Source organism: Nansenia antarctica, assembly GCF_963989245.1.
Source record: "Nansenia antarctica genome assembly, chromosome: 5".
NCBI lineage: Eukaryota > Metazoa > Chordata > Actinopteri > Argentiniformes > Microstomatidae > Nansenia > Nansenia antarctica.
In genome coordinates, this window is record NC_137690.1 from 23,557,893 (window position 1) to 23,701,200 (window position 143,308).

A 143,308-nucleotide genomic window follows, 5' to 3' on the forward strand; every position below is an offset into this window, starting at 1 on the left:
GCCTTTAACCAAGATACCATCTGTAGGTAATATTTGGATTTTTCCTTAAATATGACATGGATTTATATTAATATATATTCATATTATACAAATGTCTATTTATATATGTATAACTCTATATACATATTTGTTTTTTAAGACTCTCCCCTCTCCACAATCTGTCTGACCCTCTCCATTTCCGAGTGAGAGATGGAGGGATGGGTGGAGGAGTGCACCTCCATTCTTCCTGTCAGCTCCTGGGCCCTGGCAGAGCTGTCTCTGAGGTGGGCTGGTCACTGTGGGCTCTGGCCTGGGCACTGGCAGAGGTGGTGGGGCGCTCCCACTCTAGGCCTGGGTCTGGCTCTGGTGAGAGGGAGAGGAGCAGGAGGGTGCCTGCGTCTGAGGAGCACACAGAGCAAAGGTCCTCAGACGAGAAGTTGAGGCTGCCCAGCTTGGCCAGTGAGTTGGAGCGCTTGAGACGCGAGGGAACAGTGAGGCCGGCCAGCCTCATGCGCGTCTCGATCTCCTGGGCCCTCTGGCGCACCAGGCCGGGTTTCCCCCTCACACTGCGCAGGCTGTCACTGCTGGAGCTGCGTGTCAATGTCGAGCCGTGAGGGGAGGAGATAGGCGTCAGCCCTCCAGACCCTATGGCACCCAGCAGGGCCTCGTTAGTCAGTGGCACCACCAGAGGCTCCAGGCGGACTGGGCATGGAGTGGAGGACTTGGGGAGGTCTCCTGGGAGGGCTGAAAACTCCACAGTCTCCTTTCCAGGACTGGGGCCCTCCCTGGCCACTAGGGGGGGATCCAGGGGCTCCAGGGGATGGAGCCCCTCCTGGGAAAGGCCTGACAGCCGCTCCAGCCTCTCTGCCCTGCGGCGGACCAGCCCAGACCTCTGCAGCTGCACCAGGGCCTCCTGCTTCTGCTGGGCCAGGTAGCAGGCCACTGCTGGTCTCTCCTCCTCTAGACCCACCGTTAGCAGCTCAGGAGCAGGGTCCGGCTCAGAGGCCTCTAAACACTTCACCTCCTCAGTCTCAGCCCCAACCTCCAGTATATCACCCCTGTCCTCAGACTCAACAGGGCAGGGTGAGTCTTGTGGCTGCCCCTCGATGTGCAGGCGATGAAGGGCTTCAGGTAGAGCTGTAGAGGGCAGGGCAGCACAGTTGGCACAGTCACACAGGGGGCCACAGGGGCGCAGCAGCGTGGGGGAACAGGGGGTGTCAGAAGAGGTGGAGGAGAGAGGGAGCATGGCACTGGGGACCTCCACTGGGACACTGGGCACACTGGAGAGGGGCGTGGGGCTAAGGCAGAGCTCAGTGTCCAGGACCATTGAACCCACTCTCCGGCTAGGCTTGCCATCAAAATGAGAGAGAGCAGAAGGCTTGACTGGGTGTAGAGGCTTTGAAGGAGTAGTATCCTAAGAAGAGGGGAAAACAAGACGTCAGGGGCAGAGGACAATGTGATACTCACATGGGTCCACCTAAGTTTCATGAACTTTAACTGACTACAAGGTCTCTACTTCAGTACTTCAGTTATCCTTTTTCCATCTCAATCTCATTACAACTCAATGTGTAGGTTCTATTGGCAGCCAAATTACAGAAAGAACCATCATGTGAAAACGGTGTACTTACATTGCCGTTGTGCAGGGTATTCCTGTGGTTGTTATTGTTGGAGTTCTCATTGCTGAGGCGGTTCAGGGTGGCCAGGTCCAGCCCATTGCCCTCCTTCTCCCCGTCCTCTTCCACATCCTGAACCATCTCCTCTTCTGCTTCACCATCACCTCCTCTTCCTCCTTCAGTGTGCATCAGTGCCTCCATCTCTGCCTCCTCTTTCTGCGCCTCCTCCTCATCCTCCTCCTCCACAGTGCTGAACTCCAGCCTCAGACGCAGCTCCTCCAGGGGCTCTGGTCCCCGTGAGCAGGTCTGGGCAGCGGTGCCCTCCCCCGGAGACACAAAGTGGGGCAGTGGCAGGCCCTCACGCCCCTCGAAGGCCTCATCGTCCAGCAGGGCGTCCCGCTCCACGTCCTCTATCTCTATGAAGACCCGCTCCATGTTCAGGAGGGGAGGGGCACGCACTGGTGTAGATGGGTCGCTGTCGAGGGCAGAGTCAGACAGCCGGCGGAAGTAGTAATTGTTGTAGGCAGGGTCTACCTCCAGGCTCCTGCAGGGGGAGAGGCGTGCCGCACCCTTGTGCTCCAGCGCCCCCTCACAGCAGGGGGAAACCCCCGGCTCAGGGGTCAGGTGACCCGCCTCCTCCCCCTCACAGCACTCGCCAGACGCCTGCTGTCCTTCAGAGAGCTCACAGTACGGGTCGGGACGCCACAGCTTATTATGACGCTGCTTACTGGAAATGTCAAAAATATTAGGTTAAGCGAAACATTGGAGACATACTTAGATAATACACACATACAATAGAACTTAGAATGGAGTTGAATGTGTACGTTCTACACAAAACGACGGACACAAAGCAAACGGTAACATACCTGGCGTCAAGGATGCCCTCGTACTCTGCCAGTTGCCTCATGAACCCTGCGTTGGGCCGTGTGATGCCCCTCTTCTGTTTGACGAAGTTGAAGGCCTTCTCCAGCGACCAGCCGTACTCCTTCATGGCGTAGGCGATGACCGTGGAGGCCGAGCGGCTCACCCCCATCTTACAATGGACCAGACACTTGGAGTGGTTCTTCCTGTTTGCGTTGATACAGGAATGCATAGCAGTGAGGGACAACCCAACTCTCATACAGACCACCGTTCTCTCTGAGGTGAAGACATAATGACGGTCTCTAGTTGCTAGTGGTAACCAACTTCAGCTTCTAAAATGTACCCCTAGTCACCAGTAATAACACCCTTGTCATTTTTTTGTGAGTTCTGGGAGTGTACATTTACCCTCAGTGACAGGGGGAGGTTACTTTTCCTTTTATTTACTACCAAAGTGTCAACTGCTTGTCATCACTCTGTCCGTCTCTGCTTCCGCATCTCTTTCCTGTTTCAAGGCCAATAGGACTTACTTTGCCTTCATGATGAAGTTGTAGGTCTCGTTCCAATGGGCCAGCAGGTCGGTAGCCTCTTCATCGTAGACCCGTATGTTGTGATAGGAGAACGTGCCTGGGAAGAAGTTGTCAATCTCCCTGGTGACGTTAAGGATGTAGCCCACTCTGGTGAACAGAGCAGAGTTGTTAGTGTCTGGCCCTCCTCCAATATCCCACCAGTAGCACTCTGACTCATATTAATTAGAGAAGATGGCTGTTTCATAAATTAATTTGCCTCATTTAGTTTCTCATGACAACTTTTGTTCCTCAGTTCCAGAGTTTGACAGTGCTAGGGACTTGAATGCCTAAAGGAAGGAAACTTAAGAAATCAAAAAGGCTTACCCTGTGTCCTGAAGCTCTTCCAGATTGGAGGCGTTCCATTCAGATCCCTGCAACAAAAATGGAGTAATGTCAAACTGACTCTATAGAAAAACTAAAACAATTCCTCCACATACTGTACGGCTGTCCAAATATTCATCTTCTCTGACACTTATTTTTGCTAGCAGTGTCAACAAAACAGCAAGCCCTCCATTAGAGCAAACAATACCATAAACCGCACCTAGCGGCTCTAGTTTAAAGTAACTAACCAGGTAGAGGTGGTCAAATATAAGGCTGGCCTTGTCCATCTGACCCATGATCAGCAGCATCTCGTTGTCGATGAACTCTTTGTACTCGTTCAGATTGCGGTTCATATGTTGCTCCAGCTCGCTACGGATCTGAGGGGAGAACTCAGTCGTTATATCTCAAGGATTTTAGATTCTGATTATGTATTTAGTTTCTCTTTCTGCTATGCTCACCTCTTTGGAGGTAACATTCTCCAGATCCTGGAACATCATGATGTTTCTGAGTTTGGCTTTGATAAGGCACTCTGTCCGCTCTCTCTCTGTGGGCCTGCCAAAGACAAAGACTTGATCATCATCCTGTCCTTTGGGTCAATATAATACAGTAAGTCTCCAGACATCAGACTGATTTCTGATTAAATGTATTACTGTGTTGTCATAACATATCGTGTGGGCCCTCGAAATATGTTTTTCTGACGACTCACTTGTCAACAAACATGGTAGGGGAGTCAGGCCTGGTGGTCTCCAGGTCCCGCATGGCGTTCCACTCATTGATGGAGCTCTGCTCCGAGGCGATGCAGCTCTCATAGTAGCCCATCCAGGTGAGAGCTATGCCCCCGGGGAAGTAGTTGTGCCTGCGAGACACCTCAGACACCTTATGCAGGATCTGCAAAGCTGACCTAGAACAGGAGTTAGGGAGAGGCATTGGTCAGTGTGAACTAGAATGAACTTATCATCAATCTATCATTCAAACACACCGTTTTTCTTTCAAAACGCTGAATTTTGTGTCTGTAGTACAACAACTGTGTACTATTGGGCTCTTGAGGGTAGTAAGTCAATTAGCAATCTTGTTGCCGAAGTTGACAAATACCATGTAACTGAATGTGCACCTGCATCTCCACACCAGTAGATGGCAGGGGAAATCAGTATTGCAAGTATGAATTGTTTAAACAGTATGTCAGCTCCAGTGGAATGGCGTCAATTGATTGAGCATTATGTTGACCACTAGGTTTCTGTGTACTCACCACATTGCTTGTACAGACACAGGTTTGAATACATGATTCCGGCCTGCAGTGTTCACACTGAAACCCCTGAAGGAGATAAAAATCAGGTGATTACTCTGATTCATTCATATCACTAACCACAGAGACATGTATGGCTCCGCCAAAACATGAATGACTACCAGAAATACAGAACTGACATGATAAACATCTAGAGGTAGATGTACAATTAAACTATTTTCAGAAGGAATTGACTTAAATGGCTGGTCATAACTTGTCAAATGATGTAATTTATAACAGCACTTGTGTTGTTGTAGTGCTGCTTCTCTCCTGGATAGCCAGCAGGGGGCGGTCTGACAGAGGGGACTCACCCGTCTCCATCCAGATGGATCTTGGTGTCACTCCACAGAGGCAGCACCATGCCGATGGAACAGTTCTTACTGTGGAGGAAACAAGAAGGACCGTTACCTGGCAGATACACACAGCATCTGGTCCTTCTCCAAAAGGACTCCAATAGGGACCAAACGGAGTCTCACATTTGTAAGTGAAAGGTGTTGGACCATTTGGCATAAAGGATCAGGCATAACGGATATACTACTAATAATAATTAGATATACTCACTAATAAGTGAATAGAGACACGGGAGCTGGCCTGAGTCAGGAGCTGGCCTGTGCATACCTGTCCTTGTTGGTGAAGTCCATCCCCAGTAGGATGTTCTCCTCTGTGTCCTGCCTTCCACTGGTGTACACCACCACCATGTACCGCACTCGGTCCGACCATGCACTCTCCAACCGCACTGCCTGTGTTAAGGACAACCCAGAATCATAAACTTTTACCAAAGCACACCTGCAGGCACATGCAATGCAAACACGTACACCAGCACACACAAAATGACGTCAGAAGAACACCACAAAAAGGTGATTGCACAGTGTCCAAACATACACACTGCAATTCCTATCTTCTCATGCCATTTCTCCCAGTCAAAACATCCATGGGAGGTATCATTCCACTGGAGTGTGAGAACATAGTGGTAGGTAATATAAAGTACAACTTTTCACAAACACCATGGAAACACTTGGTAATGCTCTCTTGTGTGCGTTCAAACATGTTCTCATGAGCTAATAATTACAGTGAGAAAACGAGAGTCTTAAGTACACAATAAAAAGCATTCAGGCAGGTTGCCTATGACATGGTGCCAGGTGGTTAGTCACTGGTCAGGGCAGTGAGGTATGTGTGTGTGTGCTTGCATGCGTGTGTGTGTGTATTGTCTCCTACCAGTTTGATTCTGTCCTCTGAGCGAAGAATGTTTATCATCACCTGCAGGTGCTGAGGTAAGTCACCTATTATGAGAGAAGAACAGAACATAAAATAAACAAAGATGCATAGGAACACCTGGTTGGATAGTGTCATCAGAGAACATTGTTTTATGCGATTATAATTACATCTTAGTCATAGAAAAGAAATCTTGACATGAACCTAAAGTGAAGAAGACAAATACCGTGGGCAGTGTTGAGTGAGAATCTAAATGAGAACTTAACGTAATCCACTGAGTACTTGAAGGCACAAAGGGCTAGTGTCAGGTAAGGATAATGTGTTGGCCTACTTGGGAGCCCGGTTAGTAAAGAAACAGTGCTCCCTAGTGTTGATTTTGAGAGGATTGGATATGTTATGGGAAATTTGTGAAAACCCTAACCATAAATGTATAGCCTACATATACCAGTTAGTATATACATTTCCAGCTCAGTGGCTGATATCATGGAAGTCAAAACATAGTCAAAACTCACATAGGATATGCTGTGTAACAAAATGTGCACTCATCATTGACATCAGTCAATCAAATGCATCACATAGAAGATTCTGATGGTCTACTACTTCTGGCCCGTGACGGGTTGATTTAAGGCCCGCAATCATTTGGGGGAGAAGGAAAAATTACTTTATAACATTTTAAAAATTATAATTTTAAGGGAAAAAAATTCTTCATCTGTCTGGCATTTCTTTTTTGGAGGGTGGGGGGACACACTATTCCAAACATAAGTCATGATTTCAGCAATCAATCAAAGAAGAAATGTTCCCTTAAGAAATGTTCCCTTAATTCCACCCCGCATTTCTCCTATAGTCCATGCAACAGATTCTTCTCAAGAATTTCCCGGTACATGGCTCAATTTATCTTTCCTTCGATAATTTGGATACCACCAGTACCATGTGAAGAGAAACAGCCCCATACCATGATGCTTCCACCTCCAAACTTCACTGTATTTTTAGGATCATATGTAGAGCCATTTCTCCTACAAACAAGGTGCGTCATTATTCTTGCCGAAACAACCAACCGGTAACGAGTGCCAGGTCTTGGGAGAGCTCTTTGCCTCTACCCATCATGAAATGTTTCTTGCAGGAAAGCTTGGTTTGTTTACTTGCATTCAGAGAAACTGGGAAACACTTTTTCAAAGAGTGGAAGTACTACCCACCAACATTGCACTAACCCAGCTGATTCTAATTAGCACAGGTACAGAACTCATTAGTAGCATAAGCCAAGTTTGAGACATTCAGTCTAGGTTAAACTCACCCATTATTACTACTTCAGAATGTACATAGGAGTGCAGCTAAGTTATCGGTGGCACTATGATAAGCACATGTTGGGTGATAAACTCCTATCACAGACAGCTTAGCGTTATTTCCAAAACACGCACTAAATATTCATATTGATTTGGGACAGTGGACGGCAGCAGAACAGATGCAGTAAAACTGTTTTGGACAAAAATAGCAACACCTCCCCTCCCTATGTCGGTCCTAAATATGGTATAGCCATTTAAGGACACATCATTGTCAGGCACTGACAAATTTAGCCATGTTTCAGAGGTCATACAAATGTCTGGGTTTGCCTGCTGAGCCCATGTGTTGATTCAGTCCATGTTATTTATTAGGCTTCTGGCATTTAAATGTAGTTGTCCAAGCCCATTTCTCATTTTAAAATCATCTGGTATTTCTTGGGTGGGTAACTCCCCTGAGGCGTAGGCCAATTTGCTACCCTGTACTGAACCAGGTTTTATTGGCAGTCTATGAGGGATATGGATCGGGGTTACCTTAACAGGGTTAGGAATAGCATCCCCTCACCACTTCAACACCTTCTCCGTGCACACTGTCACGCTTAAAAAATGCTGGTCACTCCCAAACCAATGTGAAGCAGGGGTAGTGGACCAGAGATCACTGGCTGTAGTCCTGATTTCTTAAGGGTCGTGGAGACCTCCGTTTTTAAACCAGATATGCATTTCCTGTTTTGACACATTTCCAGTAAACAATACATCATGCCTCTGAGCAAAATGTTGGATCAACTATGTTTTGCATTGAGCCAAGAACTGTTTCCTGCTTGTTATCTACACATTCATCAACCACAACTGAGCTCCAGGTAATCATGAAGCCAAACCAAAACATATCTTATTTGTAATGTTGGTATCTTTTGTGTTCATCACGCCAGGCTTGACATAACTGAAGTGGGGGGTAAGTAGGGGATGAATGACTCCAACCACTGCAATGAGAAGTAAAGAGAGGCAGCCAAGTATATGTCAATGTGTTTGGACTGGAAAATAAAATATAACCTCCTGGGCGGCTTTAATTACAGCTTCCAGTGTGATTCAAAAATTGCCACACTCGCTTTGGGCATGTTCCTCCTTAGCACCATGGCTCATCCATCGGTTGACGCCTAGCAAAAACAGGTTTGTGTTCGTAAAGCTGTTCATTTACATTAATTCGTAGGTTACTCTGCATCTGGATCATAACAGCCAGGGGCTATAAGAGCTCAGACACTCGCTGTCAAAGTCATAAATCTACAGAGGGACCACTGCTTCTCTACACATCTGGTTTGGTTTGGGTAGTTTGAGTTGACACGCATGCATCTTTCTCTTTGTTCTTGACATTATGCTAAAATTCTAAAGTTCCTCAGAAACCTGCCTTTACATCAGTGTTGACTGTATGGTTCGGCATGTCCACCCTGATTCTCTCTGGTACTGCTCATGACCATAAGGCTTTACAGAGGGTGGTGAAAAGGGCCCAGATTTTAGATTAAATTAGATTAAATCTTTTTGTCATTGCACAGTACGACAAAATGTTTTTTTGGTCTAGGCACAGTGTCAGCCATAGTCAGCGCCCCAGGAGAATTAAGGATTAAGTGCCTTGCTCGAGGGCACAATGACAGTGCAGAGCAATTTAGATATGATGCCAGCAACCCTCCAATCACCAGCTCATATGCAGCTCCCTCCTGAGGCGGGGATCGAACCAGTGACCTTCCGTCACCCCTTATCATCACAGGGTGTGAGCTCCCTGCCATGCAAGCCATGTATTCTGCGAGATGTATGAGGAAGGCCAGAAAGATAATCAAGAACAACTGCCATCCGAGGCACACCCTGTTCTCTCTGCTACCATCAGGCAGATGATACTGAAGTGTCCAACAGGCTTTGGAATAGCTTCTAACCTCAAGCCATTAGACTTTCTTTCTTTCTTTTTATACAGGAAAAGATTAAAAGTAACATTACAGATGTTAAAATGTGTTACATTTAGACTGTCCTGACTCAGTTAAAACTGTTTTACAGCAGGTTTGTAGTCTGTTGAAGGTGAACAAAATAAACGTGTGTTGGTGGTAGTGGGGAGGTGTGGCCCTCTCTGACCAATCATATATATATTTTTTACATCTGGCTATTTCAGGGACCAGTTTTTGGTTTGTGAGGGCTAATTTCTAACTAGTGAAATTATATAGAAATCCTGTAGCATCTCTTTAATTAAGCAATATCACACGAGAGACAGCCGTGCTGATATTCAGTATAACGGCACGACCTCAAGTGTGATATTGCTTTTATACAACAGTTCTACAGCGCGATGTATTAGTTAACAGTAATAAGCGACAACAGATTATGATTTGTTTGTTTATTTAATCATAAAAATAAACAAAAAATTGTCCCGCAACTGAACTTCAAATGGACTGTTGCCTAGTAACCTGAACACAAACATGTAGTCTAATTAACGGTCATTTAGTAGAACATCTGTGCGGCGGAGTGATACATATAGTTAAAAGTCCCAGTGCTGTTATACTGTATATCGTAACTCATGGAATTCCTCTTGTCCAATCAAATGACTTGGTCGGAACTAACTGTTGTATAATTAAGCAATAACACACAAGTGTGTTTTTTCGAGTATGAACATAATTCAGTTTTCATAAGAAATGAATGGAAAAAAGATGCTCTTTATGATGATTAGGCAAGAATCCATATCTCTAATGACATCACCGCAATCTCAATTGAGCAACATTTATTTATTTTTTATATGCAGTTACTATGCCAAATGAGAATTGCACATGTTCAGTGGACTGCATATTGATATCAGTTATTTGCTGTTCAATCTAACTTGTTGTGACACAGTTTGATTATCCCCTGAATTATTTTGGTCATACTCATTGCAAGAACAAACAAAGATGCCCTGTGAAAAGCATTCTGAAAACATACCATTAGAATACCCTCTGCACGTTCTGTTTCCCAACCACTGTCATTTCCAGTAATGGTTTGTTCCAGAACCCCCCCTTCCCCAGACAACCTTTATCAAAGTGATACATTCCTGGATACAAGCTAGCCATGTTAACTGGTGAAATAAATGATTGTTAAATAATATATTACTGTGTGACTCCTTATCCCACATATGTATTGTTCAGTCAACATCCTTTTAGTTACCAACTGTGCCAATTATTCCAGTTGATTGCAGTCCAAAGAGTTAATGTTACTTTGCTAAATTCAGCCACTTCAGTAGCCACTCCAGTAAGAGCGACTGCCAATAAACAAGCTTATTCATTCGTAAAAATCTGTATTGTTTTGGAAAAACCCAATTACACAAGATTTTCTCTAATTTTGTGAGGCTGACACGCCTTTGGTGCTGTATTAATGTATCGAATGCATGGTCTTATATGGCATGGCAACCCAGTAAACAATTCTCTACCTGGCTGGTTTATAAAAGCTACCTAGCCAGTTCGGCTTTTGAGAAGTGTAGCGGAATAAGGATTAACAAAAACAACCATGCAAGATTAATTATTCTCAGAATCCTTCCATTAGTCTAGTAACCTTTTAATTGTTTAAAAAAACATTTGAAAAACTCTCCAATATCCTGAAGAGTGTTTATGGCATATGTATACATTTTGCAAGTGAAAGTAGCTTTGCTGATATTGTGGACATCAGAACGGCTGGAATGCTTCTCAGCCAATCACAACACTTGATTTAATCAACACGTATGACAGAAGGAACCATAAGGCTGAAGCTCAAGCAGCAGAATGTCACCTGACAATCTGAGGGTACCACTAACTATTCTCTGAAACTACAGCAACTCCCAATGTCTACTGGCAGTGGTGCTGTTCACAGTTAGGCCATCAGGGCAATCCTGGCTTTGAAAACATTCTGTACCAGAGCAAACAACCTCAAAAGACCTGGCCTATTCATTTTCTAGAGGCAGCTCTAATTCCATAAGAAGCGCATGACTAACTCCCTACTAACACAAACACTTAATGTGGGCTAGCCACTAACCCTGAATATCCTTAAGCTCCAGAGTATATTTACATGCTGACGCAAACAATTCAAAATTCCAACTGAAGTCATAAACAATGAAACTAAGAATGAGCCACTAACCTGACACAAATGAAGGAACTGGGCTATAGGCCTACACACACACACACACACACACACACACACACACACACACACACACACACCTGAGAACACGTCCCTCCTGAGGTAGTTATGACCTGAGAACACGTAAATGAAGGAACTGGGCTATAGGCCGATAGAACCCTCTGTGTCCTGTCTTGATACTACTGCACACAATCCAGCCACAGTGTACTTAAAGGGATGGTTCACCTTTTCTTTTCTTCTTCAATAATCCATGGATTAGAGTTGTTTAAATAGCCACAAGTAACTTCAGAAAATTTGAGCCACGGCTAAAACAATGGGAGTGATGAGGGGCCCATGGACTACTTTAAGGGTAAGGAACCATCTGACTATAAGGTGTAACAAGGTGAATCCGAAGTGATATAAAGAGCTTACCTCGATCAATTCTCTTCATCGATATTTTTAAAAAAAACACAACTTTGCATGCTATACGATGCCACCATTTTCTTTCCGAGACGGTAAACACGGCCGAAGTCACTTCCAGTTTTCTCCAACTGGAGAATGTGTCATGTCCGGTTTCAACGCCGAATTTCCATACCATTGGTCGGCCAACCCCCCCCCCAAAAAAAATCCCTTTTTTTTTTTTTTTTAAGATCTGATACATGAGAAAGGTCAAATGGCACAGATGGTGCCAACATATCTCCAAATGGCCTAAACATATAGGTGTCCGCCTAAACATACCTGTACTAAAACAGGTACAAAGTTGCATTTGCTCACATTACGGTACTAGCATCGACTTTGGCACAAGTACTAATAAGACCCTGGAGTACTGATTCCTAGATGATTTGGGCTTGGTCATCAGGTTTCCAAGGTGATATTCACTGTAAAAGCTGTTGTTTTTTTAGGCGGAGACTGAATTTGAGATGTTTTATAATGTTCTAGCTCTATTTACTCTGACACAGTAACATAGATTTTGATTCTGACACTTCTACAGCCACCCCACAGGTGTTAGCTTTCATTTGATAACAAGATCATTATGAAGGCCCTTAGGGGTGTAACGATACATCGATTCACATCGATGCATCGATTCATTGACTAACGATCTGATTACATCGATGCAATGTAAAAATATCGATCTATATCGTCATCTTAAAGATACACCTTTATTTTGAAATGGCACATTCTGCGTGACTGTCACCATTTCCGTGCAGCGCGCGACTAGCAGCGGCAAATTGAAAAGTCAAAGAGCGCTGCACACTGTGTGTTCTGCATTTTGTGACTGCGGCGGAGAACAGCGAAGCGGTTTTAGCTGCGACTGCCAAGCCCGCCCACGGCCGACTGTGATTGGTCAATGCTCTAGTCTAGCCGACTGTGATTGGTCAATGCTCTGGTCTGTAACAAAGCATCTGTCTTATGAATGGGCAAAGGCTGCAGGTTGGACCTTACTTACTTTACTCCGGTTTGCTTGTCCAATTTCATTGGATAAACCTGAACAAAATTCCTATTGATAAAATCTACAGGTAAATCATTACTCCCGTAATCAGTGATCTAACATGACTGTCCAAGCATAGCCTTACCTTTCACCAATCAACACATCATATCAGATCAGTGCTTCCTAGAGGAAGTGTGATGGATGGCCCTATATTAAAAATGATCCTGACCTGCATTCAGAGCGTAGTGTTTTGTCTCCTGAACATGTTGATCAGTTAGTTTTTTTGAAGAAAAACCTCCCAAAGAAGAACACTGGAGGATATACTTATTATATAACACTGGAGGATATACTTAACTTATTTTGGTTAAGAAGAATGTATATAAGATGTACTGCACTGTACTGCATTTGCACTTATTATTTATTATTATTTTATTATTATTTATTATTATTGCACAAATATACTGTAGGTTAAATGGTGACCTTGGTTCAGTTCTAACTGTTAAAAATACTGTGTTTATGAGACAGTAAAAAAGTGAACGTTTACAAAAATCCTGCCTTAAAAAAGGGGGGACAAGTTCTTCCAGTTTTGTTTCATAGGACATTAATGTTTTAAAGCTGAATATCTCTTGTTTGTGAGACTAGTGAACGGGTCTATTTTTCTTTTTGTAACAGAAGAATACTGTATAATACAATATGATTTAAATGCTGGATACCTGGAAGAGCTCACAAATAAAATGGTCAAATAATATTCTAGTTGTTTTTGTGAGTTGATAATTGTGTTAGATTGGCATATGATATCGATCATATCGTCATATCGATCTTGAATCGAATCGAATCGAAATCGTATCGTGACTGACATTGTGATATCGTCAAACATTGTATCGTCATACAAACAAATCGATATAATATCGTATCGTGATGAAGCTGGTGATTTACACCCCTAGGCCCTTGTGATTGTGGAGATATTCTATATTCACTGTGGGCATGTCATTTCGAGCAGAAAACCAGAAAAATTAGGTGGATAAGAAGAGGTTTTAACCACTAATCTGCCTAATGTATAAGTCTGGAACATGCTTATCAACGAGAGGCTGTCCTTCCTTAACCCAGGTAGAACCTCAAGCATCATCTGGTGTTCTCTACAATAGCAGTTAGAAACAGAGTTTGCGGGGCGCTTAGGTGGCGTAGCGGGTTAAGCGTTGACCGATGTAACCGCAGGGTCCCCGGTTCGATTCCGGCAGGGGACATATCCTGCATGTCATCCCTCCGCTCTCTCTCACCCATCCTTCCTGTCTAAATCTCCACTGTATCTATCAATAAAATGAAGTATATGAGTGGGATTGCCCCACTCAGAAAGAAAAAAAAGAAACAGAGTTTGCCAGAGTAAACAACAAACAAACAATTTATCAGACTAAACAAAAAAAATATCAGACAAAACAACACCAACTCTGTCTGAAGGGAAGAGAGAGTAATGACCTTGAAGTTATAGTTGGAATTTCATGAGCATTCATCCACTTCACCATCCAGCCCAAACTCCATTTAGGTGGTGCTTTATGGTACTCACCTGCATGTTTGTGGTGGGGATGTGCGATCTGGCCCTGTGGACTACTGCCCTGCTGCAGGAAGAGGGCGGCACCCTTCACCATGAAGAAGCTCTCGCTCAGGCTGGAGAACAGATGGAGAGATGGGTTAGAAACTCTGGATGCATCAATCTGCCACATGGTCTCAGTTCAACACTGGGTCTATCTGTGCAGTGTTTCCCCTACCATTGCCTTGGGGGGGCGGGCCGCCCTCCCAACGGAACCCCCCGCCCCCCCAAGAAAGAGGAATTATTACAGCTAGTTATGAGCTAGTCTCCTTGCACACTTGCCAGCTAAAGAGCTAACTGGAGGCACTTTATTATTTTACTTAAAGTAGATATACTATCTTTCTTATTCTGCTAGAGTTGGGCTTCATGGTAATACCATAATGGCATATTTACAGTACATGGACAGTGGATTGAAGCATTGGAAATGTCTGTTTTTTATAGTTGGACATACGATTTCTTTTCAGGTGAGAGTAAAGTCAAAATGACATTATCTGACTGTATTGCCCACAGCAATCCAATATTCAATTATAATTATGTTATAAATTGATATGGATCAATTTATGCCTCTTATTAGATTATAAATACTCTGGCTGTTTTGTTTACCTTTTGGTTGACAGCAAAAGGGAGAGAGGAGGATAGGGAGGGAGCGAAGGAGAGAGAGCAAGAACCAGGTGAGAAAGTGGACAGGTAGTCAAGACCACATAAGTAAGTAGCCTTGAGAACCGATGGTTCTGGAGCCTAATGGCTCATAGGGCAGGAGCCTATCTCCTGTTTCCGTAGCGTGAGGCGGCTTAATGTACAAGTACACCCCTGGACATGACGCTGGTATGAGGCAGGGTCTTACCCCCTGGGGGGGGGGGGGGGTCCATGCCACGGTCCATGCCACCCCCCCAAGGCAGCAAACCTAGGGGAAACACTGCTGTGTGTGTGTCTCCATCCCCTTTACAGCCGTTTGCTACATAGGGGCTGGAGATAAGAGTAAAGTGCACGGTTTTAACATAAGGATCAGGTCAGGAGTCCCAGACACTGAGATTAGGATACATCTCGGGCAATAGCAAGTACAATGCCAGTATTTTGCCACTAAACTCAATAGGATCAAAAGTCCAGCAGTTAGCCAAGTTGGAGAGGGAGTCTATAGCTCAGCAACAGCTATGAATCAAGCTTTGGTCCAGAATGCTTATCTGGCCTTTTCCCCCTGCATGAGCTGCATTCTGATTTGACTTGGCAAGGCTCTGCTGGCTTGGCCAAATGCAAAATAGACTGAATAATTAGCTGCAGTATTTTGTAATGCACAACATTCCTGGGGGCTAGAGGTAGCATTTACAAGTCACACCTGTCTTATGTTCTATAAGCTATATTATGTTCAACCTCTTTCCTTTATGTAGTAATCGGAGTGATGACAGGACTGAGATGGTGGTGAAAGTGGGATTGAAGCTCTTTGCTATGCTAGCTCCAGTTATTCCCTGTCACTGTGCTTACTGGATGAGTCTCCCTCCACTCTCATAAATCTACATGACAGCAGGGCGGCACTTGTAACCAATGTCCTCCATGTGTGCAGTCTAGCAAACCAAGGCGTCATCACAAAGTACAGGTGTGGCGAGAGACAGGAACAAAACAAACACAGAGCAGGAAGACAATGTGGACTATGCATATGCTACGCTATGATGGAGCTATCAGGATTCCAGGCCTTCGGTTTTCATCTTAACAGCACTTTGAAGGAAGAGGGAGGGGGGGGGTTGAATATATAGGGGTCACATTTTTTGCCCAGTGAGGGTCAGTTCATCCATCCCACTGGCCTCCTCCCCCATTGTCTCTCACTGACTGGACTTCCTGTGTCCAGTCCAGAAGAGGAGGCCTGGCCCAAGCATATGATAACAAGGAACCAACAGGCTCGCTTTGTGAGGCTCACAGTAAAATCCCTCCCCCCGCCCCCGCCACCAAAGAGACAAAGTTCCACAGTGACAGAGCCATGGGGGAGGACTAATCACAAGAGCTTTTGTTTCACTTTTGCTCCCTGTTTTGAGATTTATGAGCCTGTGGAGAGGCACTGCTGACAGGGGATGATTAATATGAGGGAGAGCTACAGCAGCTATCGGGAGGAGACTGAGCACCTCCTCCTACCACCACGTCACTCTGAGTGCAGTTACTGTGAAAGATCCTCCTAGCACCTCAACCTACATCATCTACAACTTTGAGTGCCATGGGGATACCTGTGAGACTTGGACATAAATATACCCTAATCACACTACAGAGCTAAACCAAGCTGTGGTGTACCGGCTTGGTTATGCATGAGAAATGTGAAAGAAAATATCAGAGCCAGCACAGTATGGTTTGGGTTGGTCCTGTAGTGTGCAAAGCCCCTTTGAGTATTTTACATAAATATGATATGTAATATGTGTACATGAAGTGTAGGTCTTATTAGAAACTAATTATAGACTAGTTTCATATCAAATTAACACATACTTCGTGTGAAATAGGAGGTGAAATAGGAGGACACTTTGTACCTCCACCGGTGTAAATAAAAAGCTGTCAACCACTATGGGCCACGCCACACTCAGACAGTCTAATTAACTACTCTCTGCTCTGGTGTCTCTCGCCATCCGGCACCCTGCTATCAGCCTCTCCACAAACACAGGGGCTAAAAATAAGGTATCATTCAAGGCAAACAAAGACACAGACTGAGAGGCTGGCCAGATAGCCTCAATGATCCCTCATGATTACGATGTACTGTACCTATTCCTCTGAGAGAGACGACACAGTCTCTTCACATTGATTGTGAATGGGCAAGATTCATACTATTGTACAAGTACACAACTCGACTTGATATCATGCTTTTAATAGAGATGTACTTGATTCCATCCATACAGCCTTGTATTATTTTTGTTCAGTTGATAGTGTCAAGCCAACATTTCACAACTGTCTCAGATGGCCAAAATTAATACATGCGCTTGTATAGCAAATTACCCAAATGCATTCTTAAAACATGCCATTCAAACTAGGACCCAAAGCATTAGTACACATTCCACAGAACAAAGCAGCGTCCAGGTCTCTCCTGTCTCTATGCCACACAAACAAAGTTCAAGTTTGCAGGGAGGCAGACCGTACTGAATTTACACTCCATCTATGAGTGGCAGGTTCAGGGCGCCCCACCCACTCCGCTACTCACATGCGGCATATGTCGTTCTGGGTCAGCACAGCATTCTCCACAAAATAGGGCAGCATCTTCAGCACAGCCTCCTGTGAGGTCTCCACCACCAGATGCATCCTGTTGCAAACTCTAACCGCTCTCCTGTCCTCTGCAGTCCTTTTCTTTAGATCCAAGAAATGGAGTAAGTGCAAAGCAGGACCACTTCAGGTCCTGACCCACACCTTGGGTGACAGACTGACAGTTATGTCTGGTCTCATCTGTGTGGTGAAGCACCTACTGTTCTGCAGTGTCACTCCTTCTACACCCTCCTTATCTATAATTCTTCTTCTCTCTGTTTGAGTGGAGCCATGAAGAACAGCCAAGTCAGTGTGCTCCTGCCTGAGGGGACTTGCGGCAGCGCAGTCTCCGCCCGCAGCCTGAGGCAGAGGCTGTTTTTCTCTCTCTCAACCCCCCCCCCCCCCCCCTCCTCTCTCTCTCTCTCTCTCTCTCTCTCTCTCTCTCTCTCTCTCTCTCTCTCTCTCTCTCTCTCTCTCTCTCTCTCTCTCTCTCTCTCTCTCTCTCTCTCTCTCTCTCTCTCTCTCTCTCTCTCTCTCTCTCTCTCTCTCTCTCTCTCTCTCTCTCTCTCTCTCTCTCTCTCTCTCTCTCTCTCTCTCTCTCTCTCTCTCTCTCTCTCTCTCTCTCTCTCTCTCTCTCTCTCTCTCTCTCTCTCTCTCTCTCTCGCTCGCTCTCTCTAACAGAAAGACAGACAGACAAGACAGACAGAGGCGTAATGAATCCAGAGGGATTTATTAGCTGGACCCTCCCTCTTTCCTGAATTCTTTCCCGTGCAATTGGTTTTCCATCCTTATTCTGTTCTGATACGACAACCAGTCCCAGTCCTTAGTCTGTCCTACTTTTGACGAGTAAGGAAACAAGAGGTTCCCCACTTTAGCAAAAAGAAATCCACATCCAGGATCTTGTACTGCTGCCCAACAGAAACCTGCTCCAAGACAAGATAGAACGGCTTTCTCCCTTTCTGGGACTAGCAAAGCTACAATTGTGAAAGGAAAGAAAAAATGGAAGCAGCGGGATTTTGGCCAAAACTTCCAAATGGACGTCTTGATCTCCTTAGCAGGGGCTAGGAGCTGCATGACACCCCACGAGTCAACTGACTCCTAGGCAGCGCAGCCAGCGAGTTCCTCGCAGGGGCGGGGAGGGCAGTGAGCCTTCAGAGGTAAGAACTGGCACAGCTCTCCCAAATCTCATTACCCTCAGGACTGTGTGGGAGGGTTCACCCCATCTCCTTTAAGAATGGCCACTGCTGCTTGTCAATCACTCCCATCTGCCCAGCGTTGAGTCTGATGGGTTACAGTGTAGAAGCTACAGATGGGGGGTTGAGGGTGGGAATATTTTGATAAAGAGATTAGAGAGTTTGAGGATATGTATACAGTAAATAGCATGATGTCCCTTATTGAAATCTAAAGAATGCTGATTTCAGAATTTGCTATACAAAACATTCAAATCAAATGTACTGTATCTACAATTGAGTATATTTTCATTGAAGATAAATATAGATGGAGGAGATTATATTTTACCTGACATTGAATGTCATGGCAAACACATTTGCTATTTATCATAATTTCTGTCACACTCACACACACACACACACACACACACACACACACACACACACACACACACACACACACACACACACACACACACACACACACACACACACACACACACACACACACACACACACACACACACACCTGAAAGGGATATATTTTCCTTACTAAGTCATTCCCCCTAATCTGAGAGGATTTGCTGAGAGATAAAGGCAGGAGTTCTGGAACACAGATAACACAATCTCCCCTTCGTCAACAGGAAGAGCTCTGTAAAACCCAGTCAACAGCAACTAGTCAACTGACTACGGTTAGCATTATGTTCATGGTGCTAAACTCAGGTAGTTAAATGTGACATGGATTAGCGGCAGGTAGCACCATCAGTGAGGTTAGCTTTGGGAGCAGCAGGAGGAACTGATGTCCATGTGACTGGACATTAATAGAACTGCTACACACAGATGGGTCTGGGACCAAACTGAACCAAGACTATGCTCTCTGCTAATCTTCACCTCTAAATCACTAGGTGTTTGCAAGGTGTAATGGCATACCCTGAGGAAGACTTCACACAAAGAGGCTGCAGAGGGGGAGAAACTAGGCAGGTAATTCATGGATTCAGAGCCTTCTGCACACACCAGCACAAAGGACGAAAAGCCTCTTCTTGGGGCTAGCAGTTGCATAATGTTGGCATTTTCTCGCTGACGCCACTGAAGCAGTGGGGTGGGAGGAACTCTCCTCAGGTGTCAGCTGGTGAGAGACTCATGGCCAGGACAAGAAACATATGACATCAGCTTTCTCCCAATTAGTGGGGAGTGTACATAAAGCCTACCCCTACACAAACTTACACACAAAAAATGCCCCCCCCCCGAAAAGTGCATAATTATGAGTACTGACAGTTCCAGTTCATAAACGAAACTTGTGTAAATGCCTTGCTGAACAAATGTGTTACATCAGTTGCATAAATACTCCAGATAAGGGTATTTTCTAAGTAAACAAAGTGTGTTGCATCAAGTCAAGTTCAGGGTGAATTTACACATGACAGAAGAGAGCTGTCAAGTATGTGAGATAAAAATGTCCTTCTCCTGTTTGTGCAACCCACATTTTATCTCAAATGCACGCAGACACACACTCTTCTGGCCCAAAGTTGCTATTACTTCATTCCACTACCATGTTGGTGTATGGTGAAATCATTTGCTGGTACTGCGCCATTGCCGCCTGGATGATGTTACAGGGTTTATGTTGGCTAGCTCTACAAAAAGCTATGTCTTGTCATCGTTATCAAGTTCAGCAGGGAGCAGTGAGTGCAAACACTCCCCACTGCAGTCATATAACTGCCCTTCCCACTGGCATGCAGTGCAGTGGTGGACCCCTACATCGCAGCGATTACAAAATTCTTCCACCTGTCATATAAAAGACAACTCAATAATATATTCAGTTACATAAGTAAAGAGTTTATGAGAGTTTAGTTTTCTAATGTAGTTGGTTCCTTAACTGATTAGCCCTGGAGGCGAGACGAGTCTTAACTCGTATCACGCACAGATCATTCCTGAGTAGGCGCGACAAAAATTGCATAACCAGAGGAAAGTGGTTACTCAGGTTTAGCTTTTGCCCTGTGTCTCGGGGTCACAACATTATTTAATGAAGTGCTTCACTCACTCAAGTGTTGTTTTCCAGTTCTGAGATGGTGAGCTCACTCAAATGGGGAGCTGGATATCTGTAGGAGAGACAGGAGTGAAAGGCCTCTCAGCAGTACTAGTTCTTTCTGCACTCTCATGTAAGTAAGTCGTCCTGGAATAAAAGACCAAGCCTATTGACCTGTGGTGCCAGACAGCCACATCCACCCTCTATGTAGGAGGAGTAACAGCTTCTTCCACTCTTCCCCTTTGTCCTGAGGCACAGTAGGGCAGGAAGCTACTGTAAGGCCTGCTCGGGCATCCTGTTTTCGGTAGGAACAAAAGGACTACCATGTCTGACCCACACGCTCAAGAATGGAGGACACAAAAATGACTAAAGAGAGATGGGTTTGTGACGTGTGGTGAGAACAATCATGTCTTTGCTCATCAATGGCTATATTCAGAGCAATTGATATGACACATTTAAATGTACATACAAGCTGTGAAATTATGAGGCAATCCAGGTTAGTGGTGTCTGACAGCTGACACACAATCTGAACTAGAATCACTAATTGTTTAACAAGGGAAACACTACTTTGGTTTAGCGGCACACATTGTTTACTGGTTCTCACTGGTTCTGTGTAAGTTAGGCAAAGCCCCAGGGCCTGACGGCATCCCAGCTAAGGTGCTGAAGTCCTGTGCCCTGGAACTCGCACCCATTCTCCACTCACTCTTCTGTGAATCCTACCACACGGCCACAATACCCACCCTCTGGAAAACTGCCACCATCATCCCAGTACCCAAAAAACCCAGGCCTAAAGAATCCAACCATTACCGTCCCGTTGCTCTCACCTCCATAATTATGAAGTGCCTGGAAAAACTGTTGCTCGCCATCCCTCATCCTTCTGTTGTCACCCCTCAACTGGACCCCCTTCAATTTGCCTACAAAGTTAGGAGCTTTTGTTTGTTTATTTTGTTGTCCTTACCTGTCTGTGTTACCATATTCCATCATGTTTTCTCTCTGTTTTTAGAGTCCGCGCCCAGGGCGCCCTAAACCGGTGTAGTTTGGTGCATGTTTAAATAAATTGACTATGACTATGACTATAGGAGGGGCACAGAGGACACTGTGGTCTGCCTGCTGCACCTCCTCCTCCAGCACCGGGATTCCCCAGGCACCTTTGCCAGGATCCTTTGTGTGGACTTTAGCTCTGCGTTCAACACCATCCAAAGGCACCTGATGATCCAGAAGCTACACCACCTCAACATTCCCACCCGTCTGATCTATCTCCTGCACAACTTCCAACAGACTGCAAACTGTACGGGTAGGCAAAACCACATCACCTGCACTCACCATCAACACCGGAGCACCGCAGGGTTGTGTGTTGAGCCCATTCCTCTACACACTCTACACCAATGACTACACCAGTCCGTCACCCTTCACTACCTACCTTAAGTACTCAGATGACACAGCCATTCTTGCCCTGCTCACAGACAACCACTCCGTCCTGGACTCCTACAGCTCCATCACACACTTCACTAAGTGGTGTGAGGACAACCATCTCCACCTCAATGTGAGTAAAACAAATCATCATTGGTCCCCCCACACCACAGTGCCCCATTATCATCAACACCCAAGCAGTTGAAATGGTTGACAGTTTTAAATACCTCGGAATTACACAGGACAATAAACTTAGTTTCAACCAACACACCACCGATATCTTTAAAAGGAGCCAACAAAGATTATCCGTCATCCGCAAACTTAAAGGACTGTATGTTTCCCCCCCTCTTCTCCTACTACTGTACCAGAGCATTATCCAGCCCATCCTCATGTACTGTTCCTCCTGCTTCTTCACCATGCTCATAGTCATCAACCGGGCCAAACTCACACGCATCATTAACACTGCTGCCAGGATAATTGGACTCCCCACACCCAACCTCACAGCAATAAACAACAGGACCATCTCACGCATCGCAACCACAATAGAACAGGACGTCACCCACCCACTCAATCTGTACCTCGCCCCACTGCCATCCGGGCGTAGGTACAGAACGCTAAGGTGCAAAAGGGCTCGCTTTGGCAAAAACCTGATCCCCGCAGCCATTGTTGCCTTAGGCCCAATCCCAATTCACCCCTAGCCCTTCGTTTTCACCCCTATGGCTCGATTTGCGCGTTCACGTTTAGGGCGAGGGCTGTCCCAATTCATATTTCATCGAGGGCTAGGGGTAAGGGGGAGGGCTAACTATTACTTCGTTTCGAGCGATTCCAGGACCACACTAGCTTCGAAGGGCTAGGGGTACGCTACCCCTTGATACCAGGATGCATTGCGAATCATCTACAGAAATCTTATGTCGCTCTATTCAATGCGGAAATGTCATTTTAATTCTCTGTAATTACTTATTAATAAAGATTTGAAAAATTATGATAACCATCTTATTGTCTTAGTTTAATGTCATTACAATGCATTATAGACCTTTTATTTATAACACGCATAACCCAAAAATCGCTTTTATGTCGGTGCTGTGTCTAACGTTACAGTAACGCAACGCTGCATGACAGTCGAGCATTTCAGAGATGTACAGTCATAAATCAATTATTACCTGTGGCGTTTGACAGCGGATGATGGTACACATATGTAAAGTTATCTATCAAACGTTCGTCTGACTTGTACATGATGCGCATTTTGACCTATTTCCACCCGCAATCTAATCCGAGCAGTTGTTATTAGGTAATATTATTAATGGGTTGTATCATTCATTTCAATGCATTATAGACATTTTCTTTATAACAAGCACAACAACAACAAAACGTTATCATGCCGATGTGCTGTGTGTCTAACGTTACAAGCTGATTTGTGCATGACAGCCGTGCATTGACATATTTCCATGTCTAATGGCATATGACACGCGAAATGTAACTACAGTTAAGGATACGCGTAAAGGATGATGATCTATCACCGTTCGACTCTACTGAGAAATGTTTCCGCTTATTTGTCATCTCTCCTTCACGGGCAAATGTGGCCGTGTCCCCAAGAGATCCTCTTTCTACGTTTTTGACCACCACTATGATGGATTGATTTTTGGATTCTAGACGACGAATTGTTCTGAGAAAGGCGCTTGGTAACGTGATTTTTGGACAACGCTTTATGACTACTGATGGACTGGTTGTTTTGGTTGGAGTCATTCATTGTCATTAAATTCATTGTCATTATTGCGATGTCCACAAAAAAGACATCGCTGACGGAAGAGACAAAAAAAGGAACGTCTAAACACTACAGTGTGTTGATAACAAACGAAAATAGATGCTTATAGCACACGCAACAGAAATAAACACAGCTGAAGAAGGCATTGCGAGATGTGAGAATTCGCCGGCAACACAACGCGTCACCCGTACCGCGTGATGACGTAGGCGCCGTGAAGGGCTGTCCCAATTCATAGGGCTTAGATTTCAAGGGGTAGGGCTTGTGACGTGTTCGAAGGCCTTGCCTTCGAATCGAGTGACACTCGAAAACGAGCCATAGGGGTAGAAAAGGGAATTGGGATTGGCCCTTAAATAATAGACCGCGAGTGTGTGTACTTGTGTATCTGGCATGTGTAGTACTGTCTGTTGTTGTCCGCGTTATACAGTGTTGTATGTATATGTTACGGTACATGTGGGAACACGGTACATGTGGGAAAACTAGGGTTAGGGTTAGGGTTAGGTGCTAGGGTGCTACGGTTAAGGTTAGGGGTAGGGAATGGGATAGGATTAGGGATAGGGTTAGACATGCCAGCATGTACCAAATCGACGTAGCACCTAACCCTAGCCCTAGTTTTCCCACATGTACCATATTCCCACATGTACCGTAACATATATGTATACTGTACAGTGGTGTGAAAATGAATTTCCCCCTGGGGACAATAACTCTAATCTAATCTAATCAGTAAGCCTTGCAGAGGCTGAGGGAATCATGCGAGTTGACAAAATCAACCAATCAATGTTCCGCAACAGTACTATAAAACCAATGCAACTGTGAGATAAGTTAATGTTTGACTTTGTCGACTGTTGTCAAACAAATGTGAACAAAGATGAGGAGATAAAAACGTCTGTGCGAGCCAAAATCAAGAGTCCGTTTTGGGAATCAGGTCACAGTTATCCTCTTTTATAAACTGTCTCACATGACCATTGAAGAAAGGAAATGAATGGTGTTGGTGTGAGCAGAGCTTCCCCTTGACAAGGCTAGAGGTAATTCTGACATCTGAACTATGTCTTACATGATGTGCATAGTGTATGACAAAAATCCAGTTTGAAAGCTGTGAACTGTTCTTATCCAAGAAAAGACCAAGAGTACTGCATTATGATTACACACTGCCCTGGACACAATATGATAGGGAACAATTCCCCAAACAGATTTATCTTCACTGGAGCCATATTAATAATATGTTATATGTTTAATTTCATTGATGCATAAAAATAAATGTTCGCCTTGGTGATGATGACCCACATATTCTTTCACATAAGTTTGACAGAAATATTTGGGACGCTTTTATAGTCTCAAGGGCCCACGCTCTAAGTTTGAATTTCTTTAAATAGAAGGCATAATAAAACAAGGAAGTAACAGTATATCATTAGTCCATCGTTGAGCTCTCCTGACACAGCCCCAGGACTTTCTTTCTCCCTGTCCTGATGGAGTCTCAGTGTACTTGATATTTCTCAAGTCATAACATGGATCAATCAGTTAGTCAGTCAGTCAAGTCTTTACCTGAAAAAAACTCACTTATCTCTGATGCATATGGCCACAGTAAACTCTGTGACCGTGACTGAGCTAGTTTGAGTGACTCATATGAATACTCTGCTTTTTAAATGGTGCCTAAACCAAGAATACTGGAAAGCCCCACAGGTGCCGGTGGTGACCAAAGTTGTGATGGACAGAATATCACGTCTTAAATATACTTTTCTTAATTATCTATTAGGAATAGATGACTACCCCACACAGACAGACAGACAGATGATAGTAGTAGCACTGAGCTTTCCTACTGTGCAAAGACCTACAAAAAAAAGACATAGGTAAGAAAACGTACCTCTGATTTAGCCGGCGCTCATCGTCACTCCCAAAGTCCTACAAAAGGAAAAGGAAAACAAAGTTACTCTGATAAATTTGAGACTTTACACAGTGCAGTCATTAGAATCAAATACACAATATGCCTAAGTCTACTACTTAGATGTAGTACATGTGTTCATAATCCTTGCAAAAGTCTTTATAATATGATATGGTAAGGTACTCAATAAGGTATGCAATAAGGGTAATACCAAGCCTACATGAAGAGAACACTAGGAACATTTTAGACTAATCTCAAGTCTTTACCAAAATATGACACACCAATTGATATTGGGATTGACATATACCGGTACCAAACATTTGCAGAATTTAATTTCAAACCTGTACTACCTTGAAATACAAATCAACCAACTCTTCCATGACCTATATAACAGGAAAGATAGTGTGAGAAATATGACACCTCATAAATGTTCATGGTTAACCTAGATAACTTTATGAGAGAGGTGAGACTGTTACTAAATGAAGGAAATGGGGACACTTTGTATGATGAAGTTTCACCTAAGTTATGTCTTGCAATGTTCTTATTGCACCAGGACCCTACACTGGGAATATCAGGTTATAGCCTACTTGGTGACAGGCAACTGTGTGAGGGAGGTGTGGCCCTTTCTCCAGAGGTTTCACCCAAAGCCCCAGGGATGTCAACCATACTAGTGAGAGACACAAGCCATCCCTGCCATTGCAACTAAGGTAGGCCATGCCAGAGCTCTGCCACACAGTCAATGCTGTGACAAGATGAAGCATCCAACAACACATATCAACTTCAATAGATTAGATTAGATTCAACTTTATTGTCATTCAGAGTACTAGACAACAAAATGCAGCTTGGCATCTAACCAGAAGTGCAAATAGTGATATACTGCAAAGACATGACATCACTATTAATATTGCAAAAAAGAGCCATAAGGTTAATTCATAATTCCGGTTATAGAGATCACACAAATTCATTATTCTTAAAATCAAAAACATTAAAATTCACGGATCTGGTCCACCTTCTAACAGCACAAATAATGTATGAAGCAAATAACAACCTACTCCCTAGGAATATTCAAAAATTGTTTTTAGATAGAGATGGGAGTTATAATTTGAGGGGGGAGTTAAATTTAAAACATATTTATGTACGTACAACGTTAAAAAGTTTTTGTATTTCTATATGTGGAGTGAAGCTGTGGAACGGATTGAGTGTGGAGCTAAAGCGGTGTCCAAGCATGACCCAGTTCAAAAAGCGGTATACAAACATGGTTTTCACCAGGTACGAGGAGGAAGAAGGGCTTTGATAGTTGTTGTTTTCACAGATTATTTGTTTATTTACATGATCTGTTTTCTATTGTTGGTCAATATGTAAATAAATTTGATTTAATTTAAAATATATATATTATATTTATATTGAAGTCAACTGCTGATTATTAATTATTAATCTGTTTATTGGAGAAGGGGTAGGATTAAATAAGCTTATGCTTCTTCCTACTCCTTTTCGGACATGTGAAGTAAATAGTGTTTTTTGTTTTGTTTAGTTTTTTTTGTTTTTTGTTTTGTTTTGTTTTTTGTTTTTGTTTTGTCTTTTGTTGTTATAACTATTTCTCTCTGCACATGTTCGAAATAAATGCTTTCATTCATTCATTCATTCATGACAGTGCAGACTAGTAAAGACCTAGAAATAGCCTAGTAAAGACAGTATTTTCTCTTTTCAATAAACACACACCTTGTTGCCTTGATGAGTGGCATAGCAGCAGACAGATGTCAAACTCTTCATCTTGCAAAACACTCACATGACAAGACAGTAAGTCAAGTAAAAAGAGGTTGCTTTTGTTCCCATCCAAACAAATGGTGCAGGTAACACGATATGATTGGCCTCTACCCATTCAAACAGGGGAAGGGCATCGGGGTGAAATTCACACCAGGGAAGTGTCGATTGCTGTGTTCAAGCCAGGTTTCAGTTCATCATCAGGGTAATCCTACTACTGTAGTTGACCTGAACAGCCCCTACAGCCACTACGAGTGAAATTCCAGGCAGAATTGTTCAGCACAGTGAGACTCCTGACAAAAGTTGCAAGCTACTAAGTTAGAACCATGAATAGAGAGAAGAGAATCTCATTTCACAAGAACTGTCAGCAGGGGGAGAAAAACATAGTACGTGTACCTTTTGTTTTTACCTGCTCTGAGAAAAAGAGCTGTATTAATGCAACCACATCCTGAGGTAAATCACAAACATCATCATTTCATGTTCCTTCATTACACAATCCCAAAAGCTAACCCCATTCTTCCTCCTCATCTCATTCAATCTATTTCTCATTCCCTCCTTTCTTCCTGCTCCCTACATCCATCCACCCAGTGTGGGAATGACATCATAGCTGCAGCAGCCTCCTGAGGGGGCTTGGCTGCTCCTCTGCAGACAGGCCAATGGGACCACACTGAGAACTCTAAATGGGGAGTGAGTGACTGGTAGTAACAAGGAAGACCTGCCCTGTGTCCGACCCACAGCCCATAGATAAGGCTGATGATATCACTGCATTCAAGCGTGGCACAGACAATCATCTAGTCACTTATCATCACTCAATGCCTAAAACCTACAGCGTCCAAAGCGTCCTTACCTCCATGTCATTCTGCAGGACTAACCTATGACTGGCAGGTGTAATGTGTCAGGCCCACTGACTAAATTGGAAAAAAAGAAAGTCCCACAAAATAGTATCCCACTTATAGTCAAAGGTGTGTATTGGCCTAACCATGTTTGTCTTTACCTCAGAGGCGAATCCACCCACTGTTCCCTTAACATTATCTTGCAGAGACATAAAACATTCCTTGCTGCTGTATGCTGTCAATGTTGATTTCGCTTGACTCCTATTTCTACTGTTAATATTTAGTGCCCCCAGCTGGCTGAGAAGGGGCACTGTCAGTTCAGAGGCAGTGTATGACCTGTCTGTGTCATCTCATGGCAGTTATTTATGGGTGATAGCTATATTTTGGAATAGCAATAAGAGATCCTGTTATAGCTAGGAGCAATCTTCCAAGTCATTAGCTGTGTGGTGTGTATTGCACTGGCAGCTCTTGTTCAAGTCTACCCTTGTAACACCAACAAGCTACACCAGAGGATCATCATGGAAGAGTTCATAGCTCTAGAAAATGCATTTTGGACAGTTTCAAAGCTCATATATCATAATACCATGTGCAGTGGAGGTCTCTGTACTCTAGTGAAAGTATGACTAGGCCTGCCCAGCTACAACATGCTGCTTCTTACCTGATCCAGGTTTGAAAGCAGATCAGAACCCATGGTGCACAGAACACATAACCATGTCACTAAAGTAACTGCGCAAATGGTCACCACACATTCACCACACATTCACCACATATTTATTGCATCACTGTGCAGTAGCTAAACTAATACTGTAAGTTAGCTAGTTGGCACTAGCAGCTTTCTGCCATTTCCAAACGGTAATGTCTATTAACCGCGTGTGTGTGTGTGTGTGTGTGTGTGTGTGTGTGTGTGTGTGTGTGTGTGTGTGTGTGTGTGTGTGTGTGTGTGTGTGTGTGTGTGTGTGTGTGTGTGTGTGTGTGTGTGTGTGTGTTGTGTGTTGTGTGTTGTGTGTGTGTCAGTTGCCATGGGGGTTTGAATGATATGTGTTGTCAAATAAAGTTGATAACAGCATCTACATACATGGGTGAATGATTGCTTCTGAATACTATCTAGCTAGCAAGCTGCTGCTAATCAGCTAGCTCGTAGGCAGTATCTAGCTAGCTTACTTCTTGTCTTATCAGCTTTTCTAAAATTCGTTGTCTAAACGTCACTACATGGCGAGCATTTAGTACTATAGTGATCAGTGTCCAGTAATGATAGCCAGGCAATGCTAGGGATGAGCTTTTTCTGTCCATTTAGCTAGCTTTGGACAAATGCAAGGCTACTTAGCTAGCTAGCTAATCATCTCTCTATTCAAGGCCTAACACTTCCTACGTATCCCCAGTGTTTCCTAGTACAAACAGAAGCGCTATTCCGAAGCTTTACCTCAGGCCCCGCGGTGGTGGTGGTGGTGCTGGCCGTGGACGCAGCGCTGGGGGTCGGGGAGCGCTGCAGGGTGACCAGGGCCATGGCTGGGAGGGGAGAGGCCGGTGTAGCCTGCTGCCTGGCTGGCTGGGGAGGAACAGCTTTATTCCGGGGGAAGAAGAACCAGAGGAAGTTGTCTCTCGATGTCAACGTCTAGTGGCCAGATCGCCCTCGAGGCATAATGGCAGTTCATCGTTGTTAGATGTCCATCGTCTAACCTGGCAGCAGCGCCTACCACCCGCCGGTACGCTACTTGGTTTTGACTGCTGTGATACATGTACTACTGTCATCATAGTAAACAGTCACACACACTGACCCAACGAAGGTGCATGACGTTTAGTTCCCCGTGTTGCGGTTTCTCACGACTGGGAAAAAATCAATACACATGGTTGATTGACAGTTAAAGAGTGATTAATATGTTACATGGATGGTTGATTGACAATTAAAAGAGTGATTAATATGTTACATGGTTGATTGACGAGTTATTCTGATGTTACATGATTTATTTATTTATAGATAGATGATAATAAATATAATATATTTTTTATTACTGTCTGAATTTGTCTTGTTTTATACAATTTTCCAATTGTTTTCATTTCTTGTGCTGGTTTATTATGATGTAAAATTGTAGGAAACTAGCAAAAATAATAATAATAATAATAATAATAATAATAATAATAATAATAATTGGGTGGGAGAGACGGGCCGCTGCTGCCAAACGTGCTCAGTTTTGCGTCGCTCCACCGGCAAAAAATCTCACTCCAAAGTTTTGGTGAAACTTGGCAGCCCTGATACAAAACAGCTGCTGCACACTGTAAACAAAATCGGCCAAATAAAATTACGCAAACCAGTAATGATGATATGTACTTTGCACCGCGCTTCACCCTCCATAGACTGGAGGCAGGGCTGTCTGCTCTGGGAGAGTTTTGTGACCAGAACGTTTAATCACACTTTTAAGCAGAACGGTAGAGCGAAGGTATGTCATTTTCGTGCGTTTTGTCTCCTTGTTTTGTTTCAAATTGATTTATCGATCTGTGTCTTTTACTAACTACTTACTTGCACAAATCAGAATGTTTAATAGCAACCTAATTCTGCAACTTAACCTACATTAAAATGTCCCCTTCATGCGAACTGTCTACTTGTGTTGTGACCGATATATAGATACCAGAGTAAGTTTAACTTATTTTTTCCCCATTGCGAGTTCCTTTTGTAGAGTAGGCCAACCAAGTGTTGGCACTAATAAACTTCTGTTAAAGGGTTAAATCCTATTCATATTAACTTCAGGCGGTCTTTTATTCTAGTTTGTGGCTACGAGTTTCCGACGTTGTTTTTCAATAAGGCGTTCACCAGAAAGTGAATGGCCCTTTATGCAAAACAATGGCCTTTTATTTTACGAAAAAGATTCACCTGATATTGACCTTGAATGACCTCGGGCAGGTGACATAAGTCATTCTACTCGTGTTTAAAGCATTAAATGGGATGGGACCAGCCTACCTTTCTGACTCGCTGACAACCCCTTCAAGGGTCCTCTGCAAGACATGGCCCAATACACCCCTTGATAAACAAAGCTTATTATTATTATTATTATTATTATTATTATTATTATTATTATTATTATTATTATTATCATCAGAAACACAAGACATGGCCCAATCCCAATACACTCCTTGTCCCTACCACTTAGTTTTGGCAATATTAGTTATTAGTCATTATTTTTTTTTTATGATAAATCGTAGCTAGATAGCTGTAACCTCTTCATATACATACGATACACTATTATGCAGGCTATATACTGATTAACAGTTCATCACATTGGCAAATGCATCATCTATGCCCATTGAACAGATTTATTCATTATCTTATCTTGAGAAAACAAATGTAACACTCATCTAGGGATTTCTCTACTGGAAGGGTCCCACTGTTTTCTATTTGCATCCTCTCTGCGGATGGCATGAAGTCATATATCTCTTCTTTTACTTCTTTGGGGAAGTAAAGAAAATCGTAAACCGGGAATTTTTTACATTTTTTTTCACTACGCAACAGCTTTTATTCCTCGCTCGGTTTCCCCCCCAAAGGGGGCGTGGTCGTTCTGATGACAGAGAGGTGACGTATAATTGCTCTGATTCCCAGAATGCCCTGCGAATAAATCATCGATTAGAGAGTGGCGAATGCACAAGCAACAAAAGAAAACCACAAATGTAATAATCTATTTTCTTCGTTAATAAAGATTTAAACATTATGATGACCATCGTATTATCTTAGTTTAGTTTCAATATATTATAGAGCTTTTCTTTATAACAAGCCTAACAAAAAAAATCGCTATTATGCGGATGTCTCTAGCTAGTTATCTAACATTACAACATTGTTTTAAGGCTGATTTGTGCATGACAAGTCCCGCATTTAGACATATTTCCATGTCGCGTTTCCTCCCTTTGATGGCATATGACGCCCGAAATGTAACTAAAGTCTAGCAGCGGAGTTGTTGCACTTCCTCTACCGTTCCTCATATCAGTGCAGGGGCACATTTGATGACTTGTTTGATCGATTGATATCATGAAACTTGAACGTTGTGAACGCATCGCGAGCGTCCATGTTTTTCTATGACACTACTGATGACGTATCAGGGCTGTCACATTTCATAGGAGGAGATTTCAACCACGACCCCTTGTGGCTCTGTTCCGAGCGGCACGTCGAAAAGCAAGAATCACTCGAAAAAGAGGTAGGTAATTGTATGGCCTTAAGTCAATATCTACATTTATTACATGTCGTGATGATGCATGTGATGTGAAGTAGACTACACTCAAGTATTTGACAATTCTATTTTGATTTAAAAGAGGGCATGTCTACTTTGATATGGATGATTGTAACTCCATTATGATCAAAGTAAGTGCACCTTCTTATTTAAGATTGGAAGTTTCTCTCTTTGTTATCTCAGACATGCGGGTGGCAGTGATCGGAGCTGGAGTCATTGGCCTGTCCACGGCTCAGAGCATCTATGAGCAGTACCACTCCACTATCAGTCCACTGAACATTGAGGTGTATGCTGACCGCTTCACCCCACTGACCACCAGCGATGGGGCTGCAGGATTGTGGCAGCCATACCTCTATGACAAGGGCAATGTCCAGGAGACGTAAGGTGTTCTCTTTGACTCTGATACATTTGAACAAATTACTACTGGAGTATTACATAATGCTCACAATTACTCCTCTTTTGATCAACTTTAGTAAATGGAATAAGGAGACGTTTGACTACCTGCTGAGCTGCCTCAGGTTCTCAGAGTCAATCAAAATGGGTATTTTCCTCCAGTCTGGCTACAACGTCTGCAGTGAGCCTGCACCAGTAAGTAGTTTTATGTCCATCCATGGTGAAAAACACATGATGATACACCTGACAGATAACAGATGACTAACTGATAACAATCCACTATGTTCCCTGACTTTGGACCTTTTCACTCACATGAATTTAATTGAACACAGCTAAAGTGCTATGACTGCATTGCATTTGTATGGGCCCATTTGGCAGTGGTAGGCACCTGGCTTAGATATGATGCCAGCAGCCCTCCACTCACATGCAGCTCCCTCCTGAGATGGGGATTAAACCAGCTCCGATTGCTAGCTGGCCTCTCTAACCTCTAGGCTACCTCCGCCCCCATACCTCTATTCAACCTATCTGAATAGAGCCTACTGTTCAGCACAAAGAGCAACCCATGGCTTAATTATAATAATTGTCCACTGAGGCCTCACTGTATGCGGTATAGAGGATTAATAAGGACTGTGCATCCCAACTGCAAAACATCACATGAAGAAGGAGATGCAAATAGATCAGTAACCACCATAACCACCCTGTTTTATTGCAGGAGCCATCTTTTAAAGATACTGTGCTGGGCTTCAGGCAGCTCACTGAGCGAGAGCTGGAGATGTTTCCAGGATACTGGTACTGTGTTTGGATGTTGTTGTTGTTGTTGTTGTTGTTGTTGTTGTTGTTGTTGCTGTTGCTATTGTTGCATTAGTCCAGTTGTCCTTTTTAACCTAGGGAGTCATGATGTCAATGATGTACCCTGCACCCCTATCGGTTGTCACTGTATTGACACTCATTCTTGTCTCGCTAATGTGGTGAACCTTTTAGCTTTGGGTGGTTCAACACTGCTATCATGCTGGAGGGAAAGACCTACCTACCGTGGCTGATGGACTGGTGAGTGTTTTACTTATCAGTGACATCCCACACACTCCTCATAATTCATAGGGCTGTACCTGCATAGCTGTCTCAGACTAGATTAGGCAAAAAACTAAGGCATGCATTTTAAATTTGACAAGGAATATTGAAACTCATGACTGGAACTTGTCGATATTGGTGCAGCTGTGTATTAAACTTGGTTTATCAGTCAACCAAAGTGTGTGTGTGGGGGGACGACGACGAGGACGACACAAGATGTGCTATGAATGTGTTATATTGTGTTATATTCAAAATCTCTCAAGTGAACATGGGTAGTACTGACTTTTGGCACACAACCATGTATCTATAAAACATATGGGGTGGTATAGTATATGACTGCAATATAGGTGAAAAGTATAATAAAATGTTTCACAGATATCCAGTCACACTTCTGTGTACATCTGGCCTTTTGTTGTTCTAGGTTACAGAAGAGAGGGGTGAAATTTTACCAGAGGAAGATAGAGTCTTTCAAAGAGGTAGAGCCTTTTATTGACAGTTCAACATCAATCTGTTTTGCCTTGCATGTTTTTATTGCACTAAGATACCCATCCCTCACAAGACATGAATGACAAAAATAAAGCTGTATAATATTAGGTTTGCAGTCTTGCCTAATTTCTGCATCTTTATAGTCAGTTGATAGAAATGTTACTTTACATATGCTTTTCTTACCTTGTGAGAGTGCCTGTTGTGGCCCAACCTGACCGTAACCTTAGAAGTATTAGACCAGTGTTTACCTTTCAGAAATATTTAAAGTATTTATATATCTTCTATCTTCTATCTTCTTCAGTCCAGAGTCAGAGATAAGGTAAGGTTTTCAATACCATGAACACTTATTGTTCATTGCAGATTGGGTTTCGACACAAGAACTGTCCTCTGCGGGGCATATTGTAATATTGGCTTATAAGTTAGTATACAGTACATGTCTGACCCCTGATAGCTGTGATGGTTATTAGATGGCAAAGCACACAGAGAAAAGTTAAATTAGATCAACCTTTTTGGAAATAAATATCAACCTTTTATTTTCTCCTCCTTGACCTTTGAGTGCAGCTTGCGGAGAGTGGAGCAGATGTCATCATTAACTGCACAGGGGTGAGGTCGGGGGAGCTCCAGCCTGACCCTGATCTCAAACCAGGCCGCGGCCAGATATTGAAGGTCAGAGTGGAAAGGTTGCAAGTCATTTCAGCAGTTACACAAGGGAACAGGCTTTAAAAAATAAATAATAATATACTGTATATATATATATATATATACTAATGTATTCCTCTTTATTTTTCTGTGTTACAGGTGGATGCCCCATGGCTGAAACACTGGATTCTCACCCACAATTCCACCGCAGGAACCTACAATTCACCATACATCATACCAGGGTAGAGTGACTTGGCAGGGGCCAGTGATGAACAAGCATTCAATCAATTGTTCTTAAGTTGATCATAATTTCATGATCAAAGCACAGAACACTTTAGTATTTCTTTAGTATTCAGTCTGTATGAAGTCTTGTCTGAAGACAATTGTCCAGAAACAGAAGTTCCTGTGTCTGTAGAAGTAGTACGGTGACAGTTGGTGGCGTATTCCAGCTGGGCAACTGGAGTGAGCAGAATAATTCCATTGACCACAAGAACATCTGGGAGGAAGCTTGCAAACTGGAGCCCAGTCTCAAGGTGAGAGGCTTCAGACTAAGACACCCTGGTCTGCTGAGAGACCTTTGTTGGTATGGCTCAGCTGTCCAACCCATTCTCACTAAATATTCCAACCCAAGCTCACTAAATATTTTTAAAAGAAAGCTAAAAACGCACTTCTTCAATATAGCCTTCAACTAGCTCATCTGCACCTGCCTACTGCTCATTTGCCAGCTACTGCACTTTAAATGCCCTTTTTTCAATAAATGTTTATTGTATTTTATTTACCTTTTCTTTTTACTGTTTTCGCCTGCTCTTATATTCACGTACACAGACTGACTAGTTGAAAGCAAAGGATTTAAGCTGGTGTGGAAATAAAATAAAGCCCAGTCTTGCCATTAGGCAAGTGGTAGTAAATATTTTCATAGGCAAAGGATTTAAGTTGGTGTGGAAATAAAATAAAGCCCAGTCTTGCCATTAGGCAAGTGGTAGTAAATATTTTCATAGGCAAAGGATTTAAGTTGGTGTGAAGATGGGAAACAATCACAGTCTCTTTTTAGTGTTTTCCCCTGCTTTTATATTTATTCTATGCATGTATATGTTTTTATATATGTTTTTATATTCACTTTATGTTCTTATTCCTGTTGTAAAGCACTTTGAGCTGCATTTCTTGTATGAAAGGTGCTATATAAATAAAGTTTTACTTACTTACTTACAAAGGTTTCTCAATGGTTCTAATTCAGTGCTCAGAAGGTATTCACTACGCCAGCTCCTCCCGTTTACCTGTAAACATGTTCATTACTGCCTTTTCTCCTCAGCATGCTAAGATAATTGGAGACTGGGCTGGCCTCAGGCCTGCTCGCAGTAAAGTTCGACTGGAGAGGGAGACCATGAAGTCCGGACAAACCATGTTTGAGGTGAGCCAACCAGGCAGATTAATTGGCTTCCATTAACTTGCCACTGATTTGTTTAGCTTATGTCAGCAACCTACAGCATATTGCTGTTGTGTGGCTACCAGTGTTAATTGCTGATTGCTAATGTGTCCTGATTCAGGTGATTCATAACTATGGCCATGGAGGTTTTGGGCTCACCATCCACCGTGGCTGTGCCCAGGAGGCAGCCAGGCTCTTTGGGGAAATCTTGGAGCTAAAAAGCGGGGGACCCAAGTCTCGTTTGTAAACTACTCGTTAGCCAACAAACTATCATTCCACATATGTCACCTATATCTGTGATGGACAATTTTATTGAAAATTGAAAAATCCTGTCCCCCGAGACAACACATGCAGACGCCCAGGGAGAACAGTCAGGTGCTGGGATTATGTGTTAGGGATTAAGTGCCTTGCTCAAGTGCCATGCTCCTGGGGTGGGGATCGAACCAGCGACCTACCGATTGCTGGCCGGCCTCTCAAACCTCTAGGCTACCTGCTGCATATTCATGTCCTATCATTATCATGGAAGCACTTTTTTTGTTGTGCACTTTAGTAATGAAAAATAAATTGGTTTGAAATTAATTTAGAAATAAATATCCAACAGAGTCTCGCAATTTTTTATTTTTGTTTATTTTTTTAAACATAATTTATTATTGTATTATACACATTTACATCCAGTGCAGTGACAAGAATCTGTGCACAGACACTTAATGCGGCACTAATTCGCAAATGCAGGCATGTAGGAGACAGCTTGCTGGACATGTGCAATGTTTTTTACCGTACTCAACAATACCTTGTTTAACGTGTTACTTGTAAAAGGGGACAGGACAAAGTCCATCACGACTCCACCTTACCTAGCAACAAAAACAAAGACAACAAACAAACCAGGTATTGGTACAGTATATACATTAATTACTTTTGCCCAGAAAGGAAGATCTGTCCTTTTTATATAGTATGTGTGTGTGTGTGTGTGTGTGTGTGTGTGTGTGTGTGGGTGTGTGTGTGTGTGTGTGTGTGTGTGTGTGTGTGTGTGTGTGTGTGTGTGTGTGTGTGTGTGTGTGTGTGTGTGTGTGTGTGTGTGTGTGTGTGTGTGTGTGGGTGGGTGGGTGGGTGGGTGGGTGGGTGGGTGGGTGGGTGTGCGCACCTGGGGTGTGGCCTAATGACATTTTTTAATGTTTGACAGTAATATTTTCACCCATAATTAACACTGTACATGATGGACAGCTTTGGGTGACTAAATTCAAAGGTGAAAATATTCAAGTATAGTACAATTCAGTCTTTCACAAAGCATCTTCCTCTCTGCCAAAGATTAAACATAATTGCTGATGTTCTCTGATACTTATAAAATATTTCAGTAGAATGTCTGTTTTATGGCATACTGTACATATACATCAAGACAATTGGCATAAACCCTCATCAATATCCATGACAATTTTTCAGAGTTACAAAAGCAATACTGTCACTGTGACATGGGAAAGAACATCAAACCCCCCTAAGACAGAATACAAACAATTGAATGCTAATTAACACTTATGCCAGCTGCACCGAGACCTATGTCATCATTATGATTATGAAGTGCAACCATTAACGAAGATCTGTGACCTAGGCTTCTTTAATTACAGGGTAATTACAGGGGCTGGTATTACTCTGGTGAGGGGGAACTGCAGTCAACCCCAGCTATGCAGTTTTGATTATATTGTTTATAATTAGTGTATTAAAAGAGGCCATTTACGACATAGTTTGTAGCTGTGCACAAGTGTGTGGGCTTTTGTGGGGTTCTCGCCAGCGTCTCTGTCTTAAAATAAGGGATGATCAAAGCAGCTGTCCTGTTCCTTAAGGTAAAGGCCCTAAGTAGGTCTGAATAACAGGAGCGCTATTTTATTATGGCTCTCTGAAAAGAAACATGTTGATAGAAACAAAGCAATGTCCTCTATCACTTTCTTTCAGTATCACTCTCTTGCTGTCCTCCCTCAAAATCTGAATGTAGAATTCAAATACAGTGCTTATAGAATGACCAACCCATCCTGAATGCATTGCTTTTCTCTCCAATCCAGTGTACATATCAAATACCAAGTGCAGTTATTGTACATACAAAAAATCATGACAGTGATGATGATTGGAGATTCAAATTGTTTTGAATAACATTGCGTTGACAGGCTCTCTGAAGCCACTGTGGTGCCTATGTGCAAACCAGTAATGACACGTCAGTTGAGATGGACAAGGTATGCTAGTCTAGCTCCCCTCTCTTGCAGTGACCCTCTCTCCCACTCCAGCAACATCCCTTCTCCATTCCTTCAACCTTTCCTCAGTCCTGGGAGCCAGAACTGGAGTGGGGGATGCCCCCTGGGCTGTGGGCAGAGGCCCGGCCCATCATCTCCTGGCCCCACTCGCGGTGGCTGGACTCCTGCAGGCCACGGCCAGTGGTCTCAATGGGCAGAGCACAGGAGGCAATGGCAGCCAGCAGACAGCAACAGCAGTACACTGAGAGAGTCAGATACACAGAAGACTCCAACATGACCTGCAAGACAGATGGAGGAATGAACAAACGTAACATCAGCTTCTCTGCAGTAGTGTAATAATAATACATTTTATTTATGGGCGCCTTTCAAGGCTCTCAAGGACACCTTACAAGTTGATGGAAGCTTGGTAATCTTACCTGTGCAACAAAGGGTGTGATGAGGGCACCAACTCTGGCCATTCCACTACTAGTACCCAGACCTAATGCTCTGGTTGCTGTTGGATACACCTGAGGAGGCAACAGAGCACCATTGAAATATACATATTTATTTCAATTCAGTTTAGTTTTTGGTCTTAACACAAAAGAGTATGTACTATACTCCATCACTTTCTAGTTTGAACCATACAAACACTGTAATAAAAGGAACTTCAAAGGTCATTATAGGCCAATCCACTCCATTGCCATAAATAACAGCGGGACATAGTTATTCATTAATGGAGAAAGAGACCAACAGGCTACAGAGTTTAATCTGATTAGATTAAAGTACTAAGTACTTAGGTATTAGTGAAAATCAAGGCCAAATGAAAGGTAACTTTCTACAAACAGGATGATGTAACCATATGTGGTTCTATTGTCTATAATCTCACCTCAGGGGTGTAGACATATGCAGCCTGGAATCCTCCTGCAATGAAGGCCCTGGCGATGAATATCAATACTGTCAGGGAGGTCCTGTATCAGAGACACAACAATGCTGTTATTACCCCAAAGTTAAAGTTAAGTTGATTCATAGTTTGATATTTTTGGCATGTGAACTTGACAGTAGTCTGTCATTTCTCTGTAATCTTGGATGGATCGCCTTACCTCCCAACACAAGCGTAGAGTGGCACAATGCAGAGAGAGAAGATGAAGAAGCACAGCGCCATAGTCTTTCTCCTTCCAAGCCGATCGATTGCCCACAGGGTCACCAGCAGGCCTACCCGACATTCAATACATGTTACAAAGTGCATTGCAAGACACTTTGAAAACGCATACATAATCTGAAAAAACATGAATATTTACCAGCTTATACCAGGAGTTTGCAGTTTACCTGGGAATTCAGACAAGGTAGTCCACAGCAGATCCTTGTAGTCGTCAGGGCTCAAAATTTTACACTCCAGACTACACTTGGGATCCCTCTTGCTGCCTTTGGACACTAGAGGGAGGCACAACACAAGAAAAAGCTGATACACAGTTATTGCAAACCTGTAGCATCACAAGGTCCTAAAAAGGCCTTGAGACCTACAGTATATATAGATAGACTTGTACACAGAACACACTAACCTATAGTCAGGAAAACTTTATCATGATGAAAGCATCTCATAGCTGTTTTTAGTCCTCAAAATAGCATGTGAAGTGTTTGTTGGGAATGGCTGTTTTTTGTTTCCTCCCCCCCCCCCCCCTCCACCATTTATGAATTAACCGAATCAATACATTCATGTCAATTAGTTGAGTTTATAGAGTGATCTAAAAATGGCCATGGATTCAGCACAGCAGGTCAATGTTGTCCTTGAGAGTGCTAATCCTGATATCAGAAGAGCAGTGACTCACCCCCACACGTACCCCCCTCCTGAAACAGCTCTGTGGTGAGCAGCACCAGACCGTAGTATGAGAAGGCATTCGAGAACCTGAGGCACATTAAATCAAGTACTCATTCACTGTATCCCCACCGGGAATACAGGGTTAATTAAAGATGTAGTTCTGACGTTTAATCAAAAATATGTGTATAGTATTTACTGTATGTTGGAGAGATGTAGGAACATTTTGAGTTCAGTCATCAGAGGTCATTTGATTATTACAAATGAAGATAGATTTATTTTTTCCTGGTTAAAAGTTCATTCATTTACCAAATAAACCATAGCAGAATCGTAGTACAGCGAAATTGTGGTGAGAAAAGATCCTGGATCTTCCCACGATCCTCCTGATCAACAGACAGTCAAGAGAGAGAACATGACAAGTAAACAACTGAATAATAAGACTACATTATAAAACAAATGATAATCTTTTCAGTTTATACTGTACATATCAATATTACATTCTGTATGTGTATGTTATGAGCAGGCTATACCTGTCTGGCAGCGATGAGTTTTCCTAGGGGCATGGGTACTCCATTCTCTGTGGCAATGCGCTTCAGGGTGGCCAGAGCTTTCTCCTGGTTCCCTGTCAGCACATCATAGCGGGCACTCTCTGGTAGCCACTGTTTCCAAAACCAAAGTGTCAATGATTTCATAGAATAGAAACTGATGTCAAGCTTAATGGTATTAGATTAACTGTTCTTCCTCCTACTCACAAAACTGAGGATGGCAAAGATGAAAAGGGGAATGGTGGAGAGGCCGAGCAGCCAGTGCCAGCCCAGAGTGGGCATCACCCAGATGGCCAGCAGAACCTCAAATACTGTGCCCAGTGCCCAGAATATCTGCAGGACGCAGCAATAGACACATGCAAGGTTGGCATGACAAGTTCTCTGGCACATTCAAGCATAATTAATTGATCCAGCTCAGTGCAGAGGTCCAGTCTGCTCCTGAGGGGCCACACACCAGTCATCAACACGGACACTCGCATACAAGTGGATTGATTTGAACCACCACCATGATGATTTGACATAAAGTGGACATTTTCCTGAGTTGACAGAGAGGGAAGTTGAGCTGTGCAGAGTGAGTTGACAGAGAGAGAGAAGGGTAGGAAATCAAACAGTTGGGTTCAACCTGCCATTAAGGTGAAGCAGTCGTGAAGGTTAAGTCATACCTCTATTAGCAAAATGCAGGTGGCTCTGGACCTCATAGGGAGAAACTCTGCATACAGTGTCACCCTAAAGAGGGAAATCAGTCATCATTCCTGGGTAGATAGTGTCCATGAAACAACCATTTACAGTCATGCTGTAGCTAGGGCTATCATTTCAACAGGTAGAGATGAGGCACACTTACGACTGTGGGGCTCCTCCGATGCCGAAGCCCACCAGGGCACGGAGGAAGAGGATCCAGCCATAGACGGGGGCGAAGGCGCTCAACAGGCCATAGAACATGGTCCACAGCACACTCATCTTAAGACCCTGTATGAATCCACAACCACAGCTCTGAGCACTGACAGGAAAACATTTCCACCACATATCACCCCACAGTGTATGCTGTTCTCCATCTGCTCTCAACCCTTAGACATAAAACTGCAAATCGATAAAGCTGTGTCTGTTCTGTCCTGAAACAAAAATGTTATTCCTGTTGATACTTTGAAATTACTGACTCATTGAGGCTGTAATACATGATGGGTATGTATGTGTTCCTATCCTATATAATTTACATACAATATAGAACTCACAGTTTTTCTGCCATACTTGTCGGATATGTTTCCCCAAAGGGAGGAGCTGATCATCATTCCAATGAACACCACCTGCAATAAAAAATGGGCATGGGCATCAAATACTGTATGTAGAGACCTTAATCACAGCCATGATCCAAACCACCAGTACAATAATCACATAATATTACTGACGAGCAGTGTTGAAATGAAGCAGCCATTACCGAGGTGAGCAAAGCAACCTGCAAGCTTGGCAGTCTCCATTCACAGTGCAGCTGTGGGGCCAGGATGCTGAGGATCATCATCTCCATGGCATCAGCCATCTGAACAAACAAGAGTCAGCGGCCAGCAGGACGGACATCAAATAAGGACACACTGGAGGAATAATTCTGCTCATACTGTGACACAAATTCAGAACCACGTGTACATACACACAATACAGGTGAATACAGGGAAATAAATGCTGTCTCTCTCAACCGTTCCATAGAGTATGGATGCTCACCCAGGCCAGACCAGTGAGGATGGAGAGTTTCCACTGGAACTTCCCAAAGCCAATGGCCTCCACAGCATCCTCCACCATGAAAGTGTCTGGAAGAAGAGACATTTTATAATTTATCCATGAATCCCATACCAAGTATGGGGATTATCACGTAATGCAGATAATGACTGAGAATGGACATTGACTCCATTTAGCACTTTGAGATTTCTTTATGTTAAATGCATTACAAATAAAATGTATTATTATTATTATTATTATTATAATTGTGCACAATTAAGTTACAAATATGTTAACAATTCTATTGCCCTTCTGATTACAGACTCTCAGTAGTTGACAGGGTTTGGATGGGTTTCCATGGATAAAAGAGTTATGAGTTTGGATGCCATAGGAGTCTTAGAAGGAACACATTTATACCGTCAGTTGGATTTGCAAACTCGCGAGGTACTGGTGCTCCATCTGCAAGTGCCACAGACTCCAGATCAGTCCGCCCTTCGATCTGGACCTCCTGCTCTCTGCCCCCACCATCATCCTCAGAGCGTGTGCTCTCACCCGTGCGACGGAACTTGACTACACTAAAAGAGAGAAGCTCCTGGAGATTAAACCTCAATCATTCTGCAAGCCAAATCAGAGCATTGTGGGGAAAGGGTTTGTGCCAACACTGAGCTGAATGAGCCTGAGAATGAGAGGCTGTTTCCTAGGTGATAGAAGCAAATAGACATTTCCACACTACTGTTCTCAACCAACAAACATGTCTGGTCATTGTTGAACAAGTTGACTGATTATTTTTTTCTGATCGTTAAATGTTAAGATAATACAGAGATATACTGTATGTTTTCTGTAAACATATTTTATAATCAACTCCTTTTCTGTGATCAGACTGCTCACTGAAACACTGAAGGGAATATGGAGGCAGCCAGTGATGCCTTAATCACTGTAATTACAGTACAGATTTGCAGTGACATGAATACTGCTGATCACCAAGTGAAGCGCCTAGATATTTAAATGCCTTGTTTCCTGTGATTCACACATACTGTATGTAGATATGGAGAATGATTGCTTCAAGATCTAGTAACTTGTTCTTATGCGTGAGTACAGTGAAGAGAGAGAGAGAGGGAGAGAGAGTGAGAGAGAGAGTGAGAGAGAGAGATAGAGAGAGAGCACTCGTGGTGGACTGTGGCCACAGTCAATTATTGCTTGATTTCTTGTCTCTGTTAGGTAGCGACTGGGCCTATTGACAAATCACTGTGTTACTGTGGCATACAACATAGAGAATGGTAGGTGGTGTAGTAGTAAATGAAGAAGTGAGTATACTGTAATTTTCAGAGGCACCCTTTTCAGGAAGACAGAACTAACCAATAAAGGCCTAGTTTAAGGCCTAAGTAGAAGTGTGGAGGCCAATATGATATCAAGCTTTACATAACAATACATGTGTTACAGTAAGTTGCCTGCCCATAACCATCTTTTAATTAGTCCTACATCAAGTCCTACATCACTGACATTCCTGTCAAAAATATAATAGACATTTCCATCAAACCAATGGTGACATTGATATTATTATGTCAAATATATGACATTTCTTTGGAAAGGGGTATGAACTTCAATAGGAAACGATGGGTAGCAGCACATGCATTGATCTGGTACAATTCAAATCATTGCAAAATAATGGGTAAAATATTAATTGTAGAGTAGCCTACAAAGTCAACTGTCCATGGTTGAGAAAACTCCTCGCTTATTTCGAATTGGTTCCACACTGCGTGCACGTGCAGCCAGTCATTCACATGAACCGCTTCTCTTTATCGGCTGCAGTAATTGTATACAAGTCCCAAACAATCTCCACTCATTTCAATTGTGCTTCACTTGCTGTAAACAAACATCACTGTCTGTTGTACAGGAAAACGGTAGAGTTCTGCGTCGCATATCGCTTTGCATATCGCACAAGACAGGCCTAATTATAGCCGACGTATGTCTCATTGATGAATTCTAGGTGTGTATACGGAAAAAGTCAATGGGTATATGGCACATACCTGCGTATGGCCTCGACTACACAACTGGGTCGATTGGTTTACCTGTCCTTGCCAAACAAAATGCACTGTCAGTTCTCTATCATATTGTTTTCGAAGCTAGTGGCCTATTTAAGGAGTAAAATGTTGCACGTAATAAATAATATCTGCACGTCTGTTTGCTTTATAATTGTCTGTCAACCTCGAGCGAAGGCTTAAACCACGGCAAATGTGGGAAGAAAAGGCTGTATTCGAGGGCGACAGATCAGTTAAGCAAAATGTGATCTGTTAAATGAGAAATGTAGTTTAATTATAATTGCATTTGAATTGCATACTCACGGAAGCTGTCTTAACTGGAACAAATCATCGTCCATGTTGGTGGTGTTTATTGGGTCCCACGGTGTTTTGTCTCATTGCCGTTACATTGTTATCATAATGAGCAGAGATTTCAGCACCGGGGGTGGCGGACAGCGACCCGTTCTGGTTCTTAGCGGAGCGCCAATGACGGGCGCGGTGGTCGTACTGCTTCCCGTGTCGTGTCACAGGAAAGAGCGACCAGGGACCACAGCCTTGCACACAGCTTCTGTCTGGTATTTTACAGACTAATTAACAAACTAATATAGCCTATTTGGACACAAGCTAAAAAGAACATCATCAGCACAAAATAAATCTCTCTTATAACGGTGCAGTTGCTACGATAATGTGCGTTACAGCCTCGGAATTAGGCCTATGTGTTTGCTTATCGACTATCTGTTAAATATATATCAAAGAACTCATTATTCCCATGTCATAAACTGATAGACCTTGATGTACAATGCCAAGCCAGTCAGGCAACACATCAACAGTTTCCTATAGGTCTGCATATTGTAGATTAGAACATCATAACACACTATGTGGCTCAACGTATTTGAAAAGCTCTGAAAACAAATATGTAGGAAATTAAACCGAGGGCCAGAACACTCTCATATAAGGGCAATATTGTATTCATATTTTTAGTGTCTCAGCCATTTAGAGCTGCTCAATCCTGTTAGTCCTGTTGGTGTGCAATCAATCTCTCTCTCTCTCTCTCTCTCTCTCTCTCTCTCTCTCTCTCTCTCTCTCTCTCTCTCTCTCTCGTATACAAACCAACGCGCGCGCACGCACGCACACGCACGCACACACACACACACACACGCACGCACACACACACGCACGCACACACACACACACACACACACACACACACACACACACACACACACACACACACACACACACACACGTCATAAAGTAATCAGATATTGACATGACATGTCTTTTTTTTATATACAAATGTATGTAAAATGATGTATTTAACAAGTCCGAATGTGAAGGTGACATATTGTCATTTTGGGAGTAAAAGTGAGAAGGCTGAAACAATGATCTGAGAAATCTGCGCAACACTTTGGGGTTGCGCATGTGATGCCTGCGAACGGTACATTTACCAAATTAATTAACTTCCGGTGCTGCATTGTTTACGTTCCCCCTAAGCTAAAGATATCAGTTCCACGCAGCGAGAATCCAACCACAGGATGCCGTGGTGTGGACCAGAAGCATCTGACAAGCTTGTTCGGGAGTTTCTGAGCTCTGGATGCACAGTCAGGTCAGACCTGAATGCTGGCAAATAAACAAATGATCTTTTGGAGTATAAAATCATGTTCTCTGTCAAACGGAGTGGAGCGAAATGGTCAATCCGCTGCTAAATCAACATCGCTGCTGTGTGTTGTTAGCTGATTTACTGCGCAGCGTGAGCTTGAGTTCGCCCACTAGCCACACATGTCACATAGTGGTTTATTAATAGGCTAGGTGTGTAAAAACAAACTTTCTAACTCAATAGGTCGCCAATATGACTAATTAGTTATAGATAAGTAGCTATATAGCCAACTCCCTACTTAAGCACGGGTGCACTGTGTCGTAGTAACGTAGGTAGTGTATTGGTTGTAAGAAGAACCAGGGAATAGGGTTGGTTAGGCTGGGATATGAGCGTATACCACGTTAGCCATTTAGCATAGGTCATTGTCGTATGTAAACCCTCGTGCCGTGCCTTGTCAATGGGGTGAAAGCAAACTAACCGGCTTATCTTCCATGAACTGTGGAAATGGCTCAGGGGCAGAGATCAGTTCTGATTTTCAGGTGTGCTTGCTAGCAGGCAGTGGATTAATCAGAGAGAGTGCGACAGTGTCAAGATTGGTCATTTAGGAAGGTAGCACAGCCATTTAAGGCAGCCCTAGTAGGCCTGTTTGTCAATCGTTAAGGTCATGGTGACAGTATAGCCATCAGTGACTTAAACATTCAGTATGCAGCCATGCTTTCACCACAAGGGTGAGTCCGGCTCCTTAGCGCCACTTCTTTCGTGTAGTTCTACTGGCTGGCACATGTTTAGTTAGGGGCATACCTGTTTTTGATAGACTAAAGGTATTTCTCCAGCAAATACGCTCTTGTCACTTCATCCAGGCCTACTTTGACTGGCTTGCCGTGCACATTCATTCACCGCAGGGCTGTGTTGTTATTATTACTCATTGGCGCAATTGTATTTCAGGAATAAAGTGATGAAAAATTGGGGATTCATTGGTGGGATGGTGGCTGCTATGGCAGCTGGAGTATATGTTCTATGGGGTCCAATCACAGACCGCAAAAAGAAGAAGAAAGGTAAGATCTTTTTTTTATTTAAGGCATGTCATCAGTTTATATTGTGTACATAGACAGCTGTGAAGGGTGCTTTGTTAAAACTATTCTCTTCCATAGGTATGGTCCCAGGCCTATTGAATCTGGGCAACACCTGCTTTATGAACTCTCTGCTCCAGGGCCTGGCAGCCTGCCCGTCCTTTATCAGGTGGCTAGAGGAGTTTACAGGCCGCAGAAGAGTTTCTGAGGGCGAGCCGGAGAAACACAACCAGTTATCCAGGACTCTCCTGCAGCTCCTCAAAGGTAGTGTGTGTCTGTGTTGATGGGCGATCTGAATGCCCGTTAGTGCCATTTGTCGACTCTGACAGTGAAGTATTTTATATGCAGCTTTGTCAAATGATGACCCTGGGGAGGAGGACGTGTTGGACGCTGGGTGCCTCCTGGATGTCCTCAGACTCTACAGATGGCATATCAGTTCCTTTGAGGAGCAGGTGGGTTATGAGTGTAGCGTCAGTTGTCCCTACTCTCTGAAAATATTAGGCTCATATAGCATTGATTGTCTTTCATTCTCTCACTTCAGCTGTCATTCAGTAGTTTTCTGGTATTTTTATCAAGCCTCTTTACTATCCTTAGGATGCCCATGAGCTCTTCCATGTCCTGACTTCCTCTTTGGAAGAGGAGCGAGATCAGCAACCCAAAGTGACCCACCTCTTTGATGTTCAGTCCCTTGAGGCAAGTTGCCCCCCCCCCCCCGTCAACACCCTCAACTCAGTTCAGCTGGACTATGTTTCTCTCCCCTTCAACACCAAGCAAGTTCAGCTAGACAATCAGTGTGATTATGATCCAATTTAACTGTATTAAAGCAGTCTGATTTACTCTGTTCCTTTTTGTATTTTCATCAGAATCTCCCAGAGTTAGATGAGAAGACCTTGAGCTGCAGGAGTCGAGGTAAGATATTCTATAGTAGTGTGGAAGAGACTTAGGTTATGGTCAAATATAATATAAATTTTTGCTCTTGCAGGCCCTCTTCATCCTATACCAAGTCCTTGGAAATGTCAACATCCATTCCATGGCCGACTAACAAGCAATATGGCATGCAAGCACTGCGAACTACAGGTGATTTTTCTTTTTTATTATTATTATTATTATTCACAAGTGAATGTAACAAAACATTTTGGACAATTATATGTAGGTCTACTGTTGATTCTGAAGTGTGTTTGTGCTACTAATAACCTTACTTGTGTGCAGAGTCCAGTGAGATATGACTCTTTTGACAGCCTCTCCTTATCCATCCCCTCACCTCAGTGGGTAAGCAAAATGGGCAAAGGTTTCGCTTCTACTGCTGCTGTCCTCACCATAGAATGGAAAGCCTTTGGAAACCGTTTTTAAGCTATGTGTTGATGACTGATGGAGTATGTTTCCCTCAGGGTCGGCCCGTGTCCCTTGATCACTGTCTCCAGCACTTTATCTCCTCAGAGACCATAAAAGAGGTGGAGTGTGAAAACTGCACAAAGGTACTCCTCACTCTTAAATTGTCTAGGGTTTCTTGGAGTAATTTAGTGAAGGCCACCTGTGAGAGATAACAGCTTGAACAATAAGATGCAGGGCTGAAGATTCTTTTTTTTTTGCCCTTTAAAGAGGGAGCTTTACCATAACAGGAAGTTCCTGAAGACATTCAGCAAAAATGTGTTTTCTTACTTTTGATCTGCTGTTCGTTGTTGTGATATGTCACCTTAGCTTCAACAAGGAGCCATAGTGAATGGGCATGTCCTGCAAAGCCAGAGGACAACATTCATCAAACAACTTAAGCTGGGAAAGGTAATAGTGCTTAAATATTGTATTGCTTTGTTCTTTATCTTGCACTGTATGTCAATTGAATTCAATACATTTCACACTGGATATTGAGGTCCATATTGCTGGGTACTTATAATTTGACTACTGGCCCTCGCACTGATGTCAGTTATGCTATTTTTTATCATGCTTGTTTTTGGCTTCATTGTATCATCCTTGTCATCAGTATGTTATCTCCTCCCTCCAGCTCCCCCAGTGTCTCTGTATCCACCTGCAGAGATTAACATGGTCTAATGAGGGCATGCCCATAAAGAGACAGGAACATGTTCAGTTCACAGAGTACCTGTATATGGACCGCTACAAACACTGTGCCACCATCCAGAGGCTCCAGCGCATCAACTGTAGTCCCAAGCCCATTAAAGCTGAAGACTCAGAAGAGTCTCAGGACACAACCACTCCCAACGGCACAGGTATGGTTAAGTTGTTCAAAGTTGTCCCTCTAATACAACTTAAATGGTAACTTTATCTTAAGCTAATGGTACAATTAACAAGCACAGAACACTGGCTGTAATCATGAGTGTCCCTACGGGGTTATTGGAAATTACAAACTTACCCTTATAGATGTACAGTACTTGAGAGATACAAACCCTTAGAAACAGTGAGAACACACTGCCTTTATCAAGTATATATGTGTACTTACAGATGTAGAGCATCATAACAACAACAAACATCTGTCCAATGGAACTTGTCCATCTGTTTTTCTCCACTCTCCTGGTCTGAGCCCACAGATCAGCTTCACATATGACTACAGGTGAACAAAACCTCATTGTCTTTCACATCAGTTTCATATTGATAAAGAGAATAACATTTTTTTTTAATGTAAATGTTTAAAATGATACTGTAGGCTACCTCTTATTGTTTAATAAACCTGGTCTCCCCAGCCCTTCAGAGTACCTCTTTCAGCTGATGGCTGTGTTGGTCCACCATGGTGACATGCACTCAGGACACTTTGTCACATACCGCCGCTGCCCCCCCTCACTCCGCAGTCCCTCGCCTCTCAGCTCCCAATGGCTGTGGGTGTCAGATGACTCAGTGCGCAAGGCCAGCCTGCAGGAGGTACTCTCCTCCAACGCCTACTTGCTATTCTATGAGAGGGTTCGACGGCCCAGCCCAGCTAGAAGGTCGGAGGAGTATGCCCCAGATCCCTGAACCAGTTTTGTTACTTTCCTATTCATACCACTACAGCCATGTGTGCCACAGAAAATGTTACCCTTAGAACTTTAGTCCGCTAGCCCCTAATAACCAGGAGGATTGTGATGTTACTGGCCACCTTGCAAGGGAAGAGCTTTCAGAGACAGTGTACTTTTATCATGGTTGCTGTACACATACTGAATTATGATCTACTTTGAGCCCTCTCTGTCCTCCATGTCTATATTAAGATTTAGAGGGGTACTGCAACATTTTAGATCCCAAAGATGTCAGGAATAAAAAATAAAAAAAAAGTACAGAGAAAATGTAGATCTTATTTGTCTTTGGCCCATGGTAATACATTATGATTGTTTTCTAAATCAGCAGGTCAAAGAAGAGAACTTTTGGTATTACATTTAAAAGACATCTTGGACTTATGGGCAAAGTGTTAGGAACTGTCAGTTGAGGTACTTGATATTATGGTTTCTAGCCATTTCAGTCTGGAATTAGCTATTCTCAGTATAAATGTATTTGAAATTATGCCATGTTAATTGACAATGTAAGCTGCTGAATATTTAATTTTGTCTAATTGTGTAACATTTGAATGATAACATTGTCATAATGTGTTTAGGTGACGTCTTGTAGAATACATTATCTGCAGTTACACCTTGATCGTAAGTCCCATGGTAAAAATAAAGAAATGGGTATACTCTTACTTTTCTTCCTAAATAACATTATTGAAAGATCATGGCAATTTAAATATTGTTTTCATACTAAGGTACAGTCATGGACAAAAATATTGGCATCCCTGCACTGTCAGATAATGCATCACTTCTCCCATAAAATTGTTGCAATTACAAATGCTTAGGTATTCATGTTTGTTTATTTTGTTTGCATTGGAACAACACAAAACAGCTGAGAAAAAAAGGAATTATATCAGATTTGGCTTTTTTTCTCTGCTTTTTTGTGTTGTTCCAAGGAAAACAAAATAAATAAACATGTGAGTAGCAAAGCATTTGTAATAGCAACAATTTTCTTGGAGAAGTGGTGCATTGTCTGACAGAAGTACAGGGGTGCCAATACTTTTGGCCATTACTGTAAGTGCACAATATCAGTATTTCATTCGCCAAAGTGTTTCAAATCATTGTAGCACATTGTATGACTACAAAATCATCGATACCCCCTCCCCCATACCTGTTTGCCAATCAATTTGCACTAATGTATATTTTAAAAGATTTTGAGTGTATGTGTGTGAGATTTGTCAAGAAGTTGATTGTGTTTTCATAGATTTTCAACAATGAAAAATAAAGTACTTATGAGACATTTTATTTTGAACATGCTTTTTATTTGCACAATCTCAAAGCACATATAGTACTAAGGATTGTAATTCTTGCTCTTACCTTACCAAGTGACTGATAAACTGTACTTGTATCATTCTTATACCCATGAATTGAACCTTGAACAAAGAAACATTCAGCGAGAAATGTTATCAATTTTGCAGTGGAAGTGGATATTGTAAATAGATCTTTATTATATTATTATATTAGTTATGTTTAAGACAATAATGATTGTAAGGTCCCTCAAAAAGCATTCCCTGGCTTGTCTTGCAAGTATCATGATTACCTCAGTAGTCTTTGCCTTTGTGAATATACAAAGCTAAACAGGCAAAAACACATTTTCTTTCATGACAGGAAAGTTTATAACTGAAAAGTGGCTTGCAGGTGAGTGCCCCTGATGTCAGTTACAGTAAACTGTAATCTGGCTAACTGTCATTTCTTTAAGTCTTGCCGGACGCGTCTGAAGGTGAGATTGATGCGGGGTGTAAGGACCCTCTTGCGAGCAGGCAGGCTGTGGTACCACTGTACCAGTATGTGTTGGTGGGTGCGTTCATGAGGAGCAAGCTTCCATGGGCTAGCTCTAGCTTCACTGGGTCAATGTGCCGCTGGCATTGTTTTCCACGTGCCTCTCTGTGTCGGAAGACAAAGTCCCGAGCTGCCCCCAGAGATACAGAGGCGATGGGGCAGAGGGGGTCCAGGTCCCTCTCATCATCACGGTGCTCCCCCATGTGATCATGCCCATCTTTGTACCTGAAAGAAGGATTAACAGTTCAACAGGGACATACTCACACAATCTAGTACATTTGGAATCTTCTACAGCGTTGCATAGCAATGTAGACAGACTCACCTGTTTACCAGGACAAAATTAAAGGTTTGCCCAGTTGCCTTAGTGACTGCATCACGAATGTACTCCAAGGTTGGAGTCCATGGGCTGGCTGTAAGACTCGTCCCAGAATAGGTGTAGGTTAGTCTTGGGTCACCATAGGTTGCCTGCTTTCTAGGAAGACTGTAGACCTTTCCAAACACCTGTATCTTTGCTTTATCACCTATAATGAAAGAAGACTTAGTCTAACTGCATACCAGGAAAACATTTCAAAAGTAAATCCATTGCATTGTGTTGGAAAAATACATGCCTGTGAGGTACACTACTTCTTCCTCCAGTTGTGTGTAGAGGTGGTCTGCCTCCTCTTTAGGGAAAAGTAAAGCATAGTCACAGTCAAGTCCCTCTGCCTCAATCTTCTGCCAGGGGATAGGCTGAGAGAACTCTATTGAAGCTGTGTCGTCCATCACACCCTCCTCCTTATCAGTGTCCCCATTGCAGTCATTCTCCATCAGATACCTCCTGCTCACCAACAACATTAGAATCATTAGAATAGGATTTTTCTAAACCTCCCACTTCATGTTCCATTCATCAGAGCAACGCATCCGGGTACTTTCCCCTCCCGTAATGTCCACGCCCCTTTTTGGGTGATAGAAGAGTAGAAGTTTGACTGGCGGTCAATGGGAATTTCTGGTCTTTGCTACTTTAATCCGATAAAATAAGAAAACCGTAGTGCTTTTTAGATATTAGGAGCACAAATCCGATGGCCAGTTAGGCAAACTATTATATAGTGTCGTTGCCGATCAATGATCGACGTCGTCGTTATATAGAGAAAATTAATGAAATAGGGGTTGATTCATCAGAGCAGTCATACGTCATCTCCCTGTCATCAGGGATTTGTAGTTTTTCATTTGATTTGGCGTGTTTTTTGGCGCGATCAGATGGTAGTGTGACGCGCGCGTGAGGCTCCACGTTCCACTAGTGACTAGTCAGAGGGGTATACTTGTACAACACAAGAAGGAACTACGAAAACTAAAACATGATAGGACAGAAAACGATTAATGCATTCTTTGCGCCCGTCTCTAAGAAGAGAATTTCAGAAGAGCAAAATGAAACAGACGACAATGCAGAACCACAACAACAACAACACGTGAGTCTTTTCAGCAGGATTGCGTTTGCTTTGTAACGCCTGTAATGACATATAATATAACATATAATACCTTGTCTCTATGATCAAGTCGATCGAATTAAACGGTAAGATAAGATGACAGAGTCCAGCAGGCAGACATGGCATGCTGACTAGCTACTGACATATCCCGCGATGTCTTCGCCACTAATAATCACCAATGTGCAGCTGTGTTCACGCGGGTCAACTACTGCAGCTTTATAGCTCTGCACACATTTCTTTGGTTGGAAAAGCTTTGTGGCAGTGTGGTGATGGGAGACTGTTATCAACGACGTGTCGTGACGTTAGAATGATAAGGTTCTATCTCCATTTTTGTCAAAATTTAGTTTTTTACATAATCTGATCCATTAGGTGTTTATTAATGCCTGTGTGGGGTAATTTTTAAAATGTTGACATTTTTGAGTTAGTAATTCATAAAATACAAAGGTTCCATCTCACAAAACATAATGGAATGTAAAAACTTTGACGCTCAATATCTCTGAACTACCCTAAACGGAGATAGAACCTTATAATTCTAAGCTCACGGTGTGTTGTCACTCCTGCAAGATGCTTGTACCGTACGTGAGGCGAATACTTGTAAATGTACCAACAACCCTACTACAAGTTTCAACAACATTGCGTTTTACTCAATATACCAAGGTTGGACAGGCCAAGAGGTTGAAGACATCGGGCGAGGAGCCGCCCTCTTCCCTGAGCCCCGAGCAGGTCGATCGAATGGTCCAGAACAAGAGAGCTGCGCTTGCAAAACTCGCACCGAATGGGTTTGGGGAGAGCTGGCAAAAGGCATTAAGCTCCGAGTTTGGGAAGCCTTATTTCAAAACTGTAAGAGGAGAAGTCTATTTTTACCTTAACCACATACACTTTATTGAATGTTGCATTAACTCATTCTTCCTCTCTTTTATTTCTCACAGTTGATGTCTTTTGTTTCTGAAGAGAGGAAACGCCACACTGTCTACCCACCTCCTGAACATGTTTTCACCTGGACACAAATGTGTGACATCCAAGATGTAAGTTCAAACCTATATTTTCCTGGTGAAGCCTTCAACCTAGTCCTCTAGGGGTAAAAGACACATTCTCTTAATTGTGGCACTGTGTGCTTCAAACATTCCTGACATGTGATGTTCCATCTTACTGAAAGGACAATTTCTGCTAAAAGATGGCATTTTGTAAAACAAAACATACAGCAGTACTTTTGAACATGTTTTGGAGTGAGCACGTTGTTTCTTTCATTCATACTGTCAAACTATCTGTCCAACTGTTTCTACTTCGGACGAAAGGTCAAAGTGGTAGTCCTTGGCCAGGACCCATACCATGGTCCAAACCAAGCCCATGGATTGTGCTTCAGTGTGCAGAGGCCTGTCCCACCTCCACCCAGGTACAGTGCTGTCACACAGGCTGAACATTCTGGGGTGGGAAATGGCTGCTAACCACTATTGTAGTCATGCATGAATTTGTATTATGGCGCTTCTCCATTGACCAGACGGCACTCATTTGTATTTTACCCGTACCGTATTTTCAGAAACACTTCTCCATTCTACACAACAGACCTGCCATATCTGATCTGATGTTTCCCCCCCCCCCCCCCCCCCCCCTTCTGTTCGCTAGCTACATGGCTTAGATACCTTCACTGCGGGGTTCGATAGAAACATTGTAACATAATAGGTAAACAAGTTGTAAAATTATATGGGGGGCCAATATCTTTAGCTAGCTTAAGTAACTAGCTTACTATATTGTGGTCTTAGCAGTTGGTAAAAAAACTGGATTCAAATAAATATATATGAGCAATAACATATTGTGGGCTTGCTACAGCAAGCACAATAACAACCAAATTGTTCCCTCTGAAGCTACAATACTGGGACCATTCGTGACTGGGCTACAGGCAGTCAAATACTAGGCGAGCATGAGTGTAAGACACTAATAAACTTGGGTTTCATGCATTTCAAGTGGCATCTTTGTAATCATGACGACGTAGTCATGTCTAAGAATGCATTTATGTAAATTCCCAATATAGTGAAAATACCACCCGCGATCAGACTTAGCTGGGGTGTTGCAGCTGAAGAGTATCAAATAGAGTGCAAAAAAACAGCATTTGCACACTCAAATCTGTGCAAAAAACTATGTTTATTGGTCTCAAAGCTCTTGGACCATTGTAAACAACAGCTGTATGACGCGTCACTTATCAATGAAACCAATCAACGGTCTGTAGTGTCACATCGTAGCATGGATAGTACCTTTCACTCTGAGTCAGAAAAGGTAGCTAAAATCAGTACGGGTACTATGGCCCGGTACGGGCCAGTTGGCAGCGGAGAAAGCTAAACAAAGCGGGAGCACAGGTTCTGGTACGGTACGGGACGGTAGTGGAGAAGCGCCATTAATCTATAGGATATCTCGATTCCATTAATCACTGACACAGTTATCACATCTACTCTGGTTGTCTTGCAGCCTAGTGAATATGTATAAAGAATTGGCCTCTGATATAGAAGACTTCAAACACCCTGGACATGGAGATCTGACTGGATGGGCTAAACAAGGTAATGTGATATAGTTAGGAATGTTGCTTGCTTAATCATCCCTAGAGGGAACTTGGTCCCATAAAAAAACTTTCTGTGAGAGTTTACTCTGTGTCCAAATCTTCTCCTCTTTCTAGGTGTCTTGTTGCTCAACGCTGTTCTGACTGTTAAAAATCATCAGGCCAACTCTCACAAAGACAAGGGCTGGGAGACTTTCACTGATGCTGTGGTGCAGTGGCTCAACGCCAACTCTGAGGGCCTTGTCTTTATGCTGTGGGGGGCATATGCTCAGAAGAAGGGGGCAGCCATTAATAGGGTTGGTTTTATACATTGTTAATACATTTTGATATCTCTTCATCTCACCTCCACTAATAGTCCTTGTATTTATGTTTTGTAGAAACGTCACCATGTCCTACACACTGTTCACCCTTCCCCTTTGTCTGCTCATCGTGGATTCATCGGATGCAAGCACTTCTCAAAGACCAATGAGCTGTTGAAGAAATCAGGGAAGGAGCCCATCGACTGGAAGGCATTTTGAGATGTCCTATATTGTTAGGGTGTGGATCATAAGCTTTTTATAAGTTACGGTACATGTGGGAATACGGTACATGTGGGAAAACTAGGGTTAGGGTTAGGGTTAGGTGCTAGGGTGCTACGGTTAGGGTTAGGGTTAGGATTAGGGTTAGGGGTAGGGTTAGGGTTAGGATTAGGGTTGGGGTTAGACATGCCAGCATGTACCAAGTCGACGTAGCACCTAACCCTAACCTGAGTTTTCCCACATGTACTGTGTTCCCACATGTACCGTAACATATATATATGTTTTGAGGGCATCTTTTGTTATCTATGAACATCTACATTTACCATGGGTGTACTTTTTTTTGCCATAGTGTGTTCCTCCTGTATAGGCAACTGTTAGTTTTGACATTGATCTGCAGTTTGCACACGTTGTATTTGACATGTGATTTGATCAAAGCCATTGGGTAATTCTGCTGATTTCTACAGTCAGGCACTGATATGTGAAACACACAATGCTACCATCAGTGTGATCACCCTTTTTTGCACAATGTAGCTCGTTGAGTTTGTAAATATTGAATTCCACTTTTTGTACGTTTGCCTTGTACTTTTTCTACTCTAAAATAAACTTGTTGATATGTTGAATTAATAATAATTAATTTATGTGATGATAAAAGAGGGCGTGCCTAATTTGGCGTTGGAGGTAGTACACAATGTGTCACGTGACGTCCGGAGATCTGACGTTGTGTGACCCCCAGTGAGATCAGACAGCAACTACATCCACTGGTAGACTTGTGGACTGTCAAACTTTAAAAACGCTGCTAACGTTTCTATCCTGACCATGCCTGTAGAAAGTTTACCAATTCGAGACGCGTCCCTACATTTGCGACTGTTGCAGCAATACTTGGGTCTGCTCAAGAAATATCCAATTCTAACCAAATCCGTAACGAGGTCAGTAGCCTGTGCCAGCCTGTTTAATGACGCTAGCTAGCCGTAGAGAGATAGGTTCGTTGGGGTGTTGTTGCAACACTGACTGTCAAACTAAAATACACAATATATGTTTTTGTAACTATTTTTCGCATTGTTCTACGTTGTCCTGTTAGTTAATTTCACATGACCGTTGGTTACTTGAAAACTATGCTAAAGTAAACATGTGTCCGACTTATTTTTGCCTTATGACCTTTTCACCTGCTTATCTCTTCTCAGCCAATCAGTCTCTCCTCCTAAAACCGCCTCATGTTTGACAACTGTCTCTGTCATTACAGTACATTGTTTCAATATACTTTATGAAGAAATCGTATTCTTTGAAACTCCATGATTACAAATAAGCTGTTATTCTCAGTGGCATCCTCTCGGCCTTGGGAAATCTTCTGTCTTCAACATTGGAGGCAAGAAGAAAGGCCAAAGATGGTACCCCATTGGAGGAGATTGACATCGCAGGACCTGCCCGTTTTGCCATATATGGGTATGCAGTGGAAGTAGAAAAGATTCATAGAAGATTATAGCCTACACATTCCCATGTTTATAACTGTCTGGATTATTCTGTGACCACAAGTCATGGTGTTTGATGATAGGTAGTTAAAGTGTTACATATAAAACAGCACTTATTTGCAATAAACCTTTCATTAACAGCAGATATTATTCCTCTTTGTTGTTTCAGGTTGTTCGTTACTGGGCCTGTGAGCCATTACTTTTACCAACTCATGGAAGTGTTGTTGCCTGCCACTTTGCCATACTGTGTTGTCAAACGCCTGCTGTTGGAACGCCTTATCTTTGCCCCTGCCTTTCTACTAGTCTTCTTCTATGTCATGAACGTCCTCGAGGTGGGTCTCTGTGTGGACCTCCTGCACAACGCTCACTGCTCAGAGAAGTTAACCCACTGTCATGGTGTAGCCTAGTGTAATGTGGTAATACTGATGGACTACATAGGGTTGTCAGTCAGCTTGGGTTGGCGTTAGTGCCATTTTGTAATGCTGAAACTGTTAATTGCTATCACCTTTTAGGAAATAATAATGAGGAGGTTAGGTGAAAAAAATAGCAGCATATATTAATCATGAAACTTGCCAAAGCTGAACACAGATTTAACAGATCTAATGCTGTCTCAGGGTAAGAAGTGGTCAGACTTCCAGAGCAAGGTGAGAAGTCATTATTGGTCTGCCATGAAGATGAATTGGAAAGTGTGGACCCCCTTCCAGTTCGTTAACATCAACTATGTGCCTGTGGAGGTGAGCAATTTCCCTGTTTTTGTTTTTTGTTTTTATAAAACGTAGGCTTCCATTACAGTACCTCTGTTCTTTCTTTTCCAGTTTCGAGTGTTGTTTGCCAACATGGTGGCCTTATTTTGGTATGCTTACCTTGCGTCTATGAGGAAATGAAGCCACCCAAAATGTGATTGTTGAACAGAGTCTGCAGCTGCACCAAAAGATCTGGAGCTTGTAACACAGGTTGGCATGCGAATGCCAGTGAAGAATGGTGATATAACTCGACCAGTTAATTGTGGTGTTGGACTACTAGTAAATTTGACATGAACTACACTAAGGAAATCCTAACTAAACACATCATATGAGCACAGCAACAAAGTGAAGTCTTTACTTTTGACATTACTAATTTTGACTTAAACATTTGAATGTTCTGAGTGTGTTAAGGTTGGAACAACAGAATACACACATTTGTTTTGGTTCGTATTCAATGAAATGTATATTTGTAGAAAGCAATGCAAATTAGTCATAAATAACAATTGCAAACCATCTGCACCATAGATCTCATGTGTCTGTGTTTTAGTTTGATTTGTGCACTGCAATTGAGAAAATGTTTCTGCTTTGTCTATATCAGGTCAAGAAAATGAGCAAATGTTGCACATTGTACTGCATTTGCAGAATAATTTTACATATTTAATTTGTATACCTTTATGAATAAAAAAAACTGAGTCAGTAGTCTACCCTTGGATGTTTTCTTTTAAAATGTGTATGTATTTATTTGTGGCTGGGCTATAACAAAAGTGGTGGAATACAGGGGATGTATTTGTATTTCTAGCAGCATTATTACAACCATTTCCATTTCTACACTCTTAAGTCATGCTTTAGTTGTTTATGTAGGTATTTCGAATGTTAATAATAACTGTGGTTAATGGATTGCATTGAACCTGTTGACAATATGGGAATGCATTTGGGCTGCAAGTGTTTGGTCAAGGTCCTCATCTTCTTTTCAGTGTGCCAGGCACATCATTCACTAATCCGTGGCACAGCTGTCATTAGCAATTTCTCGCCTTTTCGCTAATTGCATGACGACATCAATGACACAAACACACACATCTAAATTCTTCCTTCACTGCTTTGCTTTCAAACCTGGACAGGAGCCAAAGGTTCACACACAAAAATGTGGAGAGTATACAAGTTCCACACCAAAACCCAATAAGAAATTGCTACACTCATTTCTAACATAGGCCTATGTAGATCCACTTATGTCAATTAACTCAATGAGACATAAATAATAAATCAGGAAATGTGTGTGAGATTTTAAAAACGTTCATACCGGTAAATAGAACACCTGCGGGTTGCATGCGAAAGAGGAATACGGTAAACATCTATCAAATTAACTCCAAGCCTTTTTAAATTAACTTAAAGAGGTAATAGGAATATAAATAGAGGAAACATGTAGTGTGAATGTACATCATAATAAGATATGGAATTTCCCTGCTGAAAAATAAAAGATGGGAAAAAAATCAGAGGGAACCGTGGGCCAATGTTTTCTGTGTCCTCAGCTAGCAGACAGACACCATCATCACCTTTATCTTGGTGGGTGGTCATGCCTGCACAGTCACACGCCATTTCTCCACTAGGCACTCCAGTCCTCACGCCATGTCCTCTCCTGGGGGTTATTATTATTATTAATATTATTATTATTATTATTAAGAGTACTGAGGCAGGAACAGCCCCTCATCCTTCCCTTGTGTAACAAAAGGTGGCTTTTGTTCTGCAGTGAATTCACCAACTGATTAGCCGCAGCCATTCGGGCTAAGACCCCTTTATGCCACGTATGTTTACAAAGTGGGATCTATAACTAATAAAGCACATCACACTCACTATCACTTAAAAGATCTTGCAAGTCCCATCAGATAATGCCAATGTTGTTTTATTTTAGATGACTGTCCCAGGATTAACTCAATAAAATGCTATAATCTACTGGAATTGACCTCTTGGAGTCTTGAGACAATTGTAGCCAATTGAATGCTGAACAGGTGGGCACTGGGACTAACTCTCTTCAGGCCTATACTGACTACATATCAGGCTACAGTCATTTTGCCTGTCAAATACCTGACTGTTACTGTTCAGACTTCTGCTATTCAAAATAAATAACTGTCCATTTGTAGAATGTGCCTACAGCTCTGATTGGACTCAGGTAAAGTCGATTTAAATCAATTCAAGTTGATATGATCAAAAGACACCCAGACACTGTCAAACTGGTTGAGGGACATCCCTCTCACAGGGACAATCTCTTTCACAACAGGTGGAACTATTGACATTGTGTAATAAACTCATAGAGTAGATTATAATGATTTAAATGATCATTTACTAATGACAGCAAAAGAGGGAGAGAGGAGGATAGAGAGGTGAGAAAGAGAGGTGAGAAAGTGGACAGGTAGTCAAGACCACATACGTAAGTAGCCTTGTGAACCGATGGTTCTCGAGCCTAATGGCCCATAGGGCAGGATTCTCCTGTTTCTGTAGCGTGAGGCGGCTTGATGTACAAGTACACCCCCTGGACATGACGCTGGTATGTCGCAGGGTCTTACCCCCAACCAACCCTGCTGAGTTATCATCACAGAGGGGGGGGGTTCCATGCCACCCCCCCAAGGCAGCAAACCTAGGGGAAACACTGAGAGCAGATAGATGAACTGTTCAGTGTCAATCCTGTAGAGATGGAGATGGAGGTTAAATCTCCAGAATAATGTCCAGCTACAATCGCAACAACATTCACAACATTTCTGGAGCCTGGTAGACCCAGACAACTATAAGAATATTCACCAAGCAGCCCTGAAAGTATTTGCTTTATTTGTCTACATAGCTTTTTCTGATATGAATGTAATGACATCTACATTCTGAACAAGCCTGACAGATGACCATTTAAATGACTCTATAAGAGTGAACCTAAGTGGATACACTCCAGCATACACAACTGTAGTAGACTCCATGCAGTGACAGTCATCTCACTAAGTGTAGGAATGAGTCAACACACTTATTACACACATGCACAATATTTTTTGAAAGAGACAAAAAGACAAAATAATTCGTTATGTGAATGAATGTAAGTAATAAGATATGAGTAGCGCTCGGCCACTTACATTTTTTCAAAGTAGCTCTCAGATGAAAAAAGGTTGGAGACCCCTGCTTTATGCTGATACATGCCTGCCATCTAGTGGACATTTAAGGGTACGACCAGGTAGGGGGATATTGCTTGTAACACAATCCTCATTCCTTCTCTCTCTCTAACCTAATCCCATAGTAACCTTCATAATTCAGTTCTAGATATGTATTTTCTTTATGTGGCTAACACAACTCCAATTAAACTGCTTCATAAAGTTAAAGTTAATAAATGTATAGTAATAATCACTTTAATAGTAATTACTTGTTGTTTAGTATCAGGGAGGGAGGGAGGGAGGGAGGGAGAATGGATGACCATCTTTCTTCAGTAGGCATACCATTTCTAGCTCATGTATATTTCTAATGATTCATTATATGTCTTGTACATGATTCTTGTTATGATTCTTGTATATGATTCTTGTATATGATTCTTGTTATGATTACATTTCTATTGGGATATTGCCTCAGGCATAGCTGTAAACATGCTTAGCTACTATATTTGTTGCTGTAATCGCAGTTGCTTCTAGCTATGATATTTAAGATCACTTATCTAGTTACACAATCTTCAGCATAACAAGTTCATAAGAAAAATGAAAAATGCACAAGCAAAAGGAATGGAATCCAAATTATTTTTTATTCACGGTGGACAGCAGCTCCGGCCAAGGCTGTTTGCAGTTGTGAGCGTCCTCTGGAGGAGTCGCGCCGGGTGCTAGAGACAGGAGAGAGAGTTCATATGAGCTTCACCAGGCCTATAGCTACAGAATAGAATACTTTATTAGTTTAGTTAGTATGTCCTTGGTCTATGTGTTCTATGTGTTGACTTACCTCTGCTGTGTCCATCGTCGTGAAGACGGTTACTGGGGGGACGGAGGCCGTCTGCCTGGAGAGCAGCTCAGCAGCCGGATACCTACGTTGATGTCCTTCTGTCCTTCAGCTGGAGGCTGGACACCAGCCTGGTTGGTCCTCTTGCACTATATCAGTTGTTACAGAAGAATAATCAATGACAGAACATATCTCTTAAAACCCCAGTATTCCTACAACAACAATACATAGCTTGTCTGTTGTTTTACGATAAACTGGTAAGACTTTACCTTTACATTACATTTCCTTAATGTGAAATTATGTGGAATGTGGCTTTCTTATAAATTCACTGTATATTTCTGTTTTACCTTGCGCTTCACCATTGAACAGAATTTACTGAATTTCCCTTTCTTCTTATTCCCACTAGCATCCCTCTGAGGCAGCTGGGCAGCGAGGGCCTGGCTCCTCTCCTTCTCCAGGTCGGAGTTGTCACAGACAAGACTCCTCTTCTCCTGCTCCATAACATGGACTTTTCTTTTGAGGTCTCTCTCTCTCTGTCTGCTTTCCTCCACCTCCCTGTCAAGCACCTGAGCCTTCTCAGCTGCCGCCAGCTTGTCCTCCAGGGCCTCTTTCTGCAGGGCCTTGATGTGGTCCTCTGCCTCCCTGGTGGCGTTGGCGGTCTCCAGGAGGGTCGCCTTGACCCCGGCCAGGCTCCCCTCAGTCTCTCGCTGGGCAGCGAGGGCCTGGCTCCTCTCCTTCAAGACTCCTCTTCTGCTCAAGACAAGACTCCTCTTCTCCTGCTCCATAACATGGACTTTTCTTTTGAGGTCTCTCTCTCTCTCTGTCTGCTTTTCTCCACCTCCCTGTCAAGCACCTGAGCCTTCTCAGCTGCCGCCAGCTTGTCCTCCAGGGCCTCTTTCTGCAGGGCCTTGATGTGGTCCTCTGCCTCCCTGGTGGCGTTGGCGGTCTCCAGGAGGGTCGCCTTGCCCCGGCCAGGCTCCCCTCAGTCTCTCGCTGGGCAGCGAGGGCCTGGCTCCTCTCCTTCTCCAGGTCGGTGTTGTCACAGACGAGGCTCCTCTTCTCCTGCTCCATAACATGGAGTTTTTGTTGGAGGTCGCTCTCTCTCTGTCTGCTTTCCTCCACCTCCCTGTCAAGCACCTGAGCCTTCTCAGCTGCCGCCAGCTTGTCCTCCAGGGCCTCTTTCTGCAGGGCCTTGATGTGGTCCTCTGCCTCCCTGGTGGCGTTGGCGGTCTCCAGGAGGGTCGCCTTGACCCCGGCCAGGCTCCCCTCAGTCTCTCGCTGGGCAGCAAGGGCCTGGCTCCTCTCCTTCTCCAGGTCGGAGTTGTCACAGACGAGGCTCCTCTTCTCCTGCTCCATAACGTGGAGTTTTTGTTGGAGGTCGCTCTCTCTCAGTCTGCCTTCTTTCACCTCCTCCCTGCAAAGGACCAGAGCCTCCTCTGCTGCCTCCTTGTCCTCCAGGGCCTCACTCTGCAGACTCTTGTCCTCTGCAGTGACGGTCTCCACCTTCTCAGCCTCAAACGCAGAGTCCATGGCCTCCAACCGGGCCCTCCACTTCTCCTTCAGCTTAGCAGCCTCCTCCCTCCGCCTAGTAGCCTGCTGAAGGCGTGCCTTCTGCTCATGCTTCCTTCTTGTCGTTCTTGAGCTATCGTTATACATGGCTACAATATGAAAAACAAGGAAGAGAATGTGAAATTACGTATTTTAGATTTATATATTATTATTATATAATTACTTGTCCCCTAGTCATTTCTCAAAACCAACAAACTAAACTGTCAACTTCTATGACGTCTTGCCGCAAGGCCTTCTTGGACCTGCAGTTCTACCTATTCTTAGTCAATACAACAGAAATGTACTTCTTTAAGTTATGTAACATATTAATCAATCTCTTTTAATTTTCAATCATGTAACATATTAATCAATAATGTAACCTATAAAGTTAATCATGTAACCTACAAAGTTAATCATGTAACCGATAAAGTTAATCATTTAACCTATAAAGTGAATCATGTAACCGATAGTTAATCATGTAACCTATAAAGTTAATCATTTAACCTATAAAGTGAATCATGTAACCGATAAAGTTAATCATGTAACCTATAATCATGTAACTGATAAATTACAACAATCCTATTAATACAATCCATTTACACCTAATATGACTTTTACTTGTCAAGGCAAATTTTTAAAGCGCAAATCTGTAATTCAAGACTCTCCGGTAATTTACACGCAAGACCCACGTTGATCTCTACTCAGCGCGCGCGCACACACGCACACGCACACGCACACGCACACGCACACACACACACACACACACACACACACACACACCACACACCACACAGTCACACACCACACACCACACACCACACACCACACACCACACACCACACACCTCTGGGTTGGTCCTCCGGGCTGGCTGCTCTGTGGGCCAGAGATTCGGTTAAGGTGATGTCGTCATCGTGAAACTCCTTTTCAAGCTGCCAAGCAGACTGGAAATTGAAGTCATTTCCCTGGTTCTTCTTCTTCTTTGGCATTTCTATAACTTTCTACAAACAACTGAACAAGGAAGAGAATGTGAAATGACGTATTTTATATTTATATATAATTATTATAGAATGACTTGTCCCCTATGAGTTCATGGATGACTGTGAGGCTGTTTGAACTTCAAAAGTGACTGACGTTGATATTGCGTGACATTGTGATTGAAGCATCAGTTGCAGGTGCAACGTGCCAAAAAGCCATTATCCTTTTCGTATTTCTACCTTCAAAAAATATGGCTAGGACGTCGGGTTGTAAAGAAAAAGCTTATTTATATAAGAATCTCTGTTGGCATACACTTTTGATCACTTTCAAACAATAAACGAGCAAGACTTTGACACTCAGCGGAGTCAGCGCTCGCGCGCACACACACCCGCGCAGCCACATCCAGACCCCCGCCCCACACACACACACACACACACACACACACGCAGCCACACCCAGCCACACCCAGACCCCTGCCCCCGCCCCCCCCCCCCCACACACACACACACACACACACACACACACACGCACACACACACACACACACACACACACACACACACCTACACACACACACACACGCACACACACACACCCGCGCAGCCACATCCAGACCCCCGCCCCCCCCCCCCCCCCACACACACACACACACCCGCGCAGCCACACCCAGACCCCCCCCCCCCCCCACACACACACACACCCAGTCACACACACACACACACACACACACACACAAGTACGCTAACGTCCACAGGCGCTTACCTTGTGATAGCGTGTTGATCCTCAGTGATACTGACATCAAACTGGCTCGATTGTCTTTTATAAACCCACATTTGATTGTGACGTTATTATGTCATCTCGACTGTTGTGATTATGACGTCATCCGTCTGAGTTTTGTCTGCAGCCCAGCCTGGTCTCAGGAGCTCAAATTTTTTTACATCTTTAAATCCATTAGGTCTAGGGCCTATACAATATGCCTGGCAAATGTACATTTCAGGATGTGTGGCTCACTAAAGACATTTACAAGCAATGGATTTTCGGGTGCGCCGTCACCATAATGTAGGGTGTCCACCCACTGGTAATAGAACGTGCGAAAACGGGGTTCTTCCAGGGTTGCTCGACTTAATCACCATTAAAAAAAATACATTTTTGGAAGATTTTGTCTTACATGTGTCAACATACATGTCCATGTATTATAGTTAATGTTTGTGTTGCTGCGCTCTGTGTAGAGCGCGTTATAGGTGATACAACCATCCAACCTTGTAGGCTAGTCTGCAAAGTTTTGCTACGTTTCTGTGCGTACTATGAAATCTAATCCTGCCGGCGCCACTGGTCAAGGAGATATTTCTTCAGCCCCTTTCTTCAGAGTCCCGGCCATATTTCTTCAGCCTAGCCCATGACGTAAAATGATACAGTAAGTTTGTGGTTGTCAAACTGTTTGTGTTTGTAAACAGTTGCAATGTTCTTTTTATTTTATTTGCATGAGCAGTAGGCCTAACTCTACACTTTCACTACCACATCGCACCACATTAATAATGTCATTATTGAGAAGATGTCGCCACCTAGTGGTTAGAATACGTTTTTGAACGGAACTAGCGAGTCACTCATTCACCAGCTAGCTAAATGCGCCTGCTGCATTCGAGCGGGGTAGCAGCTAGCAGCCAGTGCCGTGAGAAGTCATACTCCGCCGGGGGAAACCACCCATAGGAACACAAAAGAAACACCGAGACTAAACGTGTTTTAGAAGATCATCTCAGCAGCCTTTGAGGGTTGCAGGTCTGGTCAGCGACACGGAAGGTAACGACGTTACGCGGAGCTGATTAAAACGAGCTAACTAGCTAAACTCTTCTCCCAATAACCCCGAGATGTGTTGCACGGTAGTGTTAGCTTACCTGCTGCAATGGAGCCTGGCTAAACACCTAGCTAAAAGAAAGTGTTGTTTCAGAAAACATGTTCACGTTCTATTGAGTTTCTGATCACGAATGTTACTTATATGAGTTACATTTACACACATGGTGCAACGTTACATTTAATATTTTCGTTGCAGGGATTAGTCTTCCCCCCCGGTAACTAGCTAGGTATTAACGTTGCTTCCTAGCTAGCTAGCTACCTCGTGCAGCATGCTTGGGCAGTGTGGGTTTCCTAACAATAGTAGCTGCGCATAGTAAGAAATGTGGAATTACAGTAGTGTGGGACCTCATTTCAACTGTCAACTGTCGTTACTTTGAATCAATCGGTGTTGCTGTGGCTCAAATGCTAAATACAACTGGCTACAACACGGAGCTAGCCTAGCCGTGGCTAGCTGGTGGCTAACTGAACGTTGTGATGAATGACCTAAAGGCTTTTTTGCATTTGAGCATTAAACAGTTTTCTTAAAGTCAACCATGGCTAGTAAACGCTACCACATTTTAAAGAATTCTGCTCTGGGCAATGTTCTAATGTTGCAGTCCATGATCAGGGCTAAGGTCTTCCTGGCCATTCTGGTGACCTGACCTTTGCTGATATCTTTCAGCAAGAACAAGGAGATCCACATTCATTGATTCTCCTGTTCAGTCTTTTCTAAATGAGTTGAATTCATGGGATGTTCATGGGATGTAGTTGAGTTCATGGGATGTTCTATCTAGTGGGTCTGGGATAACAGCTCTTTACAACATACAATAATATTGATTAATGCTTTCTCTAATTAGGTTAATTTCAGCATTAGCTCTGTCAACATCATGGCTGATGGCAGGATTTACGTGGGGAACCTTCCACCTGATGTGCAGGAGAGGGACATAGAAGATCTATTCTTCAAATATGGCAAAATTAGAGACATTGAGTTGAAGAACAGAGGCACCATCCCCTTTGCCTTTGTGCGGTTTGAAGATCCACGGTAAGATTTCGATTTTGGCATCAAGGTATCTGAACAGACAACCTAAACCGCCACAAATTAATGAATGTTTGGTCACAAAATTCAGCTTTATTGTCCCAATGTGTTCCACCCTCAACACACACTTAATTTTTCCTGTGTCCATTAAGTACTTTGTAATAGGTTGCCACATAATATGTTCATGTCGTTTTGTAATAGGGATGCAGAGGATGCAGTCTACGGGAGGAATGGGTATGATTTTGGAGACAGCAAGCTGCGTGTTGAGCATCCTCGCTCTGCCTCATCAAAATTCAATGGCCCTATGGGTGGAGGTGGAGGTCGGGGCGGTGGCGGTGGTGGTGGTGAGGGTGGGGGTCCAAAAGGGAGGTTTGGACCCCCGACTCGGAGATCCGAGTTCAGAGTGATGGTGACTGGTAAGTGGACAGTCTGTGAATTGGTGTTGATGAAAGGTTATATTTTGTAAATTGAGCTTGTGCCACTCTCAGCACCAGTTTTGTCCATTGCCCAATACAAAAATTGTTTTTATTAATATTATATTATACATATTATAGTTATTGCCATGTTTATGTTATGTAGTACCCAGATTTTTGGGCAGATTGTTTGTAAAGGTCAGTAGGCTCAGTGGTTTGGGTTCTGCTTCCACAGGCCTTCCTCCGACTGGGAGCTGGCAGGACCTGAAGGATCACATGAGAGAGGCAGGGGACGTTTGTTTCACTGACGTTCAGCGGGACGGAGAAGGGGTGGTGGAGTTCCTGCGTAGAGAGGACATGGAGTATGCCCTGCGACGTCTGGATAGAACAGAGTTCAGATCACACCAGGTAACAACTACACTTTAAATGTAGTTACCTTACGTTTCCATTCATTCTGAGAACATGCCTTTCTTCAGCCAATGCCCACTTTGCATAAATATATATATATTTATGCAAAGTGGGCATAAATATATGACCACTTTGGTCCATTGAAACTAAAAATGCCTGGATTAAGAACTAAACATCCAAAAACGAACTAAACATCCAAAAACAGAGCTTATATATATATATATTTTAAATCACGTAATGCTTTTAAGCAGGTCTTTAGATGTTGTACAATGGTGGCATTCCAAACCTTTTCTGCGGTATAATTTTTGATTTTGTTAGACTGGGGGGGGATAGGTAGAAAAGTGAGAAGGAAATGAAGTGGTGAAGTATCACTCGAGTTCCACAAAATGGAATATAACATTGAGTAAAAATTACATCACTATACTGGGAGCAATGCTTTTTCAAAAAGGATGTTTATTTGAGCGCTTTTGGAGCCTTCGTTTGCCCCCATTTTCCCATTGTAGACTGATGAGGGTATCGCTGGTGCCTGTTAGTTTCTCAAAACCAAGCGAAATCAGAAAAAAGTGTTTGTATGTTTCAGCATGCCATTTACATTAAAATATATATATATATATATATATATAAAATGATATATATATGTGTGTGTGTATATATATACACACACATATATGTTACGGTACATGTGGGAAAGCGGTACATGTGGGAAAATTAGGGTTAGGTGCTACGTCGACTTGGTACATGCTGGCATGTCTAACCCTAACCGTAGCACCCTAGCACTTAACCATAACCATCATTTTCCCACATGTACCGCTTTCCCACATGTACCGTAACATATATATATAGTTTAACTGCGCTATAATCCATATTAGAGTTGCAGTGTTTGATGACATCACAATTTACACATTTTAAACTGAATACGCTGGTAAAGTGGAACGTCACTGGAGACACCCAAACAAGTGTTGATCTCACCATAGAGACTGAAAAACTGAGCAGGTTTGTATGTATTTTCCAAAATCGGGTTTCAGTTATATTAGCGACTGGTCACGTTGCCTCAAATAAAACCTTTTTCACATGCTAAAAAGAAATACCTAAAATAGCTCTATTTACTAGTGTCCTATGGATCTTCCAATACAAGCTTGCTAGCTTTGTCACTAGATATTTCTGTTGTCATGGTATTTCATTGGTATTTCCAATCACTTTAGCAGCGTATTGGAACAAAATAAAGTGACTAGGAAGGCACTAGTGTAATAGATATTAGATTTTTTTTTTTAAACCAAAAGTCTACTGGAGGAAGACCTGTGGCGCAGGAGGTCTTGATCTAATGATCACAAGGTTGGCAGATCGGCGGTTCAAGCCCCGGTTGGCCACATGTCGAAGTGTCCTTCGGCATGACACTGAACCCCAAATTGCACCCAGGGAGCGGCCGGTGCCTTGCATGGTAGCTTGCCGCCATTGGTGTGTGAATGTGTGGGTGAATGAGAGGCCGTTGTAATGCGCTTTGGATAAAATCTCGCTAAAGTCAGTCCATTTACCATTTGTAACCTTTCAGTATGAATGGGGTCCTATGGTGGTCCATTGAAACAAAAAATGCCTGGATTAAGAACTAAACATCCAAAAACTAAAGGTCTTGGTGATTCACCTACAGCCACATAAATGGAAAGTCACATCAATTTGTATTTTTAATAAACTGTTCCTTAGATATTCTCTGACATGCGTTGTTGTCTTGTAGGGGGAGACGGCCTATATTCGGGTCCATGGAGAGCAGGGCGCCAGCAGAGGGCGTTCACGGTCCCGTTCACGGTCCCGTTCCCGTTCCCGTTCCCGATCCCGATCCAGGGGACGGTTCTCACCTGCTTATCAAAGTCGAGGCTCTCCACCCACTAGGTATCAATCCCCACCACCACGCCGGCAGTCAGTGTCTCGCCATAGCCCCCCTCCTCGGCGCAGTCCTCCACGGCGCCACCCTGCACAGCACCAGAGCCGTAGCCCGCCTCCCCGCCACTACCGATAATTTACCCACAGGAGGGGGCTCAGACTGGTGCTTGATGCTTTTTATTTCAGTCTGTCATGTGCATTCCACTACAAGGACATTCCAATGGAGGACGTTTTAAATAGACCGGGAGGACAGGATGATGTGTATTTGTCTCATGTTCTGATTCATTCACGTAAATGACCTGGTTAGGGATGTTTGAAGACTGTTCAATAACTGTACACCAGAGGGATTTATTACAGCTCTTCAGTAATGTAGCTTTTTTTTTTTTTTTTTTTTTCTTAATGCTATCATGTTTCTGTAATATCTTGTCTGGACTGCCCTGCCTTGTGGATGGTTGCCTCACAATCTTGTCTGTACTGGTCTCCATTTTGTGCCCCTTTTTATTTTACTTGAGAAGTCATTTGTTACTATTTCCGCCCCCAAAGCTAGCAAAATAATGTTTGTATCTTATGGCTTTGTATCATAATGGCTTTGTTAAAAAGACATCTTTTTCCAATAAAATTAGGACTTTCAAAAAAATGTTTCTTTATTTAAGCTTCTTGACACATGATGACAAGTACAAGACGAGTACACAGAGCAAAGGAATATCTAGCCACTAGACATTTGTACATTAACACATGGCATTTACAATGATTTCCAAATGAGAAGTAATAAGTGGAGATGGTTTTCTGGTGACATGAAAAAATTTATGTTCAAAAAGAAAAGCATATACATAGAGGGCTTATACAAATCTACAACCTAGATCTTTGGTTAAGGAAGTCATTGATGCCAGGTTGGATTTTGTCAGTGAGTGGCGTGGGTAGAACAATACTGCATTTCTGATGTGTTTTTTTTCTCCCAGCGTAGCACCATTTGACTGCAGGAAGTTAAATCATTTAAAGCTTTGCTGATACAAATACCAATATGTTTTCAAACATTCATTTTCTTGGCAACATCTGTCTCAAAAATAGAAGAAAGCCTATGTAGAATAATGTCTTGCCACGCTTTGTTATCATAACTCTGAGTGTTTCAACATGGCAGCTCTCTCCTCGCTCTTGGGAAGTGGAATGTTACCTGCAGTGAAAGAATAGTGATTAAGATCTTATTGTGGCCCAATCAAGGATACAGCTTTTTTTTTTTTTTTTTTACAGAAAATTGCCCCTATCTCTGGGAATTTCAATTTGGTTCTATGTGGGTGGCAAATGTACAGTTGATTTATAAATGAGCTCATATATGTTTGGTTTAGATATGATGTGCAACCACAACCAGTCGACTACACTTCTTTCCCGATAATGAGCTCTAAGCTGACCAAAAAAGGAAGAAGGCTGACCAAAAGGACTCACCTGGTGGGGCTACAAAGTATTCTTCCACTGTGTTTTTGGAGAGCAGGAGAAGCTCTTCTGCACAGCCCCCCTCCGTTACAGCATCCTTCCTCAGATACAGTGGCCTTAAAGACAGATTGTTTTTGGTTTACCTCCATGGGAACATATTTATATACAGTAGAATACAATTTCTACATAGGATTGCATTGAACATATCTTACAATGATCATGGGAAAGCAGCCAAGTGAGGACACTTCCATTACTTGCACCTGTCTGTCACAGGGATTAGTGTTTTTTTTAGGTTTAAAGATACAATACAGAACTTTTGCCACCACATCAACACCAACTTTTATTTACATCAAATTTTGGCTTGAATGTTGACTGTATGGTTCAGAATTATTATATATTTTTAAAAATGTATTATTATTAATTTCTTCTCATTAGACCACACAGTCCTATAACAAACTTTTGCCAAAAAATTAGCTATTGCTCATGGGTGAGGAGAGGTGTCCCCCATAGGTCAAAAGTTCCATATAATCACTTTTAAGAGTTTGGAGGAGAGGAGAGGATGAGCACTGTTGCCATTTCAAAGATAATTTCATCATAGAGACTTTTAAGAGGCAAAAGTATATTTTCATTATGGGTCTTTTGGTCTCTTACCTGTCCTCCAGAACTGAATCCATTGGTTCAACCCCCTCTGTGTCCACAACATGGAGCTGATCAGCAAATCGGATAGCTTTCTCCAAACAGGCCAGTCCCTCTTGGTTACGGAAATCCACCAGAGCTAGTCTCTCTAATTTGTCAACCAGGTTTGCAGGGACTGGTGAAGCCTGAAATAATTGCAGTAGAATTACAGTACCCTAATATGTGACACAGACACTACACCTATGTATTAGACTAGTGGTATGCGCAATTAGTTATATTCAGTCCTATGTATTTGATTTGTTTCCATAGGCCACTTGTGGGTCATCATGTTTTACCTGTTTCTATCATTCAACCCAGTGGAAAATGATTACAAAATAGTTGCAACACTGCCATTATATATTATGTAAACATGAATTAATTGTATTATTATTTATAGAATAATAATAACCGGGGGTAGCTGGCTCTCCAGTATAGGCTCCCATGTTGCCACCCTTGGGACCTAGAAAAGAAATTAACATTATGGAATAGAAGAGTTGCTTGCTGCATTAGGAGGACCAGAGAATGGTACATGCAGAGACATCTGACGTTGCTGCTTGTCATTCAGTCTGATGTGAGTATGAGCAGAGAATGTACTGGATGGAGAACTGCCACTCCCGCAAAACATTATATTTGGTACCAGCAGAGGGGCTAAAGGGAGTGCGCCCAGAGACTATTGAACACCGGGCACAAGCTGCGCCGTACCTTGAGTTGAGCCCAGAGCATGTCACTTATGTGTAGGCGCCTTCAATATTATGCTTAAATAGTAATGCAGCTAAAAAAAGCAACAACAAAACAAGTAAAATCCCAACAGTCCTGTCCTGTCTCACTGACACACACAGGGGCTGCGTTGTGCGTTCGGATTGTCTAGGATCCTTATTTTCCTTGTAACCTTTCCATGTACATTTTCCTTGGCCCCAGACTAGCAAAGGTGTATGAGGGAGGACAAGGAAAGGAAAAGCATTACATTTGATGTACAATCCGAACGCAGCCCCACCACCCCCATGATTAGCCCCCTAGGCTAGCTTCAACTTTTTTAGTAGATCCACCTATCTGATTCCACTTACCTTTGAATTGTACATTGGCGAACAATATTGACGGACTAAAATCATCATATGAGACCAATGGCAGCAGCTAAAACGTTGTCTTCCATCAAACATTTGTATTACTAATCCCGCGGTGCCGCACCGATTGTATGAAGGCCTACTTTTTGATGCTAACGCTAGGTTTTGTAATCTGCGCACAAAAGTCATTGTAACTAGAGACATTTTCGTACTGACCGCTGATCCCTGCAATGCAAGTTCAATCACGATACAAGTAATCGTAGCAATCAGTTGACCAGATATCAATGTACTACCACCATGTTAGGTACTACTCTTAGCTTGTAGCTAGCTAGAATTGTGTCAAACCACACAATCCATGAGACTACTGATACGCTGAGCGGTTTAGTTGGGAGGAGTATAATTGTTGTATATGTTCGCGAAATCACGAGCGCCCGGATAGCTCAGTCGGTAGAGCATCAGACTTTTAATCTGAGGGTCCAGGGTTCAAGTCCCTGTTCGGGCGTGCATTTTTGAATGAATGAATGAATGAATGGTTTTTATTGTCATTGCTATAGTACAGGTACCAAACAACGAAATTTGGGAGGGGTGGCTCCCCTGGTGCTAGGAAAGAAAAAAACAAGAAAAAAAACAAGAAGGGAAAGGAGCTGGTTTACATAAATAAAGGCTATGTACACTATCCACTATACTATACTGTACAGATAAGACGACTAGGGTTGTCATATTGCACATAGTGTTATTGCACATTCATTTAAAGTGTCGCAGTTTGCAGGCTTGAAATGTACACATTTGTGCCTCAGCACTACACCTGATTTTTTCAATCCAGCAGCTGCCATCAGTCCGTCCAGACTGTCCAGGGCCCAGAACCTAGGTCTTTGCTGTGTTCAGCATATTTTTTATATCATTGGTCCAGGATTCAAGTCCCTGTTCGGGCGATAATTTTTATATCATGACATATTATGTAGGACTCGGGTATACTCGGAAATTTATTAATTACTGCCAACGCTATTCCTTCTTTAAATCCACAGTACATAGACACTTGCTCAGAAACTCGGAAGCACACGGAAGGCTCATCACATCACATCACTCCACTCACATCACCTCATTGGATTAGTTGTCGCCTTCGTGGAGCAAGAGCGCCCGGATAGCTCAGTCGGTAGAGCATCAGACTTTTAATCTGAGGGTCCAGGGTTCAAGTCCCTGTTCGGGCGTGCATTTTTCTGTTATGACACATGTTGGACTCACGGTATTCCCTGTCATTTCTTAATTTCTGCCAACGCTATTTATAGTTTAAATTCACAGTACAGTACAGATACCCGCTCTATACCAGTCAGAAACTAGGAAGCACTGCGCTTAGCGCCGACTTGCTGGTGTGTGATGACCAGTGATGTGAATAACGGCGTTACTAACGGCGTTATGTTTTCCCAGTAACGGGTAATCTAATTGATTACTATTTCCATCGTTATAACGATTCACTCAAACTATCAGAGAGATACACGCAGCAATGGTGAGTCCCGAGTGTTCTGAGGTGAACGTGGCGTTTTCACGGTGGAAGTACAGGCACTATTTCAGTACTACTTTAAAAGCACTTCATATTGTTTAACTGTTAACTTTTGTAATGAAGAAAATACTTGAAGTACAATATGTCTACCAGTTGTGGTCTGTTGAAGTGCAATAAATATGAAAAGTTCCCTGCTGAAACCTGCTCAGAAAAAAATCTATCTTCACAAGAAGATCACATTTATCTTCTAATATGGCAGTGGGTAAGCTTTTCCTTGTCACATTTGGCTGACTGACCTTAACTTAGCTCGCTGCACCGTGTAAAAAAAGTAACGCAATAGTTACTTTTCCTAGTAACTAGTTACTTTTACAATGAAGTAATTCAGTTACTAACTCAGTAGCTTTTTGGGATAAGTAATTAGTAACTATAACTAATTACTTTTTTAAAGTAACGTGCCCAACACTGGTGATGACGCGCTGGCTACCGTTAAAGCATTGGGCGACATGATTGGCCACCACTAAAGCATCTAAAGCAACCACTAAAAGCATTGGGCGACATGATTGGGTACCACTGACTAAAGCATTTGGCGATATGATTGGATGTGCACGTTCTAATGAACAGACTAATGTACTGTTAAAGTAAATAAAAGGGCCAGTCTCCAATCATATCAACCCATTGCGTTGTGTCACCAATCGCAGCACCCCATTGGAATAAGAGGTAAAGTATCAAAGCCAATGGCGGTAGAGCGCCCGGATAGCTCAGTCGGTAGAGCATCAGACTTTTAATCTGAGGGTCCAGGGTTCAAGTCCCTGTTCGGGCGTGGATTTTTAGATCATGACACATGTAGGGCTCAGGGTATTGTCTGTAATTTCTTAATTACAGCCAACAGTACACAGTACAGTATACACAACCGCTTCTTACCTCTAACTAGTTATAGTCAAAAACCTCACGCTGTCACGCAGCGTTGGAAAGTCAAGACAACTTGCCAATTATAGCAAAATTTGTTATAAACTGATTCTATTGGAAAACCTTTCCCTGTGATGGTGTGAAATTAACAGTTTTCACTACGTTTAAATGGTAATAACGGTGATTGAGTCTGAAAATATAAATACTGTAATTATACGTTTTGTACACTTGAGGTCTACCAAAGATGACAGAAGCAACGGTAAAACATATAATATATATATATATATATATATATATAATGCTTAAATAAATCCACACTGGGAAGTCTGTTGGAAAAATAAGAATGATTCCATTTTTATTTTGTTATAAATACATATACCATTTAATATATATCTTTATATTTAGAATTTGATTGTTTTCAATGCACTTTATTACCAACCACAAAATAACAATAATTTAATTAGCTTAACATACAAAAGCAGAAACGTAATGAATAAATAAAGAAACATGGTAACAAATAAATAGATGTTACAAGATAATAAAGTTGTTTGGTTTTCTTATTCTGGTGTAACATACAGCAGATTGCATTCACAAAGAACCACCAATACTCAATGCAGTTGATCTCAACACATTCATGAAACAACACTGTTAGAACTGAGTGTTATAGGCAATGACAAACAGGAATGGTGGTCCAAGAGATATACTGTATTAATCACAATTAGTATTAATTTAAGGGAATTCTAGCAGATACAATCCCCCATCGAATTCTTCTACTTCAGGACAAAGTAATACCCCAAATCATTTTTGTTTCTCCATCAACCCCTTGTGTACTTCTCAGGCAGTTGTCTCACTTTTGCTAGCTAGCACAAAAGCTGGACAACCTGATCTGTTCCTTCTATATCCACCACACTGTTCACACTTTATAGTAGATTGAATATAATATTCTTTACACTATATTCCTATATTCCACTCTGAACCACAAATACAGAAATAGTGATATTTAGCCTACCAGTTCTCAAAACATTAGACATTTAATTTAAAGAATAGATATGCATTTCCAAAAGACAATACTACTGTAGGTACTGAGTAAGCAACACAATTTACATAATATACATTGGTTCACTGAATAATGAAAAAATAAGAGCACTGTTGAATTGTTAAATGTGTTGCTTTTTGTGTTCATTTTTGCCCAGAGAACTATCAGTCACATCTATATCATAAACATTTCTCTCTATTTAGTATAAATATAATATGCATTTTGATTATGATTTAGCCTATTTAGTTTATTTCCCTTTACAGTACAATTCACACACAGCAGTATACAGAGATATCATAGAATAGACAAACAAGGCAGATTATGGAAAAACAATCAAAAACTGTCCATTACTAAATCACTGACATGGTTTTAACAGATTCATGATTCTTACCAGTGAGCAGTGTGCCGTACATCAGGTCCACAGGGTTTACGGACCAGTAGACAGTCTATTTTATGAGCTGATAAGGGAGTTGATATTATACTAATATACTGTATAGATTATTTTAGAAAGATTAGAAGGGAAATCTCTTAGAACTTATTTACTGTAATTTATATGTGAAGCCATCACAGTCTCAACCAACCAATTCATATAAATATTGTAGAAGTGAGATAGACTTTTTGTGCCTACTGTCTCTACTTATTCATTGTGCTATGGTTTCAGTCTGACCAAATGATAAGCAGCACAATAAATGTGACACTTTTCAAGCAGTGTGCAGGTTACATTTTGTACCTTCTTTATGTTACGACACCTACTGTATGTTGGCCCACATGCAAGTTACTTGTGATTTGTGAAAACCTGGTTACATGCAAGGTGGTCTAAATTACAAATATAACTGCTGCTGCAAATTAGAAAGACAATAATCTGTTTGAGCAATAAAACAACAAGATGAATAGCAATTTAGTTTCATGGTCATATTCCTAGACTATGGTAAATTCCTGAATTATGGACTAAAAGGCTTCAAGGTAAAAGAATTCAAGGTTTAACTGATGTTGACATTTTTCGTTTTAGAGCAACAAATCCAGATGGGGAAATGTTTATTAATTAAATCTGGGTGAAACCAGTCCTATTCAAACTCCACTTCACTCAAGGCAGGTCACTGTTCAAAAGGCATATGCCTACCACAAATCAATGTTATATGTATGTCACTGTTTATTAAGACTAAGAAGAGGAATCAGACTCAGATTAAGATTATCACAAAGAGGTAAAAATCGCAATTCAATCACTGTCACATGTGATGTCACATCACATAACCTGAAATTAGTTCTGGTAATAATGTAATAGGGTATACACTGGCTAGTACCACATAGATGAGGTGGATAAGGTATAGTAGCAAACGGTGGTTGCCCATTAAGGCTGTGCTGTGTGAGGCCCCTGATCTGACCTGATTTCTCTTTTTTTTTTATGAAGCTGTTCACACTTGGATGACATACGACAGAATGACAGGAAAGAGGAAGAGGGAGAGAGAAATGCCAGCACCGGATCACTTGTTCTCAATGAGAGTCTGCACCTTGAACACCAGGTCCCTGGCCAGAGTCAGGATCTGCTTAATGTTGTGATGTTCAGCCATTTCTGAGGAGATGAGAGAATATTAAGGTTTTGTCCTGCTGGTGGACCACTGCCAACATCAATGTCTGAGGTTAAGAATTTCTTGGACACGTTATCCTCCTAATTGTATGTATCATTCACTAAACAATTCATTCGCTCAGCAGGAACCCATATTCAAGGTTATTACCCATTCAGAAATGAATAGATAAAATAAATAAAGTAGGGATATTAAAAGACAATTTTAGGTTAAGTATCTTTCTCGGAGCAATTCAATACTTTTTCACATTGAGAATGAACCTGAAATCTACAGTTGGTGCCTAAACTCAGTTCCTTAACTGGTGCTTTGCACAAGCTGCTTCATGGTGGCAGTTTACCATTAAAAAACTTAATGATGTCTGTGAAGTCCATGTTGTTCTCCAGAATGATGTCCCTGTAGATCTCTACAAGTGCCAGGGCAATGAAGAGGACAAAGTGGCCAGAGGAGGCATACTTGGCTGCCCAGATGGTCTCCCAGACTGCAAATACGTCATCATACACCAGCTCTGTGGAAGAAAAAGCACAGGGGAGTAGACATCAGGCCGACAAAGGACTGCAGTTGGTGTGCAGGGCTGTGAAGAGGTGGGGTGGACGTGACATGAACATGAGTCATCAGTCAAGGGAGTAGAATATGGAGGCAAGAATGAGTTTGTTTACAGAGAGGTGTATTGGCCAGGTGGGAAAGGATTAATTGTGAGATAGACAGACTGATATACATTTAGTGTGCCCTCAATTTATTTTCAATTGTGTAACCAATTCATGCAGTGGCAGTGGTGTTTATTCATAAACAACTCCTGAGGGGTCTCTCTCTGAGTGATCTGACTGTCTGCCATATCCTGGATGTGGAAAGGCTCATTAAAAGTATGTCTTGTTAGCCTGCTGTCTCGTTGTTTGACATTTTGTTGACAGGATGTGCTTAGAGAAAACAGAATCTCTCTTCTATTTAATTGCCATTTTCTAGCATGTTGTAAAATCCCCTCAGCTGGATGTCATTACCACGCTTGAAGTCTAGGAGGAACCAACGGTAGCAGAAGTAGAAGTGGGTGTAGTCGCCATTCTGGTGCATGAGCTCAAAGAGCTCTGAGTCCAGGATCTACAGGGGGAAGGGTGAGGAGAGTGAAGGCAGGGAGGAGAGCAGACAGAGAGATAGTGGGGGAGGGGGGGAAGAGGATAAGGAAGAGGGGGGGGAGAAGATAAAGGAGAGGCAAAGAGGTTGGTCGGTGGTAAACACAGTGACGGAAATGTTGTTTTATTGTTGAGAAGCGTGTCATGATTTCTGATTAGTTACAAAGTGCCTCTGTCACCTGGATGAGAGAGCGCATGTTGGCGAAGTGTGTGTCCATGGCTCCTCCATGGGGAAAGTTCTGATTCATCCTCTTCATCAGCTCAGTGAAACAGCTGAAGGCCATAGCCTCTGAGAGAGAGAGAGAGTACTGTTTATTATTCAATACCATTTACCATTCAATACTGAATATTATACTGTTTACTATTCAATACCTTGTATAATATGATATACATTAATCATATGTGACACGGCTTGGTGAAAAGGTCCGCATGCCGGCAATTAAAGATGTGTTTTCTGTTTCTTTTTCATATTACAAAAGTTTAAGTGTTGAAGAGCCCACTCAATATAACAAACAACAGTTTTACCAACACTAAATATTTAGAATTTGTTAATTGGATTTACTGTATCGTCTGGGTTAGTGATACATGGCTTGTAAACAAACTTACGTTTTAGGACGTGTTCAAAAGCAAGGACTGTGTGATAATCTAATTATGTGTAGTTATGTGTGTTTTTTATGCATATTGATGTTCTATCAGCATGTTGTGATGTGCTAAACATGCAGTTAGATGTTCATAGCGATGTACTTTCTTAGCTGCTAGGTAGCGGGATGGTAGCAAACGCGCGTGTTTTTCAGAGAGATTTTCTCCGGTATTTGTTTTGAGGTGTACCAACATTCAAATAAGCATATCTTTCAACTATTTTCAGATTTCAATGTATGACACATCATAAGAAAGCTTACAATCTGCACTTTCATAATCTGCAAAGAACTGAAAAATTACGTTGCCCTAATTAGGGACTTTTTCACCAGACCCTGTCACATATTGTTGTGCTTTGTCTTGTGACATTGTGTAATAAAAAATAATAATACACATTTTATTATTCAATCCAGTCAATAAGAAACATACTATTAATATTAAACTTGTCAGAAGAGAGAAGGATGATTGATTTACCATCATCCAGAATGACCAGGAGAGGAGCCAGCAGGTCACACATGCCCTGCACGTAGCCAATCTCCAGATGCTGCCAGATATAGCTGCAAAGACAACCACCATCACTCTGATTAAATCCATAGTAAACCTTTCTCCATACTCTTTGTACTGATAATACAATGTGACTCATATTCACTCACATTTTCACATCATTCATATCTGCCATATTTACACTGTACAGCTTTACATATTTAAACCTCTCATATCGTTTGCTCCTTTATAGGCTCCTTGACCCATAGGGTCTTGTCATTTCTAGAGCAGGAACGTCTTGACCAAGTCTGTCCATCTGTCAACAAAAGAGGAATGGTGATTGGAAGTGTTTTACCTGCACATGATGTTGCGCAGTTTCTCCAGGTTGGTGGGAGTGAAGTACCAGTAGTTCCTGTCACAACGCTGGACATCCTTCTCGATGCGGTGCAGGTTGAGTGTGTACATGTCTAATAGCTCTTGCTACAACAAAGAGCAAAAACATGTAAGCAAAACTTACTAACAACTGTATAACACACTGTTACATAAATCCAGAACGTATCTTGACTAGAAATGCAAAGAAATATATATATATTAAAGTGCATACAGAATATGTAGTTCCAATAGAGGACACTGGGGAGGGAGCTTCGTTCTTCTCTCCACCGACGGCCAGAGAGTCAAGCTGGGGGAAAAGACTCTCCATCTCAGGCTCCTCAGACATGATGGACTCAGTGTCCTCTGGGCTGGCCTTGCCCTGCTCCTCCTCCAGCCGGAGTTCCAGGTGGGGGATAGAGCCTGTTGTGGGGCCCGAGAAAAGAACCCCAACCCCAGAGCTCTCACACAGGCCCTTCCTGTCCCAGGGGGCCATGGTCACTTTGGCTGTGAGGATCTCCTCCATCTCTATGGCCGAGGGAGACTCGTCCGACTCAATGTTGGCTGGAGCCTCCTCGCTCTGAGTGGTACCAAAGGCTTCCATCACTCTTGACACTCTGCTCTCTGCAAAGGGGGTGGTATGAATCTCTATCTCTGGGGGCTTGGCCTCTAATAGTACTGTCACCTCATCCTTTTTCCCTACTTTGTCCTCTGATTTCTTAGTATCTTCTACTTTTGCATCAACAGTCTCCTCTGGTGTTGACGTCTTATTACTTTTTATCTCCGCTGCCTCCTCTGGTTTCAGTGTGTCATCCTGACTTGTTTCTACTTCTCGCTCAATTTCTGTCTTTTCCATTTTCATGTCTACAGCTTCTTTTTCTTTTGATGTTTCATCACTCTTCACCTCAGCTTTTGTTTTTGGAGTTTGATCAAAATCTAGTTTTAAAGTCTTATCCTCTTTAACGTCTTCAGCCACCACTGAAATCAAAGTCCTATCCTCTTTTGGCTCTGCAGAGTTTGTTTTTAATGTTTCATCCTCCTTTGTTTCTCCTGACTCTGTTTTTGATGTCTCACACTCCTCTGCTTCTACAGCCTTTACCTCCCCTGTATCTGGCTCCCCTTCTAAAGTTTTTGTCTCTCCTGTGGCAGGCTCTTTAGTCTCCAAAAGCACCATTCCTTTGGACATATCTGTTTTTGGATCCACTGTTGCTTCCACAGCTTCCTCTTCTGTTTTAGATAACTCAGTCTCCTCTTCAGGGGTCTTTACCTCGACTGTCTCTGCAGGTGTTTTCAGTGTTTCCCTCTCACCTGAGTCTGTTGACTGGTCCTCCACTGTCTCTATCTTTTTCTCCATCTCCACCTCTGGAACTTCTGTCTTGGCCTCCTCTGTCTCTTTTGTCACTTTAGTTGTTCTCTCCTCCTCTCCTTCTACCCCCTTTTCCAGTGTGTCCTCGCCCTGGAGGTCTTTTCCCTCCTGCAGGGCTGGTGACCTGGACTCTGTGTTATCTACCTCTGCCTCCTGATGGGGTTTGACTTGGCTCTGTGGTGCTGGGGGGTGCTGAAAAGCACTGGTGGTTTTGAGGGTTGTGTCGGGCGCGGCGTTGTCCTCTGTGCTCAGTGAGCGATCTGATAGGCCAGAGGTGACAGAGAAGTTGCGAGAGGAGGGGTGTCCCGAGTCTGGGGAGCCGGTCCCGTTCTGGAGTGCCCCATTGGGGATCTTGGGCACCTGCTTTGCCTCGTCGCTCTTAGGCTCTGTCTCGATCTGATCCACCTCCTCCACGGATTCAAACACCTGAAAGAACAAACCAAAAGGAAGCAAGCTACTCCAGGGGAAGGGGTGGGAGGATATGAAGAACTAGCAGGAGAGAGACTGTGGGGGTGAGGAATATTGACTCAAAAAAGCAAAGGTGATGTAAGACATCATGTAGAAAGAACCACATAAGATTAGAACTCTTAACAGAATAAATAACAGCAGTGATTGTTTTCGAATTTTTCAAACACTGTGCCTGTGTAAGTAATGGGACAGTGAAGCATTTTTTCTTCTTTGGCTCTACAAAAAAAAAAAAAGAAGAAGAATTACACCACTTTGTATGCATAGTTCCCCTTTTCAGGGTACCCAAATGGCACAGATGTATCAAATGTCCAATATAAGCAATTCATGTTTAGTATTTGGTTTGACCATCCTTTGAATGCAACTGCCTGAAATCTGCGACCCATTGATCCCACCAGATGCTGGATATTTTCTCTGGTGATGCTCTGGATGAATCAAAACGTCCTCCAACTAAACAAGGACAAAACAGAGATAATTGTATTCGGTGCACCTAACAAAAGATCGAAAGTCAGTGCAAAACTTGATTCTCTCTATTCAAACTAAAAAACAGGTCAGAAATCTTGGTGTAATTCTAGACTCTGATCTAAACTTCAACAGCCACATAAACTCGATAACTAAATCAGCCTACTATCACCTGAAAAACATAACAAGAATGAGAGTTTTCATGTCCAAGCAAGACCTTGAAAAACGTTGTTTCGAGTAGACTTGATTATTGTAATGGTCTACTAACAGACCTATCTAAAGGAGCTGTTCGTAAATTGCAGCTCATCCAAAATGCTGCTGCTAGGGTCCTAACAAAAACAAAGACATTTGAACACATTACACTAATCCTGAGATCCCTGCACTGGCTAGCAGTCTTTCCGAGAATTGAATAAAAAATCCTCCTAATTACATACAAATCACAAAATGGTCTTGGACCAAAATACATATCAGATCTCCTCCCACCCTATATACCCGCAAGGTCCCTAAGGTCAGCTGAGGCTAATCAGCTAATCATTCCAAGAGTAAAAACAAAACACGGTGCAGCAGCTTTCAGTCACGCTCGGCTGCTGCATGCTCCTGGAACAAACCCCCTGAAGAAATCAAACAGGCCCAACCCCTAAAATATTTAAATCTAAGATAAAAACCTTCATGTTTTGCAGCACATGTATCAACTTCTATCAATGTCTTTTTTCCATTAACTATTTACTTTTTATATTTGCTTTTTTTTTTTATTCATTGTAATTTTTATTTTCTAACTATGCTGCTCTTGCTGTATTTTTAAATAATGTATGTAAAACACTTTGAATTGCCCCTGTTGTATGAAATGTGCTATACAAATAAACTTGCCTTGCCTTGCCTCTGCCAAGCCTGTACTGCAGACATCTTCAGTTGTTTTGAGATCTTTCTGGCTAAAATGTTATCATCAGGAAATTAAAAGCATGTTCAACTGGATTTAAATCTGAATATTGGCTTGGTCAGTCAAGACCTTTCCAGTTTTTGACTCCCTATGGCATTATTTCAGTCATTGTCTTACTGTAGCATCCAATGAATTTGAGGCAATTGCTTGCACTCGAGCTGACGTTGTTTCCGTACACTTCAGAATACATTCTGCTGCTGCTGTAATTTTATTGGACAGATATAGTGAAGACAGACAGGAAAGCAAGGAGAGAGGGCATGGGCCAGATTCAAACCCATGCAGACATGGGCGTATGTGTGCACTGTAGACCGCGGTGCTCGCCCACTGGACCACTCCAGGCCATGACAATCTCTACTTTAACCTCATAGTAAATTTAAAATCCAAACTTCTGCTGTGTAGAACCAAAATAATAAAACATACTTCACTGTCCCATTACTTACACAGTGCACTGTAGATGGCTTCAAATGTGTGAATGGAACATCTAGCCTTCATCCAAACTATTCAATGTGGGAGGCCTATACAAAGTGTCATTACCAACAGTATAATGTTAAACGGCAAAGGAAAAATATAATGTGATAACAAACCAATAATGTATTTTAAAAGTATTCCAAATTAAACAGGCTGTACATAATGTACACATTTCAAGCAGTGATATAGTGGAGGGTAAATAGCATTTACTCACTTTTTTTTCAAATGTGTGGGTTTTAATGTTAGTGTTTACATTCTCTACACTACAGTGTTCAGCATTGACCCACCTTTTATTCTACCACTACCATCCCTAATTGTAAGAGTATGCAGTGTATTAATCACAGTGTGTTATGTAGTGAGGGCGTGGTACCTGGGTGCTGCTGCTAGAGTCACTCTGCAAACGAGCCAGACTCTGTCTGTCTGAACAGCTCTGTGATGACTGGCAAGGTGAGTATCAGACAACCAAGAGGGGAGGGTCACATGGCACAGAGAAAACAAATCACATCCTCATACAATAGATTTCATACGATCATGGACAAAATTGGCAATACATTCTGTATAGTTTTATATCATTGAGGAAATGTAGATTTAGTATCTTTGAAAAGAGGAATTAGCAACTAATCTATCATTACCCATACTCAATCAACACTATTAAAAACCAAGCAACAGCAGACATCCATCTGTGGCATGTGAGCTGGATGAAAATAAAAGGTTAATTTTAGAATCTCACAGGACAGTGACGGCACAGCAGATGGGTATTGTGTCTGAGTGTTACCTCGTTGCTGACAGTGGAGTCACGGTGCATCATCCTCTGGATGGTGCTGTCCACACTAGCTCCAGAGGAACACTTGGCCAACGCTACAGCATGTTGCTCCTTCTCCCGCTGACGCACGATGGCCTCACAGCCCAACCACTCACTCATAGTCTGCTCATAGCATGCCCGAACATGGTCATCCACCTGCACATGGTCAGAGATGTCAGGGGTCAGGGGTTGAGTGGTAACCTCCGTATACAACCAGAATGTTGAGGATGACACAAACCTCTTTCCTATCAGCCTCGGACATTCCAAACTGGTAGTGTCCCAGGAGGAAGGGCCAGACTTCCTTACGCAGTGAGGGATCCACTCCACCATAGTAGACCAAACGCAGCAGCTCCTGCTCCTCATAGGTCTGGAAAGCAAGATAAGGTCATGGTCATCCAGCAGCAACACACATATAGACATTGACATACAGTATATACACAGAAAGGTACACAAATACACTACCACAGAGATCATAATAAAATCCTTCCTATACTTCTGTGCACACCATATACAGATACAGTATGGACACACTCAAACAATCACAAAAACATACACAGTACTATTAAACTTGGACTACTTGGACTTAATTGTGTTTTATCTTTGATGATTTTATCCTTGTATATGTATGTAATTATGTGTGTTTGCTTTTATCAAATAAAATAAACTAATACTAGGGGTAGTGGTGGTCTAGTGGATAGTGAGTTGGACTTGTGATCGGAAGGTTGTGAGTTCAAATCCCGCCTGAAACCACACCACTACTAGTGTGCCCTTGAGTAAGGCACTTATGCCCTCAGTTACTCCAGGGGGAATGTCCCTGTAATTCGTAATTGTAAGTCGCTTTGGATAAAGGCGTCTGCTAAATGGCAAAATTAAAATTAAATTACTAGTAGTACAAATACTAGTAATCTGAATTTGGATAAGGGAAAGACAAAATCAAAAGAGGCTTGATGGCTTTTATAGAGTCATTCTTCACCAGTATTCCCCACTGTGTTAATTAACCTTCAGAATGGCAGGCTGAGGCTAATACTGTAGAATACATCTTAATCTACCAATTTTAGAACTGTGAGATATAATCCATAATCCTACTCAGTGCCCAGATATTTATAACTGTAATATTGTATAAACACAGCTGATTAGAAATGCATGGATTCAACATCGGTTCATTAAACAAATGAATCCCTCCCATAAAAAATGTCTGTTGCTGTTGGCCAAGCATTAGTCACACTGGCATAGGGTTATGTGATGAAGAGTGTGAGCGATGTGATAAGCAGCGGATGAATATGGAAAACTGTGTGTGTGTGTGTTTAGCATTTTGTCAGGGGTATTGGGCTGTCGCTGCAGCAGTGTGGTGACGTTAGTGAGACCCATGGTGACGCTGCTAATCCTGCTTACAGTGCAGTCCTGGAGGTACCTCTGCCACACCTCGGCAGTGAGGCCCCTGAAGGCATCACATGGTGCGTCAGGGGCAACGATGGTGTGGTTGACCAGAGCAGAGAGGTGCGTTCGCACAGTGGACAGGTGACGGCAGTATGCCAGCCCTGGAACACAAACAGAACACCATACAATGGTCCTCCTTAGAGATTTGATGGGTACAGTATTTAATAAGTCCATCAAAGAGTTGACATTTAATTAACAATTTGATGTTATTTAATTAAAGTCTAAAATGAAAATTGAGGCAGCATTAATTTGTGAATAATCTTGGAGGCATTCCTATGAATCATACATTATCTGTACAAAAAATGCATCAGACTGAAGTGTTTACATACAGCCGTAGAAAGCCCGGGAGATGATCTGATACTTCATGTTGTCACACAGCAGCTTCAAAGGGGCCCTGCAGTGGAATATATTGCACAAAAACTAAAACTTTCAGACCATATTTATACCATATTCTGTATGTTATCCATCTCAGAAAGACAACAAAGTGAGCAGGCCTCCTTATCCAAAAAGTACTAGTCTCTGACCTCTCATGGTTGCACCCGTTGGGTGGCCCTCCATCTGAGAAGCTGCCCTGGGAACAGGAAGAGCAGGAGGACTTTCTTGGGGTGGGGTGCCACAAGTTTACCCCCTGATCCATCAAGTCTGGAGGAGTCACTGCACCACACAATAACAACACAGACACACACACACACACACACACACACACACACACACACACACACACACACACACACACACACAGTCGTCAGCACATTGCATGAGGTTAGTGCTAGTGGCTACACAGGCTCAAGCTCTCAAAGCACAGTGAAATTCCTTCTGATGATTTGGATCCTTCTGGAGAGACGACCCTCAAGAACTAATCAGAGCTGAATTACACATATCAATCAATGGTCAATTACTGGATTGGAGTAAGGGTTGCTGTTGCAGGTGCTGTTAGAGTGAGGATCAAGTACATCCACAGGGACATTTGGGCAATCATCAATCTGGGGATGGTGAACAACTGTCTGCATGGTACAGGGGACTCTTTTTATTGTTCTGTAATTCTTTATCTTTTCCCTTTCTTTTTCTAAATAGGTCTATATGAACATTATGCTTATGCCACTACTGTTAACCCCTGTGTACCTAGAGATCAAGCCTTTTTTCCCCAGGGGAGGGACGATGATCCTTCAGCCAGTTGTCCACCTATTGTCTGATAGGGGGTTATTGTAAGGGACTGAGGGTGAGGAGGGGACAGAGCAGGCCATTAAGGGAATCATCCAGAAGCATTGCAGGAGGGAGAGAGAGGGCAGGTTGGCAATTAAAGCGAGGCAAGCGGGAAGACGGACGGGTAGACGAGCTGAGGTGTGACAACATTACAGCTGTTCCCTGTGGGCTTGGGGGGGTTTCCAGGACAGCTGAAGGAGCGCTTAGGGACCACCAGAGTCTGGGCTTTGGAGGGGGGGTGTCCTCTCAGGTAGAGGGAGAAGGAGCGGGACAGGAGAGGAGTGCCCGGGGGAAGGTGGGGAGGGTGGGTTATAGTCACTGTATGAGGGACAATGAGGGACAGTTTTAAAACACTGTGACTGTTGCATGGAGCAGTTAGAAATCAATCTGATAAAGTAACATAGTTGATAGAACACCTGGATATTACCCAGTGCTCTGGAGGGGTGAGGTCCCTTACCAAACTCTGATTGGCTGTTAGGGAAGAGGATGCGGAAGACATAGTCGGTGGCCTCGTCCTCCTCCTTATCTGAGATCGAGTCGATGGATCCCTGAGGACACCTGTTTCTCAGTTTGGGGAAAACCTTCCCCTGTAATGAGAAATGAGATGAGATAGCCTGTAGATACAGTACTGTATAACCATAGAGAAATTGTGACAGGGTCTGGTGAAAAAGTCCTTAAGTAGGGCAATGTCATTTGTCATTTGCAGATTGTAAGCTTTCAAATGATGAAAATAGTTTAAGAAGATATGCTTATTTGAATGTTGGTACACCTCAAACCAAATAGCGGAGAAACGCACTCTGAATTATAACGCACGCAAAAACAGCTGCTAGTAGGCTAGCGCTAAAAAGGAACATCGCTACGAACATCTAACTGTATGTTTAGCACATCACAACATGCTGATAGAACATCAACATTCTAAAAACACACAACTACACACAATTAGATGATCACACATTCAATGCTTTTGTCCTAAAACGTAAGTTTGTTTACAAGCCATGTATCACTTACCCAGTAGCCTATGGCAGTGATACAGTGAATCCAATTCACAAATTATAAGTATTTAGTGATTCTAAAACTGTTGTTACACTTTTGTAATATGCAAGAAAACGGAAAACACGTAAAAAAATACAAATAATAAAGAAGAAGCTTTTTGGTCATTTGTGCGACTTGAGAATTGCTGACATGCAACCCTTTTAACCAGACCGTGTCACAATTAGAGTGAATAGCCTGACGAATCATGAAAGCATAGTGAAGCACAGGGACTCCCATGGGCTTTAGAGGCAGTGAACATTGAAATGTTAATAAGGTCTGACTAAAGAGCCATGAGTGGGTGGTTTGATTATTTATTTTCCCCAGCAGACATGATATACTATTTTCATAATTCTAACTCACACATTCATTCACACAGCTGGATACAGAAACCCAAAGAAGGTTACAGTCAGAAAACCACCACTGTCTTACTGCTGATTTGAACTGAAAAAAGGAATTATGTAAGAGGCCACTCTCTGAGACCACTCATTCACACGGCTGGATTAAAGTGTTGAGTAGTGGTTGAGCTAAACTGACCTTTCCCCTCTGGGACCAGAGTGGAGGATCCAGCTGGCCGTGGGGCAGGAGGCCATTCTCCAGGCAGGAGAGAAACTGGAGCAGATGCCCTCCTCTGGGGAAGCGCAGCGGGGGTCTCTGGATCCCATCCTGGCTCACCAACACCACCGTCCCACCACTGTCCACTGAAGAGGAACACACAGAGGCCATCAATGCATCACAACGCCTTCCAGACAAGAATGCTAGCCTAGCTGAGATAATTCATTAGGAGATCATCTCAATAGTATCATGATATGGGTTCTACAACACCATAACAGTAGCATAATAGCATAACAATAACATGAAATAACAACATAATAACTGCGTTATTATTGATACATTCAAATGTTTCACAGTTGGCACAGTATGATTTTCTGATCATCTATCCTAATGATAATGAATAAGCAAAACTACTATGGTTGTTGTTGTTTATTTCAGTTGCAGACTAAGAGCCTGATACATAAGCACCTACCCTGCTGATGACAGTGCAAATAAACAATCTCTTCCAGACGGATGGTCATAGCGTAGTCCCAGTACACACTAAAGAGATTGAATCAAAACCAGGATTATTGAGACATCGATCAATACTCACATTGTCACAGTGAGGGGAAAATCAACGTCAGGCAAAGGGAATTTGTTTGGTGTGTGTGTGTGTGTTTGTGCGTGTGCGTGTGCATGCTTGTGTATTTGTGAAGACATCTAAATAAAGAATATGTTCCATGGAATGTAGAAATTAGTCAAGTTTGGGTGTAGGATTTTCCATTTTAGGTTGTGGGTGAGCAAGGGAGCATTCTATTTTACAGTGAGAAAGAGGCTAAGAACCAGAAATATGTCTGGTTAGTCTGATGTCAGTGTCCTTATCAAGACAGCAGCTGCTGCCCCTTAGCCTAAAAAAGAACACATCACATTCACCAGTCTGGAGTATATCCCAGGATCGAGAGCCTTGAATCACACACCGACACTGTGCATTATTCATTGACACTAAACCACTATACCACAACTGCAGAGAAACTTACAGACACAGACAGATACTTGTGTTCCTATACACATCTTAGTGTAAATGTGACAGCAGCTGGTGAAAGCGAAACAAGTCGGCAACCAATCAAAATGTTCAGACCTTTATTCTGAAAAATTTAAATAAATTTAAACATTGGTGAAAATCAAAGACACACTCGCTAGTCAAGCCAAAACTGTTGTGCCTCCTAATCTGACACGCCCCCGTGAGCCTCGTTCTGGCGCCCCCTCCCGGCCGGATTGAGTGGGCCGGATCTCTGGCTCTGTTTGCAGCAGGTGTGGGCTATTACCTTTCAGCCCAGCTGTCCCAATCACCACCTGGACAGCCGCCTACTTAACCCTGCTACAGACGGAGATCCAACGCTTGAACATAACTTTCTGTATGGACCCCCTCTGACTACTCTCTTCTGGATTTCCCTCCCTGGCTCGACCCCTGGACTCCCCTCTGGACTACTCTCTCATGGATCACTCTCCCTGGCCCGAAAAGGATCTCGGACTTTGCTCACTAGGGTAGTATCGCAGCACATAATACAACACCCCTGACCTCATACACGCACACACACATAGTATAATTACACACCCCATAACTATCGCCTGCATCACACCTTATGTTTGTTTTTCCACTAGTTAGTGTAGGGCCTATTTCTTTGTGTATATCATCCTTAATAAATCATTGTATATTCTCCTGGCCTCTGTCTCTGTTTCTCTGGGGTTCCACCACATTTGGCTTTTCCAGTTTCAAGGTGTGCATAACAAAAACACTGCAATGCAATGGATTCTGTGAGTAATCCCTACTACTCTACACTAACTAGGTAGTAACGGGGATTACTCATCGGATCTATTGCGTTGCAGTATTTTGCCGACTTGTTCCCGGTTTCACCAGCTGCCGCCACAAATAATGATCATGAGTGAATTGTTCTCCACACCTGTGCTCGTAATCCAGGTCTCCGACTGAGCCATTCATCAGCTGATTGGGCGTCCACTTAAGTGTCATGATCTCAGCTGTCTGGTGGAGAGAAAGGTACCCTGGGATAGCCTCCATGTCATCCCTCTGGAATAACAAGGGAGACATTTGTTTCAGATCAAGGCAAGTGTTTGGAGTTTGTCTTCAACAGTGTCTATCTAGTATCTGTACTAATGAATGATGAAGAAATGGTAGACATCGCTGTGTCTGTTCATCCCTGCTCTATCTTACATATTGGGGTCAGACCTGTGCTTGTACAACATATCTAGGGATGGTCATGATTCATTTATTGGTGGTACACTCATAAAGATGGGAGGAGATGGGTGGATACCGGTTGCACCAGCACGTTGTTCTTGCCAAACAGTAGGGTGGCTCTGTTGTTCTGGTGCAGTGACTCCACATAGTCCCTAGCCGAGGGGGAGGGGGAGGGCCGCTCGTCCATGCTGCTGCTGGAGTGCCTTTTCTGGATCTGGAAACACAAGCAGTGTTTCTACCACATCTCTCATAGAAGCAAGTTTCACACACCACTGGAGCAGATTCCACTTATGCAATAATGGTATTGTTCATCCACCAATGATCATATTCAACTTGTTTATGGTGGTGTACTTTAATGATTAGCCACTCACAGAAAATGTGCATAGCCAGACATGCAATATAATAATGTTACCCATATTACATTGTCATTGAGGCCTCTAGCTCTATGTTTTTATCTACGTTGGCCTCAAATGACTTAACATTTAAAATGGATTCCATTACTTCAAGAAAATGTAACTGGGCACAGAAACCATCTCTATTCTATTTCTGATGACAAAACCCATTATTTTTGCCCTGTGCCTGCCAAAGATACATTGCTGCAATAACTCTCTGCTATAAGCGTAGAATAAGAGTGTTAGACAGTGCAAGATGTCCCTGGCTGCAGGGGTCACTGACAACATAAGAGTAGTGTATTAAAAGTACACTCTCCTCTCCCTCTGGACAGAGTGTGCTTCTTAATGCACAGACCAAAGCAAGTTCCTTCCAAGAGAGGGGAATTGAAATTGGACAGAAATTGGTCACTGAAGGTTAGTCACTGAAATTCTGGCGACATGTGCTGCAGTGTCAGGAAATAAACGACAATTGATAAATATCAGAACAATGCATTCCAGGGGATAATGCTGTATACAGTATGTATGAGTGTCTTTGTGTTGTTGCTAGAGCTGAATCCTCTACCCCTCCCAGCTCACTTACACACAGGGCAGGCCTCTTGGTAGGGGAGTCCTGTCTGCAGTGGCCACTGTGGATGCGGTGTCTCTGCACCAGCTCGTCGGCCGAGGGGTCCGTCCAGAAGTGATCAGCTGTCTTCATCTTTGTGTATTCCAACGCACATGGCCCAACTGTCAGAGAGAGAGTATCAGAGTGACAGAGGCATCGATTAATACAAGTATACACTACAGTCTCTGTGATATTATGCTATAGTTTTTTTGTTCTTTTGTTATGGAACAAGGATCTCTCATGACAAGCAATGTCTATAATCCTGAAAGTATAATGCTACTAATAACAAATTACATTCAAAAATATGAATGAGAAAAATAGAACTAATTATTACCTAACAAAGAGGCCAGGATAGGTCCATCCACAAGATCCATCAGAATGGCCTCTTTCTCATAGAACTTACTACAACATAAAGAAGGGATGACGGTGAGGATTTCTGGATTTCCTAGTTCTGCCTTTCACAGGTAACAGTGTCATTGTACCAAATGATTTACCTGCTATTCTCTACCAAGTAGAGCACAATCTTGTCCAGCACCTTCTCAATGAGGGCTGTGCGGATCCATAAGTGTTTGATGACCTGTTGGCCGAGGCTGGGCAGCCTGGGTAGCCTTCTCAAGCTGTCTTGGTTGGGCAGGCTTTGGTTCCGTCTGAAACAAAGGAAGGAGGGAGGAGGCAATATGATTAGTTTGGTAAATCATAACAATAAGGTAGTGTGTTGTTCAAACATTGGAATGTTTTTTTTTTTTTTCAACAGCTATGGTATGTGCTGTGGTGTATGCTGTTGTCTCTGTCTGTGCTGTGCTGAGATCTGTGTGTGCGTGTGTGTGTGTGTGTGTGTGTGTGTGTGTGTGTGTGTGTGTGTGTGTGTAGAAAAGGTTGCTCTCTCACTTGCTCTCGATGACCTGCTCCAGCTCCTGAGCCTTCCTGCACAGCTCCTCTGCTGGGGCGAAGCTCTTCCCCACCTTCATAAAGAGCGCCGCTATCTTGTTGCTACGCAGGAAGCCTGCCGCTCGTCGCTTAAGCCCGTGGAGAACACACGCCTCTACCGCAGCTGAGTGACCAAACACACAGACACACAGGCACAGACACAGACACATGCACACATGTACACACAAACAAACACACACACATTTTAATTTTATGATGAATGCACACAAACACAGTGCGAATGGTTCAGTACAGTATTGCTAAGTACAGTATTGTACTTAGTGTCAGTCAGTATTATTATGAACCATAATTGTTAACCTCTTCAGACAAGCTTTGCGGCTTGAGGCTGTACTGAAAATTGGCTGAAATAATTAATTTTCAGCAGGTTATCCTTAAACATAATTATCTTTGTCTAAGCCAAAAACGTATCCAGTAAATGGAAGTGCTTCCACATTCACACACACACACACACACACACACACACACACACACACGCACGTTACACATGCAGGCACACATGCACACACACACACACACATACACACACACACACACACACACACACACAGTTTGTTCAAGAGGAACAAAGCGGTGAACAAATGATACACACCTGCAGACACATACACAGTACAGAATACAAACACAGACACAGATCTTCCTATAAGGCCTACGTGGCAGCGCCCTGAGCTGTGTTGACATTTGAGCTCTCTCTCTCAGGACTAAGCCTGTAGCTCTGCTCGCATGGGGTCAGGAAGGCTGTAGTTGTCATGGTAACCCATGCTGATGGAGCACTCCAGCTCTGTGAGACAGCAGTGAAAGGAGGGGCTGTGATTCATCGTCTCCCTCTCTCCTCTCTCTAGCACTGTCTCTCATTCTCTCTCTCTGTCTGTCTGTCCCTCACTCTATCCCTGTAGTGTCTCGCACATCTCTCTGTCCCCCTATCTTTCTGTCTTTGCCACTACCTCCCTACAACTCGTTTTCACAGTAAACACACATTTGAATTACTGTATCTACAGCACTATTATAACAAACTAATAAAATGACTATACTATAACAATAACTGCTCTCAATACAATAATGTGTCATTATCAGTTACAGTAATATTAGCTACTGTTGTTGACAGCAGTCTACTTCACTTAAAAATAGAGTTAGAGTATGAAAATAAATACTAGCAAAAAGTATTTCTTGCAGTTCTTTTATTGCTAACCCTGTATTTGAGTAGTTTTGGAATAATGTTTGAGTAGTGTTCTCTATAATATGCTGTTACAGTGTCTATTCCTCTCTATCTCACGTCATGCCTTTCTCTTCATCACTGTGTTCCGCTCTTTGTTTTTCTTCTTATTATTATGGGAGCAAGAATAATAACATCATCACAAGCCTCAATAGCAAGAAAGTCTCAAGCTAATGTATAGCTCAGGCAGTTTGCAGCTTTTCCCTCTTCCATCCTTCAGTATTTCCAGCTATCGGAGTACACTTGAACATCAATATAACTTAATCTTATAAAACTGAGGTAAACATCTCAAACCAATATCCACATCTTCAGATATTTTGGTTTCATATATAACGCTGAAGCATTGTATCTAAAGCAATATGGACAGCATCAAACCAAACCTGTGGTTAAATCTGTCACATATAGGAAATGAGTGTGTGTGGAGCCCAGTCCTCTGTCCAAGCAGGCACTCCTATTAAAAAGGTAATCACTGCTACTGGAGTAATGACCTCTAATCACTCCGTATCTGTGGCAACTGAGCACATTAAGAGACTGTGTGTCTGTGTTGCCCCTGACCAGGAGCTGAGTGCCTTGCTCACAGGGGATCTCACAATATGACATCAACAAGGTCTATATATGGCCAGCACACTAATGCTCATGGATTCTTCAATGTGCCCAATTAACAACACTTACAGACAGAAACATCTTTAATGTGATGTGACACTATCAAATTGGTCCTAACCATAAAAATAAATGTAACTATGACCATCGATCACAACAAGGTGGAAGGGAAATGACTCTTTTGGTTGGAGGAAGTGAAAGGGCAAGCAACAAAGCTTGACATTTTCCACAGAGCCAGCCTTGGTGACTTGTAAATGTGACCATGATGATAGGGGCTAATTACTCCCCGGTCCTGCCTCAGCAAGTGCTCTCCTCCGCCTCATCTTACCCCGTCCATCTTGTGAGTCTTTGTGTGACAGTTGAGAGTAAAGCCTGGGAGACCTGAGCAGCACATGTAGGAGTGAGAGACACCGACAATAGAGAGCCCAGGGGGAGCTAGCTAACAACAACCACCACAGCATGTGTGTGAGAGAGGAGAGGTTCTTATAGGGATGTTACCAGACTGTTCTCCTGTTGTAGTAGGATGGGAGAGCCTTATTGGAGAGCTTTTAGACTGATCACACAATTTGCTAGCAGCTGTTAAAACCTCACACGCCCAGGCTGTACAGAAGGCACTAGTGATGACTATATAACAAGCCTGCAGTACTGACAATGTGAGAGTCTTTGCTAAAATATGGGCTTACAAAACATAGAACATGCATGGATACAATTAGCTATAACACAACTGCTTATAACTTGGACTACTGCTTCAAATCCAATTCCATACCTCTAAAGAGGTACACATTGAAGTTGTCACATTGAAGCAGTATTCAATTCAGTGTCCTCTAACATAAAATGAAACTGAAAACACGAAAAGAGATGGGAGACAGTGTGGCTGAACTGATGACTGTGAGCGGAGTGGCAGAGCTCTTTGTACGCTGTGATGGAGTCAGTCCCTCCATGCCGTAAAAGGGTAATGGTCTGTGAAAAGCCTGCTCTATGTGTGACTCGACTCTGATGTGTCAGTCCATTAGAATCATTGGGTTTATTTCACCTGTGTGACGTGTGTGTGTGTGTGTGTGTGTGTGTGTGTGTGTGTGTGTGTGCCTACGAGGTGCTGGACAGGAATGTGTTGGCTCATCATCATCCTAAAAGGACATCATATATGTGAGAAAGCATCCGAGCAAAATAATGTATACGAAAAAGAGGTCATGATGTACAGTAGATAGTGTTAAATCCCTAATGTTCTGACACACATCCACTGTGTGATCAAAGTGTGACATGCAGACTTTTATCTACCACTCTCTCTTCTCTTATCTGCTGCTAAAATATCTTGCACATTAGTATACAGTACACATTAGTATTATAGCAGTGAGGCACCATGACTACTACATCATCCACCCTCATGTCTTAGTCGGTCTGTGTACGTGTGAATTGTTTCTTTCACACCTATATACAGTATACAGCAGTCATTAGCACCAAGTAATTCCCCTTACTTTCACCATACTGTACCTTTCCTACAGATACATAAAGAGATTTTACTTTAACTGACGGACTTTGGACTTTGCTTTGACTGTTTTAGATTGAGGCTTAAATGTTTTTCTTCTTCATCAGGCTATAATTAAACTATTTTCTAAATAATGTTGATAGTGGTACACTGGTATAATGTTCTTTGTATTTTAGCATAAAAGTGTTACTGATTAGGGAAATGGGGTTTTAGGTAATCAATGTCTCAATCCACACTTATTTGAAGGGTTTCACACACACACACACACACACACACACACACACACACACACACAGCTGGTGTTTTCAGCTCTCCATATTGCACACACAAACTAAGGGCAGTAATCTCACATACCGGTACATAAAAACAGACAAATACTGGTGACTCATGCAGGCACACACACACACACACACACACACACACACACACACACACACACACACACACACACACACACACACACAAGATTGAAGACTCCCAGACAGTTTCTGATAAATCTGTCTTTAGGGTCCATATGCAACAGTGAGTCCATCTGAGAAGTGTGATCACCTACAGGTATGTGGGAAGTTCCTCTCACACCGTGCTTCATAAAACACCAGTTGGAGGCAAGCAAAAAACATGGCTTTGGATGATGAAGATAATACTGAGCTTGGTCTTCAGACAACACATTAAAGGCGATTTGGGTATTTGGAAGGGAAAATACATTGACTCTCTCGGTTTTAATTGCCCAACCGAAACAATCAGGATCAGGACATTTTTCAGAGACCAATTCAACCAGACAGATTCATTTCCACCAGGAGGAAATATAATAGTGACAATCGGTTGGAGTTTATTTCCATTGTTGAGGCTAGATGATTAATGAGGAGCTTGTCCCGACATCTAATACTCACCACAGAATGAGACAATGTGGCTGCTGTCTTCATGAACAAATTTCCTGGTGACAGCTTCTTCCATGATCTGCTTCACCTGAGGAAAACACAGGGAGAGACACAGACCTCCTCAATAATGATCACGGGTCCATGGCAACGATGAGGAACATAGAATTATTAAGGTCTAATAGTATACTATATTTATATTTATATGTATTGATTATATTCATATTAGAATTATGTTCTTGGTCCTGATGAGGGAATATGAAGCATCATCAGATGTTCTAGAGTTGAGCTAGAGAAATCAAAAGACAGGGTTAAAGACAGAGGGAGAAGGGGAGGAGGGGAGGAAGAGGGAACTGAGTAGTTCCATGGATGAGTCACTGACTCGTATCTAGCAGTTCTCAGCTGGATAGAGCTGAGGAGGTTTGTAGATGGGCGGGGAGTCTGGGGTCTGTGCCCGCTCCCCTGGGTCTCTCACTGGGTTTACAATCTCCTGAGCTGTGAATGGAGTGTCACAGGCTTTTCATGTCTCATCAAAGCTAGCGCTATCACTCAACTGGCAATTCATTCAGTGACGTCAAAACTTGCAGAGATCCCACTCATGCGCACACACAACCTGGGAAAAACAAGCAGGAGGTGGTCAAAGCACACAACGTGTACTGCCTGGGTAAGACTCATTTGAAACTATTGACAGAGTGGTTTCCCATGGCCTTTGCTATCGTGACCACAGGCTGTGCTCACAGAGACCGCATCAGAGCTGCAGTCAAGATGACTGCCATCCATGGTAACTAAAGGGAAGGGATATCTCCTAGCATAGGCATCGCTCTGCTCTGCATCTGGGAAATCAGCCTCCGGATAGAGCAGCAGAGATAGCTGTAATTTCCTGTTGTAATGAGGACAGATTATACTGCTGCATAGATGTTGATTCCTACAGAGAAGCCAATATTTGGGGAGGCTGACTACTGCAGCCTTGATTTCAAAGTGGGTGCCTTGATTTCAAAGTGGGTGCCTTGATTTCAATGCATGAGTCTTGATTTCAATGCGTGAGTCTTGATACATCTTTTCAGCTGCATTTGTTTTGACAGAGCGAAGCGAAAAAAGATCACACAGTATCTGTCGTTCCTGTTTGGTAATAGAATATGTTGTGGAGAAGATTACCATGAACTTACACAATGCCAGAGGTGATACAGTAACTTATCTAAGCATGTTGTTTCATCAGTAAGAAAACTCCCTCAATGTCTGTTCGCACAGTAATAAGGTGTGATGCAAAATTAATTTATCATGGTGGATGACAGCCTCATCAACACAATTGTTGAAAACGTTGATAACCATACAGCACACTACTGATCAATATATCAAGATACATTTATATTTATTTAATAAGATAAAATTGCTTCTCCATTAGGCCCCTCTCTTTCTCTCTCTCACTCACTCACTCACTCACTCTCACACGCACACACACACACACACACACACACACACACACACACACACACACACACACACACACACACACACACAGACACACAGACCTTTACATGCTTGAAGACATTTCTCCAGTTCATCTTCATAGGTGACAGCATTATCGGTTTAGAATAATTTATCGTTGCAATGTGCAGAACAGATAAAGATGAATACAGCTGGTGTTTTCAGCTCTCCATATTGCACACACAAACTAAGGGCAGTAATCTCACATACATAAAAACAGACAAATACTGGTGACTCATGCAGGTTCTTGGAAGGCGAGAAGTGAACAGTGATTCCATCATTTGAAATAAAACAACGTTTTTTCTCCATAAGGGTATTGGTGAAGAAAACAACAATAGAGGAAAAAGCTGATTCCTCGGATAAACCTCTCACGGTGCAGGGCAACTAACTCCCCAAAAAACAAGATATGTCAGCTAGCTTGCTTCGTGTAGAATAACGGAGGATGAGATAAATAATTATAATTGGGACACACACACACACACACGCACACACACACACACACACACACACACACACACACACACACACACACACACACACACACACACACACTACAATTAATTCAATCTTAATGCTAAACACAGTGCATTGATTGGTTGGTTGGTGGGTTAAGTGGATTTGCCAATTGGAGGTCACAGTACTCCTCTCCAACCTTATTGGCTCTATTCCCCCATCATTCAGAGTGAATCCAGTCATCTGAGAATCTAACTGGCAAGATGCCTAACCAGATGACCTGCTGGTTTCTATGGAGACAGCACGTGTCATTCCGTGTATCATATCAGTCACTGGCTATTTCTCTGAGAGAAACCACGTCAACAAGGAACATTCATCAATGAGCAACAGCAGAATGACTCTTACGTATGATGATTGGTACATTTATTTTCATCAGCAAACAATCATAGTTAGGTGAGAGATATTATGGGCCAGTGTTTGCTAGTATATTGTAGTGATTGGCTACAGCCACTACATGTTAGGTTATTATGTACTCCCTTTTAAGAGATATATTCTGGAACCCAAAAAGTGCAACCTATGAGCACTACATTTCTCTGGTATGGCTTTGTCAGGTAAGAACAAAATATAAATGGTGCCCTCCATGAGCAGGACTCATTTGACAGCTACAGTTAGCAGTTGCCTAAAGGATAATACCTCCATGCTGAAACAATTGGGATTAAGATGTGTGAATCTTAACTGTTACACTATTTAAGGCTGTTGTAATTTGGATAAAGCTTATCCACTCTCTTAAGTATCATTCTACACCTATGCTGTCACAGTGAGGCCTCATCAAACCACTACAGCCTGAGAGAGATTCGGTAGAGTGATTTGGGATTTTAGTGTAGTGTATTCCAATTAAATCCTGCGCCATCCATATCAAAGCTAATAGATTAAAAAAAGCTTGTTCCATTCCACATACAATTTCTATGGTCACTGCTCAAGTAAATCCTCAATGGTATTGCTGTTGTAATGGATATGTTTAATAATAAGATATAATGTTTGTGGGAGATGTTTCAGCCATGAATTTCCTTGGATGCATTTCAACAGGACATGAATAGCATATTTTGATTGCCACAAAAACACCTGTTGAAATTTACAGATTTTGTATTACCGGTACTGACATTTTGTTTTATGTGGGTGGCAACATACATGGATAAAATCTGTCTGTCATCTGTTGACAGTCCTGGTCTTTATGCAGAGTAAATAACTGTCAGTCACAAAACAAGTGCTTTTGGTTGCAATACAAGCTTTGGGTGGCCAAATATTTATTCTCTGACAGGACTATTCATTCATAGTTTATTCATAACAAAGCTTCATTATGCATCTCAAATATGTTCCCATGACGCCACAGGTACCACGGTAATTTTTTATCACTGACAACAGAGGCTTTCCTCCCATCTGGGCATCTGGGCATCTGTGACAATAATTGTATTCATGTTTTTTTTTTATTCATGTGTGATTTGAGATCAGAGAGAAAACTCTATTAAGCTGGGAGGCAACTAGAGACCTCCATGAAACAGGCTGATTATCAAGCTTCAGATGAGGCCTGAAATCCTCTCCTCACAATGCAGATAGGCTACAAAAAAGTGACTGATAGAGAAAAGTAAATGAAAGGTGAACTGTTGGCTGTTACCCTCTGTGCCCTGTGCCTTTATGAGTGTGTGTGTGTCTCTCTCCTTGTGTAAACACAGGTGTGTATGTGTGTACTGTGTATGTGTAGGAGAGGGAGGGAGGGGGGTTATAGAGAGTCAGACAGAGAGAGAGAGAGAGAGAGAAAGAGAGAGAGAGAGAGAGAGAGAGAGAGAGAGAGAGAGAGAGAGAGAAAGAAAGAGAGAGAGAGAGAGAGAGAGAGAGAGAGAGAGAGAGTGAGAGAGATATCAAGACTAAGGCGGAGGTAGTATGAGGGACTGCATCAAAATCACAAATGCTGTATTAAAAATACATGTTTGTACCAATCCTATGCTCCCTACTCTGTAGTCGTAACTTGTACATGGTGAATTCATGAGCATGCTTCTCTCACTCATCACCAAGAGCATAGTTCTGGCCCAAACTCAGGTAGGCATTAGCCAGAGTGGCACATGCCAGTTGGAGAGGGAGAAACTGAGCATCAACGACAAGAACCTCCAAACAGTAACCAAGTTAAATCATGACGAAAAAGACGAATAGATGCAGAAAACCTTGAAATTATGAACTACTTACTATAATTGGGAAAATGGCAAAAAAGGAAAAAAGTATATACTGTATACAGTAGATGAATGAGTTACAACAAACCATTTGAGCCCATGCCAGGATCCACAACCAGTTTGAGAAATGATGAGGGGTGGAGAGAACCCTTTGCTAAAAGCCATCAATCATTGGTAATCATCCGTGAACATGGAGAATAGAGGACACACCAGAATTAATACGAACAGAGTAGGTTGTAACATGGCCAAATAGAATTGAGCATATTACACACACACATACGCTCTACATAGGTGCATACTCTATAGCTACAATTATAGCTCAACAATTGTTTTAATTGACTACATGAAATGTAGTCCAGCCATTGGTATTAACTCAATAAAACTACACAACTAAAGAAATTGGAATACCATTAATGTGCAATACAGTGGAATAATTGAACACTCTAACTGAAATGCATTTAATACTTGGTGGAGAAGCCGTTGTTTCCAATGACAGCTTCAAGATGCTGTACGAAAAAAACGAATCTCACAGTGATCAGGTGGTATTTTGGGCCATTCTTAAACACAGACAGTCTTTAAATCTTGAAGATTCCAGGGGAGCCACTGGTGAATATTGATCTACAGTTCCTTCCAAAAATGTTCTATTGGATTTAAGCCTGGTGATTGACTAGGCCAGTCCACCGCCTTTATTTTCTACCCTCATCATCCTGGTGGATGGTAACGTATACCCACTAGGAAAGGCCAAGGATTTCCACTTAAAAATGTGTGAGGATACGTAAGGGCGTTTTGTGACAGAACTTTCACTTTCATTCATAAAATTCACCCCGTCTGTGTTACGAAGCACTTGAATTTTGGACCATTGGGACTGACTATACTAGCGTCATATACCATCAACGGGGGGAGATGCGACATGAAATATGTCAAAATGCAGCACTATCATGCACAGATCAGCCTTATAACATGTAATGTTAGATATACTGTATATATATAACGTTAGACAGGGAGCGCAGATTTATTTTTATGGCGTTCTGAAATTAACGATATGAGGCTGGGAGGGAAAAATCACAGTATACCCACTAGAAAAAACTAGACTACACCACTGCATATAACACATATAATAGCTCATGGAGCTTATAACTCAAGATCTGCCACTCATTCATACATTCACCATTCACAATACAAAAATGTTTCCTTTAACATGCTCCACTACAAAAGCTTCCTGCAGTGAATCTTATCACCCTGGCTTTTCAGAAAAGGCGTGTGCTTTTTTCCACAATGCTTATTATCCAATGCCTACAGGGCAATAAAATCACTGGCACGGTTGTTCTATGTGCCACTGTGAGAGCTAAAGTGTGCAGCCTTAGAACAGGACAGACTGCGCTGGTGGTCCCTCTCTGCTTCACTGCAGTTTATTTAAGATCACCTACATAAACACTGAGAGCTGAGGGGGGCTTGGTCTGTGAATCTTCCTGGGTCTCAGGAGGATGGCCAAGGCAGTTTCAATGACAGGGTGGGTCTGGGCTCTACTGATAAGCTTTACCACAGGCCTCTATGAAGACTAGAGGAAAGCAACAGGAGCTGAAATGTCTCTTTCACACAGACTCCGGTTGTATTCCTTTGTTAGTGTGACATGACATAAGGTCATGTTGCTTTTTATGAGACCTTTAAAAGGTCTGCCAAGAACACAATGAAAAAGAAACAGATTTCTCCATTACTGATTGACCACACCGAGTAAGGGACAGCTCACTAATCTGAGAAGCAGATGAAAAAGGAAATAATGATCATGAGAGAGCTACCTCAGCTTCCACTTGCAAACTCAGAATACAGAAAAATGTGTTATTAGTTATTTGTTCTAAAAAAAAAATATTAGAATGTTTCACTCATTAGATCAAGTCATTGGTTAAATAACAACAGACAATGTCTTCCTTCCATTTCAGTCTACATGACAAACAAATGAAAATCATTAGAACCTGTGCCAGTCTGGTTAGACTTGTGATGGAGGCTCTGTCACCCTTCTGTCATCCCATGAATATTACAGGTGTAATCTATTCTACAAAACCAAACCCCAATCAAACATAATAAGCCCTAAATGCTTCTGAGAACAGCCATGGGTCTAGCTCCAAACAGATTGAACATCTTGTCAGGCTAACTATTTTTTACTTTGAATAGCCTCTTTGAATAATGGGGAAACTGTTATTGTAACCTGATGGATATCAAATCTTAGCATATTATTATACAGTGTGTAATGTAATCAGTTCTCACGAAAAGACAATGATAGGTTAGCTATAGCCTAGTAATTGACAGAGTCAAAACAATCATGACCATTTTTCGGAAACAGGACAATTTCCCCCCTGTCTGTCGGAGGTTTACGCATATATATATAATAATAATAATAGCCTGCTATGTTTGTTTTTCCCATTCGATCATAATGTTCATCTGAAAACACCCACCTCCTTCTTGACGGTGCGCAGAAGTCTCTGGCGCGTATCTGCTTCTAAAACATAAGGAAAAATCGTGTCATGTCGTTCATTCACGTTATATGTAATATGTTCTACAAACATTGGTTATTTCATTTGATTATGTTTACAGACTGGTTTTCTCTCACCTCCCATTGCTGTTGCCATGGAGTCGGTGTGGGTCCTTTCCACTCCCATCAACTGAAGGTGAATGTGGTGCCTCGGAGACACCGCGGCTCAACCTCATTGACGCACACGCCTCTTAAAGCTACAGCAATTCGTGACGTTAGAATTATAAGGTTCTATCTCCATTTTTGTCAAAATTGAGTTTTTTTACATAATCTGATCCATTAGGTGTTTATTAATGCTTGTGTGGTGTTGTTTTTTTAAAATGTTGACATTTTTGAGTTAGTAATTCATAAAATACAAAGGTTCCATCTCACAGAACATAATGGAATGTAAAAACGTTGACTCTCAATATCTCTGAACTACCCTAAACGGAGATAGAACCTTATTCTAAGCTCACGAATTGCTCTATGCGACTATTGGTCTATGCGAGAAATGCTAAATGCTTATTACACAACAAATAAAGAAACAACATACTGAATTCAGCTCATTAATTTTTCAAAACATACCGACATACCGTTATGCTTATTTATGGCCTTTCTGAAGTCATTAGACCTTCATAAACCACCCACAGCCATTTAAATCCCCATAATAATAAGAACTCTGATCAACATAATGCCATTACCATATCCCAGCGAGAACATGTTTTACATTCAATGCCAGCAGATGTACATGCTAATAATCCATTGCAAAAGCATCACGAAATGCATTACATTATTATATCAAGAAAACACTGACACTATCATGTAGTTGACTACATTTTCTAGGCAATTGGAGTCCTCAGTAGGATTTCGCTGTCTGACAAAAATGGTTATGGCTGTCCATGTCAAGGAACCCTTTTGGGAACTATTTGGGATTCTGTGCTGAACCCTTTAGGGTTCTCCCACATGGACATGCTTTCGTGTTCTACATTGGCCTTTCTCCCAACGTGTAGACATACAATTCCTGGCCTATCTCTTAAAATGGTATATCTGCACCCTATGTTACAGTACATCCCAAGCCGTGGCATGGAGGACTTTTGGTTACAAATAAATAGTAGCTTTTCCTCACCATTAAGATGTGTTGCTAAGCAACCTCCTGAGACATATTAGCTGGGCTAATTGAGCAGATTGAGTTGGCTAGATCTGGTGTCCTGCTCTGATCATCTCAAGGGGGATAATGGCGTTGTAGGTTAAATCTATAATTTTCCTCTAAGAAATTGAGAAGGGGTCGCTTGAAATTGATCTGTGTTCCTGGGCAGTATATGCAAGGACAAATCTGTATGTATTCTGGACTAGAATAAGGGTAGGTGAGGAATTCAAATCTGTTAGTCCTAAATAGTCTACTGACTGTAGCACTTCAAGTCTTATCTCTATGTTTGAAAGGGGATATCCAATTCTACACATGGTCCCATTGGCACTCTGGTTCTAGAGGGTGGAGACACAAATGCTATATTCATTCAAATAAAATGTATCAAATATGTCACAGATTCACTGACAAAATAACACTGCATCTTGAGGCGCGTCATCAATGCATCAATAGCCTACCCCTGTATTATTACGCCATCTTGTGGCCTACACATCTCAGTGATGACGTGGGTGGTGTACTGTATGGCCAAGACTCAGTTGTATCAAAGGGTATTTGAGCAGTATGCAATATCTACAGTAAGCCTGGTTGTATTATAGAGCCATGAATGATGTTGAAGTATGAAAAAGGTTGTTTGCGGTCCCATCTGGGTCCCATCAGAAAGGTGCCCATCATTATGGCCCTAAACTCTGCCGCACCATATTCCACATTCCACATTAGTTTACTCTTCAGCACATGATCAGTCTCTTCCTCTGAGGGTTTTCTTCCTTGCCATTGTGCCCTATACACTAGCTCTGCCCCTCTGGGGAGTTTCTTCCTGGGCTTACTCCTGGGGGGTCTATGATTTGGTGTTAGATGATATTGTGTGTATTGTATTTATAGTTTATATTGTTTAGTATTATTTTTGCTGTGACGCACTTTGTGACATTTGTTTATGCAAAAAGAGCTATGCAAATTCAGATTCAGATTCATTTATTTATTCAAGGGACAGTGCATATTAATGAAACAAAAATAAATTGTAAATACGCCAGAGTTAGCCCGAAAGGTAGTTTTCATCCGCAGTCCCTATGCCATGATGTTGTATACGGCTCCCTGGAGGAAAAAATAAACTTGTTGATTGATTGATTATTTGCTATACATGTCTAGATAGAAATATTGTAGTATAGTATAGAATAGTATAGCATAGTATTTGATGGGTAGCAAAGATAAGACAAAATACTTCAAATGATGGACAGACGAGCACTGAAATGCATCCTGAGAGCACAAATGCAATGTGCTGTGTGGGAGTTTATTGCCATTAGGTTCCTTTATACAGCAATATGTATGACACCAATGACTATATTATAATTCTGAATCTTTTTGTCATGTGTGCAGTGAAATCTTTTTTGAGGGACATTAAGAAATTACTTACAGGGTTTACATTGCCCAGTAGATGGTGTAATTGTCATTGGGGATCGTTTCATCAATAACCAAAGTGAGAAAAAATAAATCTCTACCCAAATAATCATGCAAAACAGAAGTGCATGGACTTATAGCTTAGATCACTTTATTTTCATAAAATGTATTAATTCCTGTATCATTTGTATTCTCTTAAATGTAACATTTAATAACAGCGTAAAGCTCATTGTTGGGTGGTAAGGGAGAAACTGAGGTAGGCTGGGTTTGAGTTTAGTGCAGTTCAGTGGAGTGTGTGTGAGCAGCTTCGGGGTCCCTCAGGCCACATATAGACTGATGGTGTGCCTGGGGGGCCTACCTGTCAGGTAGATCAGGAGGTGAAAGGGTGGACAGGTAATGCAGGATGACAGAAGTGTAAGATCCAAGCGGACATAGCCCTCCTGCTCCCATTGTTGGTCTGAGCCACCTCCAAGGGTGTTTCATTCCCCTCAGTGAAGCTTGGGTTCTCTCTTCTCTGATGCCTGTCTGAATACTCGACACATGTCCTCATGTATCCACATGTCTGGATTTTGAGGAAGGTCAAAAAGTTTATATTTGAATGTATGCCGAACTGAAATAAACACTTTGAGGAAAAGCTTTGTCTGAGATTTTACAAACTTAATCTCTGAGTGAGTGTGCCATTCCATGCCATTCCATACAGTAAGTGATCTTAATGGATCACAAGGAAACTGAGAGTGTGTAATAGACATACTCCCATTTCAGAAATGCTATTGGCAATGCAATACTGTAGTCAAAGTGGTATAATTCAGACGGTGCCATTTGACACCACCTTTCAACTTTATCTCCTGTGTCCCTTTGTACAATTTAAAGGGATGTGGACAGTCCTCTTGAATAATAGTTAATTATAGCAATTAGATTAGATTAGATTAGATTCAATTTGATTATCATCGCAGAGTACAAGTACAATACAACGAAATGCAGTTTAGCATCCAACCAGAAGTGCAAATAGTGCTATAAATATAAATAGAACAAGAATGGTAGTGATAGGTAACTATGTAATATACAGTATGTGCAGAGGTAGTATTGTAAACATCAGTATAGTTGAGGTATATACAGTTATGGGCTGTATAGAGTTATGAGCTATGTACAGTGTACAATGCTAATGCTATGCTAATAATTGTGTTATTGATCATACATAGCAATGTTACTATCTATCTATATATCACTTTCTCTGTCACCCATCCTCAAAATATCCTCCTTAACATGGGATTCCCTTCCTTGGATGTCACATGACTGGTTTTAGATAATGTAGAAACCATGTTTCATGCCAAGCCAGGACGTCTGGTTGAGTACACATCACATCAGCTCCAATTGTATACTCATTGATAGGAGACCCATGCACCATCACGCCAGCTCAGTGCTCACGCCATCAGAGTTAACAGAACACACTTGTTTGGGGTCAAATCTGGCCCTTAAAATACACATACATGTTTTTTTCAAGTGGTGCCATAACCTTGCTGTAATCCCCTGTAAGCCCAGGGTTATTACAGTGCCAATAGATGGCTGGAAACCTCCACTTAAGGTGATAATAAGATGTTATAAGGGCGTTCCTGTGAGTCAGAATGGCTCTCTCATGAGAATGTCAGGACCACTTATTCATGATTGAAAAATCGAGAATTGAGACGATGATGAAGAAAAAGAGAAAAAAGGAGGAGGAGAAAGCACGGGGGAAATGAAGAGAACAGCAGTAGTGAAAGAAACTACAGTGCATATCCACATGCCTTTAACTGTGGGAGCAGAGATTTCAGTGACAGCTCCCCTAAGATTTCTGGGCAGGGCCGCCATGCACATGTCTGTGTGTGATCAGAGTCGACAGTTTTTAATGGGCACCAGGGCATGTGGAAGGAGGTCCTGTCAGTCCAATGTTCTTTTGCCCTTGTGTGCCAATGCAGATTGACAGGACTGTATGTTGAAGATGGCCAGTGCCATATAGTGAAGGATCTGATGTGTTCTGGTTTGGCCCTCAGGGGCCCCCAGTCTTTGCCTGAGTAGCCATTGCCTTTCCCCCTGACTGGCTGTTTATCCTCTTCTGTCACAGCTCTGGCCCTGAGCTGAAGTTTGCAATCTGATGAGGTTTGAGGTACAGGAGCCTTTGAAAAGGTCTTTATCACGGGACAGGAACAATTATACAAATACAAGGCAGCTCATGACAGTATAAGATCAGTTAATTTTTCAAGTGTTTATACACTTAAGGTGTGTTTATACACTTAAACAACCTGTGTTGTAGTTTAAAATATTTTATTTTACTGTCAATTATTTTATAGTTTTAACATCCATCAACCACTACTGCTTAATGGTGTAAAACAATGGTACAGCTTTTGTTCAGTATTTGTAATCACTGAGTTTGTGTGTTAGGAGAAGATACTTCTTAATGACCAGAAACTGCTATTTAGCTTTTAAGAAACAAGTTCATGATGGCATTGGATGCCTCTCGTCATCTCATTTTCACATCAATTTTCCAAACTAACCTCATTTGGTGCACTCTCCACTCATTGACCTGTGAGATTACTGCAGTCTGTATATTTAGTTAGCACTCTTTTTAAATCGGCCAGTGCTACAGTAATAGCGGTGGATTAAATTACAAAGACATTTTATTAAGTTTTCCTAACGAGCACAGTTATGCCACAGAGCCTCTACTCTGTGCAGCCTCTTCACCAAACAGCATTACCCCAGACTCAGGAAGCCAAGACGTCTCAAGACATTGTTAATATGAAGCTGTCAAAATCATGTAGTTGACTGAGACATGCCTTGAGATGTCTTGAGCAACTATAATAAAACATACATAAGATATGTGTAAATTATAGCCCAGTTAGAATCAACAGGTAGGCATGGGTCAAACACTCCCTCTCATTACAATTTGGTGATGTTTTAAATCATGACATAGGCCTATAGGGTTAAACCAGCCTAGTATGGATTAGCACTATGCAAAAAAGGTCAACAACTCTTTACAGAGGTTGTAATACATATACAAGCCTACACAAGTGAACTAAGTGTTAAAACGTTTTTCCCCTCTTCAATGGGCAGCTTCAATGGGCAGCTATGAAAGGCTATAATTGGATACTGACATTTTAAGATGGCCATTTTGTGATATCTAACAAAGCATTAAATCAATGAAGCTGCTTCAGTTTATTAAAGTCCACATAGGCCTACTATAATAGGCCTACTTGGCTATTAATTAGCCAGGTAATTAAATTAATTGGCTAGGTTTTTGCTATTAGAAAAAGAGAGGTCAGAGTGAGTATGAGTGGATTTTGTTGACATTAGTGTGCGAGTTTTAATTAGCCTCCACCACTGATTGACAACTCCATCAAGAAGCCAGTGCCTACAGTGCCACAGTGCCTCCCACTCCTCCCACTAGGACCTGTCAGTGTCATCGCCCTCAATACGACACTCCGGTCTGCCTCTCCAGCTTGACACATTTTTTTTCTAACTTACTTGCTTTACAGGGCAGGCCGACTTTGGATAGTTCATAGCCAACCATGCCCCGCCAAGACTCAGCGGCCCCGACGGGCAGCCTTAGCGCCCAGGGCCCATCAAACCCCGGGTACAATACCAACCCTGTGCCGGCACCAGTCATCACACAGACGGACTCAAGGGACAAATGGAGCAAAAAGATGGATTTTCTCTTATCTGTCATTGGTTTCGCAGTAGACTTGGGAAACGTATGGAGATTTCCCTATATTTGTTATCAGAACGGTGGCGGTAGGCTAAGACCTTTTTTGCACATTTAATTACTTGCATTCTTTTCTTACAGGCTATAGCCTGTGGCTTCAATGTGGTTGTATGTGTATGTGGTTGAATCTATCATTATTGTGTTTGAATTCTTTAGAATAGCCTAATATTGGAAGATAATGAATAGTTCTCTCTAAGAATAGTTAATGCGCGCACTGGGCTAAGGGAGCTGTCCATGGTGACGAGTGATTGGTGATTGCGCTCCACAAGTGCGACGGGTGGCTAGAGACCTCAACATGGATTTATTAGAAATGTTGCGCACTTTGACATAACATTTTTGTTTTACTAATAGGCCTAGTAGGCCTAGTAATGTAAACTATTTGACTATTGTATTACGCAGAGTAGACTGAATCGTGAAAAGACAGGTTATATTCTCTACAATGTAAAATGTACCTCTCAAATCTGAGATTCCACCAAGTATATTTTATAAGCTAGAAATTCAGTCATCTAGTCTATCGAGGACAATCGCTGATAAAGTACAAGTTACACTCAAAGTTAAGCTTGTTGGTGTTATTTCTTTACGAAATAGCCTAATCGTTGTTTCCTCTCATATTTTGTTGTAGGCCTATGCAATTTTAATTGAAGGCCTAGACTGAGATTTTATCAAGGCAATATTTGACTTGTTGCTCGTATTTGGTGCTCCATCTAGTATCTACAACTTGCGTCTCTAAAATATCTCTTGTCATTTGATATGTGACCTATATAGGAAACAAATTATTATACTGACGAAGTGTTCAAATGTCTACGGATACAGCCTGTAAAATGTCAAACGAGTTTCCCCATGTCACTGATGATGGTGGCTATGTTTACAATAATTTAAGTATTTTTATGTGTATAGGTGCTTAAATTTCCAGCTCACGCTTCTTCATCAGCACATAGTCATTTTATGATGAAATATGTAAGATGCTTGATCTTGATGCTAGTAATGAGATTTCTCCATCTACTGTATGTGCAGGGGCTTTCCTTATTCCCTACATTATAATGGCCATCTTTGGAGGGGTGCCACTCTTTTACATGGAGCTGGCACTGGGACAGTTCCACAGAACCGGTGCCATATCCATATGGAAGCACATCTGTCCCATCTTCAAAGGTATACCCCACACCCGGGTCATGATATTCACACCATGATCTTTATTTTCGCCTCATTAAGATCCTTGTTAAAAATTAAATATGTATTAATTTATGTGTAACCACGATGGAAAAAGATGTACAAAGTGGGTCAGTTGAAAGGTGAAGTATTACATTCACCTTTGCATAGCAGTTACATATATTTCATAATTTGATTGGTTTAAAGAGGCACATACAGTATCACTATGACTATGATTATCTGACTGACACCGCTGTCCATTGTTCAGGTATGGGGTTTGCCATTTGTATCATCGCCCTCTATGTGTCTTTCTACTACAACACCATCATCGCCTGGGCACTCTTCTACTTCTACTCCTCCTTCGCCAGCACCCTACCCTGGACCAACTGTGACAATGTCTGGAACACAGTCAACTGCACCAACTACTTTGGCAAAGACAATGTCACCTGGAACAATTACTCCAGGTCACCAGCAGAGGAATTTTACACGTAAGTGCATGTAAGTGACAGCACAGGGATATTGTGTATAGGCCTAATGATGCCCTTGAGTAGCCACAACAATGTTTTTACATCACCGTTGATTTTATGATTTCTGTTTCTGTTTCTGCATTACCATTGTCATGTACAGTATGTACTTGTCCGTGCTGAAACATGCTGTAACGTGTAGAAAACAGGCAGTTTATTGTAGACAGTTAGGCCATATTGACCTTTCAGGTAAAGAATGCAAATGTAAACCTTGTGTATTTTTTCACCACAGGAGGAATGTTCTGGAGATCCACAAGTCCCACGGGCTGCGTGATGTGGGGGGCGTACGCTGGCAGTTGATGCTCTGTCTCTTCCTCATCTTCACTATTGTTTATTTCAGTCTCTGGAAGGGAGTGAAAACATCAGGCAAGGTAGAGTCAGAATCAGAATCAAATTGTTTTTATTACGTCCAATGTACGGGTAAAGAGTAAGTCTTAGGTTCAGGTTCTTCAACATTGGCATTGCAGCAGAATACAACATCAACAATAATAGAATAAAGTAAAATAAGTAAGGTAAAAAAGTAGAATAATGTAATAAAGTGATGGTAGTTGTACTACAGCGGGACCAGTCGTACTGCAGTAGAACAGTAGTGCAAAATGCAGTGCAGGTTACAATGAGATGAAATGCAATATTATACAATATGCAATATAGTACAGATATGATACAGTACAGGAAATGTACACAGTACTGTGGAAACGGCATCAGTGTTTAAGACCATTTACAGGCACGTTGTTGTACATCATGTTCACCGTAGAGCAGAGGGCTGTGATTTCCATCTCCCTCCCTTTTTCTCTCTTGCTCTCCTTTCCTTACTCATTCTTTCCCCCTGTCTTTCACTCACTCTCACTTCCCCTCCTCTGTCTCTGTCCTGTTCCAGGTGGTGTGGGTGACGGCCACCTTGCCCTATGTGGTGCTGTTCATCTTGCTGATCCGTGGTGCCACTCTGCCAGGTGCATGGAGGGGTGTTGTCTTCTACCTCAAGCCCAAATGGGAAAAGCTCCTTGAAACCAGTGTGAGTTACAAGCACAGGCTATCCATAATTCACTATGGCACCAGAGCATTTATGGAGAAAAAACGAAGTTAATTATCTTGAGGACATTTTGCAGTATTGTCTGATATCATTTGATACTGTTTGAAGTAAGCAAAGGTTTGATAAACTTAAGACAGTCTATCCAATGTGCTTTACCCATGCTTTTTTCTCTCTTGTGGTCCCAAGCTGTTGCATTGGCTGAGTATGAGTGAACGGTTTGGTTCAAGGGAATATAGATGAGATGAGATGCATAAATAAGCCACAGCACAGGATAATGCAACGCATAATTGGTTCAGATTTGTTCCATTAACAAAGAGCCCCTCCCCCCTTCTCTCTCACTCACCCATACACACTCCTCCTTTACTGTCGAATACATGTTCCTCTTTAGATCTCTCTCTGAGTATAACTGTGTAGCAATTGGATGCACGACAACTGTCAGTAGGCGCAACAGGCCACATACATCTGTCACACAGATTGTCTTGCAGTAAACCAAAAATAAAATAAACACCTTGCACAAATGTAATATGATTTGCATGTTTGAGAGCCATATAACAGGGTAAATATGGAAGAAATATGGAAATATGACAGTTTGTTTCCATTTCCCCTGTAGGTGTGGGTTGATGCTGCTGCTCAGATATTCTTCTCTCTGGGTCCTGGATTTGGTGTGCTTCTTGCCCTCTCCAGCTACAACCCCTTCACAAATAATTGCTATCGGTAAGGTGGTCCCCCTCAGTACTCCATTCCGTATTATTAATACATACTCAGAGTTTATTCACCAACCAAAATATGTGAGTGCATATGATTAAGTAAACACATCAATCACCTTCAAACTACTAAATTGATTAAATCTATAGTGCAAATGCCCTAATATTCCGCTGACAATTAGAGGTACTGTAGAGGGACTGAGTTGTGGTTGGATCTCCAATGAGAATGTGTTTCCATTCTGAACTCTCTAGACACAGATTACGCCTAATCCTAGACTAAAAAGCATCTTCAATGAAGATCATCTATTGAAAATGTGATTTAATTTAGGACTAGGCTAAATCTGTGTCCGGGAAACTGCCCGTCTAGGGTCATGTCCTGCACACACCCACTCTTGAATCTCAGGCTAACTATAGCACACATTTTAAATTTCATTTAGCCTTGTGCTCTGTGGAGAGGGAGGAAACACCAATGTGTTGAATGGTAGAGCTAAAACGGATGTCACACAAAAACTCTTTGAGACAATGTAATTAGTGGAAGAGTAGTGAGTCCGGTAAGGTGAAGATGAATGGGTGACGTGGTCTCCTGAAGGACAAATTGAATTGTAAACTCCCTGTAAGACTGCTGCCATGTGCGGGGGTAATATAATTAGTAGAGCACAGTGGCACGTGAGGAAACAGTGGCACTGCCTCTCTGAGACATTAATAAATCACACAGAATGTGAATGAATTGGCTCCTGCTGATGAGAGGCTTTAGGTTATCTTAATGAAAGGCAAGTGAATGTCCTCTCACTGTTGGTTGCTCCCAAGCAAGATCTTTGAATAGATAGTTTTATCAATCTCAAGATTTCACTTGAACAGGAAACTTGAAACAGGTGCTAAACAAAACAGTCAGGTGACACGGTCTGGTGAAAAGGTCCTCATGTCAGCAATTCTCAAGTCGTGCAAATGACCCAAAAACTTAAGGGAATTTTTTTTCTTAAAAAAGTGTTGAAGAGCCCACTCAATATAATAAACAACCGTTTTAGGATCACTAAATACTTTGTGAATTGTCTGTCTCTACTTTGTCACTGTCTCGTCTGCCATAGGCTACCGGTTTAGTGATACATGGCTTGTAAACAAAAGCAAGGACTGTATGATCATCTAATTATGTGTAGTTATGTGTTTTTAGAATGTTCTATCAGCATGTTGTTATGTGCTAAACATGCAGTTAGTGGTAGCAAACATGTGTGTTTTGATTCAGAGCAATTTTCTCTGGTATTTGGTTTGAGGTGTACCAAAATCAAATAAGCATTTTCAACTACTTTCAGATTTCAATGTATGACACATCATTTGAAAGTGTACATTCGGCACTTTCATAATCTGTCAAATTGAAAACTGAAAAATGACCTTGCCCTACTTTTCCAACTTTTTCACCAGACCCTGTCACATATTACATTGAAAAGAAAATGATTGTCCTGCAGGACAATGTGCGAGACAATCATTTTCATTTCAATGCATTATACGTTTTGTTCAGCCCCTGTTTCAAGTTTGTATAGTCTGTCTCCTACAACAGCATGGATTATCCTCACCTCTCATAAAAGTCTCAGATTTTGAGTATTGTACAAAAGCCTGTCATAACCAGAGGTCAAACTAGCTTCCAATGGAAATGTAATAGATTTATGTTAGAAGTAATCAAAGAAATACAACCAACTTTGGAGATAGTTTCACCACTTACACAATCCCACATCAATGTCTGCTCCTAACAAGCAGCATGACTGAGTCTGCCATATATGAGATTTTTATCAGGGACCATTTTCTTCTCTCTCTTACCAGTGATGCCATAGTGACCAGTCTGGTGAACTGCCTGACCAGTTTTGTGTCAGGGTTTGTGATCTTCACTGTGCTGGGCTACATGGCAGAGATGAGACAGGTGGACGTGGAGGATGTAGCCAGAGATAAAGGTTAGTGGACAATCCTCATCTAGTTGAACATCTAGTTAAACATCTAGTTAAACATCTAGTTAAACATCTAGTTAAAGCACTTAGACACACTTCACTGATGGAACACTGGCATGCACCCCCTCATCCTTCCCTATTTCAAACCTCATTCCCAGGTCCAAGCCTACTCTTCATCACCTACCCAGAGGCCATCGCCAACATGATGGGTTCAACATTCTTTGCCATCATCTTCTTTGTGATGATGATCACTCTTGGCCTTGACAGCACGGTATTAGGGGGAAAAGTTATATATATATGTTTTATGTATCAGATTTTCTCTAAACAAATATCTTTGATGTTTAATGATTGTATGTAACCTCTGTGATGTAGTTCACTCTTCTTGTTGTGCTGTGTCTCAGTTTGGAGGGCTGGAGGCCATCATTACAGCAGTGTTGGATGAATACCCAGGGTGCCTGTCCCAGAGACGTGAGCTATTTGTACTGGGCTTGGTCATTGTCTGCTTTTTGGGCTCCCTCAGCACCCTTACTTATGTGAGTAACAAATATGATTTTCATGACTTTTAAAAAAATACTAATTATTTAACCTTTATTTTACCAGGTGAGACAATTAAGAACAAAATTATTATTTACAATGCCGGCCTGCCTCATAAGGGGAAAGGGGAGGAGGGCTGAAAGATAAAACATGTTAAAAACAAAGCACTTAAAACCACAATTAAATCGACAATTGAATGAGATGCCACAAAACAACAATAAGCATTAAACACATGCATGTAACACAAACAATACAACAAAAGCACTAACGGACATCAAGAATGGAATACAACAGTAAGCACAAAAAGCAGACAGGCAACACAAGACAATACAATACAACAAAATGCACTGGGACACAGCCAAGCAAACACAACAATACAGCAGTAAGCACTGATACACAGTCAGGAAAGACAATAATACAACAATAAGCGCTGGGACACGACCAATCAACACAGTGATACAACATAGACACTAAGACAGCCAGAAACAAACCAATACAACAATACACACTGAGACACAGTCAAGCAAACATAAATACGGTACAACAATAACCACTGAGACACAGCCACCAAATACAACAACAGCAATAAGCACTTACGAAACAGGCCAACAAACATTAGAAAACAGTATTAACATTAACACAGAAAAGCTTAAAAGCAGAGAATGAGCAGACATGAGCATATGGGGGCATAAAAACAAGTGCAGGTGGACAGAGGGGGTGTGTAAAGGGAATGAATACAAGTGCTGCCCTACAGAGAAGAGAAGCATGTGCAGGAATCAGTGAGGGTGTCTGAAATAGTGAGTCTGAAGGCAGAGAGGGAGATGAGTTTATCCAGTTTGAGGGTTTTTTGCAGAGCATTCCAGTCAGAGGGGGCAGCAAACTGGAATGATGCACGGCCAAGGGAAGTGGTGGATTTGGGAATTTTTAGTTGGATGTGGAGTGAGGATCGGGTGTTGCGAGTGACAGGCAGAGGGTGAAGCAGGAGACACAGACAGGGGGGTGATAGGTGGAGGAGGGTTTTATAGATGAGGGTGAGCCAGTGCAAGTGACGGCGGGTGTGAAGGGAGGGCCAGTTGACCAGGGAGTAAAGAGTGCAGTGGTGGGTACTGTAGGGGGCGTTAGTGGCGAACGAACCGGATGGCGGAGTGATACAGTGTGTCGAGCGTGGAGAGTGTAGCTTTGCATGCAGACCTGTAGATTGTGTCGCCGTAGTCGAGCATGGGGAGAATGGTCATTTGAATGAGGGTGCGTTTAGCGGATGAAGTGAAGGAGTGACGGTTTCTATAGAGAAAGCCATGTTTGGCCTTAATCTTGGTCTGTAGTTTTGAGATGTGGTTTGAGAAAGATAGTGAGCTGTCTAACCAAATTCCCAGGTATTTATACACCGTGACCTGCTCCAGGATAGCTCCCTCACAGGTGGTAATGATGGGGGCTGGGGGGGGTGTGGTGCCTTTACGGTTGAACCACATGACCTTGGTCTTGGAAGTGTTAAGGGACAGTTTGAGGTGGGTGTAGGCCTGTTGGATCTGGAGGAAGCTATCCTGGAGAGTTGTTAGTACAGAGTCAGGGGAGGGACCAGTGGCATAGAGAATAGTGTCGTCAGCATATAAGTGAATGAGTGAATTTCCAGCAGCCAGGGGGATATTGTTGCGGAGCTGACGAAACAAGAGGCTGGCGGATGCGGAGCTGGAGCGACGAGCGTTGCGCCAGGCAGCATTTTTTTGCTGTAGCAGCAGGGCCAGATCTCCTCTGAACCAGGGGCTGTGTCGGTTTTTTATCCTAAGTTTTTTTAAAGGGGCGTGTCTGTTTATCACGGTGCTGAAGAGGTCTTTAAATAGCAACCATGCATCATCTATGGTGGGGACTAGGCCTACTCTGTACCAACTCACATCTGCGAGATCATGTAGGAATGCTTGAACATCAAAATGTTTCAGGTTTCGCATCTCCCTGATGGTGACAGGCTGTTTGGCGGAGAGATTTTTACGAACACAAGCGATAAAACAGTGGTCGCTGATGTCGCTGCAAAACACTCCGGATTGGTACATGTGTGGGGCATTTGTAAAAATCACATCAATCAGGGTGGCCTTGTTTGGGATGTTGGGATCTTGAAAACACAAACCATAGCTTTTATTGAAAAACAACATTGGGCCTGAATCAAGACCCATTCAACAGCTGATGCTACACTAATCATTATACAGTGTCACTGCAGACAGTTGAATTGATATTTATAACAATGAAACTGATCAAACTATGATTTTCCTGTGGTATTGACAGTGTTGTGTTGACTTATATACTACACACATACTAGTTCAGTGACAACAGAATGATCAGTCATAAGTGACAGGTAAGTGTGTGACTACAAGGTTGTCTACATTAAGTGACACAGGCAGGGTCGAAGGTTTGTTCTCCAGTTCTCTCACTGTTTTCCAAAAGGCGTTGGGGTCTGAGCCACAAGCTGTGAACTTCTCCTTATAGTAGCCAGTTTTGGCTTGTCTCACAGCTTGTGTAGCCTTATTGCGGAGCTGACGAAACAAGAGGCTGGTGGATGCGGAGCTGGAGCGACGAGCGTTGCGCCAGGCAGCATTTTTTTGCTGTAGCAGCAGGGCCAGATCTCCTCTGAACCAGGGGCTGTGTCGGTTTTTTATCCAAATTTTTTTAAAGGGCTGTGTCTGTTTATCACGGTGCTGAAGAGGTCTTTAAATAGCAACCATGCATCATCTATGGTGGGGACTAGGCCTACTCTGTACCAACTCACATCTGCGAGATCATGTAGGAATGCTTGAACATCAAAATGTTTCAGGTTTCGCTTCTCCCTGATGGTGACAGGCTGTTTGGCGGAGAGATTTTTACGAACACAAGCGATAAAACAGTGGTCGCTGATGTCGCTGCAAAACACTCCGGATTGGTACATGTGGTTGTAAAAATCACATCAATCAGGGTGGCCTTGTTTGGGATATTGGGATCTTGAAAACACAAACCATTGCTTTTATTGAAAAACAACATTGGGCCTGAATCAAGACCCATTCAACAGCTGATGCTACTCTAGTCATTATACAGTGTCACTGCAGACAGTTGCATAGATATTTATAACAATGAAACTGATCAAACTATGATTTTCCTGTGGTATTGACAGTGTTGTGTTGACTTATATACTACACACATACTAGTTCAGTGACAACAGAATGATCAGTCATAAGTGACGGGTAAGTGTCTTTGGCAGGGTGGGGCCTATGTGGTGAAGCTGCTGGAGGAATTTGGTGTGGGCTCCTCCATAATTGCTGTTGGCTTTCTTGAAGTTATTGCTGTTTCCTGGTTCTACGGTAAGTAATAGTTGGGTGATCTTACAACTTGTGGCTCCTATTGTTCCAGTAGTGTCATGTAACTCGTAAAATATATCAACAAGTGACAACAATATTATCACTGTTATCATATAAGTTAACAGTCTTTCGAAATTTGATTTATTTTAGGTATCGAGAGATTCAGCAACGATATTAAATCCATGTTAGGCTATTCTCCTGGATTATTCTGGAAGGTGTGCTGGGTGGCCATCAGTCCTGCATTTCTAGCGGTAAGGAGAACATGAAGGGTAACATATGTAGCTATATTGTAGAATAAACTTCTGGATCTAAAATTAACCATAAATGACATGTTCATACATCCATATGTGACAGTGCATGCATTATATGACCATGGCATGTGAGTCTTGATGTTGCAGTGTTTTTGGTCTCTTCTGTCAGTATATCATAGTGAGCTCTCTACTGAAGCCACCCCCCCTCACACTCTTTGACTACAAGTACCCAGACTGGAGCATCACAGTGGGCTACATCATCGGTGCCTCCTCCTTCATGTGGATCCCTATCTACATGGTCTACAAGCTGGTGTGGACCCCTGGATCACTCAAACAGGTCAGACCCCCAGGATCATAACATGTGTTATAGATACTTTATTACTATTGACCAAATAGACATTCAGTGCATGTTCGGTTTAAGTTACCAAAACAGCAGTTTGTCCTACTCTTAGGGCAGTAGTTCTTTCCTTCATCAAAGTGATGATTTTATCGTCCACCCACTTAAGTTGGTAACTTTTGATCTGTTGTTCCCTCACCACTGGCCCCTACACTTTGTTGTCCCCAGCGCCTAGCAGTGTGTCTGAGACCAGAGAGGACCTTGCCAGACATCCACACAGACTCCCTCAACATGACTCCTGTCCCATAGAACCGCCTACTTACTGTACAATGCCATGGATCCAGACAGGCACATTATGTCGCTACCAACTTGCTCCTGAACAAGAGCAAACTCAGCAAATACAGACCAATTTCATTGGGCTTTAGTTGAATCTTTACTTTCCCTCAATGGATAAAATAAACACAAAAGGTTGTGAGAGGGAATATGATATAAAGAGAAAAACATAGGGTACAGTATATTCAATTTTATGTGATTCTCATGTAGGCATCATCTGAAAGGGTCCTTGATATCCAGAAAGTAGCTACACATAGGGTTGTGAATTATAAATGTTGTCTTATCAGAAGACAGGCTTCTTCAGCTACAGAAAATCACACAAAGATTAGATGTTAGTTACTACTGTAGGTTGTAACTCTGGGTCAAGTTACAGTCAGTTCTAATAAGATATTATTCTCATTACTCTCTTTATTTCATTCTATGCCTAAGGCATCAAGAGTTAGAATTAAAAACATGACTTCTTTTATATGATTTCCACAGCAAGTTTAAAAGATTCAGTCACCATAATCTTTTCGGTGTGGTTGACAAATGGTTGATGTCTTACATTTTCCAATGGATCTTCTTAACCAAATGCAAGTGAAAGGTTTACCTCAAAAAATGCAGTTAGTAGATGAGACCAAAAACACTGCTAAAAAGTATTTCCTTTTCGGTTATACTTTATTATATAGTCGGCCATTACCTAGGATCTACTTAGAAGTTACAGTGCAATGTGAGATGATAAGATGAGATGATTACATAATAATAACCTAGTATTTAATGTGTCATTATTTTTCCTTCTGGATTCCATTCAACAGCCATACTACTACATATATAAAACTACTACATATAATTTGGTAATAAGTTCTTACCAATTATGTTGAATTATTCAAGGTACAAGGAACTCAGTGATTTCAGTGAATACCAGCAGAGATTTTAAAATAAAGTGTAGTATTATTTTCCCTCAAGTGTTTGTTGTTAAGATACACAACTTCCAGTGTTTTCAGCCTTAATCTGCCTATATATTATGTCAAGCATTGTATAATTTGTTGATTGATATTGTGCCTCCCCAGACAAACAAAAATATTTGTATTTCCTTTCTACTATATGTGACAAGACTGTTTGAATTTATTTACAGAAAAAATGCCCAATTCAAAGCCTATCAGAGATTGTAACATATTTCTATTTATTTTCAACCTTAAACTAAATTGTCTCTTGAAAATGATGTGATGAGGAGTTTAACGCTATTTATTTGGAATGTTTTGTCCACATCTTAATTCTACTAAATAGAAAATATATCAGGTCCCTGTATTTGAATGATGTGACAGAAACTTTCTCTCATACTGTACATGTCATGAGCATTAAATAATGATAAATACACTGTATAAACATATCATAACTATTATATCTTTGTGTCTTTGTCCTTCTTGTCTATTCTTGTTCTATTTATGATTAAGATAAACAAAAACATCTTAATTAGCCACATAAAATGAGAGCTACAGTACATCAGATGGCATTCGTTTTGAAATAGGTCAACTTGTCCGAAACGTTGACAAAATAAACATGCAGATGTGTGCACTGCAGGAGTGATTTTCATCACTGATAGCTGTTTCATGTCATTGTCATGGCCGTCGCTGTTCTCCTCAATGAGAGATTTTAATTAACAGGCTGATTTGCAATATCCAGAATCTATCAATATACAAGGGAATAGAACAGCTTCCAGCTTCAAATGCTTTTAATGAAATGTTTTATTAAACAGAACTCCCCAATCCATAGTTACCTGCACAGCTCTGGTAGGGCTTGATCACGTCAAGGACCTCTGGTATGAGGATAAGAGAATATAAATGTGATCACACAATCCCTCATTTGGGTATTTCTACAGAGGGGGAGGTGCAGATCAAAGCTCTTTTGTGTGAGCCATTGCAGTAGAGGTGTATCTCAAACAGACCTGCAGAGAAGACACATGAAAGCGGTGCTGCTCAATTCATTTATTACCATCAGAGATTAACAGCTCGGCAAACTTCACTGTGTGCAGAAGACACTGCACAGTAATGTAATGATTGCATTGTAAACAGAATATATATATATACATGTATATATATATATATATATATATATATATGTATATATATATATATATAGCTTGCTGTGTCATAAGATAAAGCCCACACAAGTCTGTAATGTACAGGCTCTGACATATAGACCTCTTTACTGTATACTGTGTGTGACCCTGTGACCCTGTGATCCAGGTTCACGTTCTAAAGATAGAATAACAGCGTTAAAGAAACAGAAACAGACTTCTGGAAATTGGTGGAGCCTACTGCATGTGCCTGAGTACGATGATTGTTTGCAAATTGATAATTCGGTACAGAGCCTGAATGCAAGTCTACTCAGAACACCTGATGAACCTCCAAATGCACAGTATAATAAAGAACATATTGTATAATTGCAGTATTCACTCTGTATTGGGAACATCTTCAACAAACTCATACAAACTGTATTGGGTTGTCTCTCCCAAACACACTGGCATATATAAAACAGTACCCTGCAGTGCATAGTTTCACCAGAGGTAAGGTCTGCAGTAGGCAGCTACATCAATAACCGTATACACAGAGGTTTCTTGTTGCAGTGATTTATGGGGTCAGGAAGCCTCCAATTTCATTTCCAGTCCTATATGGTGGTTAGACGCTCTCCAGAACCAATTAGGCTTCTGGGACTCATTCGAAAAAAGTGTTTGCAGAAAAGTGTTTGCAATGGTGCATGTGCTGTAGTCGTAACAGATGATGATGAGGTAAAGGCCATATACATCAGTCATGCATGGTAATGATGTAATACTCTAACCCCGAGGAGCTTGACCTTTATAACATAGCTCTTTGACATTTCAGCAATGTAGGGAATGTGATGATGGGGGCCCACCCATAAAAACAGAATTACTGTTGTTTACTTGTAATACTGTTTGTATTCTTTAACAGATGAGGAAACCAAGACCAAACTAAGTGAAATATCCCATGAACTGCAACACTGGAGTTTTGTAGTAGCATAACTTACTCTGCCTCAACTAACAACAGTTCCTAGCCTAATCAATGTATGCAGTATCAAAAGTAACATCACATCAATCACTCTACAAATATCTAATCAAGTCAGACAGTAATCAAATCAGGAATGCAGTTGATGTGATCATTGACGTTCAGTTGATGAGTTGTTATTCCCTACAAATCTGACGGCTTTAGGACCCAGTGCTATAACACGACGGAAGCATCCTTCTCAATCTGGATCATTGTATTTTCCTTCCCACTCGAAATAAATTCTATGATTATGTTGTACCCTAGCCGACAAAGTATAGTTCTGAATTTTCTGTCCTTTGCGTTTGTGAACGGGCAAGCGGGTGACAAACAGAACGAAAGGCCGTATGTGGTCCTCAAGAATCAGAATTTGGGTAAGGCTTGATTCTGGTTTTGCCACTGCAATGTAAACAATACCAAGGCCCGTTACGTATTTCAGGAGGCGCACCTGTCGGCCATGGTAACGAATGGATGGAATGAGGGTAACATGTTAACCTGGCCTGAGTGCACGCATTCTTCCGTTATCTTAATATTTGTATTACCTATATCTTACACTTCGAGGTTTCGGGTTTAGGCAATGGCCTCTTGTTAAGTCTAACACGTTTTTGAGATTTTGAGGAGGGGCGTGTATCACATCTGGTTGTTTAGCAGGCATCATCATTATTGAATGTGCAATAATACTATGTGCAATATGACAACCCTCGGGTACATAAGGTTCAGAGATAGGAAATGTTAGGATATGTATAGCATAGCATAGAGTACAGCATAGTGTTTTATTTGTATAGTATAGTATAGTGGATAGTGTACATAGCCTTTATTTATGTAAACCAGCTCTTTTCCCTTCTTGTTTTTAGTATTTTTTTTCCTAGCACCAGGGGAGCCCCCCCTCCCAAATTTCGTTGTTTGGTACCTGTACTATATCAATGACAATAAAGACCATTCATTCATTCATTCATTCATTCATTCATTCATTCATTCATCATCCATGAAAAGATGAAAACCTCTGTCAGGTTACTGTTGTAACATTGTGTTTTTTGTATATTGCAGTTCTACTCGTCAGCGTCTTCTCTGTCCTGTTGGTGGTGATGATCCTCATGGCTGTATGTGTGTATAAACCACTGCGTCGTCGGTGAGCAGTACCTAATCTCAATCAAGAAGTCCTACTCAATGGAGACCTGAGACTGACTGGTCGTGAGACCACCATGCTCAGCTGCCTGTCCCCGCTGATAGAGATCCAGAGTCTCAAGGCACTGTCAAAAGCCATATCTACCTATAAGTGCTGTGATCTACCCAGCTAGGGTTCTTTTTTCAATTATAAGGTCATATGAATGAATGAATGAATGAATGAATGAATGAATGAATGAATGAATGAATGAATGAATGATCTTTATTGTCATTGTAACAGGTACAACGAAATGTAATTTACTTTTTTAAATTAAATAACCTAGTTTGAATATTGTTTCTTACTTTATGTTAAGTTCTTACTGTATCAGAAGACATTGTAATGCTGACATAATAGAAATCAGGTAATATAGATACTTGTTCTCTAATAGTAAAATGTAGCCTAATGTGAGTCAACATAAAAGCTGCTGTATCATTTGAATCCTCTTTTAATGTAGGCTACCTCTTTTCATATGTGATTTCAAGTCATTGTTTTTTATATTTATCTATATTTATATTTTATTTAATAATATTATTGAGGTATTTATTTAAACATAGGCTATTTGATGTTCACCATGTAATTGAATGAATAGCTCCCTCAGTTCTGTTGTGGTGGAAAAACACATGATTAAAACCAATTATGACAATTCCTTTCCTTGTCTTTTGTGATTTATTTGTCACTTTTGAGTGACATGAGATGCCAAACTGCAGTTTGTTTATACAGGGTCTATACAACCTCATAGCATAAATATGTGTCTTGTATCGCATGTGTCTCAACACCTATGGAAGTCAATGACACAAAGGCTTAACAACATTTTTTACAGAACTAATATTTTGTCAGAGTTGTGCTATAACCTTAATAAAAATGTAATTTAGAGAGTTCAGTGGGTACTCAGTAATTTCAGGAGCATACCACTTAACAAGACCCCTTTTCATGTGTGTGTGATCACTGCATACACTATGTACTGCATTAGCACTCTTGAAGAGACCGCTTGTCAATAAGCCTCAGGCCCATTCTTACATTCATTAAAAAAGGAAAAGCAGGTTAAGGGGGGAGAGAGAGAACTCATTCCCTTAATCCACAGCCATGGAAACAGAGTGCTCTTCTGGATCTAGTCCCTTCTACCATGTTAAAGAGGCAGAAAATGGGAAGAGGCCTCACAGTTAGTCCTCCATCTCAAAAGGCGTACCTGACAACTGACTCAAACAATGCTTTTTTTCATCCTTTAATGAAAGTGACCAGACTTAAATCAAATCACTACTATACATCTTTATGATATGATTTACATACTGGATTCAGATGTATGTACTTTGCCCCCTACAGTACAAATAGTAAGCCCCAGATGAGGACATTACTTAAGCATCTCCAATAAAATGTCTTAATTTAAGATAATGAATCGACATTTTTACACAATGAACACCAAAACAGTTTCTTGGTTCACTTCGTGTCAAATGTCTCATAATGAATAATCAACCCCTGTTCTGCTTTTTAATATACATGGAGGGGGTCATAATGGCTAATAGGATTTTCCATTCCATTTTCAGAAGTGATTCCTCCCACACAACATGATTCCATCATATTTTTTTCCCACCCAATTGGATTACTGTAAACAGTCCAGATGCTCTAATTGGTCAGCGTAGTACGCACAGCACAGATATCAGGATTGCAGTGAATGAAGGCGGTGGCTATGTTTAGCAAATAAAACATAAAATCCACTCAATGTTTTTGATAATACAACCTAATCCATTATTACAGTGTTTGAACAATGTGCATACAGGGCATTGCTTTGCTACTGTTCAAGACACAAATAAATCAAACTGGTTCTGTCTGTTAAGGGACAATGATCAGGATGCATTGAGTTATAATATGTAAAATCAAATCCACATTGAAATAAAGTGCTTTTATTTAAGAAAGAGAAACCAACATCAAAGTTGACAAATGTTTTCTTGAATTCTTTAACATGTTAACAAATTATGTTTTCTGCTAGCAAATGAAGCAGTACAAAGACTGTTCCCAGAAATTATAACCATAGCTAACTCTGGCACAGTAGAGACTGCACAGCAGTTTGGCAATTTGTTCATTAGCAGTTTGAGCTCAAGCAAGCCCCCCGAAAAACAGACAAAGCAATGCATCAGATATACGTTCTGTATACTGTTGGTTATCAGTGTAATTAACTACATTAGTTAATGCATTTTGATTCCAGCCACACTCCTGAAACCCCTTGATCTCACTTTAAAGACAAGGCATTTACACTGACTCCTGTCCTTAGAATGTTTGGTCTGAGTGGAATTGCACGACACTGACCCCCGCTCCCCCCTACCAACATTATGTGTGACAGTTTAACACCTGAGACCCCCTTCAAACACAAAATGATAATGCTACACTGAGCTGGCATCTGTCTGAGGTTCTCACACTTCAGGCAGCCCACAGGTTTGTAGTCATAAGGTAAAAAAGAGAGCCCTAACAAGTGTCCTTAGAAACCTGTTGTGTTTGAGGTCTAATGGCCATATTCTTCAGCATGTAGATATGGACATTTTCCATATCAATGGATAGCCTAGCCTATAATAATCCATGTCGCAACACTTGTGTAAGCACCTGTGAATCATGTGTATGCTTATTCATCCAAAGGCAGGCACAATGGCTTCTGCTATTGCTTATTTGAGTTGAGGTGCTGATGGTTGATGGTAAGCGGAGACCATTGGTGAGTGAAAAATTAAACAAGATTGGCATCTTTTGTAAAGACTTAGCGTCATATTCAATAAAACCAGGATAGTGTTTTTAATTCTCTACCCTTCACCAGGGGCACGCACCTGTCACTTCCCCTCATGCATTTAAAAACATTGGATTGCTGTTCGCATGGCTTGAGATATTCAATACACCAGTCTATTTCTTTTAAATCTATGTGGGGGAGTGTACAACAGCACACATGAAATGAAAGGTAGAATCTGCGGGGGTACTTGCATCGCAGTCAGGAACAAAGTCAGGAACCTCATGAACCTGGTGATTGGTATTGACTGAATAGGACCCCAAGTTATGCAGTAGCAGATAAACATGAAATTGGGGCAGTGGCAAGTCATATGTTTGACATTGTCCTGCTCAAAGTAGGAAAAACAACCATATCCATTACTAGAATACCATTTTCAATGCGGCTACAATCAACTAATAAACTTCTCTAAAATGTAAAAGCAGAGGGACAGTGGGACAATAGAACCCTGAGATATTCAATCTTTCAGTCAGACCATGAGCCTCTGCCAAATGGCTCTGTCAGAATACTGGAGTGTCATCCCCAGTGCTCTGAAACTACAATGTTCCAGAACCTCAACTATACCTGCCACAGGTTTAACCTGCTCCTGACAACCAACACCCAACACAAACAAATACATCACAGGTTGCGGTTGCAGTCTTGACACCAAGTGAACCAAAAACTCTTCCAAAATAATCTCAGACTACACAGATGCCTCTTCAGAAGAGAAGTGACTATGCATTATTTAGAGATACAAATATATAAAGTATGTTATGTTTTCATCAGAAAATAGGTATTAAAGTATTGAATACAGAAAATTCAAATGGCTGTGTTAATGAACAGTTACATAAATGTTTCCAGTTGGCAAGGTAGTTTGGGGGTGTGATGGCTGCTTCTTGATCTGGAAAAGTTAATGCGATTATGGCAAGGTGTGGCCTCACACCTTTTTCCCTCTAGTTTCCTCTTTTACTTCTCAGTAAGCGATAGCTGCAATATCCTCTCCAAGTCCTCTTCCTCCTGCTTCCTCCTCTTCTCGTCTTCCTCCTGTGTCCGGGCTGAGAGCTCCATGGCCAGGCGCAGGTCTATGTCAGGGCTGGAGGCAGCGCCTGAGCTTGCAGGACTTGATGTGTCTCCCAAGTCCACCAGCGCCCCCTCTGGGATGCTTCTGGAACAACAGTGGAGGAGTGTTTTGAGTCAGGGGTAGTAATGTAACACTATATAACACTTTCCTTGCCCTACACCGTTTCATCAGTAACTGTCATGTCTTTGTCAACATATCTATCCATGAGATGTGCATGAATACACCATGTACCTGTCACTCTGGCTGCTGAGCATGACATCTGTGTGGTCCCCATTGGCGTCATCCCACGTCACCTCCTATGACACAAAACCAGGTAAGACAGATTCAAACCAACACAGAGGTTGATGTGAGAGCGAGAGGACCTGACAGGGGGTAGGAGGACAAAAGGCAGATTAAAGCGGACTCTGACCTGGCCTGGGGTTCCACTAGACTCTAGTAGACTCTGGTGGATGGCGTACTGCAGCAGCTCTTCATCATGGTTGGGCACAGGGGCGTGGCGGCTGCCCCCTCCTCGATGGCGGTAGTGTGCAGGCACCTCAAACACAGAGGGGCACACCTGGAATAGAGGGGGAACTGGATGGTGGGGGGGGGGGTAGAGAAAGGGAACAGTATGGTGGACATCAGTTTGTTGTTTCAATATGACATCCATCAACAATATCATGATTTCACTATATTCACACTCAGTAATGTGTTGTTTGCTGGGACACTAGGACACCTACTTGCAGCTTCTCCGTCCTCCTCTGAGGTTGTGGGTGTGGCAGCTGATGTGGGTGTGGCAGCTGATGGGGGCGTGTCCACCAGTTCACCTGTACTGCATTTGTTGACACTACCAAATGTAATCCTGGCATTGAGCACATGAAACAGGGGGATCTCTGTGTGGTAAGAACAAAACATTAGACTCCCATACATCACCATACACCATACATAATTTTTAAGCAAATGCCTCTACTTAGACAAGCAAGCATCATAAGGTAATGGTGCAGATAACAGTTTTAGTTAGAAGATCCCAATAGTACAGACTTTTAACCAAAACCTGTCAGACACACAACGCCACTTCTCTTTTCTTTCTTTTCAACCTCTTAGTGGTGTGCTTGTATAAGGTTAGAGCATTAAGATACACATCAAGTTTACAAGTTCTTTGTATATTCAGTTTCATGGCAGAACAAGAGTACCTATCTTCACAGGAAATCCAGGAGGAAATTTCAGGGTAACAAAATCCCGCAGTCGGGCGAAATGGGTGCTGGTCCTTGCCATGAGATCAATAATAGGTGTCACCTGCTCCACCAGGGAGAGGGGGTGTTCCTCACTCATCCACAATGTTCCCTTAAACCTGGGCAGATCACACACACACACACACACACATCAATACCACCCCATGCTAACAAAGTATATTACAGTTACATTACACAATAACATTTTAAGCAAACATTTCCCTCTGTGGCCTTAGAGTGATTTTCTTACTTCTGGGTTCGGATGGTGAGTTCAATAGGCCGGCCAATGTCTCTGTCCTCAAGCTCAAAGTCTGGGTCAAAATACTCCTCTGGTGTGATGGCAGTAGGGTTGGTAGCTGTTGCATATTCCAGAGTGAGGTCCTATTCACACAACCAAGTCAAGCATACTTATGAATACCATTGCAACCAAGAGGGTGACGTTTATGCATTGTACACACATTTGAGGATAGAGGTTTAATTCCTCTATTTCCTAAAAACCAGGTCTGTGTGTCTCTTACCCCTTGAGCACTTATATGCTGTTCCACAGTCCCCAGAAGAGACTCAAGAACATTTCTCTCACCTAAAAGCAAAATGTGACAGACCACATGATGTTTTATTAGTCAACATTTTCTCTGTGATTATGTCTGATCAAGTTATTCTCACATACAGTGCCCTCCACAATTATTGGCACCCCTGGTAAAGATGAGTAAAAAGAGTTTAAAATGCACCTTTTGGTGAATTAGCTTAATGTCACACTGGACAAATTAAAACATCCAACCTTTAATTGAAGTAAATTTATTCTGAGAAAAACTGTCATCAAGAAATTATTATCTCTAACAAAACCATGTGACCACAAAGAGGAATAATGAGGCACATACTTTTAATTCTTGCCTTCTCCTCATCGGTGAGATGCTCTGTCCTTGTACGGATCACCACATTCACATTGTTCACAGTGAAAACCTGTAATGAAAACAACCTATATCTCACACACAACAAACATAATAATCTAAAGTAGATCTTAATAAATTGAAGCAACCGACTTGTGTGTGAAGTACTTAAGTACTAGCACTAACTAATTCATGCCACCGGTATGTTTTGGCCCCAACCTTCCTCAGCGTGTGTGTGAAGTATGTGAACAGTACAAACAAATGTTTGTACGAACCTTAGCTTCAAATCCATTGACAACTTCGGTTTTGTCAGACCTCCATCCCCAAATCCCAGACTTATTCCTGTGAAAAACAATTTTGTGTCCTGTAAATATAACTCACTGTACAAGGTTGCATGTGCTGATTTGTTTCCTGACAACACAGAGGTAGAAAGGGGTGTCACAGTCTTGCCTTTCAAAAGCGATGTGCTTGGTGTCCAAATAGGTGTTGACAACAGAAGTGGTTAGCCTCTTGGCTACTTCCTGTTCAGGGGGCTGCATTGAGTCCAGTGTCACATCCTCAATCTCTCGGGTTATGTCAAAGCGTTCTGTGTCCACTACCTCCTCGTCATGGTTCACCTCTATCAACTCTGTGCAAGTATCTACCAATACAAACACAATCTATGCAGTAGAACGTCATACAAGAACCAGGAAGAGAGAGACATGACACAGCTGGCTAAACCAGTATTCCCTCTGTCTGTTGACACCTGACGAAGTAGACTCACCGTCTCCTCTGAAGATGTAGCTCCTACGGCCTCTGATCCAGGTCATATTCTCAAAGCCCAGCAAAGTAGCATCTACACGCAGGCTGGCACCGCTCTTCCAGATCCGACATACATCACTGGGACAAACGCGGGACACGAGAGGGACTGGGAGGGGTGAGAAAGGAATGGACTTATTTGGCCATGGTATTATATATTTTTTTTTAAACCAGTTGTTTACAGGAGGGAATAAAGTAAAACTTACTCCAACTTGTGAACTCCCATTTCATTTCCATGTAGAAATCTGGGGACTGGAGGTTCAAAGTGGCATGAGTAACCAGCTTTCATATTTGGCACCAGCAATGTACAAATATGATGAGTGGAAATATTAAGTGGAAGGAATGCATGAAGAAAGCGTAAAGAGATAAAACCTCGCGGATCTTGCACAGCAGCTCAGGCACTCCTCCCAGGGCAGTAGAGGCTTTGAGGTAATCTCGCCGCTGAAGTACCAGCTGAACCATCTCTGGGTCTCCGGTGCTAACCGCCTCCTGCAGCACTAAACAAACATGTTAAAGGTGTTTATACAAAACAGGTTTCCAATGACAATCCAAACATGCTGTTTTGACCAGCATCATCTATATCAGATATTTAGTGACTGCACCTTACTAGAAAGGCACTAGAAAGAATTCTGCTCCCAACTGCACTACGGGGGAGACAAACTTACTTAATAAAGTAGACTTTGCGTGCAAATGTGTGGAAGAGTGACCATCACACACTTTTAGAACCAAAATAATCACCAAGTCATATTGAGGCATATACCAATACAGCAAAACACAAACGTCTTAATTCCAGTGTCATGTTGCTAAGAAGAGAGCCTGCCTAACCTGTCCAATTATTGGCGTTCTCTTTGGTAACTTCAGCACCATGTCTCAGCAGGACTCTCACTGACTCAAGGTGCCCCAGTGACACAGCAAGGTGGAGCGGCGTCCTTCCTCTGGGATCCACAGCCTCTATGTCAGTCTAAGGGTAATTAACAGTAATGGCAATGAGTTAAACAAAATAAATGAAAATATGGTCATCCTATATAGAATACCTAAAGGCAGACTGTGTAAGGTGAGTAGGCGACCTCATCATAAACGTTGGGGCAACTTCCTGTTTAGAGATATCATCACAGGCAGGCGTGGTTCACATCATCAGAATTGGCTCTCTCCCTATAGGCAAAGGCAGATGAATTCTGATTTTGTTGACAGCTGTAGACAGGAAGTAGCCCCACTCTTTATTGTGATCTTGTCAACAATTACTCAGCGGCACACAGTTGATCTGCAAGCTACAGTAGTTACATTTAGAGTAGCCTAAATTACACCATTCAGAATGAATCACACGACAATATACACTCACCATACACCTTATTAGAAACACTATACTAATACAGGGTAGGGCTTCCCTTTGCTCTCAAAACAGTCTCAAATCTTTGTGGCATTGACTCCACACGATGTTGGAAACATTCCTTTGAGATTCTGGTCCATGGTGATGACATGATGGCATCATGCAATTTCTCCCGTTCTATCACATCCCACGGGTGTTCTATTGGATTCAGATACGGTGACTGGGAAGGCCACTGAAGAACACTGAACTCATTGTCATGTTCATGAGACCAGTTTGAGACGACATTTGCATTGTGACATGATGGTGCATTATCATACTGGAAGTAGCCATTAGAAGATGGGTACATTGTGGCCATGAAGGGATGCACATGCATGGTCAGCAACAATACTCAAATAGGCTCTGGCATTCAAGCGATGATTGGTCGGTATTAACGGGCCCAAAGTGTGCCAAGAAAACATTCCCCACACCATGACACTACCTCCACGAATGAGAAGGTGTACAGGTGTTCATAATAGTATCCCGTGAGTGTATATAGCTGACTACTTCCTGCTTAGACACCCAGACCTGACAGAATAGCTGCTAAATAACTAGAGAGTAATTGTTTTCAGTAAACCTATTTAGGTATAACAAGTTGTATGGACTTGAGCTCCATTTGACTCAAAAGTATTTTAAAGACGATATCTCTTGAACTAACATTCAAGTGGCCAACTAGCCAGCTAGCTAGCTAACTTCTCTGGCTAGCTAGCGTAAGAGCCGACATGCCGTGAGCTGGAGCTAGCTAAGCAGACTATCTAGCTGCATAGGCGACTGAATAATAATTGAAAACGAGCAAGCAGTGCTTATGTATATAGCGTTTGACATACCTTTGTTGACTCGGTTTCTAATTTCCTGTAATCATTTCCCCAGACCAAGGCGTGCAGAGGAAATGTAAGCCTGAAATCTTCGCTGGCCGCGGCTAACATCTTTCTCTTCGTCAAACGTCTGACTATAGCTAGATAATACTTACAGCCATGAAAAACCCTTCGCTAACTTCTATTTATAAGCAAAACTAAAAATAATGTACTTCGTCTCATCGTATGACAGAATACATGTCATTCTGCTTGTCAACTTTTCCCAAATAAAACTTTTGAAAAACAAGGAAGTGTCAAGTTCAGGGTCGTTACAAGACTATTAGAATAGGGGTGTTTGAAATAAACGCATTTCATCTTAAATCTACAACTAATTTTGGTAGATAATCTGGATCAACAGAGGTCTAACTTTGTTAAAAAAGTGTATAATATACACCACATTCTTAATCAAAGACGCAAATTGAGTTATAATTAATTAACAAACAATAAAATCCCCCTCTCAAATATCCGCAGTTCCAAAGCAAAGGCGTGACCATGTTATGCAGTAGCCAGGGGTGTATTTCTTCGGATTATGATCAATTTGGTACAATTTAATACCAAATCTCTATTTTTCATTGTATTCATATCGTGTAACTTAAAATAAACTCATGAATGCATGTGGTGACTCTTAATAAAATGTTAAATTACATCACATTTACAGGTCAGTTGATGTGATCCTGTTTACCAACTACGTCATCTAACGTCATCTGCGCACGTTCCAGACGTTTACACCCTGCGTGGGCCTGCGCAGATTCTCTTATCTCAGAATCAGAATCAGAATCAGAATCAGAATCAGAATCAGAATCAGAATCGCGTTTATTACATCTTACTTACTGTACAAGTACACAAGAGTAAACATTTTTTTTTTTTTAAACACATTAATAATAAGTATACGTAAAAGTAACTCTACATTGATAAAGGTATAAAGTGATGGATTTTACAGTGACTTCAATAGTGCAAAAAAGAGTATGATGTTATGAAATGCAATATAAGTATATCATATAAGTATAAGTATTATATTGCATTTCATATCATCATACTCTTTTTTGCACTATTGAAGCCACTGTAAAATCAATCACCTTATACCTTTATCAATGTAGGGTTACTTTTACTAGTAAGGTAGCAAATTAGTCCAATTGTATACAAGTAATCCAGTAGTGTGCAGTAGTTATAATTAGGAGTGCTGTTATACTGAATATCAGCACGGGCCACGGCTGTGATTCGTTCGTAGGTACGAGCCGCCATGATCTCCCTCGCCTCGAGTCCCGCATCGGACCGTTTCTGTATGGCGGTGGCTCTCAGGCTGTGGTTAGTGTAAGATGTCTGTGTCCCTGCCTCTTTGCACATCCTCTGCAACATCTAATATATCCATCTTTGTTTGAAACCAACACAACTGACTGCGTTTACATACTCAATATTCCGAACTGTCATGTAAACGCGTACCGAATCCGCTTAAGATCATAAACCGATTCGGCAATATTCCGATTAAGACCCCTGGCGTACGCCTGTTTAGGAATATTATGACATGTATTTCAGATTCAGATTCAGATTCAGATAACGTTTATTGCCATTATGCTTGACACATGTAGGAATTTGCTTTGGCATTTACAGAAGGTGCATTTATGCTTTTTTTCACATATACATGAACAAAACAAGTACAAATACAAATGCAAAGACAGGCAAAAACAGGACAACACAGGACAGACAGTGCATGAATAGTGCTGTATATAAAGTGCAGTGCAGAGTTATTCAAGGTCCAGTGCATGTTCAGTCCTGGGCAGACTTGGAGGCGGGGGGGAGGGGGAAGCCAGAGTCATTTAGCAGCCTGGCGGCTGAGGGGAAGAAACTGAGCCTGTGGCGGGCCTTTAATGCCTTAGGCAGCCGCAACCTTCTTCCAGAGGGAAGCAGGGTGAGGAGGCCGTGGCCGGGGTGGAAGGGGTCTGCCATGATCTTCCTTGCCCTCCTCAGAGCCCTGGTGTCATGCAGGGAGTTGAGGGAGGGCAAGGGACAGCCGATCACCCTCTCTGCTGAGCGTATTACCCGCTGCAACTTGGCCTTGTCCTTGGTCGTTGCAGCAGGGAACCAGGTGATGATGGAGTGGGTGAGGATGGACTCTATGATGGCCGTGTAAAACTGGACCATCATGGACCTCGGCAGCCTGAATTTCCTCAGCTGCTGGAGGAAGAACATCCTCTTCTGGGCCTTCTTCGTGAGGGCCTCGGTGTTCCGCTCCCACTTGAGGTCCCGGGAGATGGTCATGCCTAGAAAGCGGCATGACTCCACGGAGGCCACCGGGGTACCTCCCAGCGTGATGGGAGGGGGCAGGGCTGCTTGTAAACACCTTAAGCAGTTTATGACCCTTTTCGGAATATTCAGTTACGGCTCGATTCATAGGAAATCCTGGGTTTTGTTGTTGTTAGGGACAGCATAGCAAGCCGGAAGGCGATACACTCGTTCACCATTTCTTCTCGCTCTTGACATCCAATGTTGAATTTAACTGAATATAACTTTATTGGAAGGACAAAGTGAATCAGTGGTGTAGTTAAATTGTGGTTCAAAAGCGCAAGTAGGAGAACACAATAACGGAGGACTATGTTGGAAACAAGCATTATGGCTTAGCTGTGGGTTAACGCCTGCTCAACGACCATAACCAAGCTACCAACACTAAGGTTACTATAGTAACAACTATTGTCCCTCCCACCGAATCGGAATATGACAATTAACATGAAAACCGAATACGCCAGTCGCTACAGCACATGTAAACACCTTAATCAGGATATTCCAATAACCCGATTATTGACCGTAATCGGATTAAGGTGTGCATGTAAATGCTGATAGATAACCTGATAGATAATGACTGTTAATGTAGTCTAATTAACGGTAATTTAATAGAGCACCTGTGCGGCAGAGTGATAAATATAGTTAAAAGTCCCAGTGCTGTTTATACTGTATATCGGCACTCATGGAATGCCTCTTTACTTGGTCGGAACTAACTGTTGTATAATACTGTAATGATGTGTATTTCTGTAGTGTGTCTGGGGTTGGCTGGGGGGTGGCAGTGTTTTGTATTCTTCCAGTGTATTTCTCCAGGAGCCTGGGTTTTAGCCCAGAGGCTTCGGTATCGTTTCCCCAACAGCAATAGCTTGGACAGGTTCTGATTGGGGTGGCTGGGGTCCCTAATAATCCTGAGGGCCTTTCTGACACACCGGTCCTTGGAAGTGTCGTGGATGTTAGGGAAGCTCACATCCGCTGATCATTGCAGCGCTTCGCGGTTTTGGGCAGTGCAGTTCCCGTACCAGGCAGTGATGCATCCCGTCAGGATGCTCTCGGTTGTGCCTCTGGAGAAGGCCCCAGGGATCTTAAGTGAAAAAGTGGTGGTGATGGATGTGGTTAATACACATACACACACACACACACACACACACACACACACACACACAAAGGTTGTTATAAGCCACTGAATCGATCAAATGTAAGCACACCCTATGTCCACTTACAACCCATAAGCATCGGTTCTCTCCAGGTGGGAATTGAACCCTCACGCTTGAAGAGGCAAAGAACATCTATATCATGTCACGCAGACTACGTTAGAAAAAGAAAGAGAGGCAACAACTGTATATTGAAATCCAAATCAGTGTGGAAATGTACTCGCGCTGATGAATCATCGTGATTGAACAGCGCTTATGATGGTTGCCTAATGTTAATTGGGTAAATACTGTAGTGAGTGAGTCTAGATGACATAAAGCTAGCTCGATACAAGCATATTGGCTAAATTACACATACATTACGATACATAAATACAAACGCCTATTAGCCAAATTGCACCAAAATCCATTTAAATCCATTGAATAGGTAATTCTGATTATTGCGCAATATCCCGGAAATGTCAAGCCGCGCAGCATCTCAGCATCTGAACCCCCGGGAACGCTACCCGAGCCATCTGAGTCGGATATAGCAGGACACCGTCTTGACACTCGCAGCTGCTGCTTGTGTGTTGTGCTAGCAGCTCTCACTCGTTTTATAGGCTGTCGAAGCTAGCTAGAGTAAAACCAGGACAGGAAACAGTCTTTGTCAATTTATTGTTGTGTCATTTGCAACAACTGGACATGCATTTAGTTGCTTAGGTCCTCAAAATAGCCATCGAAATGAGTATATAAACCGAATTCAATTTCCTTGACCTTTTAAAGGCCTTCTTTATCTCGGCAAAGGATGTCTAAACGGTTAAGGAGTAGTGAGGTTTGCGCAGATTGCAGTGTCCCAGGTAAGTCACACATTTAAAAAGATGACTGATGGCTACGATAAACTAGTAGGCTTTTTGTTGGTAGCTACAAACTAGCCGTTAGACTTGATCCAACATACTAATGACAAGAACCTTGTTGTAACGAGCAGTTCCGCGTGTTAGAACGAGCTAGCTGTTAAGTTGGCTTGACAGAAAGATGAGGAGGGAAATATATATATTTTAAAGAATGTATAGTAGAAATGTAATAGTAGTTGTTGAAAGACAGCTGTGGCCTCCGGTGTTGGAGTTTGGTTGCGAAAAGACAATCTCATATCAATACTGCTGCTGCAGACAGGGTGAGGGTCCACCCATTCTTTTGCAGGACATGAGTAGAATGCCATGCATGATGATGTCATCTCTCATTGGTGTTATTATTTTTGTAGTATTATTATTCTGCAATAAATAGTCTCCTGTTTATTCACTGTGACATTAATGTAGATTTGCATTCACCAGTACGGAAGTAACATGTGGAAATGAATTGCTTTTTCTCATCAGACAGATATGGACGGATGAGTAGATCTTTTGAGAATTATGCTTTTTTAAGTTTATGTATAAGGAGCTGACTCATGTGGTAATGTGTGATGACATTATCTATTCACCTTCATGACAGAGAATATAATATACAGTGGGGTGCACAATTTGGGCACCCCTAGTCAAAATGCCCTTTACAATTAATATCTAAGTGAAAAGAAGGAAACCTAACCTCTAAATGGTACAAAGTTAAACATGACACATTTCATCACATTTTGTTTTACTTTTTACAGTTTCAAAATAATAAAACAAGGAAAAAGGCCTTGTGCAAAAGTTTGGGAAGCCTGTCAGTTAGTAGCCTACTTTGTAACTTCTCCTTGGGCAACTATAACAGCTTGCAAACGCTTCCTGTAGCCAGCTAAGAGTCTTTCAATTCTTGTTTTGTGAATTTTCCCCCATTCTTCCTGGCGAAACACCTCTATCTAGCTCAGAAATATTGTTTGGCCTTCTTGCATGCACGACATGTTTGAGATCTCTCCACAGATTTTCAATAATATTCAAGTCTGGGGACTGATGGCCATTCCAAAACCGCTTCGGGTCATTGTCATGGCTGGAATACCCTACCTCTCTTCAACTTCAATTTCTGGACTGACCATCGAACATTAGACTCTAGAATGTCTTGATATTTGGTGGAATCCATTCTTCCTTCCACCTGCACAATATTGCCTGTGCCCCCAGCTGCTACACAACTCCAAAGCATAATGGATCCACCTCCATGCTTAACAGTTGGCAAGGTGTTCTTCTCAAGGCAAGGTGTTCATCTCTACAAATGCTTCACTCTTTTTTCTTTGGTTGTGGCCAAAAAGTAACATTTTGGTTTCGTCAGTCCAAAGCACAATGAGTTCCAATAGGCTTCAGGTTTCTCAAGGTTTTCTTTTGCATACTTCAGACGCTTAATTTTGTGTTGAGGGAAAGGCTTCTTTTAGGCAACTCTGCCATGTAGGTCTTTGTTGTTTAAGGTACTCTGTATTGTTGTCCTGTGAACAACTAGACCGGTGTCTGCTACTCTTTTTTTGCAGCTCTTTTGCAGTGATGTGTGGGTTCTTTTGAGCATTTCTCACCATATCTCGGGCCATTCTATCTGAAATTCTTCTTGGTCTTCCAGATCTTGCCTTGACTTCAATTGTTCCATTTATTTTCCATTTTCTGATGATGTTTTTGAAAGTGGAAATGGGTAGTTTGAATCGTTGCGAGAGTCTTTTGTAGCCTTCTCCTTGCTGGTGGAAGTGAACTATCTTGATTCTGACATCCTTGGACAACTGTTTAGAGGAACCCATGGTTTTTAACAACAGCCACCGCAGTCGGATACTTTAGAAGGCATGGAGTTACTTCAGAATATATAGTTAAATCCTGGAATTATATTCACCTGACTCATTGATCACCTTGGTCTGGGCCTTAGTAATCATATTCTCAAAAGGTAACAAAGAATAATCCAAAAGGGTTCCCAAACCTTTGCACAGGGCCCTTTCCCTTTTTTATCATTTAAAAACTCGAAAAGAAAAAGAAAACTTGCTTTAAAATTTGCAGAAAGGTGTCATGTTTAACTTTGTAGCATTTCGTGTTCAGGTTTGCTTTCAATCACTTGGAGATGAATTATATAACAGACATTTAAACCAGGGGTGCCCAAATCTTTGCACCCCACTGTATCTAATATGACACATACCACAATAGTCAAGAGCCTAAAACCAGAGGTCTTAAGCACAGGACAGGAGAGGTTTGCAGATGTTTCTCTGACCATGGATGTTTCACTAGACTTATGTTGAGTATAATGGTCTAGTAGGATTCAGACTTCTGAAATTAATAACCCAATGATTAATGGCAGCAGTATTAAATTCCCCTGAGGTTAAGGTTTTAGATTTCACCTTAGAGGTGTTTGCCTCTTGGCAACCCCTATAATTGTCTCTGGACGTTTGTGATTCAATGCTGCAGTGTGAAGGCCACTTTGTGTAATATAATCGTGGAATCAATGACATTGTGATGTCCAATGAGCACAGGAAGAAAAACAGGATGCCGAGTGAATTAACTGGGCCTATGCTGAGGATACACAATGAATTCCTATGCTAGCTATTGTTTTTGAATTTGAATGTTGTGTGATGAAGGATGTGTTGTGTGTTGTTGAAGGATGTTAAAGTATGTCCATTTAATAAGAACGACTAACTTCTCATACCAGTGCGACTCGCTGCTTTTCACTGTCCTTTAGCCTATATCCCTGGCTATCTCACTCAAAATTAGTCATGGTCCCGACTCCCAACACCAGCTGGGCTGGACTGCCCCTCCATGTCGCTATGACCAGTTGTTGTGGGGTCTGAATATTTTTAGCAGTTTCAGATGACGTTTTAATTTAGCAGCACTTAGGCCTACACTTGTTGAGGAAAGACTGGGCCGGTCAGCACTCAGTCCTCAATGGGCAGGAAGGCAGAGACACAGAGAAGTAGTTTGGACCAGGTGCCAGGCCCTGGCTAGTGGCCCCTGCAGCTGTTCTACCCACACTTCAGCTGTCGCCAGGGAGATATGACGAACCCTGCTGCCACTAATCTCAGTGTCAGGTGCTCAGTCAATCAGCCTGTCAGTGTCTCAGTCAGTCAGTTTGTCTTTTAATTAAGACGAAATTAGATGGGCTTAATGTGTGTCAGTCAACCAGTATGAGTAAAAATAATAAATGTTCGATTTGGATGCTCCCAGGCTGCCAAATGCTTATGACCTGAAGATGATCTGTGTAAACAGTAGCCACATAAACAGTAGCCTGTATAGGCCTACTTTAAACTAACACACAGACACTAAATTGAAATTCATTTTGAGATGCATTGCAATATGCCTACTCTTTGGTTGAATGATTGTCTGCAGTTTTGCATCTCCATCTTTAACCATGAGGAAGTGAAAGAGCAAGTCACCATGGGGAGGCAAACATCTCTTTTCTCAACCAAGTGTGCCAATACATAGGGAATCAAGAAAGGAAAGCAGAGGCTTGCCTTGTTGTTTTAGGCCTACTCTAAATGTTAATCTTTCTCCAGAACACAGAGACCTCTTATTGCTGTAGATCTTCATATCAGTAGACCAGTGTATCAGTTCTTTCCTTGTGCTTGTTGAGTCACATGGCATGGGGAGTTGCAGGCCAGAGGCATTTAAGGCAGGCCTCATGATGGGTAGTGCCAGAAACATCAGTAGGCCTGAACATCTCAAGGACCAGGCCTTATACTGACAGTCTTCTATTTACAGGGGACTGGAAGGGAACACTGTCTTAGGTCTGTAGCCTATAGGCATACCTTTTGATCATCCCAGTATCCCTCCCTCATTCTGTGTTTGTTGTTTTCTGCCAGCACAGTCTGCAAGTTCAAACTAGTGTAGGCCTAGTTTTTCTCCTCAGTTAGCTGCTCTCTTTGAAGCTCCAGTGACCTTAGATAAATGTCTCATGCTCAGTCCTTCTGTCATTATCTCTACTCTGACCC

The 143,308-nt window shown here is 42.1% G+C and overlaps 13 protein-coding genes across 17 annotated transcripts in view; 7 read left to right on the forward strand and 6 right to left on the reverse strand.

Annotated features, from left to right (window-relative positions):
- Positions 1–229: 229 nt before the first annotated feature.
- On the reverse strand, positions 230–29,756 carry ssh1a (slingshot protein phosphatase 1a; the record flags this gene model as incomplete). The annotated part of the gene is made up of 15 exons (XM_080532706.1): positions 29,667–29,756; positions 25,635–25,672; positions 14,188–14,288; positions 5,838–5,902; positions 5,241–5,362; positions 4,934–5,002; positions 4,587–4,652; positions 4,047–4,241; positions 3,799–3,892; positions 3,589–3,717; positions 3,344–3,390; positions 2,981–3,127; positions 2,459–2,659; positions 1,608–2,319; positions 230–1,393 (listed from the first exon to the last, which is right to left on the reverse strand). The coding sequence occupies exons 1-15, from the start codon at positions 29,748–29,750 to the stop codon at positions 230–232; spliced, it is 3,234 nt and encodes a 1,077-aa protein (XP_080388832.1). The 5' UTR covers positions 29,751–29,756.
- An 848-nt stretch (positions 29,757–30,604) lies between these two features.
- Positions 30,605–37,064, forward strand: LOC308158991 (D-amino-acid oxidase-like). Of its 4 annotated transcripts, none has more exons than XM_080532717.1 (12): positions 30,605–30,681; positions 32,348–32,424; positions 32,620–32,836; positions 32,931–33,045; positions 33,563–33,639; positions 33,832–33,897; positions 34,340–34,394; positions 34,966–35,070; positions 35,203–35,285; positions 35,459–35,576; positions 36,353–36,451; positions 36,588–37,064. In XM_080532717.1, the coding sequence occupies exons 3-12, from the start codon at positions 32,643–32,645 to the stop codon at positions 36,711–36,713; spliced, it is 1,038 nt and encodes a 345-aa protein (XP_080388843.1). In that variant the 5' UTR covers positions 30,605–30,681; positions 32,348–32,424; positions 32,620–32,642; the 3' UTR covers positions 36,714–37,064. The 4 variants fall into 4 exon arrangements, with proteins under 4 accessions (XP_080388843.1, XP_080388842.1, XP_080388841.1 ...); XM_080532716.1 differs by having other exon boundaries at positions 32,641–32,836; XM_080532715.1 differs by having other exon boundaries at positions 30,630–30,681; positions 32,330–32,424; positions 32,641–32,836.
- Positions 37,065–38,768: 1,704 nt separating this feature from the next.
- svopa (SV2 related protein a) lies at positions 38,769–45,121 on the reverse strand (the record flags this gene model as incomplete). The annotated part of the gene is made up of 16 exons (XM_080532712.1): positions 38,769–38,981; positions 39,120–39,209; positions 39,569–39,650; positions 39,783–39,894; positions 40,009–40,113; positions 40,509–40,585; positions 40,805–40,878; positions 41,026–41,154; positions 41,248–41,373; positions 41,703–41,766; positions 41,882–42,006; positions 42,270–42,341; positions 42,473–42,571; positions 42,751–42,836; positions 43,162–43,319; positions 45,087–45,121. The coding sequence occupies 16 exons, from the start codon at positions 45,119–45,121 to the stop codon at positions 38,769–38,771; spliced, it is 1,647 nt and encodes a 548-aa protein (XP_080388838.1).
- Positions 45,122–47,304: 2,183 nt separating this feature from the next.
- usp30 (ubiquitin specific peptidase 30) lies at positions 47,305–51,555 on the forward strand. Its single transcript, XM_080532711.1, has 12 exons — positions 47,305–47,414; positions 47,511–47,693; positions 47,778–47,881; positions 48,024–48,122; positions 48,293–48,338; positions 48,412–48,506; positions 48,639–48,698; positions 48,818–48,904; positions 49,128–49,208; positions 49,429–49,651; positions 49,884–49,992; positions 50,123–51,555. Exons 1-12 carry the CDS (start codon positions 47,315–47,317, stop codon positions 50,388–50,390), a joined length of 1,455 nt encoding a protein of 484 aa, XP_080388837.1. The 5' UTR covers positions 47,305–47,314; the 3' UTR covers positions 50,391–51,555.
- A 426-nt stretch (positions 51,556–51,981) lies between these two features.
- alkbh2 (alkB homolog 2, alpha-ketoglutarate dependent dioxygenase) lies at positions 51,982–53,038 on the reverse strand (the record flags this gene model as incomplete). The annotated part of the gene is given in 4 exon segments (XM_080531489.1): positions 51,982–52,228; positions 52,231–52,456; positions 52,554–52,752; positions 52,840–53,038. Coding segments are annotated over 4 exon segments (714 nt in total). The 3' UTR covers positions 51,982–52,138.
- Positions 53,039–53,503: 465 nt separating this feature from the next.
- Positions 53,504–56,760, forward strand: unga (uracil DNA glycosylase a; the record flags this gene model as incomplete). Its single annotated transcript, XM_080531490.1, has 7 exons — positions 53,504–53,676; positions 54,352–54,534; positions 54,624–54,719; positions 54,990–55,087; positions 56,155–56,243; positions 56,360–56,538; positions 56,620–56,760. Exons 1-7 carry the CDS (start codon positions 53,566–53,568, stop codon positions 56,758–56,760), a joined length of 897 nt encoding a protein of 298 aa, XP_080387616.1. The 5' UTR covers positions 53,504–53,565.
- Positions 56,761–57,492: 732 nt separating this feature from the next.
- On the forward strand, positions 57,493–59,673 carry pxmp2 (peroxisomal membrane protein 2). The gene is made up of 5 exons (XM_080532721.1): positions 57,493–57,686; positions 58,078–58,200; positions 58,396–58,558; positions 58,841–58,960; positions 59,042–59,673. The coding sequence occupies exons 1-5, from the start codon at positions 57,577–57,579 to the stop codon at positions 59,108–59,110; spliced, it is 585 nt and encodes a 194-aa protein (XP_080388847.1). The 5' UTR covers positions 57,493–57,576; the 3' UTR covers positions 59,111–59,673.
- Positions 59,674–67,090: 7,417 nt separating this feature from the next.
- Positions 67,091–71,607, forward strand: LOC308158992 (serine/arginine-rich splicing factor 9-like). The gene is made up of 5 exons (XM_080532719.1): positions 67,091–67,237; positions 68,128–68,312; positions 68,508–68,722; positions 68,955–69,127; positions 70,857–71,607. Exons 2-5 carry the CDS (start codon positions 68,158–68,160, stop codon positions 71,136–71,138), a joined length of 825 nt encoding a protein of 274 aa, XP_080388845.1. The 5' UTR covers positions 67,091–67,237; positions 68,128–68,157; the 3' UTR covers positions 71,139–71,607.
- Positions 71,608–71,698: 91 nt separating this feature from the next.
- On the reverse strand, positions 71,699–74,484 carry gatc (glutamyl-tRNA amidotransferase subunit C). Its single transcript, XM_080532720.1, has 5 exons — positions 74,170–74,484; positions 73,515–73,565; positions 73,082–73,251; positions 72,443–72,546; positions 71,699–72,173 (listed from the first exon to the last, which is right to left on the reverse strand). Exons 1-5 carry the CDS (start codon positions 74,368–74,370, stop codon positions 72,112–72,114), a joined length of 588 nt encoding a protein of 195 aa, XP_080388846.1. The 5' UTR covers positions 74,371–74,484; the 3' UTR covers positions 71,699–72,111.
- A 4,603-nt stretch (positions 74,485–79,087) lies between these two features.
- sgsm1a (small G protein signaling modulator 1a) lies at positions 79,088–105,657 on the reverse strand (the record flags this gene model as incomplete). The annotated part of the gene is made up of 26 exons (XM_080531492.1): positions 79,088–79,176; positions 79,527–79,694; positions 80,185–80,281; positions 80,493–80,602; positions 81,424–81,506; positions 81,788–81,912; positions 82,037–83,593; positions 85,870–85,938; positions 86,275–86,457; positions 86,540–86,668; positions 87,694–87,839; positions 88,068–88,132; positions 88,263–88,392; positions 89,095–89,259; positions 89,399–89,528; positions 90,508–90,671; positions 90,998–91,065; positions 92,466–92,590; positions 92,835–92,972; positions 93,731–93,876; positions 94,089–94,156; positions 94,249–94,401; positions 94,643–94,805; positions 98,889–98,964; positions 105,484–105,527; positions 105,639–105,657. 26 exons carry the CDS (start codon positions 105,655–105,657, stop codon positions 79,088–79,090), a joined length of 4,410 nt encoding a protein of 1,469 aa, XP_080387618.1.
- A 5,957-nt stretch (positions 105,658–111,614) lies between these two features.
- Positions 111,615–121,894, forward strand: slc6a4b (solute carrier family 6 member 4b; the record flags this gene model as incomplete). Its single annotated transcript, XM_080532710.1, has 13 exons — positions 111,615–111,837; positions 112,823–112,957; positions 113,223–113,442; positions 113,711–113,849; positions 114,356–114,490; positions 115,119–115,222; positions 117,025–117,152; positions 117,305–117,417; positions 117,548–117,679; positions 120,901–121,000; positions 121,148–121,248; positions 121,418–121,585; positions 121,814–121,894. The coding sequence occupies 13 exons, from the start codon at positions 111,615–111,617 to the stop codon at positions 121,892–121,894; spliced, it is 1,779 nt and encodes a 592-aa protein (XP_080388836.1).
- A 6,151-nt stretch (positions 121,895–128,045) lies between these two features.
- Positions 128,046–135,160, reverse strand: ankrd13a (ankyrin repeat domain 13A). Of its 2 annotated transcripts, none has more exons than XM_080532133.1 (15): positions 135,029–135,160; positions 133,664–133,799; positions 133,211–133,335; positions 133,045–133,090; positions 132,804–132,947; positions 132,491–132,680; positions 132,316–132,382; positions 132,032–132,113; positions 131,672–131,733; positions 131,404–131,534; positions 131,115–131,272; positions 130,662–130,814; positions 130,352–130,515; positions 130,174–130,238; positions 128,046–130,023 (listed from the first exon to the last, which is right to left on the reverse strand). In XM_080532133.1, the coding sequence occupies exons 1-15, from the start codon at positions 135,125–135,127 to the stop codon at positions 129,828–129,830; spliced, it is 1,818 nt and encodes a 605-aa protein (XP_080388259.1). In that variant the 5' UTR covers positions 135,128–135,160; the 3' UTR covers positions 128,046–129,827. The 2 variants fall into 2 exon arrangements, with proteins under 2 accessions (XP_080388259.1, XP_080388258.1); XM_080532132.1 differs by having other exon boundaries at positions 128,046–130,026.
- A 4,043-nt stretch (positions 135,161–139,203) lies between these two features.
- Positions 139,204–143,308, forward strand: part of git2a (G protein-coupled receptor kinase interacting ArfGAP 2a) — an 18,940-nt gene continuing 14,835 nt past the window's right edge. Inside the window, exon 1 of the mRNA XM_080532508.1 lies at positions 139,204–139,313. Within this exon, the coding sequence (XP_080388634.1) occupies positions 139,262–139,313 (52 nt within the window). The 5' untranslated portion in view covers positions 139,204–139,261. The remainder of the gene's footprint in view (positions 139,314–143,308) is intronic.

Excerpts from the sequence above, each read along its gene's own strand:
- LOC308158991 (XM_080532717.1), top strand. The coding sequence starts at position 32,643 with ATGCGGGTGGCAGTGATCGGAGCTGGAGTCATTGGCCTGTCCACGGCT. Across the intron at positions 35,286-35,458 it reads TCACCATACATCATACCAGG|AAGTAGTACGGTGACAGTTG; the intron begins GTAGAGTGACTT and ends CTGTGTCTGTAG. Across the intron at positions 36,452-36,587 it reads CCGGACAAACCATGTTTGAG|GTGATTCATAACTATGGCCA; the intron begins GTGAGCCAACCA and ends GTCCTGATTCAG.
- usp30 (XM_080532711.1), top strand. The coding sequence starts at position 47,315 with ATGAAAAATTGGGGATTCATTGGTGGGATGGTGGCTGCTATGGCAGCT. Across the intron at positions 48,699-48,817 it reads CCATCCCCTCACCTCAGTGG|GGTCGGCCCGTGTCCCTTGA; the intron begins GTAAGCAAAATG and ends TGTTTCCCTCAG. Across the intron at positions 49,209-49,428 it reads AACAACTTAAGCTGGGAAAG|CTCCCCCAGTGTCTCTGTAT; the intron begins GTAATAGTGCTT and ends TCCTCCCTCCAG.
- pxmp2 (XM_080532721.1), top strand. The coding sequence starts at position 57,577 with ATGCCTGTAGAAAGTTTACCAATTCGAGACGCGTCCCTACATTTGCGA. Across the intron at positions 58,201-58,395 it reads GCCCGTTTTGCCATATATGG|GTTGTTCGTTACTGGGCCTG; the intron begins GTATGCAGTGGA and ends TTGTTGTTTCAG. Across the intron at positions 58,961-59,041 it reads TCAACTATGTGCCTGTGGAG|TTTCGAGTGTTGTTTGCCAA; the intron begins GTGAGCAATTTC and ends TTTCTTTTCCAG.
- LOC308158992 (XM_080532719.1), top strand. The coding sequence starts at position 68,158 with ATGGCTGATGGCAGGATTTACGTGGGGAACCTTCCACCTGATGTGCAG. Across the intron at positions 68,313-68,507 it reads GTGCGGTTTGAAGATCCACG|GGATGCAGAGGATGCAGTCT; the intron begins GTAAGATTTCGA and ends GTTTTGTAATAG. Across the intron at positions 69,128-70,856 it reads CAGAGTTCAGATCACACCAG|GGGGAGACGGCCTATATTCG; the intron begins GTAACAACTACA and ends GTTGTCTTGTAG.
- gatc (XM_080532720.1), bottom strand. The coding sequence starts at position 74,370 with ATGTCTCTAGTTACAATGACTTTTGTGCGCAGATTACAAAACCTAGCG. Across the intron at positions 73,566-74,169 it reads CGCCAATGTACAATTCAAAG|GTCCCAAGGGTGGCAACATG; the intron begins GTAAGTGGAATC and ends TTTCTTTTCTAG. Across the intron at positions 72,174-72,442 it reads ATACTTTGTAGCCCCACCAG|GTAACATTCCACTTCCCAAG; the intron begins GTGAGTCCTTTT and ends CTTTCACTGCAG.
- ankrd13a (XM_080532132.1), bottom strand. The coding sequence starts at position 135,127 with ATGTTAGCCGCGGCCAGCGAAGATTTCAGGCTTACATTTCCTCTGCAC. Across the intron at positions 132,948-133,044 it reads ATGGGAGTTCACAAGTTGGA|TCCCTCTCGTGTCCCGCGTT; the intron begins GTAAGTTTTACT and ends CACCCCTCCCAG. Across the intron at positions 131,535-131,671 it reads AGCATATAAGTGCTCAAGGG|GACCTCACTCTGGAATATGC; the intron begins GTAAGAGACACA and ends TTGTGTGAATAG.